The sequence below is a fragment of the Molothrus aeneus genome, chromosome 5, assembly GCF_037042795.1.
Source record: "Molothrus aeneus isolate 106 chromosome 5, BPBGC_Maene_1.0, whole genome shotgun sequence".
In the NCBI taxonomy this organism is placed as follows: Eukaryota; Metazoa; Chordata; class Aves; order Passeriformes; family Icteridae; genus Molothrus; species Molothrus aeneus.
In genome coordinates this window covers 30899530-31043708 of record NC_089650.1, presented here as the reverse complement: position 1 = coordinate 31043708, position 144179 = coordinate 30899530, and the positions used below count along the sequence as shown (strand labels likewise).

The window sequence follows — 144179 nt, the reverse complement described above, 5'->3', positions numbered from 1 at the left end:
ACAGTAATGATGTGTTTCCATTGCTTCAATGACATTTTCCCAACCCTGGAAAATGAGCTCTTTCTCTACCATTGGTAGGGTAGGGAGGAGGCTGTGGCTGGAAAAGTTGTGATATTATTTTCTTCTAAATCACAGGGAGGCAAAGGGAAGCAAATTAATTGTGCTCCTCTCTTACTTACCCTTTTTTGGGTATTGCTCCATAGTCACAATATGCAGACCAGCTTTGCAGTCTTAGAAGAAATGCCTCAGGTCTTCCAGCTCCTACCTAGTTACTGAAAGCCAGGTAACAGAATTCATCAGTGTCATCTCTTTAATCTTCATCAAAGCTCTCATCATTCAGTGGATGTGAAGTTGGAAACTGGTGCTGAACTCCCAAAGAGTCATCTCTCACAACCTCTCTTCTCCTGGTGACTGTCAATGTGAATGCTCAGCCTCACTTCTCACAACTTGTCTCACAATCCCTGTAGCTTTGCCTTACCAAGTGTAGGTGGTAGATAAATGCTAGTTACATTCAGAAACTATTTTGTTGTCCACTGCAGTTATTCTCTATGCTTTCATAGAATCACAGAATATGCTGAGTTGGAAAGGATTCATCAGCATCATCAAGTCCAACTCCTGGTCATGTGGAGGAAAATTCAACAATTCTCCTGTTGAAATGATGCAAATAATAAGAAAACTCTAAACACCACAACTTCCTGATGTTATATATTGCTGATACCAAAACATCTGTTGACATGCATATCACCTGCATTTCTAGAAAAATTAATGAAGAGAATGAAATGACATGAAAAGCATTATGACTTTACAGAGAAAATGCAAAATAGAAGAGAAGATTACAGGAAGTGTAAGTAGATATGTAAGAATTTTTCCCATGAGTGCCACCACAAACCACACAAAAGGTATTTTGGACTGACAGCCCCTGGTGCAGTGCCACACCAGGCACTGTAGTGCAGAACTCTGGGGCTCTCATCCTGGGGAAGCACTGCCTGTTCACCTGGTCTAGCCAAGCTGCAATGACAGAAGTAACCACAGCGGGTTAATGACCTCGTGCCAACACTCTGAGTACTTGAAGATCAGCCAGCTATAAGTGTGTCCTTGTCACTGTGACTGAGGAGCTGAGCTCTGCCATAGCAAAGAGAAGGTGTTAAAGCAAGTATTTTACTGCAATGGTCATAGGGATTCTCTCCAAGATGCAACTGCAGCTTGCTGGTGCATGCAGAGCTGGCCTCAGGGCAGAGCTAAGGCTGCATCTCAGAGGGGATATATTTCACCTCTGCACTTCCTACAGTTTTGGAGAGCGAGTTTCTGCCATTTAATTTATTCATTTCCCACTCTTAAGAAACTCAATTCCTGCAAGGACAAAGCTAGTAGGTATTTTTCAGCTTGGAGCAGAGGAGATTGAGAGGAAACCTCCTAGCAGGCTACAGCTTTATTACGAAGGCAAGCAGAGGGGCAGGCACTGATCTCAAGCCTGCCAAAACCCAAGAAGCATTTGGAGAAGTCTCTGAGGCACGTGGTGTGACCCCTTGGGGTGGTCCTATTCAGGGCCAGGAGTTTGACTTGATGATCCTTGTGGGTCCCTTCCAATATAGGACATTCTATGATCTCAGAAAGTGTTCCTTTCCCCATCCAGGAGCTGTCAGCTGCTGCTGACTGCCCCAAATGGCTGCCACAGTCCAACATTATCATCTGGAAAAGTGAATTTTTTGTGTGGCTGAAGATACATTTTTATGGTAACATTTGCTTCTAATGGAGTTTCTCTCTGTACTAAGTCTGAAGTGCATGTGATCAGTGTGGGAACTGTCTGAACCTCAGTCTGAGTTCCTATGTGCTTGCTAGCAAAAACAGTGATTCTTTAAACACATAGTTTGGGAGACAGTATAATTCTGAAAGTAAAACTAAACTTGGTCACTTAAGCTTCTCCAGCATTAGCTACACCAAATTTCAAGAGCAATAGGAATGAGAAAAGCTTATTATTACACTCAAAATGCCATGTTTACAGATGGTATAGGTAAGTACCATTCTGTCTTTACAGAGATTATCAGAGCAATGGTGTTGAGTTTGAAGAAAATAAGTTCAGCCACAGACTGCAGTGTTATTTAAGAGGAATGGAAGTCTGAACACATTTAAATTACATCAATTTAAAATTGGCAGTGAAAACATATTCATAAGTCAGGAAAATCTTTGTAGGACACTAGAGCACCAATATATTTTACAATGCTTGTCCTACAGTTAAAGAAAATTTTTGATTTTTAACTGGAATCAGAAAGAAAGACTAAAAAGCTTGTTTGCAAGAGACCTTCTGCTTGCAAAGGCAAATGTGGCAGCCATTATATACTTAGCATTAATCACACTCTGTTTTGATGCTAGTTCTGCTGAAAACTGGGATGTTGGCCAAGGCATTGGGGTTATTCCCCTTTCTTTCCAAAATATTCCCTGAAATCTTTGACATCCAGAAGCCCCAGGTCAATATCTTGTTCGAAAGATGAAGCCACTAACTGTTTAGACTTCTGTCCACAGCATCAGGAAATGAGATTTGAACATGACCTCTCAGCCTAGGGGTGAGAGGGCCACAGCCTGAGCCACGCTGTCATATGTCCCCACTACCCTTGCTGCCCAACAGTCCCAGTGAGAGGGAGAGAGAGAGGGAAGGAGGGAGGGAGGGAGGGATGGACGGCTGGATGGATGGATGGATGGCAGGCTAGATATACATACACATGTGCACACGCATCAAAGAACCCCACAAGAATAACTGAAAAAGAATGAAGGATGAAGATGATGTTGGATGTGTCAGTAGACCTTAGCACACACTAAATATACACTTACACAGATTTAAAAGAAAAGTTGGAATCGAGAGACAGAACATGAGTGATAGAAAATCCTTTTAAACTCTTAGGCTTGCATGCTGAGGCAAATGTTTTCCCTGGGGCAATATCTGAACAAACAGAAGATGTGCAGGTGTCAGGGTGGGGCTACAATAGTAATCCCCAAGGGCTATTGCATGTTTCAAAAATTCTATGTTTTTAGGATTAAATCTGGTTTAACAAACCTGCATCAAGAGAAATTCGCTCCAAGATAAAATGCCCCTGTGATAAAGGACTTCTGTGAGAATGATCCATTTTCACTGTTTTTTTTTTTTTTTTCCTTTAACATGATTTCAAAGGTAGTTTCAGCTAAAAAACATTTCCTGACAATCTTGACTCAGGAATTCACATTGCTGCAGGCTCCCTCTGCAAGGCAGAGTGACCTTTAGAGCAGCAGTCCCAGCCTGAGCTGTTTCCCACCCCCTCCTGCTACACAAAACCTTGGCTAAGACAGTGACAGTGCAAGTCTGGTTTAGCTCTGCTTGGCACCTGGAGTTGGGATCCGTGGAAAATGCTGATCTGGACTCAAGCTATTATCCAGAGTTAGACCCCAAGTTACATTGTTTTTCTTGCTGTTTTAACCTCTTAGTTAAGTGAGCTTAGCTGTTACCAATTCCCCTGTAGATGTGTTGTAAACAGACAGTAGCAAGTTCCTCAATGACTGCACCATGCTGTTACAGTCATGCAATGGCTTTCAAAGGAAATTAATTTTAGGAAAGCTCTTAATGTATTTACATGAATCTTTAAATACAGGTTTGACATGGAAACAAGGTGGGGCCAATGTCTTATAACCAGCTCTTTGCTGGCCCAAAAAATCACTAAAAGATTGAGAACTCCTGCTCTGTATGCCTCTGAATAGACTCCTACTGACTTTCCCATTTGGAAGTATAGACTCCTGTTGAAAATGCATAGCAGTATTTTTCTTTTTCACACAGCTGGCTCAAAGGTTTCCTTCTGCTGGAGGTTTTGTCCTGCCTGTAAACCCTCTTTCCTGAAGGACATCTGAGTGAACTTTCTACTGCGAAGTTTACCTGAATTACAGATAAAGTGGGGAGATAAGTCCACTGAAAAAAGCCATGGAGTTGTCCAATAAAATAATGTGAGTAGTAGTTAAAATATTAAGAAGAAACTTGTAAGTAGCAGCCCTTAAGGAGCCAGACTTGCGTTTTCCTGTAGCATTACTGAGGTCAATGGATTTACTTGCGATTTATGCTTATATGAAAGCAGATTCCTTTCACTTAAAAATTACTGTCATATCCCTGATAAATATATAAAAACAAAGAAATTTCATAATCAAGATCTCAGGTAGGTAGCCCTACCTTTATGGGAGAACACAGATCATAACTGGAGATGCAGAGGAATGCACAAAGTTATCTGTCTTGCTTGCAATGTCATAGGCCATCCCAAAGCAAGGTCAGACTCACTGTTATGCATTAGTATGATTTGTTATGAAAAGTGGCATTTAAATATTTAAATGTTCCAGGTCCTATGTGTTTAATTTCATTGTTTAATCATTGCATAGTTTCCCAACTAAGTCGTAGTTGGCACAGAGTGGTGGGTTGCTCTTAATTTATGTGCTGCTGCAGCTTTTCAGAGCCTTTCACTGATGGTGAGGCATTTCAGCTATACATTATTCCTTTTTTGCTCTTGAAGCTGTACATCAAGGTAAACAAACTTGCCAAACTTTTCTTCCCTGGAACGTGGTAAAAACAAGATATCCCAGTATATATTCAGTGGTGCCTATACAGAAATTCTTGCTCTTTTAGAGTGCAGCTATAAATTCCTTGTTAATGTACCATGCCAGGAGTAGGGCACAGAGTAGATGTACATCCTACTGATTATAACAGGAGTTACACATACAAAAATATCTTGCACCACACTAAAGAAGAACTTTGAGGCATTTAAATGACACTTATCAGGTTGTAGCTACTGTGTAAGATAATAGGCTCCAACAAAAACCATAGATGGCATCCTAGCTGTCCCATTGTTGTATACACTAACAAACCTTTCTAACATCACATGCTTCATACAAAATAGGCATCCTCACTGGAGGAATGGGATTGCCTGCTAAGGACTGCAACCCTGCTGGTGTCAAGTTTAAACAGACAGCAGATTAAACAATTGAGAGAAAAATGTAAAACCAGAAATGTTTATACTAGTATTGCTGAGCACCAAAACCTTAAAAAAGTGAAGTCATAGGTGCTCCCACATTAAAATTTACTATGGTGTTTACAAAAAAAAACTGGAGGGGTGTAAAGACCAAATAAATGGAGGCAGAGGGGAAAGACAGAACATGATTTAAGTCAGAGACGAGAAAAGAAAGTACAACATTGTAATGCAAACATGCAACAAGCATTTGGAAGTAAGCTACTTCAAAATCAGTGCTAGGCTTTGAACATTTATGCAAATATTTATTTCTGCTCCTGCTTTCCCTACGTGCCCAGTGAAAGACCCCTTTGACAGGCCCTCTTCCGCTGGAGCCAATGTAATGGCTCTGAGCAACATGGGGTAAATATCTCTCTGTGCTTGTATGTGTGGGTTTGGATATGTGTATGGCTTGCCCTAGAAAAAGCTTCTAAGTGAGCTCTCTTTTCCCCCCAAGAGGATCATTCTGTCTTTCCAGAGGAAAATCTGATAAAAAAACACCCATAACAACAAAACAACCCTGAAATCACCCTTCCTTGTGCCTTATGTTTTGGATAACTTTTTTTTTTTAGCATAGTGGTGGCTGCTAAATTTACTCTTGCTGTACTGGCATTTGTTCATCTTTGGACTGTTGCAAGCATTTGGCTAATAGGGTCATTAAAAAAAATAATTAATTAAGAATTTTAAATGTGCTCCTAAAACTTAGATAAATTTATGTTATAATTCTACCTCCATCTCCAACATAACCTGAGTTTGTGTCACCTAGAAAGCCCCCACAAGGAATTACAGGCATCTTATGCAGAGTTCACATGAGGACAAGTCCTTTTCTTCCCTCCTAGTGAATCCATGATTGCACTGTAACTAATGCAGCCTGCTGCATAGTTTTCTATAAACTCCATGCAGAGGAACAAGATTTGGGTAGGGCCAGGGCTTGTTTTCCCACAAAAGTTGTGAGTTTATTGGTTGATACAAACCAGATTAAAGTAGGGGTTTGACTGTTCACAGATATGGCAATTAAAACAACATCTTAAGTAAATTTGTTGTTAAACCAGTACATATCTTGACTGCACTGGCCTCCAGCTTTGGCTTTGAGAGAGTGTTTATGCAGAGGGAAAGCTCTTTGCAAAGCCATGCACACAGGCTTGTCTATCCATATACAAACTTAGATGGAATGAAATTTATTTTTATCCAGGAGGATGGAGCTGCCCTGTGACTACACAACAACATCGTTCCAGCTGCATTAGATGGTACTAATGGGGTGCCATTGTCCCCCTTTTCAATTGAAAAGGCACCACTGAAATGTACACCTAAAAATGTACTGATATTTACCACCTAAATGTAATTCATAGCATAAAATCTTTTTTTGTCACTAAAAAAAAACAGGCTGTTATTAAAAATCTGACTAACTGGGCCTGCAACTGCTGTATTCAGCTCTTGTGAAGACTACCTTTTTTTTGGCAGTAGCCTTTTCTCTGCCCAAAAATACAAAGAATTAAAAGTATATGGTCAGAGAAAACAATGTCTGTAAAATGATGTTTCTTTATTATCCACATTCTCTTCTGAGACAAAACAAAAAGTACTAACAAAACCAATCTGCCCAGTCCCTGGTGACCTAGTAGCCTGTCCTGCAAAGATCATCCCCAGAAACATTCTTTCGAAGACAGAGAGTTCTGCTTCAGATTAGACGGCAGAGTCCTGGAGCTCACACAACAGCCCTACTGAAAACAATTAAGTAATTTATACTAAGAAGCAACTGTGACCTTATCCAGACAAATACCTTCCCATTATTAGGACAAAAGAGACAGTATGTTGTTTTACTTTCTCTCATATTATCTGCTGTAGTGGTATTTTTTTAATTATGGGAAATAAACTGAAAAATAACATGTTGTCTAGCAACAAAGAAAACAGACACAAACAAAAGAGAATCAGAGTGACAGTTCTGCTTTTTGTAATGTATACTTTTACTTTCAGGTAAACTGAATAAAACTAAAACAACAAACAAGTTTAAATGCACTGGTTAATCAAACTCCCAACAATTAACTAATACTGGGACTCTGGGTCAGTCCAGAAGTTGGTTTGTTTTCTTGGGTTTTTTGGTTTTTTTTTTCTTTTTTTTTAATTTAAAAAGCATCTGAGGTTCATTAAGTTATTCTAAGGATATAAAACTTTATAATTCAATCTTTTAAATTAAATCATTAAAGCTACATAATAAAAATGATTAATTCAGAATATGGGATATTCTGGTGAATTACATGGTTTTCTTACTATTTGTATAGATATTTATGTCATGGTAATACACTACATGGCACCATCAAGCTATTGGTAACAATAGCTGGATGGTGCCATGTAGTGTATTACCATGATATAAACACATTCTGCATTTAAATTTGCAAGACAAGAATAGGAAAAAATGATAATGAAAGAGAAAAAAATGGCAAGGGATGTTAATCACCTCAATTGGTGATTCTTGGCAGAAGCACCTTAAGATTTCTCTCATGGGCCTAGTCTTAGGAATACACTACACTTAAAGAATTTAATGATATAGAATAAAACTATGTTTTCACCATGATTTCATTAATTTCACCTGTATTTTGTAGAGCCATATACTCATCCACATGCAGACCTGGTAAAATATGTAAGAAAGCGGCACAGATCCAGCTGGAGTTTCAGAGAATTAAACCCTATTTAAAAATTTAAAATAAACTTCCATTGACCATGACTTCTTTGAAATTTCTTTTCTCTCGAGGTATTCTTAGAAGCTGCATAATTACCATGTTAAGAAAAACAAAACTACCAAGTTAAGTTATACACAGCCAATAAAAAATGTTACTGATGGCTTATTTAAAATATTGGCAAGAGATATCTAAAAATCTTGCAGTTATCTAAACAACAGTCAATAGGAGGAATTTGAAGACCTAATATTGTCTTTGAATGAGAAATATATTTGAGCTAGGAAGGTGTTTGAGTTGCAAGAAGGCCATGTCAGCAGTAACCAATGAATGGAGTAATTTGTTGTATCACTGGTACTTGCAGTGTGGGATTTGGCACTCCATTTCAATCAGAACTAAATTCATGATTGTCATACTGTGTATGTCTTATGATTCCTGACTTGCCTCTTCTGCAACAGTTAGGAAAATGGCTGAAAGCAGTATTTTTTGAAGTGCTGTAACTAACCGTAAAATGGAGGTCAAAGGATGAGTTAAAAGATGGTAGCAACATTAGTAACTTTCTGTTCTGAAGCAAATGTCACAGTCTGCTCTGATACATCATGATCAAAGACACTGTTCACATTTCTGCTGTAAAATTTAGGTGTTCCAGTGTAACTCATACACCATCATTTCAGATAAACAACCCAAAGAGGTCACTAAATGCCGAGGCCTCAGATCTATCTTTACTGAATTTAGCAACTATTCAAGCAATAATTTAGCACTTTTTATCTGGAAACTAAATAAGAATTATTGCAAAGAAAAGTCTACTGGCTTTTGTCATAGGAAAAAATGAGGATCAGTGGAAAGCAAATGCAAATAAGAGGTATCCCAGCCTGTATGCATCCTGAGAGGATAACAAAGCAAGGAGTAAGGAGCAGCAGCCCTTGAGGAATTGTCAAGAATAATTTGTCTATCTAATTTCCTTTATAAAAACGTAATGGGCCCTGCAGACTGGAGATTGAGTCAATGAAGCAGAAAATCAAGTCATCAGAAAAATACAGGAGAAGAGGAATAATGAGTTTGGGTCAGACCAAAGAGTCCACTCAGCCCAGTATCCTGTCTCTGTCATGGCCATAGCAGTTGTTTATGTAAGAATGTAAAACCAGGGCAAATGCATAGTGACAATGTCCTTCCTCAGTATGGCCCTGTATTGGGTTTGTATGGCAAGATTTTGATAGTGAGGGGCTACTGGATGGATTCTGTCAGAAGCTGCCAGAAGCTTCCCCCATGGCCCACAGAGCCAATTCCAGCCAGCCCCAATACACACCCACTGCTGGACAAGGCTGAGCTCAAGAGCAACAGTGGTAGCACCTCCTGGATAACAGATTTCAGAATGGAAAAAAAAATAAATCAAAACTTAACTCTCTCTTTCAGACATTATCACACTGATTTTAGTAGCTGACTCTTTGCTGTTCAGGGTAGAGTAAACAAACAAGGATGGGAACTATCACTGCATACATACAGGAACACAGCATAGGCTAAGTTATCTATGTGGTGTCATTACAAACTTGCATGTATTCAAGACAGAACCCAGAAAATAAGACAAAAAATGATCTTGTTCCCAGAAAAATAGAATGGATTGTCTATGGGCAATCCAGTGGAGTAGACTCACTCAGCAACATTACTCAAATAGATTTTGGAAATGAGCAAAATAGAAATGTAGCAGGCTGACTGTGCCTAAAGTTCCCAGAGTACATTTTAGCCCCACAAGTCATACTCTGTGTACTTCTGAGTTTTAGGACCATCTCAGAAGAAGATGCAATTTCTTGGTCTCAGTTAATCATTTTGGCAGTGGGAAATTATATGAGTAGAAGATGCCAAAATATTTTTTACAAGTTGCTCCAGGGAACATAAGAAACCAAACAATGTTTCTTGCTTTACTAGAGTATGTTCTTTCACAGGAAAGGTCCTTTTATTACAGTAGATTGTTTATCATCTCTATATTGAATGAGAAACCTAAAAGTTTAATATTTTTTCTTCAGTCATTTAATCCTAGAACAACACAAGTCTTTAAGCCAGTTTCATTCTCTCCCTCCTGAAGAGTAGCCCTATGGCTCCTGCTGTGACCCGTTAGATTTCATAGCTGATTCTGAGCCCACCACTGCTCCTGCCCACTGTGATGGAGAACTTGCTGTTGTAAATGGATACAGCAGTGCAAAGATCATGGGAAGCTTATCCCTTTGTTTTTAATTTCCCCCCTAAGGGCAATTTGTTCCAATTAGTGCCTCAGCTAGCAATTATTGCTGCACAGTACTCTGACTTATTTCTGTTTGAACTGGCTGAGTCAAAGTTAGAGAGTCTCTCGTGTGATGTAATGTATACCCTGGTCTAATGCTCTTGCAGCAAAGAGGATCCCTTGTCAAGGATGCTCTCTGGAAAAGGACTTTCCTTGCTGCCTTATTTGGTTCTCTCTTCCATGGTACACAGGAATAATTTTAAACAGTAGCTTTTCTTTGTTGTAAGGGCACATGTACCTAATGCATGCACAAAAGTGCACAAATGATTTTTGGTTGTTGTTATTGCTTTGTCTTGTCTGGGTGCTGACCGTTCCTCACAGGCAGGTCTCTCACTGGATCCAGTGGCTGGTACTCCTGGGGGGAGCATTGCACTGCACAGCACACACATGTGAGAGTCTCCCACACAGCATGCACCAGCTCCATTTCTTTTTTCCTGTTTTCCTGAGTACAAACCACACCCAGAGGGTTATGGAATAGCTGGTTTTATCCCATATCCAAAAATCAAGATACATCAGTACACACAGTGAACTATGTCACCCCAAAAGCTTAATCAGAATAGAAAATTTTAATGGTGAAATGTAGAAAGAATCTTGTCAGAACATTGACACATTTCAAGTTTCTGGCATTAAACAGCTTATTTAAAGAAAAGGCCACATGATGATGGAGACCTAATCATGGCTGGAAGGAAATGCAAATGAGAATTAGTCCTTAGTCTCTTTGGTTTCCAAGCAGTAAGGTTATTCTGATTATCTGGCTGAAAGTGAGAGAAAGCTCTCACACACAAAATCTGCAAATAGTCCATAGATTCTGGGAGAAGCTTAGCATAGAAAGAGATAGGAGCAAACCTTATCTAAAAACTAATTGGTACACTCTAAGAAACTATTTCACCTTAAACTAGCTCCTTATAATTCCCCATTGACTTTCTCAAAATTGAAACACTGGATAAACATTAAAAAATTAACGCAAATTATGCATATAATTTTCTTCAAAGAGGGTGGTTCTGTTCAAAATTAAGAAACTGGGTAACACTATTCACAAAGACAAAACAAAACAAAGTGAAAAAACCCCCACATCCCTTTTGGAGCATGGGTCCCTGAGGACTGTCAGATAACATATATTCACACAACCCTCTGGGCTCATTTGTTTACTTATTTGTGTAGTTTGGCTTATGGCCATACAGCAAAAGCACTAAATAAAGAGCAACTTATGTAGTCAATTACAGACAACATTAAAATCAAACAGATGTATACAAAAAATAGAAATTAAAAATACATAGTCATCTTTGCCAAACGCAACAAATAACTAGAGATGCAATCCAGGCTACAATTATCTCAGTTAAATTATATCTTAGAGCAGCTTCAGATCTCCTTAAACTAATTACAAGTATAACGTGCCTCTGATGATAGTGTCACTGAAGATGTCTCTTGCAGAACAATACAGTTCTTACTTTTTTGCCTCTTTCATTTTATTAATGTGAAATAGCTAGGAGTAAATAGTTGTGCTAAGTAATACAGAGGCTGTGGAAAAAAATGGGTTACTTTTCTGATGTCATCATAACATAGTAAGAAGTAAAGGTTATTATCTATGTCGCTTAATGCCTAGATGCTTCTGTCATGAGAATTGTGATCTGTTTAAATGAGAGGAATATTACCTATTTTATTTTTTTGATAATATGCAATAATCTAAAAGGGTTTGGTATGTCAATGTGATCACAAGACAAAAGTACTTGGTGAAAAAGTAAAAAGCATACCTGTGAATACAGGTAGATATCTAAATGGAAGGCATTTTAGAGATCTACATCCTCTAGACTATAAACATGCTTCTTTAGTATTGTGATAGTGACTGCTTTCTGACTGCACAACAATGCCTGTGAGGGTGAACAGAATTGCCTTGATTTGTATGGCACCAGAATAGTTTGCCTGGACTGTAAAATCTGCACAAGTCTACCTACATTTAAGATGCTTGCCTGGTTAGAAATATAAACCCCTCATGAACACATGTTCAGAAGGCATAAACAATGCTAAATCTGGTTATGCTTGTACCAGTACATTACCATATTAATCTGAACCAAGTTTTGATTTGGTTGTACCATCACAGGAACAGCAGTAAAAGAGAAATTAAGAAAATTACTCTTCTTCTCCAAAGAGGTGATCTCTCACTGTGTATGTATTTTTTGTACAGAGAAAATCTAGTGATTTGCTTAAACAAATGCATTTTGCTTTGAATTGAAGTGGATCAGGAATACATATGTTTCTGCCCTTCTCATACTTACATGACCTAAATAATAACACCCTATAATACCACATTAAACAATCACAGTTTTTTCAGTTATTCAGTAGTGTTTTGTCATTTGAGAACATCCTGAGATGCAAAGCTGCCACCCAGATAGGTCTGAACCAGCTCACATCTAAGTTTTGATTTCATCCTCTAAAGTCAGGGTGAGGTTGTAGAGTTCCCACTGGAGTATGAAGTTTACAAAACATGAGGCTGCCATGAATGCTGGCAACATTCAGGCCCACGGTACCATTTAACTTAGTGTCATTAGAAAAGAAAATTCCATGAGGTGGTAGACTGAATATCCCTGCAGGATGATGACAGTTCAGAGGAAATCCAGATGCATTTGCATGGGGGAAACTTATGTAAACAAGTTCTGCACTCCAGCAAAGAAATAAATGTCAAGGTAAGCTTGGCAAGCGACAAAAAAGGATGAGTCATATTTCTCCAATTTAATTCCAAAGATGCTATCTTTCACCTTCCTCAGTACTGTAGTCACAAGACTGAAAATGCTGCTCCTTTATGGGAAACAGTATTCAAACATTGTGGATAAATTATTTAGCAGAGCCCTATTGTAATTTTTCATACTTACTTTGTTTTTATTACCAAAATCTGGAAGGAGTAAGTCTCCATATGCAGCAATTAATGTGCAATTGCCTATCTAAAATGTTTGTAAATCACTCCTCTGCCATGCTTTTAGCTGATATTTTCACATTAAAATATATAGGATGAAGTCATTTTATGACAAGCTTCTTGTTAAGCAATTAATGGAAAATGTTATGTCCATTTTGCAAAACAAGAAATGGAGGCAGCATCACTGAGCACACATTTCCAAAGAATCATTTTCTTTGAGTTGTTTAACTTCTGATTAACCAAACTGACACACCTTGAAAGCTCATTTTTAGACTGCTATGCACTCTGGTTACAGTCAACAGGATCTGTATGCACCTAGCAGGTCTGAAATTCAGCCCAACTGCTCAGAAATCAAGGAATTAGAAATAAAAGGCCACTTTTGCTAAGATTTGCAGAAGATTACATGTGATGGGGCCACTTACATGTCTGGGACACTTAGCCAGGACTAAAACCAGTTTCTTAGCTCTCAAGCCAGAGGACCAGCAGAGTAATTGTCATTTCTGCTAATGCTACTGAGTATTATTATTATTTTCCTAAAAGAAGCATAGAAAGTAATTTTGTCTAGCTCATCTCTGTTTTCTACTGTTTGTTAATCTGACTCATTAATATGTATTCCTCTGGAATGATTAATTATTTTTACTTTAGGGAACAGAAGTCAGTCCATGATACAAATATATTAATTATTAATTAATTATTGTGATATTAAATGAAGAAACCAGACATTTAGAAAATATTTTCAGCTGAGTTCATCAGTACTTTATGGTATTAGATCTCTAGGTGAAACTTTATATATAATGGGTTCCTTTCCTTTCATTGCATAAAGTGTTGCCATTTCTGTTTTCAATTAATTTTTTTAAAAACTGAAATGCATAGAAGAGTTTAATGTTCATAAAGGAAATTCAATTTTAATCTTTTTATGCCTAATATCCCAGGATAGTGATTTTTTATAGTGTCCAAGTAAAGTTTTTTAGATAAAGAGATTCCAGATTGTTTCTTATTAAAAATTACATTTATTCTTGTCCCTGTTCTCCTGTGATTACTCTTGCAAACGCTGATCCTTGAAAATGTAGCAAAGTGTTGCAATGACATGGTGTTATTCTGTGCGATTCACATTGCAGAATTCAGCCAGGTTCTTTTTTATGTGGTAAATTTCTATCTTATCCAGATGATTTAATCCAAATTATATCTGGATTAGAAAAGCAATTGAGGTCTGTTGAATTCACCAGCAAGCTGGAGATTTCTAAGTTTGTCAACTTAAGACTATATAAGTATAAACAAAGCTCATAATTTCCAAAGGATATGGCAGCTATGATTTACCACGTGCTTGCTTCTTGCTTATGGACATCAATATGCATGCTGCTGCACAAAGAAGATATTTAATCCCAGGCCAACAAACAACACCAAACCTATTTTGAAAAAGCCAAGTCACCACATTTTTATTCAGTTCTGCCTATTGTCAAAGCTAAGTGTAAGAAAGAGAAGTGTCCTGAAAAGCCATTTGGAAGCCTTATGGTAATCTCCAAACTAGTGATAAAAATATCTTGGTGTTACTGATTCAGAAATCTCCCAAAACTGTGTTTCTGTATTTAGGAGTGATTTCTGGTTTCTCTTGGTTGGGAAGAAATCAAAAAGATTTCTTGCAGCACTAGTCCTGGGACCTTCAGTAGCACCATTCCCAGGCTCCCTGAGTAAGCAGAGGTGTGCAAGCAAGAAACGCTAACAACCAGAGATGTAATTTTGGTTCAGAGAAACTCTGATCTTGTCTGCACAGATCCATTCAACCTTGCTTTCCCCATACTTAGCTATGTGATTCCTTCAGCTATGTCTCTGCAGGTCTGTTGAAGTGACTGGGGTGACAAGACCTGATGAAACTATCACCCCCTCTATGATGACAACCAAATAAGATCTTCCCTTACATGTTCTGTACCCCATCACCTTTTTTCCCAGCCTACCTTTCGTGTCTCCTCCTCTGCATTTCCATATGTGGGTTTCTATCACTTCCCTTCTTCCTGGCAGTCTCCCTCATAGTATCTTTATCCTGGTTTTTTAAATGTTGGAAGAAACTGAATTTGACCTGTCAAATTCATACATATTGCATAGCCATGCCCTGTAACCATGAGACATGTTTACTGTGCCCTCCCTCTGTTCCTTTTGCCCAATTACTCAGTCTCAGATCAGACTTTCTGTGTGGAACTCATCTCTCCTGGCTTCAGACAGAAACCCCTGAGCCAGCTTCCCATGGTTCTTTCTTACAGAAGAAAGAAATAGGTGCTTGGAGACATGATTTATCTCAGGCTTTTTAAATGCCTACCTTTGGATGAAACTACTTGAACCTTGTAAGATCTTCTTTCTCTCCTCTGACTAGAAGGGAAACCCAGATAACCAGCTCAACAACTGAGAGTCCTCTTTGAGATACTTACATTTGGCCAGAAAGATCTTTAGTAGTCCTGCTCCATGTAGACTGGTGGCAGAAATCGGGGATTTGAAATAGGAAGATGGTGAAAACCACAATTCCAGCTCTAAACAGAAAAAAACCCAAGAAATATTTAGAGCTGGAAGTACCAATAAACAATGTGCTGTTGCACGGATTTCAAGCATTTGACCCTTTTAAAATGGCAATTTGTAAGTTATACATAAAATGAAGTTTAAAAAAAATCCAAATCAGCAATATCAACAAAAAAATCCTGTAATACCCAGGAAAAAACTTTTACACTATGAGTGAGGCTTGATGCTTTAGATGTTACAAGCTGCCACTCTTCATCCAGTTTCTGAACTATTAAGATGGGATTTATGGCCTTACAAGCATGAAGGTAAGGAATCATAATAAAAATAAGCATACTGATTCACATGAAAAGTATGTGCCAAATAAAGCCTTAAATCATTTTATGCAGCCTGTCATTCAAACATATTTGACTGTCATCCAAATTGCTGGAATTGTCCTTCACACAGAAAAAAAAATCCCTCTGTTTATTTTTAGGATAATTGGAAGAGCAACATATTAGCTTCAAATTAATGAATAGGTCAGATTGTTTTTATAAGCTTAATAATATTTTCCATTGTCCCTCCCTCCTTAACACCTATCTTCATTGCCTAATCATTCACATACTTTATTTTTTTGAGTTTGGGTGAGTCATGAAGTGCACATTATGATGATAAATATATCATCTCTGCTTCCTTTTAACGTGAACTCAGTGGTGTGATTCACACCATGAACCTATTTTACTCATTTTACCCTTTGTTCATAACCTTGACTTTGTTAACATCAACAGTACTGCTGGAATCACATGTTTCTACTTAAAAGCTAACATAAAGGTCTTATCTGCTTTACATTCTATAAATCCTGTCTGACACATTTTTTCCTATGACTCCAGCTATTCATTTGAAATCACAAACGTTATTGTAATGCAAGCTGGAGAAACTCACCTTAAATATGAAGGTCATATTTTCCCTCTATAATGCCATATAACTGATTTGTTTGAGTAAATTAAATCTTGTAAAGGATATTTAAAAAAAGCCCTTTCTTTCTTTTACAGCTTAGTTCACAATCTCAAGGGGCTGTTTTCCAGTTAGAAAATCATCACACACTGTGTGTGTTGCCCAAACAGAATCCCTCTCAGTACTTTCCTGCCCGGCCCCAAAGACCTGTATTCACACCATCCCTGATCCCCAGAGCAGGTACTTTGCTTCTCCGATTTCAAGTGAGTAAATAATGACTTTGCAGTAATTCTGGGAGTGCAGTGCTTGGTGATCCTGACTGAGAGCAATTACATGTGTGTCATTAAAGCAACATGTAGCTGAGCCATAATAGTCTAAAGATAGTAATACATCATTATGTGTGCTTGAGTCAGAACACCAAGGGACATAAGATCTTCCTTAAGAGGAAGTTATTGGAAAGTTAAAGTAGAAAGCAACACAGCATAAGATGTTTTCTATGCAATCCTTTCAGGAGGCTCCATTGTGACGTTAAATCACTGATTGACTGTGCTTGTGTGCTCAGAGAAAGACAATGATTAGAAATTGCTGGTTAATGATGAGGTGGAGAGAAAACAGTGAGATCATTTGGAAAACCACATAGAAATGTTGTAGGAGATGCTGAAAGCAGAAAGAATAGCTTATCAGCTTCCAGACCTAGAGAAGACAAGCAAGTGCAGAGACTGTTTCCTGTAGCTACAGGGGAATTTTGGTTGGTTTTTTCCCTGAAAACAAGTAATTTCAGAGAAAATATTTTGTCCAGTATGAACCAATAACCAATGGCCTGCCTTTGCATTCAGGGCTGAATATACGTCAGATTTATTTGAAAGGGTCTTTGCAGGGAACAGATGTGGGAGTATGTGCTGTGAAGCTGTGAGAGGAGTGAGTAGGGGCAGGTAAGGAGAGGTGGTGTAGGAGATTTGGAAGTTTCCTAAAGTGGCTTCCCCCAGTAAATCTTCATTTGTTGCTGCAACAGGACATTTGCTACAGAATGCAGATCTGCTAAGGCAACCAGATTGATTAGCTCTAGCCCACAGATCTTGGTCCATCCCTAGACCAGGAAATTGCATGGCAAATTAAGGAATGTATTTTTCACTCAAGCACATGGCAATCTTACTATTTACTTACATGGGTCAAGACGTGACATTAATTAAAGCACCTACTGGGACTTGTTTAAAAACACCTTCTTTGACCCCAGATCTTTGAACATCTGACATTTTGTTTGTGATGTTCTCACAGCAGTAAAACTTAATTTTCCATTTTCACGGCTGGAGTAAGTTTTGACATAACTCAAATTCCTATGGTTAATTTTAATATTAAGATTAAACAAGGAAGTGTTGTTCTACTTGAAAAGCTTCTTTCCATGAAAATCTCATGTATAGCATAATGTTGAAGAGAGAGACCAGGGTTATCTAAACACTCACTATCCTGTTTACTATGGTTATCAGCTGAGGACTAGTGTGTGTTTATTACAGAATTGTTAGTTGCTCTGGTACAGCTCACCTATCTGGACCTTTTTTCTTCTTTTTTTCTTTCAGGATGACCACTGCGTGCTTATCCTGGCTTGAGAGGAGCACAGTACACAAAGTCATCTATTTCTATACCTGTAAGAGATAACCCACCCCTGGCGATGCCTTGCCAGCCTGTCCCACACCCTTTACCTTCCATCCTTCCTTCTTTCCCTCTCCTGGTGGAGACACAGCATTCTCCCACCCCTGGCCCTGGCTCCTCTGGCACTTAGCCACTGTTCTGCAGCAGGTCTGACTGGATCTGATGTCTGCCAGAGACTGTTCTTCATCAGCCGGGCCCTGGAGGTAAGAGCAGTGACTGAGGCTTCTCCCAAGTAAAATATGACTTATTCATAGAACAGAGCACTTGGGGAGAAAAATGTTAACGTGAGATGAGCTGATGTCTCACCAGAAAGATCTACAGGCCTAACTCTTCCTTGGACCCTGCTCTGTGGATGGAAATACCCCTGAAGACTTCACTTTTCTTAGCTTCAGAGCAGAGATCTTCTCTATAACAAGGCAATGCCTCTGTTTTGTGTGTTTGGGAGCTCCCTTTGCCAAGCTCGTCTGGTGAAGAAACTAATGGACACTGGAAACATTCCTGAGACTGCCCTGCTTCATGTACTGCATGCTGCACATCAGCACAAGAGGAGTCCCTGCTGCTAAAATTGAACTCTCTTTCTCAACAGCCTCATTTACCAGGACACTGAGCTGGCAAATCAGATGCACACAACTTTCCTGGCTGTGCTGCATCCAAGCTCTGCCTTCCTACAACACAGGCTCTCCCCTTGAAGTTCTTTGCAGGTAATTTCATCTCTAAGTGCTTGTAGGTGTCTGGCTATCTCCTTGTTTTGTTGCTTATTGCATTTGGGAATCTGGGAAAACTCTTGAAATTATTTGTTTCTTTGCTGCTTTGAAAAACCATACCATCAGAAAGACACATGTAATATTCAAAAAATATAGTGGAATGTCTCCCAATATATCTACAGTTGATTTTAAAACTGTTCAGAAATATCTTGGTTTGTCTTTCATTTAATTATTAGTGGGTAACTAATCAATCATTGTATGATTTGCACTCAAGGAGTAATCTGCAAGTATTCACAAATTCAGGCAAATCTTTTTAAGTAGTGTGTGTGTATATATTTAGTAAACAAAATAAAAACTCCTACTTATTTTTGTGTGGTTTAAAATTCTGCACATTAAATATGAAGGGCACTATCTACTGATATAATCTAAGGAATTATTTTTCTTAAAAACAGTGACTATGATCTTGGTTCAGGAAGTCAACAAAATATTTCAGAATACAGGCTATCTTTCTGAGGATAGAAAAAAATTGGGTGGGACAAATATTTGCTGCATCTTGTATTATTTGTAGGTAGTAGTTGTGTTCCTTGTGTCATTTGAAAAGATACAAACATGCATTATTACTTGCTTGTTGGCATACAGGCAAGTAATAAACTAATTATCTATTTAATTTATGCCCTTCCTCCTGGATCTCAGGTTTCAGCCCAGTCAGTTAAAGTCACTATCAGCTTTCAGGCTATGAGTTAAGTCTCTGCTCCTGAAATGTCAGTAGGAGGATTGCCATTACATTAATTGGGATCAGGATTTTACTCCATGAGTATTTTTTAGGGAAGTTCTGAAATGCTGTGTTGAAAATTCAAATGAGAGAAATCTCAGCTTACAAGTAAGTAAGGCATTAATTTCTTTCTTTATGTAAAATGGTTTGGTCAATACCCAGAGGCAGTTAAATTAAGACTGGTTACAGCTTTACTTGCTGCTAAAAACTCAGCAATTCACATTTAGAATAGATTTTTTTTTTTAGTAAGAGAGAAACAGACTCCAGATATTTAGCTTGTGACACAAATATGATTTATTTTAGACCATGCATCAGTCTAGAGTGGATGGCTCATGCTGCCAAAGGCTGGTTGTCTTAGAAGCCCTTCTAAGTGGACTAGAAAGTTATACATCAAGTTATGTGTCGTTGTGCGTAAGGTTTGTGGATGGTAAAACATGCAGATGTTTTTCCTCACAAAACACATGAATACATTAGCCAAGGATTTCTTAAAAAGCAGTGTGTTGCTCCAGTGACAGCTGAGCAGTAGTGCTTTTCAGCTGAAGAAATTCAGTTTCTTACAGGAAAAAGATTAGTAACCTCTTAATTCACCCAGCAACCTGCAGCTTACACCAAAAATACTATAGGCTATGTGTAATAATTCACAGTATTTCACAGATAATATGTCCCTTACCACTAGGCTTACAACTGGGGCAAAAAGAAAATAATACAAACTCACGATGTAAAAATACATTCTTGCTATTTCTACATAAACTTTCCAGCACAAAAGCAAGCTCAGAGCAGCTGAGAGATGAAGAGAGTGCCCAGTGTGGCACCCAGGCTGTGCAAAATTTGCTTTAGTTTAACTTTATTTTCTCCTGATTGTGGAACCCTGTTGGAGCCAGTGTATAGCAAAGAGTTTAAAGGCTAGTGTAGATGCCAGCAGTCTCAAAGGGCTATTTTAGTAGCCAGGATTATTGGGGCATAAAGGAACCACAAAGCCCTTGCTCGCTGACTGCCTCATGCCAGTAACACACAGCAAGGGAGTGACAGAAGATGCTCATAGCACAGGAGTTTTCACTGTTCTTTGGGAATATCTGTGTGACAAATTCCTCTGGCATCCTGGACTCATGCAGGTGTGCCCTGGTTTACTGGTGCAGTGGAGTTACAGTTTTGGGGAGACAACCAATGTGCTGAAGATTACTTTTTAAAAACATGATGCTGATAAATTACGTTCAAATTCTTAGCAGGGCCCTTCCAAGTGGCAACTCTCCAGGGTTGGACAGTTATAGCATTAACTTCTATAAATCTTTTCAGGAGCTTCTTGGGCTTCAAATACTTCCAACATTTCATCATTCCCATTAAACAAGGAAAATTGTGGAATCCTTTTTTGGAGGCCAGAATAATTATATTCTCAGAAAATAATAATAACTAAAAAAAGAGGCGTTAGAAAATACTATATGCATTGGAAAACAGACTATATGATAGAATTAATTATGTATCACAGTAAATATTGGCAAAAATGTTAATACAATAGCGCTCTTAGATGTGGTCCTGGAAACTGATGTTGATACAAAAAGGTGCAAAGAGAACTTTTAAGAGATTTGTTTAGGACTCTTCTTCGTAGCCAGGGAATAGTGTAATTTCAGCTATAAAACCTCTGCCAAGCTGTGTACGTGTCTCACTGTAAAGTGTGCACTTCTTTATTTGCACGTCCCAAACAAAACCAACTGGAGCAAATTTTTTTGTTGCTTTACATCAAGTGCTTTTTCCTTCATCACATTTGCTTGCTACTTCTATTCCTGTTAATTAGCATTCTGGGATATTTGGGAGGAAAAAATGGGAACACAAGTGTCAAAGAAGTCTCTTCAGCAATAAAACTGATCACATTATTGCAGCAAGAAACTCACAAGGCCATGTGAGCAGTGTGCTCATGCAGCTGGATACTTCTATGAATGACTCAAATAAAGTATCAGTTGTTTAAAAATGAAAACTCTCCAGTGAACTAACACTCTACAGTAAAGCCTCCAATAAGGTATGCTTTCTTTTTTTTTTAATGCTGTTATTGAGATAAAATTTGGTGTCCACACTCACATCTCTGTGTAAAACAAAACAAAAGAGAACAAGTCAGACAGAAGCTGGGACAATATTATACGGATTCAGAGAAAGAAGAGATTCAAACTGATGAAGATTCAAAGAGAAAATGAAAGGAAATACCAGTCTGGAAAACTGAATAAATGAGATGCACTGTGTTTGGACCCTGTTGGACTCTGTTCCAGACTCTCAGAATACCTTCACTTGGCAAGGCACTACACTGCCTATCACTATTTTTTGAGCTGATGCATGACATTGGTGCTCACACATTTCTTAAATAAATTAATTCATCTGACACAGAGTCCTCTCTGTTTGCTACATGGATAGAGGAAACAGATTTAGTGTGATTTATACCACAGAAATTGAATACTCATATCAATCTGCTACTGGATTTATACTGAGTTTTCAGAAAGTCACAAAAAGAGGAGATCCAAAAGACTATTGGATGCAAGAGACTTTTTCTAAAACATGAATTGTTGGAAGATCATCATTTCAGTTTGAGCAACATCTTTTGAATCCTGTATTTCCTAAGAAGAATTTAAGTGTTAAATTGTAGTAGTTAGCTCTTGAGCTGGAAACAACTTGGGACAGAGCTCACTTGAAGCATAAGAAAATAATTTTTTTTTTTAATTTGCAGAAATTTTAAAGGTTTGGTGCACAGAAAAGCTAAAGTTGCTGGAAAACTGCAAATCTCACAAGAGCATAGAGGGAAATATACTTCTGGAAATGGATTAATGAGGAAAATTGAGACAAGGACCTATCACAGAGCATACCACTGGATGGTTGACACAGAGTGAGACAGTGGGGTCTGGGTAGATCATGGTATGGCTGATCATGAGGTCCTACTGTCATACTCTTGCACACAGACAAGTTAGTTACAACAGGCTCAGACTTGCAGGCTAGAGGTGAGCAGGCTCCAGGGTTCATCTGCAGGAAAGCTGGGTGTGCACGGGTGGCACCGCAGGCGCTGCTGACGGGGCTCCCGCTGCCACTGGAGCAAGGAGTGCTCAGGCTCAGTGGGGCTCATCCCGTTTGTCACACGGTTGTCACACGTTTGTTTTTCTGTCTGGTTACCTGCTGTGTGTGCAGGGAGCTGTGTCAGGGCAGGAAGGTTATCCTGTGTCAAGGGAGCTGTGGCACTGCTCTGTCCTTCTGCACGTTCAGACCTACAAGCAGGGCCAGGCTCACCCTTGGCATCAGGCAGTGCAGAAACCAGCCTGGGGCACAGGGGGGGAGCCCAGCCACACCTGCGCTGAGTGGTGTGAGTGGCAAGCCTCGAGCTTCACATCAGGCTCCTGGAACAGAACAGGACTTGGTAACGTATCCCAGTGGCTTTCAGAAAGTGGAGGCATCTCACACCAGCAAATATATAAAAGGTTATTTTCTAAAATATTTATATATTTATAAATCTAATATAAATCTATTTTAAAAAGGAGGTTTTTAACCCAGGTACTTGCATCCAGATTTAATTTAAAAACTCATTTAAGTTATTTAAGATAACATACTTGAATATGTATGATTAATATCTCATTTTTAAAATATTATTTAAATTTGTAAATCCAGAAGTAATGGGATATGGCAATTGGCTTCCCAAAGCCATAACTGAGTAATGACTTAGTTATGATTTCAAAAGAAGTCTGTTCCTAAAAATACTGACCACATTTTCATGTACATCTAGGAAGCTTAACAGGAAAAAAAAAAAAAAAAAAAAGGCATCAGTAACTGGACCCCAAAGTTGTGTCAGGGGAGAAAGGTTTCACCCAGAGCCTGGTTGGGCACTGGAGCAGACTCCCCAGGGAAGTGGTCACAGCCTGACTGAGTTCAAGAAGAGTTTGGACAATAGTGTCAGGCACATGCTGTGATTCTTGGGGATGGTCCTGTGCAGGGCCAGGAGTTGGACTCCATGATCCTTATGGGTCTCTTCCAACTCAGCTTAGTCTGTGATTATAAGGTATTTTTATAATGGTCAGCATTTGCAAAAATGCCATGCTTGAAGACTACATAAGGTTTTATATATGCTCTAATACTTCCATAAGGCTCAGTGGCCACAGGAGCAGCTTAGACAAGCTAAGTGTTTTTCTAGCATCAGTACTTCACCATCTGTTTCCTCCTGCAAACATCATTCTCAGCAGGAGCCAAGCAGGGTATGTAGCAAGCAGTGAGAAATGGCAGAACTAAAAAGTAGGAACACAGTATAGGAAAACATCTACTTATAGAGTGGACTGTCACCAAGGGAAGCAATTTTTGGGCTTTAGTGTAATAAAACTAAGTAATTGTACCACACTGAACCTTTCCTGAAGTTTAAATACCAGATGCTAAAATATGAGGTATCTGGTAATGTTTTTAAATTAGATACAGTTTTTGACATAAAATTAGATTGGACAAAATTGTAATTAAATATAATACAGCACTGCAGATTCAGGAATTCTTATCAAGATCAGTTAACTAAAGAAGAAATAAGTCATTCTATTTTCACTCTTCTCCAGTTTCTATGGCTACTGAAAACCAAGCTTAGAAACGGAATGATGCATATGTCTAACTTGGCAGATGAATTAAAGTCTAAATATCACTGTAATAGTGTAATTCTGAACATTATTCTAGCTTCCTGTGTTTGAGTTTCCTTTACATGAACTTGAGATGAGATAGAACATAATTACTTGTTAATTGCTTTTCATAGAACAGACTGCAAGAAGAGATATGCAGCACTAGGAAAAGTTAACAGGCATGAGAATATTGGTTTCTATTCAAGCTGAACCTTCCACAGCACAATAATATATTTATGAACATCACTTCACATGAACTAAAAGTCCTTCATCTCTCTACCTGCCCCTTGAAAACAGTGTAGGTCTCCCACAGATTTTGTGTTATCAGCTCTGAAGGGTGGCTTAGATACTCCAGAGCTTCTTAAATAGCATCAGGCTCCCAAGTTAGGCAACTAAAATGCTCTCTCTGTGACTGAAATAGCCTTCGGGCTACTAGAACAACAGCTAAACAAATTCTGGGTTTATGCTCAGGCAGCAGGTAGTGAACTAAAAGAATTATGCTGGGACATGCAGATTGCATCAAGGATTTAGTAGGCAATGAACATAAAAATTCATCTGGGAAGGAAACACACGAAAAGTACTTTGGGAAATGATGCACACAAAAAAAGAGACATGGGTTTTGTGGTCTGATAAGATCAAGACAAGTGATGTAACCTGCTTGCCTCTTGATATATCAGATCATACTGGTACAACTTACATGCACTGGAATGATTACCTGGCACATGATACTGGAAATGATTCAGTATTTAAGTAATGTAGCAGGCAAAGCTCCTTTTTCCTCATGGAAAACCTTCGCTCTCTGAGTATTCTTTTGTACATAGACTTTGTTCCTTTAAGGTGCTATGCAAGCCACACTGAGACTTCATTAAACATGTGCAATTTTTAGCTCATAGGAGCACACACAATTTCTGGACCCATGAAAAAACCACCCCAATATATAATTAATTGCTTAAAAATGAAGGCAATTTGATCTCATCTGGTTTGGTCCTGCTCTTTGCTGCTCTTATCCCTAAAAGGCTGCCACCTTTGCTGCTCAGAGGTGTTCCCCCTGCTCAGCTCCATGCTTTGGTTCCCACATGTTTTGCCTGGAAGACCTCATCTCTATTGGCCTTGTAGGGCAACTACACCAGTACCATAGCTGCACATAGGGGTTTCTTCCACTTCCATTCTGTTTTCTCATGGATAGCATATTTCTCCAAGTTTCTCTTTTTTCTCTTAGTAAACAAAGATGTAAGGTAGCTACATTTTCTCATTTATTCTCTCTCCCTTTCTTAAAGCTGTCTATTCATCATGCCAGAGACAGTTTCAAAGGCAAACAGATTGTCACATTAATTTTCATTTGGGATTCAAATTTACCTAAATGAGAAAGTCTGACTGTATTTAATAACTTTTAAAAACACTTGAAGAAGTTAGTAAAATGCTAACTGTTTTGAGTTCTTTTGAGGGCAGGAGGATCTAGAAAAGACACATTTTGAGCAGCAACAATCTGGATCAGGAAAGACTGCCAGTCAAAAATCATCTCAAAGGAGCGTGGTAAGGAAGCAAGAGAAGTCCTTTCAGAACAGCTAAAGAAATATAAATATCCTCGATCCTTCCAGCTTGTGCTTCTTACTCTGCTGCAGACTCAGAGAACTTGGGAAGCAGCTGAACTGGTGTTAGTGGCTTCTTCCCTGCCTTGGGGCTAACAGAAAACTGAGATTGCAGAGGTTCTTCTACCTACAGCTGCCATTGCAGTCATCTTTGCTAAGCAAGAACAGCATTTGATGAGGGATTGGTACTTTTCCATTAAAAAACGTCAAAAAATTACAGTTCCCTCTTTATTGTCACAGCAATTGGCACCTCCTGTAATCAAACTTTCCACCAATGTTTAGTCTTGTTTGGGTATCTTTCATTGGCAATACAAAGCTAAAAGTGGAAAGAGAGTTTAACTAGGACACAGCCAGCCAATCTGGCAGTGAATATTTTTCTAAGGATTTTTGTCCATATGAGTTCTGAGCGCAAATGCCAAATGACATTCAGAAGAAAAAAGATTAAGCTGATAAAACTGTGAAGCAGGGCTTCTCCTACTATTTTGGCTGCCTGTGGTACATGAATTACATTATACTTCTTGCTTGATTAAAAGGAAAGGAAGTAAAAGTAAGTACTAACCTTCCTTTTTAATTAAACTGATTAAAAGGGATCATCTGTGTGTTTGTCCTTTCATTTCATATTTCACTAGCCAAATGGATTCTCAAACAGAGCTGTGCTGCAAGATAGAATATCTCTAATGAGGTAGCAACTTTTTTTGCAGGTAGCTACTTAGTTTATCAGGATGCCTTATTGTTAATAGTCTCCTCTGCCCAAGCAGCTGTGCCTGTGATATTAGAACAACATGTTCCCTCCAGGACAGTGTGTGGAGTTATTTCATGTCCAACCAGAGATAAAATGTAAGCTACTCAAAAGGAACTTACAAATCACCCTGTAAAAGGAAACTGTAGAGAGACAAGTTGCTGGTAAGAAGAGAGATGAAAGGGTTATGTTAAGCACTTACTGACCATATTTCTCTTTCACCAAGTGACATTATGTAACCTGTCATGTGCAGAATACTTGCAGTTTCTAAGAGCTGAACAAGCATTGCAGATATGTGCAGAGCAAATATCTGTTTTGAAATGACATGCTAGAAAAACGAAGTCATTTTGCATGGAAGTCAGGATGTAGAGGGAACAGGTGGCAGATACAGATATTTTGGAAAGGAGCATGCAAGAGAATAGATTTAATCTGCATTGTTACAGGGGTCACTGGATATTTCCCTTCCTTATTTACACATATTTACTGAGAAGAGAGTGAGACCACATGGTAATATATTTTTAATCTTAAGTATTCCTGCAGGGCAGGGCTGGACCTGGAGACCGGCTGCAGTGTCACAGGAGCAGGAACTGGCAGTCCCAGGGGATTGAAACAGCATCCTGGCTTATGGGCAGCACAGGGGGAACCCTGAGAAGGGGTCAGGGACCCCTAAAATAAAAAAAAAAATTGTTTGCAATGGGTGCCAAACTTTTAGTTGGCTACATTTAAATGAGGTAATGCCCCATAGCAGATCGAGGCTTATTGTGTCTAAAGAAATTTATCGGGAGACATTCTCACCAGCTGATTTGGAAATCTTACTTTCTTAAGTGCTTGTGCTTTCTTTACCCTAGTCCTCTGTCACTTGGGTGATTTGTGCCAGGCAAATGGTAACCAGGCAGATGTCCCCTGCAGAGAGTTCTCCAGCAAAAAGGCATTAAACACTTTAGATCTTTCCTCCCCTCATCGCAGCAGACCAAAGCTCTCTCGGCCTTCCTCTTACCCTTAGTGCAATTACAGAAGGATTTCCTGTCACTCCTTACAGGCATGGCCTTTCTGCTGCTCCCTCCCTAACTGTGTTTGTCTCCCTTGCTTTTGCAGCCATGCTGGGGTATTTAGTGCTCTCCTTCTGAACCCAGGCGGGTAACAAAGCCTTCCACAGCAGTGGCTTGCACTCCCATCCTCTCATCTCACAACTTGGTTTCCCTCTGACTTTACCTATCACCCTTTGAGGCTGGTGAAATCTGCTTATTTTGAGTACCTATAGCCTCACACTCTTTCTCTTTACAGAAATTAGGGAACTCCAAAACTTCAGAAGTAGCCCAGGCTGTTCCCATCATGATCTCTAAAGTTGTTGAACAGTTAATTCTTGAGTATTATTTTCCCAAGTAGTTAAAGTACTGCATTACTACTCCTGTCCTCTGAATGCAGAAATGTAAAAGCATTCAGAAATAATAAAACCTTAATATCTCTTTATTTTTTTGTGCTGAAACTGTTCCTCACTGATATGTTAGTATATGAAGAGGTTAGAAAAACTTAATTTATTTTTAAAAAATATAAATCACCTCTGATACAATATACTCAGATAAAGATAAACACAACTTTCAGGTCTTGCAGTGTAATTGAGCAATCTGTTGGAAACATGAAAACTGCAGACAGCTTTTAAAGAAGTTGTTTGTAGCTACATTTTGATTCTGTCCAAAACTGCAGAATAATTTAATACCACAGGATCTCATCCATATTGCAATGAAACCAAGAGAGAATTTCTTGTACTCGTTGGTGGATTTTAGCTACAACTGCAAGTATGGAACAAAATGAGATGTTCAATGTTCTAAGTTAAATCTCAATAACCAAAACTGGGGGGAATATTTTTAATTGTTTATAACCATAATAATATTATGCTTAAGATTCCCATGTCCTATTTTATTTGCTTTATAAGAAGCAGAGTGTTCTTAAAAAGCCTCACGTGCAGGGATTTTGCAAAATTCAGACTATCTAAAATATCCCTCTAAACCACAAATAGTAGTGTTTTAGCATTTGCTTTATTTAGCTTCACTGCCTTTTTGAGTAATCCATACTACTTTAAAAGCTTAACAAACAAATAAAAAATTATGATAGTCAACAAAATACCAAACTATTGGTGTAAACAAACCTGTACAAGCATAGTTCAGATGTAGGAAAAGATGAAATACAATCCAGGAAGTAGTGGATAGTATGTCTAAACTATTTTTCTCTCTTCATGGGCAAGGCAGAAAACCACAAAAGATGTTTAAAAGAGAAGATAAAGTGGTAGTTTAATCTCCTGCTCTTCATTTTCTTGGCAGAAAAAGGATTACAATCAAAACATGGACTGATATCGCCAGAACAGCAAAATTGGGGTGAATATTTTTAAGTGCAAAAGCACACTTTTCATAATGACTAATTGGATGAAAAAGAAACGACATCAGTATTTTTATGAAAGGAAGACATTTGACATCACAACACCGAGTGGAAGTGAAAGTTGTTTCTAATTTGCCATAAACTGTTTGCATCTGTAGATGTGCAGTGGGAGGATATGCAGTAAATATTTTCAGATTTTTGCTTGTTTCTTTTTGGGAGCACTTTGCAGATGAAACTTGCACCATTCTCATCAAAGATAAGGCAGATTATGGCCCTGGGATGCTGTACAAAACCATTTTTCCATTATTGGAAAGAGACACAGCATTTTTAAAAGACAAAGTGACAGGCTGATAAGGGTTTTGTTCAGAAATCACAGAGCAATGAAGCATGTCAGAGAGGTGTGTTTATTTCAACGGGTCTCGATTTAAAGCAGAGGGAAGCTGGGGCTGAGCAGCCCGGCACCTATTCCTGTGGGACACGACAGTGCCTGCTGGGTGTTGGCATTCCAGCAGCTCTTGCTCCCGGACAAAAGGAGCTTTCACTTAAACTGAGAGGTATTGAGTAACCAGCCCCTGCACAACACAACAAACCAAACACAACTGTCTCAGCAAGGCTCTATTAAAGCATGGGAAATTTGCCATGGCCCCATGATTTTTCATTTTAATTGGAATAAGAAAGATTTCATCAACAATTACAGAGCACAGCAGCAAGAAATCTATGTTTTTCTTTAGCAGCAGTTATTGTGCAAATAGACGAAGAGCTAAGGTAGGAACAAAACTCCTTTTCAGTGTAAGCAGGTATCTAATCTGCAGAAGAAAATAAAATATAGAATCAAGATCTTTCAGATACAAAATACACTGAAGAAGCAAAATCATGCCTTTTCCACAGCCCTAATATGGCTACAGCCAGTCTTCCTTACTTCTTACGAATTCCTCCGCTAGTGCTGCAGCAACTTCTCCCTGCTCCTTGGCATATTTGAACAAGGGTTTTCAAAGAGTCATTCTTTGACTTTCCCAGGTGCTGCTCATTTAGAGTTTCATTTTATAGGCAGTAAGTCCAGTAGGGGTCAATGAGGACCACAAGCATTAAAAAACAGAATGTAGCTTAGGATGCCTTGTTATAGACTTAGAATTTTCACTATGTGAAACTAAGCATTTAAATATTATGCCTCAAAGGTGGTATAGGAAGCCATAATAATTAATTTTAAAGTTATAATTTTAATTAATACATATCATAGCCTACCAGCTATGTTTTCCAATGTCTCACAGCCTTTGTGAAAATGACACACTGTTAAGCAGAAGAGCACAAGACTCAGAGCAGGTTAACTTGGTTCAAACAGGATTTTGCTGCCCAAAAGACTATTAATGATCCACTGTTTCCTAAACTAAAGGTCACTATTCCATCCTCTGAATGCATACTCATTTCAGAACAGGCAGTGTAAGATTTGGGACCTGGGCATCAGTGTGCAATACAAACCTATGTCTGGAAGACAGGTGTCCACTTTAGGACACAAGGAGATGCATGTATCTCTAAAGATAATCTAAAAAATACCTAGCAGATATTCATCTAGAAATGCCTGAAATGATTAAAAGCCAAATTAAATAAAAATTTACGACTGTGCCACTGCAATCCAAATGTGAATATTGTAAGCAGTGGTAGGAATGTCCTGGAAGTAAGCAAGAGATACTGGCCAGCTCCTGTGTGGTAACACCACATGGATCAAATTTTTTCACATTCGAAAGATGCATATGGAAAAGGTATGATGGGGACCTACAAAAAAACCCCTTGGTTGGGATTAAAAAGGTGAATAGAATTATTTCTTACAATAAGGGTGATGAATTAAATTAAATTAGCAGAGAACAAACTGGAAACAAATAGATTAATTCCTTTTTTAAAATGCAGAATTAATTGAAGACTTTGGACTTAAAAGTTCAAAAGAGCTAAGAAAAATAGGTGAGATAAAATTATGGAATGCAGGTCCAATGCTGCCTATTAAACAGGACAATCCAAGTGCAGTTTATATGGGAGGAAGAGTTAATTGCTATTTTTTTGTTGCTGTTTCCTATTGTTGGAAATAGCATTCTGAGATGTTTCATTAGCTGTACACGAGTTTAAAATAAGAAGTTAAATATATTGATTGAAACCACTATGGAAAGAGCATGTTTTTATTCTCATTACAGTTAAGAGTACTGATACCACACAGCTGATGAGCTATTTTGAGTGATGAACCATGCCTATTTTGTCATCCCATACCCTTTCCTGTTGTAGCAAAACAAAAAGTTCTAATTCTCAAAGCTGAACTTATTGCCTAATCCACATTAATAGTGAAAAACACAATCAAGACTAATTTGATGAAACAAAGGGTTTTTGATTAAATATTATGCAGAAACACCAAACAAATTAAACACGCTATTTCCTAGAGTTGCATTCCTCTCTAGTCCTGGTAGAGATTGAATTTGAGTGTGCAATATATCATGTTTAAATCACTTCTTTTAATAATTTCATAAAAAATACACAGAGACTGGAAAATAGTAGGCTAAAGGGTAGGACACTGACAGTGGCTGTCATGGGTTTGCTAAGCAGGAAAGCAGGAAATTGCCAGATCTCCCTTCTTTCACATTTCTCCCATGCACAAGGGACAGAGAAGAGGTATCTTTTTCCCATGGAAAAAAACCCCAGCAAAACAACTTAAATTCTAAACTACCTCCTACACTTTCCTGAGAGTTAAAACCCTAGCTGCATATTGACCAGCTCTTGGCTCCTCACAGTTACCCAGTGTCAACTCTGAAATCTGCAGCACATTAAGAAAGCACAAGCTGAGGACAGCCCAAAGTAAAGTGAATTAAAATTAAGACAAATATTGCAGAGAATATAATTCCCTTTTTATTCAGTGCTTTGACAGAGTTTCCATTCTGAGATGCCAGAAGAACAGAGGAAAAAAGTGGAAGAATCAGGGAGAAGTCATGTTAAAATCAAATCAAGGAAAAAATCAAAGGCTCAAAATAAGGAGTGCACCTTATTTTGAGCCTTTACGATCTTCTCTACAAGAGGCAACTCTGCAAACAGCATGCAAGTATAAAGTGCAGTTTGAGAAAAAAAAAAACAACAAACGAATAAAAGAAAGAATATATCACATCAGTCAATCTCTATTTCAGGAAGTGATGCAAGCAAAAGTCTGCAGCAAAGTGGGCCTCCCAGAAATACCCTGCCACCCACAGCATTGTGTAACCTTCCTTTGGTGTGAAACACGGCTGGGCTCAGCTCCTGCTAGCAGCAGTTAGCTGCAGCCCTTGCAACCTTGCTGAAAGTTAGAGAAACAACAAACAACTGCTGTCATTCCCTCCGCTGCAAAAGTGCGTCTGATTAAACTCCTCTTACAAAGCCCTACAATAGCAGAAATGAGTCCTGCAGTTTCTGATGGGAAAACTGCCTGCTCCACATCCCACCAGAGGGAATGGAAATGCTAGTTTGCTTGAGAGCTGTTCATGTTTTGGATCTTGCCTCTTTTTGGAGCTCTTAGCCTTCAACTTTATTGTCTGTGATTTTTTCCCATTTCTCTCATTTTCTCCCCCATCAGCTAATTTTCTTTATTTCTTTCTACTTACAGTTTCCAAAACTGAACAAACAAGGAAAATACATGGTCAGGTAACAAAACTCAACACCTGACAATAACATTTAGGCAAAACTTATGCAACAATTACAGCTGAAAAATTACTATACCACATCATTTTTAATTTGGCTGCCACCAGAGTAAGTCTTGCATACAGAATATCCCACTGCACTACATCAAACCTGATACTTTCTAAGCGTATCTACATGGACTATTTCCTGGCAGAGTAATGGCTGCCTTAAAACTATTGACTAAGCAAAGTAGGACTAGAAGAGAGCACATTATTTGACATAATCTACCCTGCTCTCAGGATATTTGGTTGGATTTTTTTCTCCCCTATTCCTTTGAGGCTACAACTTCCCACCGCTGCTGCAGCAACGGTTCATCTGCTATTGCTTTCTTTCTTTCTGAGCAGGGCTGGTGGCAGGAAGCCACAATTGCTCCTTGTGTTTATCTCTCCCCATCTCGCAGCCCTGACAGAGTGAGTCTATTTGGATAGCAAGAAGCTGTGGTAACTAAGCAGCCACAAAATTTAAAAGGGACATTTCCAGCTACTTGCACTCCTAAGAGTAAGTGCAAAGCAAGTCTTTTATAATAGAATATTTTTTTAATGTGAATGGAATGAGAAAAACAAATAGCAGGTTTTGTGTGGGTGCTTTACTTACATAATCTTAAACTAAATCTTCCTGCTTAAGAATAAAAAGCTCTTCATCCTAGAGATGGCTTTTGCTGACAAACATTAGCAATAACGTCATATTCCAGTTACAATCTCTATGTATTTCATCTTTAGCCTTTCTGTGAGGAGTTCAGAGCCATGCACAGCCATGCACAGCTCCTTCTTTCTTTAGAATGTAGCTCCCATTTCCTGAGGGAATCAAACAGCCAGACCCACTTAACTCCTTCCTGGAATATTTAACATCCTGTGTCTGGAAGAACTGTTTCAACCAAACAGTTAGAGAAAACATTTGAAGGGGTAGGTCTAAAATGCAAGCTTCAAGCCCAGACCTCAGCTTTGCCAAAGAGGTAGTGCTCAGATCTAGGACTTTGGTTCAAGGTCAGCCAGTGAGTCAGGAGTAGACTCAGAGCACATACTGGAATCAGCAATGCTCCTGGTCCTGCCTCTTGTGCCTGGACTGCCCCTTTTGTTTTTGTATAGAAAATAACAACTGCAATGCTCTCCAAGAAAGACTAACAGAATGGTGATGAGACTGCTAGCAGTAGTTATTCTTCTAGATGGGTCACTAGAATTAAAGAAAAATTTTTTCATCAGTGGTGTTCCTGAAAAGTAAGATTTGATCCTATAAACATCACCACAGATTTCATGTCTTCTGTATTCACGCACAGTCCAAGGGTTTGATGAGATCAGGGTGCAATTTTTACATCTCAAGCACTATTCTCTTTAGTGGACTTCCATTATAGACAATGAAAAGCACATTTTAAAGAATGGGCTATGCCTGCATTTTTGCAATGGTAAACTCTGCCTAATCTCTGCACATGCCTGTCCTCTGGACACCCTGCTGCCAGCACAGCCCTGCTGGACCTGACGTGATGCTCAGTGCCTCTGCATGGGGTGAGGGCTCGTTTGAGGAGGTTTGTGCTTCCTTAGTTTTTCCAAATGATGGGCAAGATTTCCCAGTGCACTCTGCCTGCCTTTTACTGCTTCAGGGATTCAGAGTGATCATAAAGTTTAATTGCTCAATTAAGAAGGCTTTACAGTTGCTCTGTGTTGTTGGAGTGCCACAAAGCAGATTGAGCAAACTAGTGAAGCTGGATCATAACTGTGTTAAAACCAAGACACACATATTTGTGTGTGTGTGTGTTTGTGTGTGCGAGAAAAACATTAAATACATTTTTCTAAATACAGAAGTAGGTATAGATTGTACAGGAAGGCACATGTTTCGGTGTTGTGGAGTGAGTTACAAGCAAGAACCCTAAATCCCCCAATATCTCTTTACGGGATGGCAGAGGGAGCCCTCAGTGTGCAAGTCAAGCTGGCACAGCCAGGGTTCTGTTTGGGCTGCAAGATGGAGGGGAAACACAACAGCTGAGGCTTCCTTCCTTCTCCCGGGGCAGCAGAAATAACCTGCTGTGAACGAAGCACAGGAAAAGGAAAAAAAAAGATGCACACAAGCATCTATGACAATTTGCCAATGGAGGAATCTAAACTCTCATGGGGAGTGCAATTCAGTGAAGGTGGCTGTAGGTGAGGGCTCAGACCAGCTCAGCTTCTCATTGTCTGCTTGACCTTTACCAGCTCCCTTTGGCAGCCCCACAGGTTCTGTCCCCACCCACCATTGACAGGTTCCTGTTTCTTTTCAAGTCTCTTGGTTGTGGGTGACGCTGGATGCACATGCCTAAGGAGTGCACAGCAAACACTTTAGGGTGGTGGAGGCCTCTAGAGACAATTTCACAACAAATTCTTTGGTTATCCTAATGCCAGCAGGCATCTCAGTAAAAGTGGTTTCGTGTTCAAGAAAGATGCCTGCTTACTTCCAGGTTAATAATTTTTCTTTTTTTTTTTTTTTTTTTTATTAACAAAGCAGTTTGCTGACAAAATAAACTATTGACTAAAGCAGTGCTGCTCAAACTGTCAGCTATGGCTACTGTCGGAGCCATGCAACAATTCAAAAGGGCTGTAGCTCACAAAGAGTTAATCAAACCACAATACTTTTACACTAAACTGTCAACAGTTCAAGCCAGTAAGTATTTCTTTTGGTAAGTGGGTGTTGTGGAGGGCTTGCAGGATTTTCAGAAACAGACAAATCAAAAAGTAAGCCACGCTTAGAAAACCAAAATAATATAAAAGTGGGAAATGGACAATAACACCAGCCCCCAGCTCAGACCTGATAGGATGGTGCCCATTTGGTGAGACACTGCCTGTGTGGGGGTCATGCTCAGCTCCTGACTCCTTCCACCTCAAGGAGCTACTCCAGTCCTCCTGCTCCCTGACAAAGTCACATTGAAAACCATTGCTTTTGGGATGCACGTCAAAGCTTGTAGCAATATTTTTTTCAAGCATTATGTTTGAGTCTGTGACAGTAGTACAAATCAGCTGATTTCTAGTTGTTCTTTAGTACAGATAAGTAGTGACAGATTTGAGTTAATACAAACACACTTCACTGTAGCTTTTCCACTAGGTTTGAGGTGCAGGTCTTGCTTGGTGGTGATGGAAAAGCCACAGAACATCAGCATTCACCCCCATGGCAGCTGGCATTAGCGCCAACCCAGTGTGTTCCTGCTCTCCATACCACAAGGACGCTCACAGCTACTTTGGGCTGCACACTAGCCAGCTTTGCCCTCCCCATCTCCTGCCACCCACACACACTTACATCAGCACTGAGTCTGTTCCAGGCTGCTTGTCACAACCCTCTGACAAAGCAAAGAGAGGCAAAGGGATAAAGGGTTCAGAGAGAATTAGCGAGGAGGGAAGAGATGGAAGGAATACATATGGGGAGTGGAATATGCTTAAATAGATCATTGACTACAGTTTTCAGTTGTGCTGAGGAAGCCTTCAGTATCAAGCATTCTACAGGACTCCAAACAGATGACAGAAGTTGCAAAGGTCACTTTAAGAGAACTGATTTCAAATCTAGATCAGATTAGAACAACTGGAGGTCTGATCACTAGATGGTTATGCATGAGTCACATGTGAAATCATTAATTGCTCCTTATAGTGTAACTCGAATGAAACCCTCTGCCCAGCCTTTCCTCTGGAGAGTTAATGCAGGAATAGCTGAAAAAAATGCATTTTTTGATATTCAATTTTCATTCTCAGAACATCCCATAAAGTAGTTGTTTCTTTTGGACATTTGGGAAAGAATAACTGCATACATTCTTTAGAGTAGTGTTATGTTGTTTGGACAAGAGCTACCTATTGAACAGTTGTCACATCATAGCTCAGGGACACATGCCAACAAATTTGAAATCCAAACTCGCAAACATTAACAGGAACATGAAGAATTTAGATAAAATATGCATTTCAACCTCTAAGCAGGCAAGCCTGCACTGACATTGCTCTATATAAAGCAAGATTTCTGTTGCTACGGTTTCCAAATGGCCTCATTGTGAGCAATCAATAAAGGCACTGAATGAAATTGTTAAATTAAAACTGCAGCTCCTGATGCTGAAGGCAAGGACTCTGTGCATGTTCAGTCACAACTATAGGTTAGTTTGTTTAAGTCTTTGTATTCAGAGGATTTGATCACTGCATAGAGCAAATTCATGCATGCACAGCCTGAGATCACACAGAGATGATCGCTTTTTCTTTTTGCACAAATGATGGTTTGACTTTTGAGCTGTTGAAAGGCAAATGTGTCAAGATCATGACATACAACTAACTGCAGTGTATTTTGTTCAAAATTATAAATTTCTGTATCGCATTTTAGTATTTTATTAAAGCACTATTAATATTATTTCTGTTACATATGAACTATATGAATAAAATTTCAAAAAATAATACAATACAGAAAATTTCAAGTTTTCTACAATTTTAGTGAAAAAGGTATAAACACTAAGTACAGTCAAATTGAACATCAACAAATCTGAAACTGAATGCTGTCTATGGATAAAAAAGTATTTCTATCAGCTCGATATGAGGAGGCAAAACCATATAATTATCATTAAAGATCATTCGGGATGACAGAAGATTGTGAAAAATGATGGTTTTGGTTTACTTATCTAAAATGCTGCTGACCATGGAATGGAATTACATGGTAGAGATTATATGGGACCTTCTTTTCAAAATACTTTAACTCTTAAAATAAACAACTAGCAACTGAGTCCAGAGTGCATAATAAACAGAATTGAAGAGCTTTTAACTCCAATCTTAAAAAAAAAAGGAAAAGTGCTTATTTAAGAACAACTAAGAATAACAGTTCAGAGCCTCTTTAAATCAAATGGAATACATTTTTTAAACCTTTAATATCCTGATGTATTTGTCCCAAGCACAACCCTGGTGTGTCTGTGAGATACTTGACCTGTTTCCTTTCAAACCCCTCAAAATAATGGAATTGGCAAAACAGAAAGGTTTGCTCCCCTTGATACAGGCAGCATGCTAGATGGAAAATAAATGTTCCAAAGATTTCCAATGATAATCAACAGAAGTCACAATTACAAAAGGATGAGGTACTTTAAAAAGCTTAACTTTCAATTAGACATAAACTATGAATCTATGTCATTCTGCAAACAGAATTCTGGATCCTAAGTTTCCTAAAGGCAGAGGTTTTGTATTCCCTTGAGATTTAGGCATCTACATCTCATATATATTTTAAACATTTTTAAAATCTGGCATTCATTTCCAATCTAACTGCTGATTTTTGTGTGGTATAAAATCACCAGAATTTGTATTTCTGTACTTACCTTACTCCAAACTCCTTCATTTGACAAGACTTTGCAAGCCAGCATCAACCGTGTCTTTCATGTGTAAAACTAGATGCACCAACCATAAAATCACAGAAACATCTGTGTCAGAAAGGACTTTTAAGATCATCAAGTCCAACTATAAACCCAGTACTGCCAAACCCAACACTAAAACATTTCCCAAGTACCACATCTATACCTCTTCTAAACACCTCCAGGGATATTGACTCTGCCACTTCCCTGGGCAGCCTCTTCCAGTGTCCAACCACCCTCTGGGTGAAAAACCTTCTAATATCCAACCTAAACCTCCCCTGGCACAACTTCAGGTCATTCCTTCAGTTACTGAAAGAACAATGGACTACTGGATGAATGTTCATACTATGTGTATGAATGTTCCAGTCAATCATCATAGGACATATATATAATTATTTTACTTTGTGTGTGAAACCTTCTCTAGAAGAACAAAGTACCTTACAAAATGTGAACTTTGTCTTCATAAATAAAAGCATCTGGTTTGCTGTCTAACCATCTGGCTTGTCTAAAGTTTATAGTCTCCTGAGTGTTATTCACAGGCCCACATATGAGCAAGCCTCCACAGACATTTTTATTCAGTAAAAGCTTTCCCAAGCCCCTCATTTTTTCTATCTGTTTTTGATCTTGTAAAAAAATGTCACTTTAATACGTGTGTTGTAATACTGCATGTGTTTGTGTTTCTGTGAACTGTGCAGATCTCCTAGTGTGTAGATATTATGGGCTACATTCTCTTGGGAACAGTGGAGGAATGAATTACAGAAGAATCATTTGGAGATATCAGACTCTACGACTTCTTCTCTGCGGTCTCTGAACAAAGGCTAGGTGAGGATGGATAGATTACTTTAAAATGCATCGACTGTTAACATGTAACAAGGCATTGAGAATTGTTTCAGTTCAAGAGCTACAGCTGCTAATTGGTAACAACCACTTTGTCAATCCTACACCAGACAGGTATTCAGCTGTGTTTGACAATTCCATGATTCCTGACAGCATGCAGCATCCAGATAAGCTAGCTGTGTTCAGCTCTGTGTGAATAAAATGTGTTATTATTTTCCCTTAATTCTACAAGCTGAACAGTCACTATGTTTCTGCCTGCTCTCTCTGTTTCATAAACACAAGATTTTCCATCCAGAGCCCTTAGAAAGCCTTGCCAAAAGGGTTCATTCTCCTTTAGAGTTCAGCTGCTCCAGTTTCTGAAGAAAATGTCTCAGTTCTCTGGTAGGTCAATAAGTACACAACAGTTCACGAGCTCTGATACTTCTGCCTAATCTGCTCTCTTACCACAGGCAATGGAAAATGTTTCACTTGAAACAACAAACATTCAAAATCAGAAATAGAAATTACCTCAGTAGATATTAATATAACTTCACAGAAGCCTATCTCTTTCTGCTCTAAACTATGACTGATGTTTCAGCAAAGTAAATGTGTGCATATTTAAGGCTTTTTCTGTAGTCAATAACAATGATTGCAACTCTTTATCTATTAGAAGTCAGCAACTTTCTGCATATATTACGTCACATGTGTGATTTAAAGAGAAGTACAGACCTATGGATCATGGAGTGCAGTACTGTATTTGCAATCTGAACATAATTAAGCCAACTGGAGCAAAAAGCTTGTATTTTAAGTGTGAAATAGGTGTCTATTTCTACAGTGACTCGTCCTCATATTTCTTTAATATAAGAACGTAGAAAGGATCCAACTACTCTGCAGAAGTTAAGACCCAGGACTTCTCTTTCTGCAGAAGAGTTGAGAGAGGGCAGCTGGATCCCACTGGACCCTGCTGTGTTTAGTTTCTAAAAATGGGAACTAAACTGAGAAGCAGCCTCCAGGGGCAGCAAAATACAGCAGGAAGCTTGGAGATGCCGTTCTGTTCCAAAAAAATAAATTGTTTCATGTACGTGATTCTATTTACTTCTTTGCTTGTTAGTGTAGCTTGGGGGTACTGGGCTCTTGCCAGCGCAGCTTCTTGCAGCTTTGATTCCTGTTGACATACAAAAGTGTGAGTGTGTGAGCTCACGCACACATACTTAAATGCAGCTTCTGTGAGTGCAGAGGAGAAGAGTTTTAATTCTAATTTGCTGTCATAGATTTCACTAAAGCCTTGTCTGCTGCAAGAGAGATCCACTATATATTCCAAGTCTAAATCCTAGATCATTCAATTTTAGTCTCTATCATATAGACAGATTCTAAAATGAGCCATAACTTTCCATCTGGAAAGTTAGTGTGTTAACTGATTATACAGACTTCCAGCCATTGTAAATAGGATTCTGTTGCAAATTTAAGTCACAACCTTTTTCAGATTTCAGCAACCAGTCAGGTAACAGAACTAAAACAATGAGCCTTAATCTTTGGATGTTCAGATACAAGATGGGCTTTGTATTTCTATTGTTTATTGTACTGAAAGACCTAGCCTATTCATTCAAAATGAAAGTCAAGACAATCATTAATTGTGATTTTTCCCAAGGAGCAATGCTAAGCCTGGTCCTAAGATAACTATTGTATAGCTAATTATTTACATGCATTGAATTTCAGTGTGAATGAGCCTATCACTGTGTCAATTTCTACATTACAAACCATCTCATGTTCTCAATCTCAATGCAACATTAACATTTTTAACCTGCAAATGGGAGACAATATTCACACCAATCAGGATAACTCACATCCTTATGTTCCAGAGCTTATGCTACAGAGCTTCATTTGAGGAGGATAATTAACCAAATTTTTTGCTTTAGATTTTAAATATATTTTTAAGAAAAAAATATTTATTGCTATGAAAATCTTGTGTGATCCATATTTGTTTTCAGAACATATTTCCAAGAGCTGGGAAGATTTGTTTTCTGGCATGCATCAAACATTTTTCCATTGGCCACAGCATTCTTGCACTAATTGAGTTTAGAAAACTCTTCAGCTGCTGCCTGGATTAATACAATCCGTGAAAAGCAAGCCTCAGAAATAATGGGATCCATTAGCTAATTACACTTTATCATCAAACATGCATCAGTTGCAAACTGTAATATGAGAACTATATTCTGCTATCCCAGACCTTTCAGATTATAAAATCTGCCATCAAAAAGGGATGTCAGTATCTTCTTTCCTGAAATACTTCATACTTTATAGTGAAGGAATCCACTAATTTTCAAAAGATACAAAGCTGTACAAGACCAACACTGCCTTCTGAAGAGATGATTTTGCTGTCTGAAGTAAAAACTTCAGAGAATTTGCTTTATCATGCACGAAATCCGAACAAATCTGTTCCCTAATTAAAATTATCCACTCTGCTAAAAAACCACACAAAATCCTACAATCAATTGCAAATTTGGACATTTTGGTAGAAGGTGTGGATATTTTGAAATGTGATTATGGACTATGTAGAAGAATGTTTCTATGTATTTCCCCTAAATGTTCTTTTACTTTCACAGTAATTTTATTTCCTATGACAATATATATAGAAGTAACTGATTGTATTCTGCCATAGCTCTTACCTTTCTATTAATGTTTTAGATAATACATGAGGAAGACAATCTCACTATTTCTCCCATTATTTTTCCACTGAGAGCATTTTCTCTCCTTTTTAAACAGGAGGAAATTTAGAGGCACATTACAGCTGGCCTTGTTAACATATTGACCTTGACTCTTTGTTGCCTTACACTCTTGGCAGCTACAGAATTCCGTGCTAAGTGGAAGCTAAAACGCCGTCCTCTGAATGTTTACCTTCTGAACTTACATGTGAATTTCATTTCAAACAGCTCAAGATCTGAGCAGAGAACCAACATCATGATTTCACGTGGAAGTCCAGTTACTTGCTGTTTTATATTCCAAACTACATAAAATCCCAGAAAAAATAAACCCCATGCAAGCACATAAGTCACAAAAATCTTCAATATATTTGACTCCTGTGTTGCCAAATAAAGTGCGAGCATTCAAGTAACAAATATGTTCAAATTTAAAATTCATGGGTTGCACTGCATCAGCCTGACAGTGTTGGTGGGCAGTGGACTGACACAGGTTTTGTACTGCAGGTTTTGGACTGCAGTGTGGTATTATGCTCCACACTGGCAAATTTCCAAAGAAAGATTCATTGCTGCTCTTCTCAGCCCAGCTCACTGGCTCTGCTCGGCTCACCTCTGTCCACCTCCTGCCATTCCCTTCCAGCCCTCCTCCCTGTGGAGCCATGTTATATACACAAGGTTTGTGCTCCTGTCACAAAGTGAATAAACAACTGGAGATGCTGTCAGGGACATTCCTTACAGTGCTACATCCTGCTGCCATACCTCACTGTTCCCAGAAAACTGAGAGAGAGCATCACTGCATGTGGCTGGTCTGTGGGAGATGAGCAGGTCACAGCAGCACCTGACAGCATAGCCTGCAATGAGGTCAAAGCAGCCCCAGGAGGAGGGCAGCTAGTGAGACTCTCAATCCCTCAAAGCCTCACTAAATGCCCACATAAAAGATTTAGTAGTTGTAAGAATCTTGTTGCTACAAAGATACACAACACATCATCTGTGTACAATTAGTAGAATGACTGTGAAATAAAGTACTTAGATTTCTGTAAAATCCAAATAGTTTTCCTTCTATTAGGAAACAATAAAATGCCCTATATATAGATGAGTACAATCCTGCCAGCTTTCTCTGAGATGCTCTTTCTGCTAAGAATGGTTTACCAGCAAACATGCCTTAATTTCTCTGGGTCTGACTATTCCCTGTAGGAATCCTTACACTGGTGCAAAATCAGGTTAGCAAAAAAAAAGAAAAAAAAAAAAAGCCACCAAACAAATGCCTTACATTCCACAGGTGCAATTATTTCACAAATAAAAAGGAAGTGAACACAACATTTTGTAGGTGATGCTTGCAGATTCTTACCATGTATTCATTTTAAAATCTGAGATACTTTAACATTTTAAAGTACTCTGTGCTCAGTAAAACTAAATAAGGATATTGTTGGTGCTGGGACGTTTTGTAGACATCTAGTGTCTTACCTGAGGGGTTTATTTTCCATTCTGATATCTTTTTTTTTTTTTCCCTTGTTTTGTGCTATTCGTGTTCCAATTAACACTTACAATGTTACACAGCCTACAACCTCTTAGCTCTTATTCCTGTTTTTATGCTAGAAAGCAAAAGGGAGCAAGCAGCACAAAGCCTTTAACCTTGTTTTCCAGGCCAACTTATCACTATATGTTGGTTATTGTGTTCTTTTGCTAATAGAAGGCAGAAAGATAGATGTATGTAGGCATATCCCTGGCTTTCACACAGCCTCCTATACAATGATTGTTTTCAGTTTTAGGAAGAGCGCGCAGCAGATGAACACTCAAATGAGGATGAATTTTAAAGGACCTAAGAAAGCATGCTCCCAAAATGTAAGTTTTATACATGTTAAAATTACCTATTTAATGGTATACTTCATATTAAAACACAGGTTTTCAGTAGCAGACCTTAGATAATGCCCACACAGGAAATAGATTTAGAGTTGCTTTCTTTTTCTTTAGACGTTCCCTGGACACCCAGCAAAACTGAATTACTAATGGCTCACCTTTGGGTTGATCATAAGTATTAGCTGAACCTTTTTTAACTGGGTTAATTAGGTATTATGTTTTCTCTTTTTCACCTAAATAAAGGTTTTATAATGTCTTAATATTCCAGCTCCTGCAGCTGCTTTCATTGCGCAAGTTAAAGATCTCTCTGGTGCCCAGCCACCTGTTTTCAGCAAACATGTAAAACCTGTCTTGGCTCTGAAATGTCCACTTGTCCTCAAGAACTAACTGAAACTGGCCATTCCCCTTCCTCCCATGATAGGAAAAGGCTGGATGAACTGCATAAACACTGTTCCTTAGGAAACAGCCTTAAAGAAATAAATCACTGTTTGGATCACATGTTAAAGCTTTGTACAACTGAGGGTTTGAGATGTGCTAAATCTTACACGTTCTGCACAGTTCTATTCACTTGAACAGAACTAATCACTCCAATTGCATAAAGCTAAGTGCTTGTTTAAATCCTCACATGACTGATGACTAATGTTCAGTATTTAAAATCCTGTCCAAAGACAAAGGAACTGATTGTTTAATTTGAGCAGTCAACTTTCTAATCATCATAGTAATTTAAATCTCTATCATTAAAAATGTCTAAGAAGCGTGACCTCGCTTCATCAACAGATTCTCCTTTTGTCCTTCTAGACAATTTTGCATACTATATACTACTGTATTAGAAGTAAAATATTTTCAGTCTGAAAGTGACTTAAACTCCATGCTTTATGACAGATATTAAAAAGAAATAAACGGAGATGGAAGATAAATTTGATGGGGTTCCCTGAGTGCACTAAATCTAGAGAACTCTGAGTAGATTTTAAATATAACCATCACTAAGTATTTAAGTGGGCATGAGGCAGTTTCTGAATATGTGTCAGTGCGCAGTGCTAGACGCGAGTACAGGGCTTACTGCTTCATCTTCTCCAGCTTACCAGAGTTCAAAATTATAAAGGCCATGGAGTTTGTATTGTTGCATCTCTAGGAAGTTCAAAGAGTGACTGTGAGCCTTTCGGGCATGGCAGCATTTTGCTCTCCTTATATCAGAAGCCCACCTGGGTTCTGCTTTGTGACAGGGGCCCAGCACAGCGCCCTGCGGTGTCAGCAGCGGAGCGGGCCCCTGGCGGGTGCCCAGGCTCTCCGCGCCCAGGCTCTCCGCGCCCAGGCTCTCCGCGCCCAGGCTCTCCGCGCCCAGGCTCTCCGCGCCCAGGCTCTCCGCGCCCAGGCTCTCTCTCAGTGTGCGGTTCCCGCCGCGCCTGCCGCGGTCATGCCGAGCTCGGGCGGGGCCTGCCCGCCGCGGGGCCGCAAAGCGCGCCAGCCGGGGCGGAGCCGGCCGTGCTCTCTGTCGCGCTGCCGGAAGCGATGGCGTTGTGCTTTGCGGCGCGGCGCCCCTGATCTGAGGCCCGGAAGCCCCGTACGGCCTTTCCGTGGAGCCGCCGCCAAGGACGGGTGAGTGTTGGGGCGCTCCGGCCGCGCTCGCCCGCGTCCCCGCCCGCCCGCGCTCACGCCGCTCCCTCTCTCTTGCAGGAACAGCCATGCCGGCCAAGGGTCCCCTGCAGAGCGTCCAGGTCTTCGGACGAAAGGTGAGGCGCGGGGTGGCGGCCTGCACCATCTGCTCCTCGCTGCCGGGCTGGCCCGCGCCTTTGGGCCGTTCGCGCTCGGGGGTCTGGGCCGCAGCTCCTCGCCGGGGCCGTGCGGCGGGGCTCGGCCGCGGGAGGGCCGGCGGGCGGGGGGAGTCCCGCCGCGCAGCCCACGTGTCCCGCTCCGGGGCCGTGGCAGCGCGCCGTGGGCCTGTGGGGAAGGCTTTGCTCCCTTGGCGGGTGCGTCTGGGCGGCCTCTCACCGGAGTCTAACGGGGTGGCCGCCGCTGTCGCCCCGATCCACAGCGGCCTCGCTCACCATTGCCGGTATCTGAGGGGCACGTTGTGACGGGAAGGTAAAGTTCGCCCTGTTGGATGGAATGCAGCGTCTCGAATGATTCACGGTACCAATCTCTTGAGAGAAAACGAGCCACAAAACTACATTGTTGTCGAACGGAAGGCTCTTATCTTCGTGTACAATTAAGTCTTGTAACTATAAATCAAACACTGAAACTTTTATTAAGATTCTGTTTTAACACTGTGATAATACCTGGAGGTGTAGGGAGAGATACTGTTTAGTGCATAGTGTTAGTCTGGGGCATAAGACTAGGACTGCTCGATTGTTGAAATTGAAATGCTGCTTGTGGAAAAATAAAACGCTGTGCTAATACACCTTTGGATTTTTTAGAAAACTGCAACGGCTGTTGCCCACTGCAAGAGAGGGAATGGCCTCATTAAAGTTAATGGAAGACCTCTGGAAATGATCGAGCCCAGAACTCTGCAGTATAAAGTAAGCATCCACCCAGCCTCTGCTCTGCATCCCTTTTTATACATTTCATTGCTTCACACTGGAGACAAGTGCCTTGTCCTACTGAAAGTACCAAATTTTTGGTTGCTTACCTGAAATACGAATGCTGTTAGGAAAATTCAGTAAACTGCACTTCTGTGATGGCGGGGTTTTGCTTAACAGGTTTCACTTAATGTGAAGTATTTTTTGCACTTCCTATCTACTTTCTGAACTAAAATGGGTGACTTAAAGCCCTCATTTTAAAAAGGTTATTTAGAACTTTATACAGTAGCTGCTGAACAATGCTAACAGAATCTGAAACTGTTTAGATAACTGTAAAGTATAATAAATTGTGAAGAAAACTACCTGCAGACTACTTCAGGTCTTCAGTTTTAATGAGCTTGACTTACTTTTGTATGTAGTTATGGCATTTTAGCTAGACTGTTCTCTTGTTCTTAATCCTCATTTACATGTGCTTTGCTACTAAGATGTTTGAAACTTAAATAAACCAAAGACTTCAGTAAATATGTCTTATGACAGTACTAGTAGATGTCAGAGAACTCTGCAGGAGGTGTACTTGACCTGGGTGTGTGCTTTTAAAATCAAGGCTCCATTTTTCAGAAGATTCAATGACATCACATTTGGTAAAGCCACTACAAGCTCTGATCCTCGTTACAAATGAATTTTCTTTGTGCTTTGTTTCCCAGCTGCTTGAACCTGTCCTCCTCCTGGGGAAGGAACGGTTTGCTGGTGTTGACATCAGAGTCCGTGTGAAGGGTGGTGGCCACGTAGCACAGATCTATGGTAAGGTTTTGGGTGGGATCTCTGGGGTGGGCTGGAGCAGGTAAAGCCACTGTGATGAGTTGACACTGGCTGGGTGCCCAGTGCCCACCAAGCTGCTCTATCACTCCTCTCCTTATCTTGATGAGGAGAGGGGAGAAAGTAAGATGGAAAAACCTTGTGGGTCAACATGAATGCAGATTAATAAAGTAAAAGTAAAGGCTGTGCACTGAAGCAAGGGAAAACTAAGGGCTTCCATCAGCAGGCAATGTTCAACCACTTCCCAGGAAGTGGGGCCTCAATACCTGTAGCAGTTGCTCTTCCTTTGGTTTTACTGCTGAGCAGAGATCCTCTGGCATGGAATATCCCTTCTGGTCAGTTTGGATATCAGTGGTCCTGGCTATGTTACCTCAAGATCTTGCCCACTCCTAGCCCAATGGTGATGGAGATATCTTGTAGGCACAGCCTTGATGCTGTGCAAGCGCTGCTTGGCTGTAGCCAGAACACAAACCAGATGAGACCTGTCACAGGAAAATCATCTCAGCCAGACCCAATGCAGCCCAATGCAACATATTTAAGAGGCTTAAGTTTGGAACAGTGACTTGCCAAACTTTTCTTTCTCCACTGTGCAAATGTAGTTGATTATATTTTTATGTGCAAAGCTGCAACAGAATGAGCTGAGTGAAGTAAAGTGAAGTTTTGATGAAATGCACGGAAGCTACCTTTACATTGTGAATTGACAGGATAATTTAAAGGCAGCTAAGCACAAGGATTTTAGGAGGGGTTTAGCATTAGAAATTATATCCTTAGTTATATATTTCTATGTTGCTCAGAAACGTCTTTACAGTATGAGCAAAGCTAGGCAGTTTTCTCCTTGCAGGGAAGACTGGGAGTATATTTACATTAGCTGTTCTTAGAGTTCATCTTTACAAAAGATAAATTTGTTCTGCTCTTAATTTGAATGTAGTTAGTGAAGTGGAGCTGAGGCTGCATAAAAAACAGGCGAATTTCAGGCCTAAACTTGATACCATGTGTTTTTCAGAACATTCATGTTTTCATCAAAATCCTGGTGTTAATATTTTCACAGATAAGTGTAACAGCATCCTGACAGTTTCTCCCATTCTCCTGGTTTGAGTTCTGATTACTGTTACTGAGCTAGTTTGTTTGTATTGCCATGTTCTAGCACTCAGACCATCCTCTTGGCCCTTTTGCATCCTTGGTCTTCCAACACACAATCAATTTTGTTTTTGTTGAAAAATATAGACATTTCAGAGAACTGTATTTCTAAGATTTTGAAAGTTGACTGCTTGTAGATAGAAGATGAACCTACATTAGTACTCAGGAGAGAAGGTGATCTGACAGCCCTTGTGCAATTTCTTGGCTAGCTGGCAGCTGTCAAATCGACAAATGAACTGTGGGTGGCCTCCTGGCACAGATTTCTTAAGATTTGCCAAAGTAAGGGTCACGTGGACTACGTGGGAGGGGATATTAAGGAGAGAAAGGACAATTTGGCAATGAACAAAATAGCACATTTCTCAGATAACTGGCACTTTGTGTTTAGATTTTAAATAGATTTGCAATCGTTACTGATCTTTTATTTTTGTTTAACAGCTATCCGTCAAGCTATTTCCAAAGCTTTGGTGGCTTACTATCAAAAATGTAAGTAACTTTGATTGTTTTATTAGCTTTAAGTGGAAGTGTATGGCTTTTGGTTGTTTTGTTGCAAAAAGAATTTGTTCCATGTGAAACTGCTTAAACTAAAGATTTTTTTTTTCTTTTTTGAACAGATGTTGATGAAGCTTCCAAGAAAGAGATCAAGGATATTCTAATCCAGTATGATAGGACTCTGCTTGTTGCAGATCCTCGCCGTTGTGAATCCAAGAAATTTGGAGGACCTGGTGCTCGTGCACGCTACCAGAAGTCTTACCGTTAAAATTGGTCTCTAGTCATATGGCAGTCAATAAACAGAAAGAATTTGATAATTTTCATGTTTCTAAATTGCCTTTTCTTGGGTGGGTAAATAGATTTTTTCACTGTGTGTTAAGATTGATACACAAAGGGATTTGTGTAACAGTAGTATCAGAGGGTCGATGGCAGTTCTTTTTTTAATCCTTTCATAGTAATTCTGATAGGTAGGGTTTTAGGAGTAAAGAAGATCTTTCTTCTGTTGAGGAATGTGTGGTTATTCAAACATAAAGGAGGCTCACATCCTGGATTCTGCAGGCACATGGAACAACACAGTGGTTCATGGACCATGTCAGTCTTTACCCTTCTGGTAGTTAACGTTGTCAAAACCAAAATAATTATGGGGGCAGGGGATGGAGGTATGTTGAGCTCTTGCATTACCAGATAATGCAGAGACTGAGTAGTTCTGGACTAGTACATCTAAATGTAGGAATCTTAAAATACTTATAGTGTTTTGTAAATATAGATCAAGGATTTTATGTTTTAAGATTGGGTCTGAGTGATTAGTCGTTCAACCATATGTTTGCACAGTACAAGCCGAGAGGAGTAACTCCTAATATTATGAGCTAAGTGAGGCAGTTTGAAAGCCTTGGAGGAAGAAAGGGTGAAAAAAGTGAGTTGGAAAGTAATTTTCCAAAATTTGGCTACAGGATGTGCATATCAAGTGTAGAAGTTTCAGATCCTGTCCTTTTACCCAAGGACAAAAAGTAAATTCTGAGTAAATGTGGGATGGGCCAACAGGAGTCTTACAAAGACTCATTCTGTCCTTTGGAAGAGATGCAAGTAATGGAATGAGGCTGTGGGTACAAACTGACCCAACCAGTGTGAGTACAGCCCTGAGCTGTTGTTTCATGTGTTTGTAAAGCAGTTTGGAGTGGAGCTGGAAGAAATACTGGAGATTAAGATGCTTTTGAGAGCCCAGCTGCTGCTGCATTGCTCTCCAAGCCTGGTATTTTAATGTCTATGTATGCTTGTGTGGCATTACTGGAATTGTCATAGGAGCACCTTGGCTTGAGATTTTTAAATGTTGGGCTTTTCTCTTAGCATGTTATTCTAATTCGCTTAATGGGAAATGTTTTTTCAGTGTACTCAGTCAACATAAACCAGCTTCCCCTGTGTGTTGGGGAATTGGAATGAATAGTAAAATCCACCCTTTTGCTCTAGTTTAGTATTAACAGATGGTTACAGCTTTTTATTAATGTTAAGCACTTGTCATGAGCTCTGCTTTTTCAGTAGAAGAGTATTAAAGGTATCCTCACAGTTACTGAAGAGTTAAATGTGTAGCAAAAAAAATCCTTCTAAAAAAGGAATTCTGCATCCACCTCCCCATTTTAGCTGTCAGTTTCTGCCACTAAGTAACTGCATTCCATGATTAGAATAGAAATGCAATGCTTGTATTCAAACCTCTCATGCTCCTGTTGAAGCGGAGAAGACTTGTATGTTCTATCACCAATTTACATACCAGGACTATTTGGTTTTACACGAAGCAAATGGGACACTCCATCCCAGACTCCTGTCTGGCAAGATGCATGGTCTGCTTTCCTCAGGCTCCCTTTCCTGCACTCTAAGCTCTTGGGCTGCTGAAAACTGCCATGCTCAGCCTCCTGGCTTGGTTTTCCAAAGAAAAGATGCTATGCAGAGCAAACTTTGAGTTTGATCGCTTGAATTCCTATGAGTTTTGTGAAAACTTGTGTCTTGATGTTAATTAGCTTCAGCTGAGGGAAAATAAAGTCTCTAGTTGTTTGGCTGTGTGACTGAAAAGCAATGGCTCACTCATTGCTTAGGAGCTGCTTCCTGGCCTGCCAGTTGGCACATACATACCCTATGCTGTGGCTTGTCCAAAACTGATTCTTGTCTGGCTGTTGGATCTGTGGGATGGAGGGGAAAAGAGATGAAGCAAAGTTGTGGTGGTGTGAAACCTAATGAGGCAGGGGGAGATGGAATACCTGATGACAGTAACCTAAGGGGTGGATTTCACAGTTATGAGGAAGCCTGATGAACCTTTTTCTGCAAACAGAACAGCTTGTAACAATTGGGGATTATTGTTTTGTTGGTCTTTTGTGGAAAGGCTGAAAATAAAACTTGCTACTAATATATTCAGAGATGATATCTGCATGCCGTTTCTTCAACCAGAAGACTCTTAACATAAGAAAAATGCTTTCTGAACAGAACTCTGATCCTATAAAAATTCCCCATTAATCCTGCAGAGTGATGTCATTCCCACACGCTTTCTAAATGAGAAATGTTTGTAGAGTTGGACTGTCTGCCTGGATGGCTGAAGATTTTTATTCTGAGAGGTTGCTTACTGACCACCCACTAGAGGGCTTAACTTCATTGGGAAACTGTAACCACTGTAAAGTTTGAAGGTGTTTGAAAAATGTCTCCTCCTGTCCTGATTCTTCAGGGATGGTAATCAAGCACTTGTCATTGAGCATCCACTTGGCCAGAGAAACACATCCCCGGAGAAATTGTAAGAGTTTGATCTTCAAACCATTAGGAAGGTTCTTGAGCAGCTGGGGAGGTGGTTCTCAGAAAAGAGGAAATGCCCCTCATCTCGTATCATCTGGCTCTTTCATTAGTTTCACCAATGCTAATCCTTAGGAAGATCATCTGTGCACAACAAAATTGAATTAACAACAAAATTGAATTCTTCATTGCAAATACCATGTTTTGTTAACAATGAGAGTGGACCTCCTTTCAAACCAGGGTAAGCTTGCCAGCCCATGGCACAGAAGGCAGTTATTTCCTTATCCATTGTTTATAATCCTGATGAACATTGTGATCTGTATATAAATTTAAGCCCTCTGAAACATTATGTTGGAAAATGTGGAGAAAATTTATTTTGACTTCAATGTACAAATATATTACCACTTAAATGTTTAAATTTTATTTTTGAAGAAAAAATCTGTAAGTTAAAAATGTAACACTGGCATTTTTAAAGTGTGGGACAAGTGTGTTCTGTATTGTGCTTGTTTTCTTACAAAAGCAATTATTTTCTTTCAAGTTTTTCAGAAGTGACAGTCAGTATTTTAATACTTGTGTAGATATTAAGTGTTGTTGACTTGATATAATTTGGTTTGATTTTTTAATCTCTTTCTTAATATAGTCCTCTGAGTTATAGTTTAGAGTATTTGGTTGAATAATTCTTTTTCCTTAGCTGACATCCTTAATGTGCTTGGGACTTTGCTGTTTTCTACCTTGCCTTGGGCTGAGATGTCTAAACTTTATGAAGCCTATTGCTTTAACTCTTACAAAGTTCCTTTGCAGATAATAAGGCTTGGCCTATTTTTAAATATTAAAAGCTAAACAACTGTGAAATACTACATATACCAACTTTGCTATAGAAAAATTGTTAAATGAAATCCCAAAACCAAACAAAACTCACATAGATGCTATTTTGGATAGCTTTTTTTTCCTGTTAAACCAAAAGAGTTAATTTCTATTAATATTACAATAATTTAGTTGTGAAACTGCATATGAAGCATAATGAGAAATACACTCGAGAAAGTGAGGAATCCCAGATCAGATTTCTCAAAGGAGCTTGAGTTTCCAAGAGTTTCTAAACCAGACTTAGCTTGACACTAAGATAACTGTCAGTAAGAGAGACTGGTAGTGGAATTTGGAAGATGTAATGCTTGGTTTCATGTCATCTTGACAGCAGTCTTGAGAGTAGATTTATGGAATGGTGAAAGTCTATTTCCTATAAGTTCTCACATAAGAGTGAAAAGTCTGTGAGTGACTATATCAATGTTTCCATATGGCCTAGGAATTTACTTTTTTTGCTTCTGTTTGTGGTGTGGAGTGGTTTTGGATCACATACTGCAGGTGCAATTGAACTGAGAGATGCAGTCCAGCTGCAGACAAACAGCCAATCCACGGGAATAGACCATAGCTACTCCCATAGAGGTAAAAACAAAGCAAAAAACTCTTGAAGTGCAACTACGGGAATGTCAACTTCTCAGATCCAACACAGTTCTTAAAAATAAAATAGTTCTTAAATACTCCACACAGGGCAAAGTGTTATGCATCAGTTTCCAATAAGTACCCTTGTGCCATCAGTGATCCCAAACCTTCACCAGTGCTGTTGGCTGCTGTGTGGACCCAGGGTTTTGTTTTTGTCCATGCTTGGAGAGGCTGAGTTTTCATTTGCTTTCATTTGTGTGTCCATCTGGGGAGCAGGAAAGAGAAAGGGCTAGAAGGATGGATGGGAGAACATTTTACTCAAGAGAGGTCATCAACTTCTAAAATTTTTTTGGCTCTAACCACACCTTCTGTAGCATGCTCAGGTCTCACAAAGCACCTCCTAGGAAAAATGGAGGGTAGGCAAAAGATAGGTTTTGCAAAATTAAAGTATCAGCAACAATTTCAAATAGCATTATAAGTGTCTTTAAATCTGTGCTTTCTGATGATTCTGTTTACATTATGGTAAAGCAGGTAAGATACTTTTATTTCAAAACATGATAACTTTTAATTTTGGTAAAATTATGATTTCATATTTTAATAAAAATTAGAAATTAAACCCTTTGGCCCTGTTGACTTCTTTCTCCTTTTTCCTAATGCGAAGTGTTCATAACATGATTTATTAAGACCAAAATATAATTATCCTCTGAGAAGCCTTCTTTTGTGCTATAAGCAAACTATACCCAGAAAGGCATCCAGAATATTCTTAAAAAGCTGGATGTATTATTTAATAGAAGTTCATCTCTCTCCTTTCAGGACAGAGAAAAAACATTACTATGTTAATATGTAAAACCATGTAGTTATAATTATACAGTGGTATTATTTCAGGGTCTTGCAAAAAAATGTTGCTGTACTGAGGAGTAGAGAATAGCCCTCAGCTCAAGCCTCAATGCACACAAAGGTGTGTGACGACAGAAGGATATCTCAAACCACCATGACATGGCAACATTTCTGTCATTGTCTGCTGTGTTATAAAGGGCCAATTCAACTCAACAGGGGAGTAATACTCGCAGGTCTGGTGCAAGTGTAACTAATACAGACTGTGCTGAGGAGCTACCATGCATTGCTAATGAGAGACATGCAGCCAGGAAGTTGTACACAACACTCACAAGGCTCCTGAAGCTGTATGTAGCTACCAAGCTTGATGTCTCCTGCTCTTTTCCTCTTTTACATTGCATTATTTGAAGTAATGAGTCCAATTATCTAACCTCTAAAGGATTTAAACACACTGTAGAAATACACAGTTGTAAGATGCCCTGTAATCAAAGCCATTAATTTGTATAAATTCCCTTTTTCCAACTTATACTGAAATGAACATTGTAGGAAAGCTCAGTTTAATGATACCGTGGAGTATATTCTTGCTTCATTCACTGCTGTCCACTTTGCAAGGTAAGAATTTTATTCTATTTTTTTGTGGTAATCCTAATTTTTACAAATATTTTTCTAAATATTTTAATATTACTAGTTATTTTTTCCATCTTTTTTTTTGACCTTGCTGGAATTTGTAAATGCAATTTAAACAAGTATATATCATCATTCTCTCTCACAGGTGCAGAAACTAAAATATAAATTATTTTTAAGAGCCATTTTTTACATCTGAATTTGTTGGAAAACAATTATTTATGAACAAAGTCTAACTTTCTTGCCTTTCTTGCTATTATTGTCAGATGAGTAGCATTTAATGGTTTTCAATAAGGTAAGATTTTATTTGAACAGACTGCACCTGTTTGTTTAAACATCTTTAGACCGCTAGGGTAAATAATTGCTCTTCTAGTTACAGAAATTATCTTACTTTCTATATAATGCAACTGTATCTTATATATAGTTTCCTTGCTACAATTACAAATATTTCTAATATAATATAAAAAAGTTTTTTTGTGGTTTTGTTTGGTTTTGTTTATTTGCTTGTTTTAAGCACGGGCTCATTTGAAATTATTTACAATTCAGTCTTACAAGCACCAGTCAGAAAAGTATTATAACCCTGGAGGTTTGATTCTGTAAAGCTCTGGATACCTGTTCTATTTTACCTGTTTACCTCTTCTATTTTTTTGTTCTGAGCCTCTAAAGAGCTATGAGCTCTTTTTACTTCTTCATGGTAGCAGGTACCGGAACTACAACCATGAAACCTGCAGGTAAAGACTGTGTGAGAGAATCAAATTCTTAGGAAGGAGTGCATATAGTCCTACATTCCTTGGATACAGAGTTTCTACAAAAGTGCCCTGGAAAACTCAGGATTCTTAAACCCTAAAATTCAATAATGTTGTTTTAAACTTCACGTTGCTTGCCAAGGGCAGAGTGATGCTGTAAAAAAAAAAGTTTAACTTTGTGATTTTTTAATCTACAGGATCTTATTGCAAGCTTCCTCTCTTGAGAAGAACTTTGAGGTAAGTTTTTATTCCTTATTTGTCAAGTCCTACGAACAGAACAAGAATGAGCAAATGCAATGCAGTGAAAGTTAGAAAGTAAAATATAACCCTGAATTCAATGTGTAAAATGTTATCTACATGTAGATTGGATGTAGAACACACTTTCAGAATGTTTACAACTCTTTCCCAAGTATTTACATAATGGGCATGGGTCCTCTGTTTGAAAAATGGAGGTACTTATGAAAAATGATACTTCTATGGTCTCGAGAAAGCTTAGAGGAATAATGGAATGAAAACAGCATGAGATCATGATTTCATGACTGGAAAAATACATTAAATGAGTATCCATCTACAGTTCTAACTGCATGATAAAATCCTAGCTGCTATTTGAAACACAGAAAAGTAAGTGTTATACAGCCTTAAAATAAACATTTTCAATACTAATTTTCACATAGAAGCTGAAATCCAAACAAAACCCAAACTAGGCAATGTTCCTGATCCCATTGAATTAAATGGGATCTATGCCATCATTTTCAATGGAGGCATCAAATTGGACATAGCTTTGTGTGTCTTATGACTTCTAATACATCTAGTGGACACACAGGCATGTCAAATGATATGCCATCATGAAGTGTTGATAGAACTAAGTGTGTTTTATAGCTTGATTAAGTTTCTAAACTTAATCACAAATTAAAGTCGGCTCCAGCTGGAGAGTCAACTCTTGCTATCAAAAGTACCATCAGAGTATATTCAAGCAACACTCTGGGGAACTTGTAGCCACTGACATGCAGCATGAAGCAAATATGAAGCTGGTTTACAATTTTGTATCCTGTTGTGTAAGTCTGTTTTGCCTATTTATGTCTCCCCAAAGCCCCAGGTACCTCCCTGTCCAAGCAGAGATTGGAGTGCCGCCCAATTCTGTAAAATGAGACACTGTCAAAACAAAAAAAAAAAGAATCACCTTTTTAAATGTTAACCCAAGAAAGACCTCTTTGATAAAGTGATGGTAATCAGAGAGAAACACTTCTGTCTGGGGACTTGCTTATTCAGGTTGCTCCAGGGACCTTTGATAATACAAGATCCTTTTTGTTTTCTTCCAGAACTGAGTCTAATGCAACTCGACAGAAAAGAGATCTAGTAACAGCCGAGGTAGGTTATACCTCCAAAAGCGGGAGGGTGGGGAAACCATCCTCCCTTTTCTGCTCTGGGTCTTTGCCATCCTTACAAATGATCCTTTGTGGGGAGATGGGCTGTGGTAACAGGAGGACAGTGAGGAGGAGCAGCTACTCCCCACCTGCTCACCCCACCTGAGCCGTGACCTAATGCCTTCATTCTCCCTCAGCAAAGCACCCAGTAGGGACCTACCCTGCCAAGACAACTGACACACACTATGGGAAATAAACCCAGGCCGTCTCTGTGTTTTGTGGGGGTGAACAGGACCTGGAAAGCTGTTTGTGTTTGTGAGAGGCACAATGGCTGCACCACTGGCAAGGCTCCCTCCTGGACATGGTGCCCCCCTGTGGCTCCGGCCTAGCCCTGGTTCCCATCACCCTGGCCCCACGCTGCCTCAGTGCTGCACCCCAGCAATGTTGTGCTGAAATTCAATCCTAAATGGAGGAATCTTGTTCCCCCACACTTGGGCTATGGAGCCCAGCCAGGGGTTATAACCCCTTTGAAGGGGGTAGGCAGGAAGCCAGAGGCGGTCCTGCCTCAGGGTGTCCCAGGGAGCCTGCAGGCCGAACCAGGGTGATTTTCTCCAAGACCCTTTGAGATGTGTGTGCTGCTAGGGAGTCAAAGGCAGCTGTGAAACACTGCCCTGAGGGTAACCGAGCCTCTGGGAGAAGCAGGGCTGGAGGTGTCCTCGGAGGGCCCTCAGCAGGGAAGAGCTGTGGCACCAAGGACACTCTGCAAAATGGTGCAAAGGCCAAAAGCAGCTTTTGTGAGGCGGGCGGCTTGGAGTCTCTATCAGAAAAAATGGGAATGGGCCTTGTTGTGCAGGGAGGGAAGGGACCCTCTGCACCTAGCAATGGACCATGGGCACCAGGGATCATTTTGGTGCGGGGGGCCTTCCAGGTGGTGATTCAATGAAATCTGTTTCAGTTTGATTTTAAACAGATTCTACTACTTGGAAGCATCCCACAACATATTTCCATTTGGAAAAGGGAGCTGTAAGAGGCCTTGGCAAGACTAACCCTAAAATGTTCCTTGCACATTGTTGTTAACTTGAGATCCATCAGTTCAAACTTGAGATGTGGAGAATGAGTGGAGTCAGGAGGGAAGAAGGAAATTAGTTTACAAGCAAAGACTAAAAAAATTTCTTTACTTAGTTGTACAGCTGAAGGCTGGCACTTAAGTCTGTGGGAACTGCAGAAAGGTAACTGGTTTTTTTTAGAACATCAGATAAGAAATCAATAACAAACAGAGGAAAGAAGAGCTATTTAAGCAAAAAGGAACACATTTATAAAGAAAGATACTTAAACTGGCCATGGATAAACGTAAGTGGGAAACATTTAAGTGCTCAGCACTTCAATCCTGGTAAACTTTCCAGTCAGTCTAGTGGGGGCAGAAGCCCCAGAGTACTTGCAGTCTGGAATAGGATCATTGGAAGGGAAAATGTGATGTGACAAGCTGCAATATCAGAGTGCTGGGCCAGATGCAGGGCTTCCTCATAGTGTGAGGCTCCCTGTTTCTAAACAGGAGGCAGATCAGGCAGATCTGTTTTCTCTTTTGTTTGGGATGAACCAAAATGCAATTCTGAAGGATGTCAAGGAGAACACAAAATCCATTGCAGCTAGACTGGCCATAATGGGATGATCTGGGTGCAGCATGGAGTACGAGTCAGGGGAGTGGAAGCAATAGAGGGAGCCCTTCAACAATGGGCATTTGAGTGAAGTGAAAAAGGGAGATTGCACTCTCTCCCCTTCTTTTCCTTCCAAACATAAATGCAAAACTTCCCATGTGGAACTTTGGTGATTCACTGGAACTGGAGGCCATGGATGAGAAGCCAGTAGTGATCTCACAGAGCAGCTGTATCTTTCCCCAATCTCCTCAAAAGACATTGTGTTTCTTCTTCCCAGGCTGCCAATCCCTCCAGTAGCACCCGTAACTGTGCCATGCACTGGCTGAGGTGCAAATTACTCTTCTGTATTTAAAGTTCCAACCCAGTGTTTGAGTGCATGGCCTCAGGTTTGATCAATTAATTTTTAAACCACAAACACCCTGATTTTGCTTTTATGTTTCTCTGACAGGTTCAATCTGCCTCTCGGTTGCACCATCATGGGACCCTGATGCGGAGTCCACCAGGAGGTCAGTGCTGTGCCCCTCATCTGCAGGAGGAGAGAAGCCTGAAAGTGCTGCCTTCCTCCTCTGTGTTACCATGGGCTGTGGAAGCCCTCTTTTTCGTGCCACTACAAAATTCTCTTCTGTCTCATTTTCTCATTTTATCCATGTTAAGTATTAAAAAAAAAAAAATCTGTTAAAATGGTACTTTCAAAATAGGGCCTTACAACCAAATCTGGACAGCTAAGGAAGCCAATCTTTTGAGATTTTGTGGGGTTTTTTTAAAGTTTAGTTTTATTACGATTTTTAATTTCTGCTACTTTTTTTCTGGCCTTGTTAGAGGATGTAGGTGTATCAGAGAGTCTTATAACTGGTTGTGCAAAGGGAAATGAATACTCAGGAAATGAGCATGAAGCTGCTCCTGTACAGATTTAAGCATTGGACAAACATGTAAAGCAGGTTTAAGTTACAGAAATTTTTACAGAAGAGTTCACTGTAGGCAACTTGCATTGGAATTTTGGTATCCTCCTTGGAAAATGCCCAGGCAGGTGCCTTCTTTTGCATTTTTCTGTGTAAATGAATATATGCAATTTTACAACTCAAAATTCTAAAAACAGCAAAAGGTTTCCCCATTAGGACTGTTATAGAAACAATGTTTTTTACTTTGTTGGTATTTTCAGAGTATCTATATATATTTGCAAAGCAGTTCTTAAATGGAAAAAATTCAAAGCTAAGCATGGAAAGGAATTTTCACAATGACGGATGATATTCCTAACCACTGGTAGCTTCTTTGTCCCTTTACTGTAAAGGTCACATTTTTTTTCCCCATTTAATGTCACTAGCAGCTTTGCTGTGCCTCATTGGGAGTGGAAGGACCTGTTAATTTCATTTACTTCCTGCTTTGTACAATGCTTTTTTAATCCCCATCAGCAACATTGGAAATTTTATATGTATGTAGAGTTTTAATCCTACTCCAAGAAGGCAAGCAACTCTCTGCAAAAACTGGTGAAGTTTTGCTTTGGGACTAGCTTTCTTCTCAGTTTTGGGGAATGATGATTTAAACCCAACTCAATGAATGATTAGTAAATGACAAGGAGTTCATAGCTTTCAGAGACTAGAAAACCATTTAATGCTTTTGGAAAAAATTACTAATTATAACATAAAACAAGCCATTCCCATGGAATCTAAAGTCTCTGACTCCAGTCACCTCTGAAGCAGAAATAACCTTTTAGCTGACTATTTTTTTTAGAATGTGGGGAAGGTTGTTTAGGACTGATTTTGACTCTAAAATATATATTCTGGCCTGTTCATAAACTGAATGTACCCTTTGCAGTAAGGTTTAGGAGGGAGAAGCTGGATATATGTATAAATTATGCTGAATTTAGGGAAATTGAATGATCTGTGTCCTGTATATTTTGAGATCAGCAGGACTGGGATTTGATTTCTTTACATGGGAACTTGACCTTTTGTTTGCTTGGAGGAGGTTGACCTTTTGCTCCTTTGTTAGTTTATAAGTCTCAAACCAAATGAGAACCTTGCTTCTCTTTTAACTAAGGAACATGAAGGATTAAATGAAGCATATGTTAAAAAATGGAGATAGTGGTTGGTTAATTTTCTCAGCTAATATAGCGGCTCATGATTTAACAATAAAAAAATTTGGCTGGGATCTCTCAACCTCTTTGAAAAATACTGTATCTACTAAAAGGCTGGAATGCTTCCTTGCAGGTTCATGTCCTCAGGAGTGCCTTAATGGAGCAGCCTGCACAGAGGGAGGTGACTGTGATTGTCAGTTATTTCAGGCTCAAGGAAGCAGGTGCCAAATTGGTAAGATTTTTGGGCCAAAATAGTTTAGTATCAGCTTTCAGGAAGATTTAGGATGCAGATTTTGAAAAACTACTGTTACCAGCATATTTGTGATTATTCTGTAGCAGGCCTCTAATTTGGCCAGTAGCTAGGAGGATTAAAATTATATGCATTATTAGGGACATATAGAAAACAACATCAGAAATGCCTGCATTTTGCACTTCGGCTGTAATGATATATAGATACCATAACAGATAGACCATTGTCTAGTATTGTCTAGTAGCCAGACAGCTTTTTTTTTTTTAAACTTAGCTGAATAACCAAAAACCACTGCATTTCTTTTAATAAGCAGTGATTTATTGCAAATTAAATCACCTACTATTTAAATACTAGTTTTTGGAATCTGCTGTGTGTAGGGATCAACAAGAATTGTCTTCCAGGATGTGCAGAATATCTAACTCCCTTGCTTCTACTTGTAATTAAAATGTCTCCACTGAAGCAAATAAAAATTTAATTATGATTGCACATGGCTAAAACTGCAGACTTAAGACTAAAAAAGAGTGCTGACTTTAAAGTTGAAGGTGTAAGTTGATCTTTTGCACTTGCTAGTTTTTGATGACCATGCTTCTTGTAAACTCAGTGTGTTCTCTCCAGTACCTAACACTGGCAAGGACCGAGATGGGATTTGCAAATCATGGGGACAGTATCATTTTGAAACATTTGATGGCATCTACTACTACTTCCCAGGGAATTGCTCCTATATATTTGCAAAAGACTGCAGTACTCTGGAGCCCCAATACACTGTTTGGGTAAGTATGTAAACATACATTAGAAGTAAGTATGTAAGTAAACATAAAAGTAAATGAGTAAGTAAAATAAGTAGAGAGACAGTAAATGTACCAAACTGAGCATTAATTGCTTAAATATAAAACTGTGGAAATATGGGAAACTTCTGGAAAAGCCTAAACTTACATGCAGTAACTCAAAATACTAATGTAATTATAATCAAAGGAGTCGGTATATTAAAAGTAGTATTTCTTTCTCCTTCGATCCTTAATGGGATATCTGCTCTCTCCCTTCTGGGAGCTAAAGCGGGTCTTAAACAAGACCCCAGAAACTTTAATAAACTTCAGCTACCAGGCTGTAAAAAAATATTGAGTTGCTGAGTAAGTGCAAACAGCTATCACTTGCCTAATAGCGAGGAACATGGATGTGCTAGGCCCTAATTCACAGCTATTGGTATGCTATGAGGATCTGTTTCCCTGGCCTATGGGATTTGCTTCCCATCTTGTCCCCTCTGTGGATTTGCATTCTAATTTTGGATTACCTCTACGTCATGCAGAGAAGATTAACTGCTCAAAAGCTTTCAACTTGACCTATGTATGGAAGGCACTCTTTTTAGTAATTTCTTCAAATTGCTGAGTATCCATGGTTAATGACTGTGGGTCATGGAGAGTTCAAACCTATACCCTCTTTGAAGAGAGATGCCCTATTTGTCAGGCTGGTGGTTACTGTGGGGAGGGGATACAAGATCATTCTATTACCTTATTCACAATGGTTGGGATTTGGTGCTGATTGGGCAGGGAAGAAATGACAAGAGGGGTCCTCATTTTGAGCCTGTGTGTGTACAGTGGTCGTAGGCATGAGGGCAGATCTAGATGCTGATTTCTGCTCTGAGGACTGTTTTTCATTTATAAACAGATGACCTCTTCTTCCCTCAGATAACAGCACTTAGTGAAGATAAATCTACCATTAAAACTGCCATTTCTACCTACTCAAGTTACAGAGAGACACTGTTACACCTGCCTTTCACAATTTCATTTTAATTATTTGGATTCTATATGCAGCTGTGACCTCTTAAAGGTTTTCAGAAAGTGCTGTAGCAAAGTCCAGGATTATATTAAAATCTGGAATCAATATATCAGTGGATTCCAGTGGCTCTGGAAAGAGAGAAGGTTCTATTTGATTGCTGGAAAAAATGTCATGTTTTACTAAAAACTGAAAATGTTTACTCAGCAAAGTCATAAGTAATGTGAGACTGTAGACAGACTGGGCAATGGAGAGACAAAAACCTTGCCAAATCCTAACATTATGGTCCTTCTGGCTTTAATAATCAACCCCTCAAGAGGAGAAGAAAACATAAGGATTATTTTGATTTTCCTTTATTGTGTTTCTGTCTTGGGATGGGCTTACATAGAAGCCATTTGCCAGGTCAAATAACTTTTATGTTGTCTTTAATTACGATTATCTTTATACATGTAAAAGCTCCGAATGCTTTTCCTGACCTAGCTTATTTCAGCCAGAGAAACAGTTACTGGTTTTTACTTCCAGATTTAGTGTCAGTCAAGGAAGATTTATTCAAGTATTCATGAGCACTGTATGTGTTTACTCACAGATATTTTCTTCAGAACAGTTACATTTACAGCCTCCATCACTATGTTGGTAAAATGTTCCCAATTACAAGTTTATTTAGCTTAACAGCACTGCCAAGTAAATTGGTAATGAAATTCCCATCCTTCTCAGAGAATGATGACACACAAAGTAACATAAGTCATATCTGAGCAATCTAAACTCTGTGTATATTTTAATCTGGGAAATGATAGGCATCTGAGATGTAAAACACATTTCTCTCTTCCTTCAGTGGTGTCTAAAATAAGCTCATGGGCTTTTGAAGCACGTTAGGACATCCTACAGGTTTGGGTGGCTCATTCCCCCTGAGATTAATGAAAACTGTGTAAGTTTTGCTCAAGCACAAACCCACAGTTTTCCAGTCCTGAGAGTACTGTATTTGAGCAAGATAAATTGGTATGTGACTAAGCCAATCCCCTGGCTCATATGTATAATGGAGAAAAGCACACTTCAGAAAAGTCTACCTTTCTTCATTAGCAGGGCTGGAAAGCCAGTGCAAAATGGATTTTAACAGGTCCATGTAACTTAGATGGCTGCTGTAATCTGTGAGAGCGCTTCAAAATCTCTAGAAATCCTGAGTGGTTTAGGGGAGGGCATGCTGTAGTTCAGCTTGTACCAGTCTCAGCTGGCAGGGAGAGTGCTGCTATTACACTGAGGTTCTGTATGGTTTGTAATCCTGTTTTATAGATCAGATCTCTAGACACAGAGAAGTAGGGGTGTTTCTTCAGTGCCAGCAGCAAGTTCCACCTTTGGCCTCTGTAAGTTAGCTCACTACAGTGTCTCTGAAGTTTGTCCGTGTAAAATGCCTGACTCTATCCAGTATTTAGACCACTGGCCTGTGATGATATGCACTATTAAACAGTTGCTGTATTTCTCAGTAGTATTCTGTAGTGTGAACTTTGAGTTTTGCATATCTTTGTAATTGTGACTTTGCAATATTCTAGGTATTTATTTTCAAACCTCTTTCATTAATTAGAGCATAAAAACGTAAAATATCATATATGAATTTATTAAAAATGGTACAAAATTATTGAAGACAAGCATTGACTCTTGTTGTGTGTCTATTTTTTCCCTCAAAGGTTCATAACAGTCCTCACTGTTATGGTTCAGTATATACTTGTCATAGGTCTATCAGCTTATTTTTTTCAAACCAAGAAGAAGTAATGATTTCAGGACATGAAGTAAGAAAAAATGGAATCAGGTAAGTGTTCTAATGGTGAGTTTTAATATTTTATTGGGAAAAAGATAAAGTGGAGTTTGGGAAACTGATGACTCTTACACAATCCAGATAAAATAATTTGATCTCTACCTTTACTGATCCCTTGCTGTTCTGTATTGGGGCTGATAGTGCTCTAGTGTGAGCGGCTGTGACAGTACTGATGTAATACACGAGTGAGGATAGAATACACTGTATTGACTGTGTTCAGCTTCTCAGCTGTAACCTAACAATTATTTATTCCTTCTTTTTACAGACAAAGTCTGTGTCAGGCAGTCCCAGCTAATCCCTGGTGCATTCTGATAGCATTTTGAACAAGTCAATCATTATTTATTCTTGGTAGCTATGGCTAATATAAGACATGATCGTCTTCTAGATGAGTCTGAATTGGTTAAAAAAATGATCTTAAGCCCCTTTTGGAAAAGCCCCTTTGGGGAAAAAAACTCCACAAAATATCTCTGAGGTACATCAAACCTCCAAATTTACCTTTCTTTTTGTAAGTAAAAAGTTGTGTCTAAGTCATCTTTTATACAAAATAAGTATATTTTACTAAATGATAAAGTACAGAAATTTTAAGAAAGTTGTTGAGGTGCTTTTGCCATCCCCTTTGTAATGCCTTTACTATCTGAGAATGGTACCTCTGGTGATATGTTTGACCCAACAGAAGCAACTTTGGAAGACTAGGATTAGATCTGTGCTTATTATTGTCCAATGGTCTTTCAACAAAGGAGAAAGAGGTGCAACTTTTTTGTCAGTGGTGTTTTTTGTACTGCAAGCTCCTCCTTTTGCAGATGTCTTACCCAGTGATAACTCAGTGCCCAGAAGGGCTGCTGGTGGTTTCTTGCCCAAAGCAGCATGCTCATGAACTCAAGTATTCCTCAATGTGGTGTGCCAGGCTTTGAAAGCAAAGTTGCATTATTCTTTCAAGCCTATAATTGGTACAACTGATAGGTGTATACAGCAGAAAGCACTCATTCTTGATGGTTGACATAGAGAAGTAAACATAAGATAGTAAAAACAAGATTAAGAATTGAATGGAGTGACTGTGCACACCCAGGAAAAAGTGCTTGTTGAATTAGAGGTGATGTTTTATGTGGTATTTTTCTAGCATGAACCTCATCTCATCTGAGATCTTTGATGCACACTATATTTTTCCAGATTAATATTGCCTCAGACAGTTGGAAATGCTTTCATTGAGAGACTGGCTGACTATATTCTTGTGAAGACTACCTTTGGTTTTTCTCTTGCTTGGGATGGAAACTCTGGTATTTATATTAAGCTGACAGAAGATCATAAGGGGAAACCTTGTGGCCTTTGTGGAAATTTTAATGGCAATAAATATGATGACCTGATACTTCAAAACAGTAAGTAAATAGCTTACCCTTACTTTGTGTGAACAGTTTCCATGTTCACTTTAAAAACAATGCTGTATAAATACAATGCTGTATAAATAGAATGTAAAAAATCAGTCCTGTTTCAGTTATTTCAGTAAAATAGTATATCTGCTCTACTTTTACTTCTCCTCATCATTAAAGATGCAAAGGGAAAAGATCCTAGCTCAGGAAAGTACTTGTATGTGCATTTAAACCTCTTGCTCAGCAAAGCACTTTGGGTATCTTTATCCTACTGCTACATAAACAAATATTTATGGTTTTCTCTGTGTTTAAAGATGGAGGGGAAGAGCACCATCTCGAGTCATTCTCTTAAAGCAACATCATAAAATCCTAGTTGCAATAAGTAAATTTCTAGGGTGTTTCCTGGGAGTTCTTGTATCCCCTTGTTGGTATGGTGGACTAAGGGCCTTGGACTACACTCTAGAATGAGGAGCTGCTTTGTGCTGTGTCTGAGGCAGAGATGACTTTTTAAACTTTTATTCTGTAGCTTAGATAGGGAATACTCCACAGGAACTTTTGTCTTACTTGCAACTAATGTGGAAAAAAAAAGGAACAAGAACGGGCTTGAAAATGTGAGGATTTTTCTCACTCTCTTATACAAACAAAATAAGATTGTCTTACTCTTATCATTAACTGCTGAGAGAATCTAGTCCCATGACTCTGCATGTTCTTAAGTCACAAAAGGTATCCCACAGTAACTTTTTTCCCTTTTTTTAACGGTTGGTAGTGGAGCTTTAAAACTTCCTTAAGGAAGGAATGCTCACTCTACGTATCTTTGCAGAGTCTTTAAAAATCTACCCGAGTATACATTTTTCATAGCTTTTCTGCCGTGAAAGTAGTAAGTTTTGTGCAGTAACTTCTGCTCACCCAAGTACAGTATGTTTAATAACCAATTTAGTTTGCTGATGTGTAATAATAGATAAAAATAATATTTGGAGGAAATAATTAATTCATGTGATCTCTAAAATTCAATAATTTCAGTATCTTTAGATGTATTATCTGTTATAAAAGATTTCCAGCTCATACTTGTCTTGATTTTTGAAACTAAATTTTTTTCACCATGTTCATTTCATCTAGCATTTTTCTTTATCACAAATGGTAACATTATTGCATTGAACAACTGAGAGCCAAATGAATTTAATCTTGAACCAGTTGTATAACATGGTGCCTTGACTCTGCAAATACAAAGCAGAGATCTTCACAAGAATAGACTGCTAATTCAGGTCCCTTCCAAGCTGCAACATTTTTCTAAGAATTTCTAAATCTTACAAATTATTTGATCTAATGATTTCTCTCTTCCAGCTAAAGTACTTCCCTGAGTAGTGTAAAGGTAGCTCTTACGTCTATCCTGAGTCTTCTAGAGTCCAAATGCTCATTATTTGTTATGCTTAAATAAATAAGCTGCTGAGAGGCATATAATACTCCATTTCTAAATACAGTTTAAAAACAAACTCATTTTTTGTTTCCTTATCTTCACCTTTAGTAACATCTTTGTGTTGCTTTAATATGAAGGACTGTATCTGTGTACAGAACTGTTTCAAGGGCAATGATTTTATTATGTGGTATTTTTTTAAGACTTGGAAGTTTTTTTCAAGCCATGTCAAAATGTACATAAAGTATTTTTAATGTTCTTGTAGAATCAGAGTTATAACAACAGGTTCATCTTTAGATTAAACCCCAGCCTTTTGTGTTTGGGAAAGGTTTTCTGCATAAAGAACTACTCTGTCAGAGAAGAAATATTTTTAAGTCTCTCTCACTCATAAGCAAAACAGACTGATGGTTAGGATATTATAGTCATTTATTTGTGGAGATCCAAGTATATGTATCTCATTAGTGTGCTTTGTGGCTTTCCACATTTCAGTATCCAATTTTGTACCTCTTGTTCTAGAAGTTAGATTAAGTTTTCTATAGTACAGCTCTGTGAAAAAACCCCTCTAGCTGATTTCATTTCAATATCTTGTCTCCTAGCCATGTGTGGATATAGATAACCATAGCATAGACAATTACTGTCAGGTTCTTCAAAGTGGCGGCAATATACTGGTTTTAACCTAATAAAGCATGTACAGAAAATGCAATATTTAGTTCTTGCTGCAAGTATATGGGAATTTTGTGTCTGTTTTTTTACTGCCAACCTTCTTGTATGTTCCTGTATCTAAGCCTGTTGCCATGACTTCCAGTCATGCCTCTTGTTCATTAATTCTCCTGCGCTCATGCTGTGAGGAGAGCCAGGCATCTTGTGCCTGTGTGTTGTAGGGCTTTTCTGCAATAAGGGAAAAGGAGGGACATAATAGCACTAACTGACCTTTGTGAAACGTGATGAAAGACTTAAATTGCTTCAAAGAAATGTATTTTTCTTAAGTATTCAATGCCTTCCACTTGTCATTATTTGTATATTTGCTATGAAGTTATCAGTGATTGTGCTTAAAATAACCCAAGCTGACACCTTGTCATGAATTTTTTCAATATTTTTATTTAAATCTAGTATAAAATGCAACCTGAAATAAAAAAAGAAAAATATTTCTTTTCTTTATGACTTGTACTCAGAAATCATCTGTAATTGAGGTAATGAACACATTGAAAAGTTACTAAAATTTTCAAAGCTGTCTTATGTGTTTGTGTTGACAATTTTTTATTGTTGTTCTCCCAATGTTTTTATGCAGTAGGTGAATATACAGAAGACATTGCTGAATTTGCAAATAGCTGGGCTGTGCAAGCCTCAGATGATATAGCTTGTGTCCCTACTGCCTCAGATTTTTCCAGTCCTTGCTCAGCCAATGCAGAATCCACTGAGGTAAATTAATTATATTTTATGTATATACATCGATACATGCATGTGTATACATGTATTTTCTTAATCTTCACTGCCTACTGATAGTACAAGAATGTAACAATATACACAATGTTGAAAAAGCCTTAGATGCATTGAGGCTTTGGGAAAGATTCAGATCAGAGCTGTTGCTAGGGAGTGCCTGAAATTTTTCATACGTTTAGCCTAAAAGTACAAAGGCTCAGATTGGATGTGCCAAGTGGCACCAGTCTGCTGGCAGAGCTCTTCATTACTGCATCAAACTTGGGTTCAGTTTCCAGTTCTGGCATCTTGCACCTCATTATTTTAGAGATTGTGAAATACTGCAGAAATAGTTGCAGGTCAGCTACTGCATTGACACAAAATGCTTTTCTTTGTCATTTCACACTTTTTCACCACAGGTGGTTTAGGACCAGCATGCAGTCAAGAAGGCTTAGGCACAGAGGAAAAATTTTAGGAAGAATAATGAAAGAGATATAATAGTAAATTGAGACAGCACCATGCTCAAATTTTAATGGGGACATAAAGGACCTTAGACTAGGGAAACAATGCTAAAGAGAATGATGCCTGTTCAGAGGGTATTGGCTAACTTCCATTTACTGATTCTCCTTAATGCACAGGACATATTCTTCAAGTGCCAAATATTCCTACAGTTTCCTTTTCTCAGCTGTCATGAAAGTATAGATCCGTATTCTTATATTTCAAGTTGTATGAATGATCTTTGCAGGTAAGTACTTGGATTCTTGTGTATTTAATCTTGACACATGAAATGAATGCTCAGTCTTTTGTATGGGACCAGAATGAAAGCACATTGTGGGAAGTTGGGAAGAACCAAGTTCAAAATGAAAGAGACGGGGTTTCTCAGGGTTTTTGATTTGTGTGGGAATAAAGGGCACAGAACCAGCCTGACAAGGGATATTTTGATTGCTAAGGGCTTACATAGATTCAAGGAAACACTAGACAAGTAAGTGCAAGGCAAATTCATGGAGAATCACTCATGACAAAAATGAGTTGCTAATCACAAAAAACCCAAGAAACTTTTATCTGGAGGCCCAGAAACAGAACTATGTGGAGATGATACTAGGAAGAAATATCAACAATACTGGAGGAGTTGGGCCATTTGTCAGACACAGCTGGACTGGTTTTTATGAGTAACCACTATCATTCAAATGAGTAGAATTTTTACAAAATGATGCCATTTACTTAAATTCAGAGCTGCCAAAAGAAATTGAACTTGTTTGCTTTGATGGGAGTCACACCCCCTCAGCTGCTGGCATGGTAGGCAACCTGGTATCCTAATTAATTCTAGTCATTCAAGTTAAAATTATACTCTGGTAATTGAAGAGATAATTGGGCAATGTACCACTTTCTTTTTGGTAAGGTTTTCAAATGAAGAAGTAATAGTCAAAAATAGCAGGATTTTTTCCAGAGTATATAATTCTCAGAGTATCACCAGTTTAATCAAAAGCACACAAAAAGGATCACAAGACTAAACATAAGGATCCCTCAGTATAATCCATTACAACTTATTAGTTCAATTTTTGATGAATGTTTAGCTGTCTGATTTACCATACAGTCAAGATAGAAGAATTTGTGTTTGTAGGAAAACACTGGTGTTGCTCAGAAAAGAGATGAGTTGCCTCTGTATGGTCTCTGTGTAACTCAGGAATTTACTGTGACTTTTGAAGAATAATGAAAGCCATTTTTTTTTCAAGTAGGATGCTGAATCACTGCTGTGGTGTTAAGGAGGGTTGGATTTTTTGTGAACAATCTGATGCATGTTGCTGTGAATTTTGTGAATGTTAAAAACCTTGAAGTTTCTATGTCTCAGAAATTCATTAATTTAGGCTTATTTTGTTTATAAAGAGACCTCTCTTCTTGTGGCTTAGTGTCAGTTTATGAAGGTTTTGTGTGTGGCCATAGTATAGTCCAAGTATTCTTTCTATTAAGACCCATTTAATTGGATTAGATGAGGAGAGTTGGAGAGACTCTGATCACTGTAACACAGTGTAGTGGTGTTTGATTTGATAATAGATGTGTTGAAAGCAGAATACAAACACAATACAGCATATTCTTAAAACGATTAATTTTGGAAGCATGGTCTGGTGTGCTAAGGGACGAACTCAGCTGATCTGTCATAAACATGCTTATAATAGAAATGTCATGTTATGACTAGTTGATTTTGGCATCAGATCCTCCACAGTGAATGTTGTGAGTTGTTCGACTTTCACAGTAACAAAAGTTTAGTGGTACTTCACCGTACATGACTTAAATCTGAATCAAATTTGAACTTGCCTACATATTAGTGAATGTCTTTTTTATTTGATTCTGGTAAAAATGCACTGTACAGCTTCTTCTTTATAGACTAGGCAGAAATCTTGTCTTTGCCCAAGGCTGTGCTGCCCTGAGCCTGTCCACAGTATCTAGTGGATAATACTTCTGCCTCTGAGAACTTCAGCACAAGGTCAGGAGTCCATAATAGGTTTCTTCTCATCTAAGTTCAAGGCAATTGGAGACTTGAAGTTTTCACTTGAACCAGAATGCTCTTTTTAAGTGTAGGCCAGAGTTTCTATGTCATGCAGGATGGAGAAGCCTGAGATGGGGATCTTGAGACTGTTGAGTTGTCCATTGTCTTCAAGAAAAGGTCCTGTTTCTCTTTCACTTCAAGTAGCTCTTTTTAAAAATAATAGATTAGTGGTTTTGTTCATTGTTGTAATATTAAAATGAAATAACTTCTAGTGAGATCAAATGATAAAACCACAATGGTGTATTCAGTATAGCTCATTCCTTTTTATATTTTCCCTGTGTGCCTTTATGACTGAGTGGTGTCAGCTATGCGTGAAATATCCTGTGCCATGTCACATGGCAGAAATTTTTAGACGGGATTTATGTTCCTTGATTATTCTCTTATTGTATCATTTCAGAGTGGATGATGATGAAACATACTGCAGGGCAGTGACAGAGTACGCTAGAGCATGTTCTCACGCTGGGTCCCCGGTGCGGGACTGGAGGGATGACTTTCCTGCCTGTAGTAAGACTCTTCAATAAAGCATGAACCTTTGAGATATCCCATGTATTCAGTTCAAATACTCCATCTTGACAACATTTTTCCTTGTAGAACTCAAACCTGATACTCAAGCTGATCAGCCAGTTTCACTCTTTCTGGCAAACAATGAAGTCATTGACTTGCTCGAGGAATATTTTAATTCCATTGTACTATGATTTAGATCCATACAAAATTCATGTTTCTGTGGATTTCTTGAAAAATCATGTGTGCTGATCATATTCTAGGACAAAGAGCAAACATCTGTGGAGATTTGCTGTTGCTCTTTGTCCCAGAAGACCTCTCAGCCTCTCTTGGCCCTATAACAGAATTAACGTAGTTAATCCAGCTCCTCCTTGTTATCACTACCACCCATCAATTGCAGCTCATCCTCACGCACAAGGCTTAGAACTAGCTGAGAAATGAAAACATCCACTGAATGTCACAGAAGCTATAACTTATTTTGGAGAGATGATATAAGGGTTTGCTAAAGAGAGACTTAAATATTGACAAGAGCTTCACCATAGTTCATCAGTTAAAACTCCTGCAAAAGATCCATTTTACTTGATCTGATTACCTATCTATACCAGAGGAGCTGCAAGATGTTTATTTGACAGAAATGGATTTTCTAGCATGGAAAGAGAAATTGCACTAATGTTCAGTGTACCATGGGGTTTTTTTTAGCTGAGAAGTGTGAAGACACCTTTGTTCACCGTGACTGTATCAGTTGTTGTCCACCAACTTGCACATTTGAAAAGGATTGTCTTGGCAGCAATCTGCACTGTTTAGATGGCTGTTACTGTCCAGATGGTAAATATTGAATGTTATTTCAAAAAATACGTGTAGAGCTACTATCCAACACCACAATGATGTCTAAATAGACTGTGGTTAAAGTTAATGCCTGGAAATTATGAATATTGTAAATTCTGCCTTAGATGTTGTTATTGTTACTGTGATTCTTCCCTTTATTGTGTGATAAACATTTATCTAGAATACAAAGGTATCTCAGTATGCAATATCAGTTAAAATCTGGAGATGTTACTAGTGCTTCCTACAATAGGATATTGCACAGATTTAATCCACTTTATTTGAATTATTCAAAAATTTATAGAAATTTTCCTTAAACTGAATGTGTCAAGCTCTGTACAAGAAACCAAAGTTTCTGAGACCTATATGGGACAAAAATTATTGACTGGACTATGAACCATCCTAGTTCTAGACAGACTAAAGATAGTGAGATTTCAGAATCTTTTCATTTTTGAGTCTGTACAGTTTTACATGCTTAAGGCAGACATTTTTCATAAAGCAACAATACAGAGTGGCAACTTCTTATTAGAGAGTGGTGCTCTGAGCTCTCTGCACTCACTTGGCAAATGATTTTGCTGGTCCTTGTTTAAGACTGATAACATCATCTCCTGGGAGATTGGAAAGTTTGAGTCAGATGGGGGAAGAGCAGTGATCTGGGGTTGGTTAATTTGTTTTATATCTCATTAATTAACTTCTTTCCCAACAGGTCTCATTATGGAAAATGGAACTTGTATCTCTTTGTCGAATTGTCCTTGTATTTATCATGGAACTGCTTTCCCCGTAGGCTCAAAAATTGAACAAGAATGTAGCGACTGGTATGTGAAAGCCTGTGTGTTTCATCTCTCAAGGACTACTGTCCACAGTTAGTTTAACACAGTCACACAAATTTTAAACAATAGTTACTGTTTACGTTTTACAGTCTGAGGCCTGTGTATCACTAAAACATACAGGCTATTCTGTGTGAATTCAAGGCATATTAATTAACTCAAAACTACTTATTTTGCTAACAATCTGAACACTATTACTGTGTTTTGTGATTTTCCTTTTTAGTATTTGTGTTGGTGGCATTTGGAACTGCACTGATCATGATTGTCCAGGTATTTGTATTTCATTACTCTTTTCTCATTTCATAACAAAAATGATAAACTTTTTTGAAGATACCAGAACCGTATGTGATCCAAGGCTTTTGGCTGCCAGTTTAGGAAAAAAGATTAAGCAGGTGGATATTGACAGCAGCTGTGGGCCAGCTGGAATGAAGCTGTTATTTGCCTGATCATACTCATCCTGCCTTTTCCCATGTGCTTCCCCTACCTCTGTGCTACATCCCCCTCTTGTTTTCTATCTCTTGTTTATGCTTAGTGTTATTTACCACAGATGGTGTATTTTTATTGCCTGTGCAGTACCTAGGCCAGGTATAAGGATCTCCTCACTTTCAGGTGCAACTTTATTGTAAGTAATAGGAGAAACATCATTCTGATGCTGTGGGCTGGGATTTTGTCTCTTGTAATAGCAGTTCATGTTTGAATAATCATCCTTATCTGTAAAGATAGCATGTCTCTGTAATGAGTCACACAGAGGAACATGCAGCAGGCAGGTGGTGAAACTCCCTTGGTAGTTCTGTACCTCAGACAAGGTTATATTATGAAGGTTGTGAAAGATTTTTTTTTACAAATTAGGGAGCCCTCTTTGAATGAGGTAATAAGGCTTAACAGTTGCTAAGCAAGGCTTGACACTGTGGATCTGTAATGTGAAACAATTGCCACTGAGAAGCACTCCCTATGTCTTGTGTGTGTTGTGTATGCACATGAGGGGTTTTTGGCCTGGTCCTAGAGACAGAGCTGCTGTTAGTAATGGGAGCAGGTTAGATGTGCTCCAACAGAGCACCTCCTGCAGCCAAAATGGATCTAGTTTGTGTGCTCTGATGTTATCCCATGGTGTGAATGAAAGTGTGGTAAGTGGGGATGAACTGGAGATTTGCTTCAGCAGTGCATTCCTGGTTTGAACTGGAAAAAAACCCCAAAATGTGTGCCCTGATGACACCTGCATCCCCTTCATACCTGTGGTAGCAAGCAGTTCCATAATACCTAGAAGGATGGAGAAGAGGTCCTATTTCATACTGAGTCATTGGGAAAAAAAAGACAAAAGATTCTAGGATACTTCTGAATTGTAGTAAAGAGAAAAGTCTTTTGTATTTTAGTCACAGGCATCTCACCTAGTTAGAACCCAAAGGTGCTGCCCATGGATGTGTTCTTTATGAGACAGTATCTGTTGGAAATAGATGTCTCTAGCGTAATTTGTTTCTAAATGTCATTATTATTGGGTAGATTAAAGTTAGCCTGGGTTGTATACTTAGAAATTGTGAGAAAATTTCTTTTTTTCTCCTCTCTTACATGATTTGCAGAATAATGATACATTCTTATGTAAGAGAACATTCTTTTTACTTTTTCTCTCAAGCTGAGTGCTCCATCACAGGCAGCTCTCATTTCACGACATTTGATGGACGCCATTTTACCTTTCTTGGGATTTGCCAGTACATTTTGGTAAAAGGCACTGGAAAAAACAAATTTACAATCACTTTACAAAAAGCACCTTGTGGACAGGTAAGATACATTTTTTTTGAAATGTTGAAACAATCAGGTCTGTCCATATTTCAGGCAATCTTCTATAAATTCTACTGTAAACTACTTGGTAATGTTACATAGAAAATATAAACTGAAATCATCTTAACAGCTTTTTTTTTGTTATTGTTTGTATTGTTTGTATACATGTTATACTGCCCTTTGTAAAAGCTATAGCAACTTTAGAGGGATCAAGTCTAAAGAGTTACTCTTTTATGCTTATCAAAGTTGTATAAACACCTTTAGTTATGGTGCCAACAGATGTCAGGCTTTGGAAAAGCTGCTGTTGGCAGAACTGTAGGTTTAATACATCACTATTTAGGCAAGAATTTTTTTTTGTTAGCTTTAGATTTTATTTGATATAACATATTTAATTTATTGGAACAATGTCTTTTAGAAAACCATCTATGAGACTAGGCCCCACACATACTTGTTTGAAAATATTTTGGCAGACATTCAACAACAGACTTTAGGAATAAAGGTGCTTATAAAGAGTACTTACCTTTGAGAGTGGATTTAATGGTGCTGTTAGACTCTCAGGAGAAGGGGCCTTGAGACTGTGACTCACAGCTGACCATGTGCTGAGGACAGGGATGCCTGAACACCTCAGCAGGGAGCAATGCCCTACTTTGGGACGGTCTCTCATGTCCTCCTTTCAATAGCTTGATTATGATCTGGTGCCTCTCTACCTGTCTTGTAAGCACCTCCTTCTCCTGCATAGGTGTTATTTTTATTATTTTTCAGGTGCTACCTAACCAACCATTTCATGCTTGAGGCATTTCAGGCGGCCTCAAGCATGAAACGGTTAGTTAGGTAGCCACTGAAAAATAAGGTTGCCACTGGTAATAACCTTTTGTAGAGCTCTAGGGACCTTGAAAAGTTTCTGAATGAAAACAGAGGGGTCCCTGGGGAGCATAAGATGCTTGGTTTTTGGCTAATTCAGTGTTGGCTTTTGTCCTGTATTTAGGTTCATAAATTCTGCCTGGATTGCACACTAAAATGATGCATGGTTTATAGGTCACAATTTTTCAATTGTCAGATATTTATAAATTATTGTAATATAATACTGGAGAATTTATGTCCTTTTTATCTGCAATCAGAGATCATCACTACATTTTATGTGTGCCAAAGTTTCTTTCTCCTCTGTTGTTGCATTTGTGCTCTGGTTGCAGCAGCTTGATTTAGATCAGGTCAGACTCTTGCCCTACCAATGGTTAACCCATCAATGAACAGTACCCAAAGTGGCCATGCAAGTATGGAATTTTCAACCCAGTATCAGTACCTGGGGGCCTCTGTCCACTTTCTATAATACTGCCATTATACCTAACATGCATTCTCCTAGCATATGAAGATTATGCATAAGCAATGCTATATGATGTTGTACATACAATTTTGAGTGCCTTGTTTATATGCTTTGAGCGATAGTTTACAACTGATTTACCTGATGACAGTTCTGATATTTCCTTTCCAATATGCTTTTTCCCCCCCTGTTTGTTTGGTTCTGTTTTCCATGGTAATATTAATGTCATTGTCTGTTTCTGATGGTGAAACTTGTTTCTCCTTAGAACTTTGACCATGCCTGCATTGAGTCTATAACACTGGTTCTTGAAGATGACGTGAGGAAACAAGTAACTCTCACAAGATATGGTCAAATCCAAGCTGTCCCTAACCAAGTTTTTAACCTCAATGGTAAGAAGTGCATGAAGAAGAATATTACCAGAGTTCACATTCTGTCTCTTAAATGCTCCAAAACTTTTTAATAATATCAGTCTTTGAAAAAGGAATTTCTTTAAACATAACTTATAAAAGCATACAATCACTTACTTCTTAGAACATTAGTAGTAATTCTAGAAATTTACTTTTATCATCTGTAAAACAATTCTTCATTATGCCCTCATTTCTTTGCATTTCTTATCTTACAGAGTACCTAGAAATTCCACTCATTTTGTTTGTGTTTAGGGGGAGAGACGTAAGAAAAAGAAAGGAAGTGAAGAGATCTTGATGCTAAGGTCTAGCTTGTTTAAAGCTTTTTAGACTTAGACTTACAATTAGAATGGAAAAGAATCCATGTGCTCCATGGGATTTATATTGATTTCACTGCTAACTTATGTTGTGATTTCAGACAGGTTACTTCATCATTTTGGAAAGGATAGTAACATAAACCAGCCTTAAAAGCATGTTATAAAATTAAGCACTGAAGGTAGAAATGATATTGCTAAATTTTGAAATTCACAGTGACCAGTTAGTGGAATTTTAGTCTCTTTCTAAAAGAGTTAAGTGAGAGTAAAGTTCTAACCCAGACTTCTGCAAAACAGATTTTAGGGAGTCCTGTGCTGGTGATTGCAGTTATGTCTTTTCTTCATTGAATTTGTCCAGTCCCAGTACTGCTTTTGGCATTCACAGTTTCCTATGGCAATGAGGTTCATAGCTCAGTTATGCTCTATTTTGACAGTTCTGCTTCATAATTTGATTGGTAACTTCATTTTATTTCTTTTGAATTAGTCCCTACTCACTTTCTTGTCTCTTTCCACAGTCTGCAACAAATATAATCTATGAAAAGTATTTTGGTGTCACATTCTTGATAATTGTGTGTATCTAGTAGGTCTGATTCCCTAAGGACATCCTTAAGGATTTTGTTTTCCTCTCTTGAATCTGTGCATGTGTGTCCATGGTAGAGGCTGCTTATGAAGGTAGACCTACTTTAGGCCTTCAGCTGCAAGTAGCCCAACAATGTGTAGCAAATGAATGCTGTGACTGTGAAATTTCCATTTCCTCACATAATGTATTTGCTGGGAAGGAAAGCTGGGAATTTGATAGGGGCTCAGTTCACATACAGTCCAAGGAAGGAGCTATACCGATGTCATGTCAACAGTGGTAAGAGAGAACCTGCTATCTAAAGATTCAATGTACTTTACAGAAATCTGTTGCTTACTCTTGTAATATCACAGGAGACTAAGAAAAAAGGGGTTTCTTGTCTTGCTTTCTCATTTCCAGAGGCTTGCAGTTGCTTTGATTTCCTCTAAAATAGAAAAAAAAAACCAACCAAACAAAGAGAGGTGCAAGCATGGTTTCTAGATAGCAGAAGCAGGTGCATAAATCTGTGACATTTTTAAAATGTCAACGGTAGCTGGAATTCCTGATTTGTGTTGTTACTGGAAATAAGCTCAGATAGAGAATGGGAGAGGATATTTGGCTGATGGTGAGGTTGTGCATAGTTTTTCATTTTATGTCTGAATTTTCAAATTTTTTTTTTTGCTTAATGGGTAAACCAGTACAACCTGGAAGCTGGGTTTCAGTGACTTTGTTTTTCTTCTTCTTTTGCTATGTTCAGGGGCTATTGAAATTCAGAATATATCTTCTTTCTTTGTTCAACTGAAAACTAGTTTTGGTTTGAAGATACTGTTTGCTAAAGATGGAGAGAGGATCTATGTTCAAGTTGATGTCAGATGGAAGAGAAGAACATTAGGACTATGTGGAACTTACAATGGAAATTTAAGAGATGATTTTCTGTAAGTTTCATGTTGTGCATTTATATTGTGTTTAATAACAAGTGAAAAGTTTTGTAGAACATAATCGTCTGATAATTTAATTTCATTAACATGCTCAAACTTTATTAAACTAACCAATATAAAATGTCCTAATTAAAATGGTAGTCACTTTTATAAATATGAAAGTCAAAAACTTATGCATTTTAAGGTGTTTTTTAAAGTAATTATGGAAAGCTACCATATTATTTGTAGAAATTTCTGGATTATGATATTATTTGAATGCACTTTTCCCTTTCTTGTTGCTCCCTTATCTTCAGAGCAAATATATGAGCACTGAGAAAAAGTGTGGGTGATAATACTTGTATCATCCTCACATGGCTGACACTTACTTCTTGATTTTCCTCCCCACATCAAGTTTTAATGTAAAAAAATGTAATTCTGAACCACGGGAATATTTTAATTAGAAGGGCATAATTTCCTTACTTTTTAACCTTATTTCCTCCAAATTTCCTCAAGCTATAATGTCACAAAACTTGTCTGCACAGCAGACCTAGAATGTAAGGACATTTTCACAGGAATAAAATATTGAGGAAAAAGTTTCACATGCCCTCTCTTCTTTTATACCTCAGAGATGGAAATTCTTTTGGCACATTGACTATTCAATGTGACTGTACATCTAAGCCTCTTTATTGAACTTGCATCCCCACCCATGTACACCCTAAGGTCAGCAGGATGCTTGCAGTGTTGATGTTTTCTTTTTCAGATCTCCAGCAGGGATGATAGAAGGGACCCCACAACTTCATGCCAATGCATGGAAGGTTTCCTCAGCTTGCTCCATGCCTATCAATATTCCTGTGGTTGATCCCTGCAATGTGAATCAGCAAAATGGTACATTTTCACAGGGGAGTCTGCACTTAGCTGTATCTTATTATTATGGGACAGTTCTTCTTTTCTCTGTGAAAAAGTTGCACATACATGTATTTCAGCTTCAGGTTTAGATGTGCGCTTTTTTTTTTTTGGCATCAGCAAAGATCATTTTCCCATACATTTTGTATGTAAAATGAAGTTAGTATTTGATAAATAAAAGCTAGTTGGTAATTTAGTGCTGGGTGTACTGGCTATGAGCACTAAATTCCGCTGATTACTATACATGCAGTTTTTTAGCTATTTATGATTCTGTAAATTATGCCAGTTGAGAGGAAAGATTGATGCATGATTGTTAAAGGAAGTACAGGAGACAGTGTTGAGATCAAACGTCCTGTCTCTGGCTTCTGCATGATTATGGCATTAAAAATTTCTTTATCCTCCATCTATGTTCTCTGACAAAAACTGTTGCAGACAATCTGAGAGCCTTGAATTTGTTCAAATTCCTGGGGAAAGATTTAGTTTTGGCTGGTTGGCATGCCTGTGGTTTATGTTGAACTTTCACTGTCTCCTTTTTGCATTGCTGTTCTTTTCAATTAATGAAGACAATGGGTAGACTGTAGTTGCCAGTTCTGACAGAATGTAGTCTAATATTTTTAACATTTCAGACATCAGATCTCACTAGGGATGTGGGATTTATCTATATTTAAAGCCTGTTGAAGCAAGGCTAGAATAACAGTAAATCTCGAACAATGTGGGGAATCCTAGGAGTTTTTATACCCTCCTTGCTGTCTGTCTTCTCAAGACAGCCAGATCTCTCAGCCAGATCAGCTCAGAGCCTTCATGCCTTACCCTCAGTTCTGTGCTAGCTCAGTGAAGGTGGAGTTTGACATAAATGTGTGCTGCTTAGAGCAGGAGGGTGGACTGCATGACTTTCTGAGGGTCCTTTCCAGCCTGAATTTCACTATGATCCTTTAAGAATCAATAAGAAAAAGCAGTGGAGAGTGAAGTGATCCATACCATGCTACAAGCACAGGCATCTTTTCCAGGTCTAAGATGATAGTGACCTGATCAACAAAGGAAAAAAAAAAAAGATTGTTTGTTTGGTTACTTATTTTGTCAGGTTAATTTTCAACTGAGTTAAGTTGTTAAGTTCAGTCCTTGAATCTAGTTTACTAAGAGAGTCCAAAAAAATCTGAAATTCTTCTGTCAATGTGTGTATGTGGAAATGAACATGGAGTTTGAAGGAGAGGTGCATTCTTTTAGCAGCAAAAGTGGCTTAAATATAATCCACATCACAGAGTTCCTTAGCTATTCCACCACTTGTGGTGGTAGACTGCTTCAGTGGCCGGAGGGCAGGAGGAGGGTTTGTTGCTGCTAGAAGGTGTATGGTCAGTTTGGGATTTGCATGCCCTCAAGCTCTGCTTTGTAATACTTCCTGAGACCACATGCCAGGAAGTACATGGCCATTGTTGATGTTAAAGCTAAATGAATGTCAAGTAGGAAAACCATACTCCAAGCTTTGGGGGACTCTAACTATTCTTTTGAAATATATCATTTTGCCATTTAAATTTCCTGTGTTATAAGAGGAAGGCATAACTTAGTATTGAGTTTTAGTACAGTTATTTTTATCTTAAATAGAGTTCTCTATTGAGGGAGTTTCTTGTAATATCAATTTTAAACTGTAGAATTGTATGCAAGTGTTTATATTGCACACCTGGCTATGTTTAATTTTAATATTCCGTGCTATGGATTTGACTAACTGTTATATTAAAATGGAGCTGGCTAAAACAATGTCACCTTCTCTTAGCTGGGTATGCATCTCACTGTGATATCATCAACCAAGAGGTGTTTGCTCCCTGCCATGCCTACATCAGTCCAGGGCTGTACTACCAGCTCTGCCGCTTCGACGCGTGCAAATGTGGGAGCAGCTGCCTGTGCAACGCTTTGGCACACTATGCTTATGTCTGTGGAAAGCATGGTGTCATCATTGACTTCAGATCTCATGTGTCTTACTGTGGTGAGTAACATTTCCATAATGGAATATCTTTTAGAAATGTGTAAAACTCTGCAAATTTCAATCACTCCACAACATATAAGGGTTGGCTTCTTTTTCCTGGAAACTAGAGTTGTGCCCTGGTGTAATGATGTACTAGGGGAGAATGGTAACAGCCTTTACATTAGGTATCTAAGTTGGTGCCCCTGAGCTGCCTCATAGGAATGTCTACCCTTTCTATTGCTCCCAGAGAGAAATGGAATTCTTTCTTTGAAGCCCTAAGTCATATGGAAGCCCCTATTAGGATAAAGGAGTCAGGGAGTGGCCGGAGTGGAGCCATTCCCTAAGGGGGGTTGGCAGGGTCTCCCTAGCCTGGGCAGGACAGGGTGTGTGATACAGTAATGATTTAAAACAAAGCATTTCACAGAATCTTAGAGTATCATGAGTTGGAAGGGACCCACAAGGGTTATTGAAGTCCAACTGCTGTATTTCTGTTTCTAAGCCATATAGCAATGCCTCAGCCTTAGCTAGACCTTTTGGAAGCCTGAATTACTAGATAGATGCCCAATTTGATATATAGAAAGGACGGAAAGCTACTGTTTACAAAACAGATGATTCCAGTCAAAAATTGTTTTAACAAAAACCCACCTTAATATATCTAACTTCAGAAATTGGTAACATGGCATATTTTTCTCATGCTTTTCAACTAAACCCAGTGCCACAAGAGACCACTTTGCTTTGATTTTCTTGAACTTCCATGATACAATACTTTGTTTTCCATTTTTCACATTTTAACAGTATGCTGTTCTCCCTTATTTCTCCCTCTCTTTCCTCCAGCTGTGATGTGTCACAGTGGTATGCTTTATCATCAGTGTTCTTCTTTTTGTAAACATTCCTGTGCTTCACTTTCTATGGCAAATATCTGTGCTGATGACTGTGCAGAAGGATGTAATTGTCCTGATGGGAAGTATTTTGAAGAGTCAGTCAACTTTTGTGTATCAATGTAAGTAGTAAAAAAATAGAATATATGTATGGACACAATTTCCTCTTTCCAGCAAGATTTAAAGTAGCTTTTCTGCTGTTTCCCTCAAGATGCAGACTGCCTAGAAAAGATAACAAAAAATATTGACAATTGTGTAACAAACAATGCGTAAAGATTTAATACTCTGTTTTACCAGTTAATACTCATCTGTTACTGTGTGTACATATATCTGCTTCACTTTAGAGCAGATTTGCCAAACTGCTTTAGAGAAGGGTAGTGAAACTTTTTAATTAATGGGATAGCATTTTCATATCAAAACCTTGTTTTTAGCACTAAAAAAAAAGTGAGAAGGAATCTATAAGCAACAATCCATAAAGAAAGGAATGGTATGGGAAGAGTGGCTAGAAGTGTTTTTTTTCTGTGTCACAATGCAAAGCTCTTCAGTTAAATGGGAGGAAATAGTCAGTGAGAGGAAAAAGTTTCTTGATTTCTAGATAATTTTATTGCTACTTCTAACCTGTCTGGCTCTTATCATGGAGATAATGGATTTTGCTATGATAAAATGCTCTACCTCATGATATTAAGAATGATAATATGCTCTACCTCATGATATTAAGAATACTTTCAATGGGAAATGCATGTTTTCATTCTACTCCCATGACTGAAAAGGAAAAGTCCTTTCTATTAGAATAATGCACAGAAACAGCAAAAAAAAAAAAAAAGAGTACAGAGATAGAGGAAAATCCTGGCTTTGCTGAAGATGATATGAGTTTTGCCACTGACTTCAATACAGTCTGAGTATCATCTTTAAATTTTTTGTCTTTCAAAGAATATTGTACATATAAGGATTGAGCTAATGAATTAAGTTAATGTTATAATGAGACCTGCATATCATAACAGCTTGATAGAGGGCCCTTAAATCCCATTTCATCTTGCTTTTCTACCTAAATGCATGAATATTCTTTTAACAGATCTGGCTGTCATTGTCAATACAAAGGCAAAGCACTGCAGCCTGGAGAAATCCTTCCTACACCAACAGGCTCCTGGTAGGTTTGACTGAAAGAGTTTTATCTTTCTTGTATCACAGTTTGGACACATCTTGAAGTGGTTTGAGAATTTTTCTCATGTAGAATGAAAGTTTATTGTATCAAGATTTTTTTTTTTTTTTGCATACTTAGTAATAAGAGAGCCTAGTATAAATTGGATTATGTACCTGATTATTTTAACAAAATACCTGGAAAATTCTTTAAGCTATGGTGGATAAGGTTTTGTGTTATACTGCCTGCATCCTAAATCACCTGGACCTCCATTCTCACAGGGGTTGACATACTCAGCTTTTTTTTTCTTTCAGTGGAAGTTAGGAAATTACACAGTACATAAACTATGAATTTAGGCCCTCTTTACAGATCAGGAATTAGAAACTACCAAGACAATATGGGGCAGAACTCAAGCTTTTGGCTTTTAATCCTCTTTCTCTTCCTAATTTCTTTGTTTAAATAAGGTTGAATTGTATATTTTTTAACATGGTGAGTACAAAGCATTTTTCCTTGAATAAACATGGGTTTCCTTTTTTTTTCTAGTCAATGTTTGAATGGAACAGTGAAATGTATTGAAGCCACTACAGAAAACATAGGTAATTTACACTTTTATTCCATATAAAAGTTGCACAAATAGAGAATTTGATATTGAATATTAATTTGGTTTTCTCCTCATATGTGTTTAAATGATGAGATGCTTTATATCACAAAATATTTAAAATAGGAGGTTAGGAGCACAAATAGTCATGGGGGGCTTTCCCTCTTTTTCTGTAGCAAATTCTGCTACTCAGTCACTTTGAAAATTAAAAAGAAATAAATAATTGCATGTGCCATCTAGGTCAATGTGTTCTCATGGGAATACCTATAATTAGGCTCACTGTCCATGTTTAGGAAGCTTTAAGATCTCGATTTCTAGAAAGCAAATTTTTAATGCTTTTCTAATGTATTTAGAAGTACCTTGAAAATTGTTGCACTTCTAAGGGTTTTTTCTGCCTAAGGTGTAATGATTCTGTCATTAAGAATGGACTATGTGTGAGATCCTGGACACATACATCCAGATGCTTAATATTATTGCTTTTTTTACATTAGTACCCATATTAATTTTGTGTGTCTGTAATATAGATTATGTCATTGACTGTTATTCCAATTGCATTCTCATATGAACTATAACGTAACCTCCCTTTGTATCCCAATAAATAGATTTTGAACAAAAACAAACAGAAAACCTTCAGTGTAAAAGAGCAGTTGATCTTATTTAACCTTCATTTTGCATTTTAAGTGCACATATGCCCTGAAGGAAAAATCTACTATGACTGCAGATCTCCTGTGCCTGGGTTACCAGCAGCGGGTGTGAACTGTGGGATCTCTTGTGCGAACCTTGCCATGAACTTCTCTTGTGTCCCCTCACCACCCTGTGCAAGTGGCTGCATTTGCCCCCCTGGGTAAGCTTTAATGGACCAACCTGAAGCACAAGCCAAACGCATATTTTCCACAATTCAACTCTGCACATTTTTTTTTCTTGTTAAATTCCAGTGGTATCACACTTCTAATTTTGAAACTATTGTTCTATAAATTGTCACAGACACACAGTAACAGCTAAAAGGCCATCAGATATCCAGCTTGCTACTATTCCAATTGGCTGGTATTTGGGACAGGAGATGACTTCCACCATTTGCACAGTTGGTTTATTTGAATGTAAAAGCAAACATGACAAAATATTTTGATGGAAACCATTTGTGCTCCTGCTTATTGCTGCCTAAGTCTTTGTCTCACCTAAATTTCTACTCAGGCTTACATTGCTGATGCCCAGTCAAGGGCAGGGAGGACAAGTGTATGGACTGGTTTCTGCCCAATTTCCCTTCACTCCCTTTGTCCTTTTCTTGTTTTCTCAGCTTGTGTGTTTGGATTTGGTGCCCAGAAAGAGTCAGCTGAGCTTGGCCAGGGTCAAATCCAAGTAAAAAATCTAAAAACTTCTATTTGTGTCAGGATCAATCACCACTTGTTCCATTCATTTCCATTTCCTCCTCCTGTGTTCATTTTCAGATTGAGGAGTCAAATATACTGTGCAAATTGCTGTAATTGCTTCTCATCTCAGGTGGAGTGCTCCCTTTTTTCTCTCTCAACTTTCCATTTTGTTTCACTGTGTGTGTAGCCAGGTGGTCTCCTGACAGTGTATCAGTTGTGCACAGATCAGAGTATAAATGAGACTGTCATGATTCCCCTTCCAGCACCTTGTGATGTTCACAGATGGCTAAGCACTGGTGAAGGTAGAGATATCAGGCAGAGCTATTTAAGATTTCACTAGCTCTTATGTGGTGTTCTGTAGTCCTCTAAAACCTCTGCCTCAACTGAGAACTTAGCTTCCAGGACCATTAGTGTTTTTATTTTAGCACAAAAAGTGCATGAATCTGTAAAAGTAGTAAACTGGTAACAAACTGAAACATCACTGTGATATTTACATGAAATTAAACTAACAGTATTGACTTGAAAGTTCATTCTAAAATTTGAAGAAATTTTCTAAAATAGAAGTTTAAAAAACAGCTATAGCCTTGTTTTCACAGTCATACCGTTTCAAATTGAGTATTACTTGATTATTTTCTGAGATATAACAGGAGTACAGACAAGCAAAATCCTAATTTTCTATCAAATAATAGAGTAAAACACATGAATTATTTTTATTACATAAGAGAATAAGCAGTCTTTTTGCTATGAGGTTCAAAAGTAAGTGTATAACACAGTGCATTTAGTAATGTCCTCATTGTTAAATTGCACTTAATTATGACTTTCAGCCTCATGGTTCCAAAAAGTGAGTATGGCTTTTAACTTGGAAGGGGACAGCTGTGTTATCTTAAAAATTAGTTTCAAAAGGTCTCTTTTTTATGCAGGAAAATGTTGAACATATATCTATCTCCTGCTATTAAATCTAAGTGGACAAGTCATTAAAAACTTGATGTGAGACATTGTACTGTAGTGTAGTTTCTTTAATTTTCTTAAGTTGCGTTTCTTCTCCTTGGTTCTCCTTTCCCACCTTATTTCTACTACTACCCACTGTTTGACTGAATGACCTAAGCTTTTGGGGTGGAATCCTGAATTCCCCTGGAGACTGGCACCTTATTCTAGCACTCTAGGTATTTATGGTGCTTGTAAAGTGAAGTGCTTGTGTGTGGTATTGAAACCCTTCCCTTTGGGAAACCATGGTATGATGGGCTCTAGTATGCAAAAGAATGGTCTCCCTAAAGTAAAAATGGTTTACATTTTCTATTGTTAAAGCTCTTGCACAACAGTTTGTTGTTATTTTAGTCAGTAGTTGAAGAGGTGACCAAGAATTAGAAACACTGGAAGTCTCTGATATACTTTAGAAGCTGAATAATATAACAGCCCAAATTTTCATGAGGAAATGAGGTGAGGATGACAGTAAATTCAAAGATACCAAAGATAGACTGAAAGTCAACCTCGCACTGAGTTGGAGATATGGGGCTAAACTGAGTTGCAGATGCAAAGAGTAGTGTGGAAAGGACTTCATGGGGCTACATTAATCTCCTGCCTTTGGGCAGCACCAGCAATACTGATGTTATTCTTGGGAGATATTTAGCTTCTATTGACAGAGACTAAGTACCTTCCCAAGCCATCTGTTCTGGTATTTTCCTATCCTTGAGAAATTTTCTGAACACTTGACTCTTTTACTTAGAGCTGATTACTGTTTAATGAACTAGTAATGGTATGAAGAAAACAAAACTGTGTATTCCTTTCAACTTCCAGTGAAACAATCTCTAGGTTGTACTTTGAGCCATGTGTTGCATGACATCTCCAGGTATTGCTCCCCTAAAGAACAGCACTAGGAATGTCAGTAACGTTTTTGTTATGAAAGTTAAAATTGCTAAATAGGTGGAATTGAGATAGCAAATGTGTCATAACCATATATCTGGGTCGCTTATTGATCTAATTAGATTTGACACTTTTTGCATTAAATGCCTGTTTTGCCTCAACCTAGTTAGTTGTTTCAGCTTCCTTTGTGTAGGTAGGCAGCCTCCACCACTGCTCTTCATAAACTGTGTGGCAGGTGCCATTGGCCAGCTCCCTGTTGTGCACTCAGAACAGGACAGGTGCTGTCTGTGCAGAGGAGCAGGCACTCCAGTCCAGTTGCTTTCCCGGCACAGCAGGACAAGAGAGCAGCAGAGAGGGAAGGGCAGTCTGGCTGCAGCCTCAGCAGCTCACATGATACCCAGATGCTCTGGAGTTTTCAGAGAGGAATACCTGTACTACTGACACTCCTGCATGGGAGCTGCAGCCCACACCAACATACCCCTTTCTAGATAGAGAGAGAGCTGCAGCTGTGGGCTTGGCCAGGTCCCCAGCTGTGCACAGTGGAAATCATTTGATTTGGACAGCTTTTGCTGATGAAACAATTTTCCTTAGCTGGGTGGAAGTCTTGTTGCTCTTGGTGGAGTTTCAACGATACACTACACATTCAGTTACATTGATCTTTTGGATTTACTCTTTCATCTTAATAATTTTTTTTATTTTGAAGGATGGCTGAGCATAGAGGGAAATGTTATATTCCTGACAGTTGTCCATGCACCTGGAAAGACAGAGAATTTCTGTCAGGAGAAGTGATAGCTACTCCTTGTTATACCTGGTGAGTTCATTCTGCATACTTTCAAATCAAATGGATCTAGACCCAAAGTGAAACTGATACAGAAAATGCATTGCATACTCTGAAAATCAAAAATATATGTTCTTGTTTATAGATAGTTAGAGGATATATCTTTTATTAGGCTTACTGATAGGCTTGGATAAGTAGGAAGGCTTTGGCTGAATGTCTTGAGATCTGAAAAGGAAGCTGAAGATATCCAAATTAAAAAACAGTCAAGAACAAATGCTTAATTCCACACGTATTTGTTAGTCTCTGAAATGAAGACCTGGCATTTTGCAGAATAGAATATAATGAAAGACAACCAAGGAGAAAAAGAGAGATATGCTTATTTTCTAGCCAAAATATCTATAATCAGTTAAGTGTATATTTAATAATGGGAAAAAAATTGTCATGGCAACTTTTAATCAGTTTAATACCACACTGGCAAATCAACTGAGGATTTACACTTACACCAGCAAAAATAGAGGATGCCAGTAGTACTTTCATATAAATTTGTGTAAGCCACTGAATGTAGCTGACAGGAAAAGTAATCTTGCAAAATATCAGCATTAATTTCTCAAACTCATTCCATATTTGTCTGATATCCTGAAATCTTACAGGTAGCAACTGGAGGTATTTTCCTTTGAAATTTTGCAGACCTTTATCAAAATTTAGAAAAAATAGACTACTGATGTCTTATGGATGAGCATGTTGTGGCATTGTGCCTTATCTACACAGGAGGCAGTGATGGAAATATTTGCATAAACCCTGCAAACTTTGAGATTTTGCATTTATTTTTAATGCATTTTTATTGTACAGATGGGCTAATGGCAAAATGCTCAGTACTTGCCATGGCATCACCAGTATCTTCTGAAGCAATTCACAGTATAGCTCTCTGTTTCAAGGTCTGAGAATTTTATTCCATTCCTGAATTTCTGTATGATTTGAAATAAAGAACACAAGAAAGTATTTTCTTTAAAATATCCAGCAGAAGACTGCCATTATGAGGAGATACTGACTGCTGGTTTTCCTTGCAGTGTTTGTCGGAGAGGCGTCTTCAACTGCACCAGTTACCCCTGTCCTGCTGTGTGCACCATTTATGGAGACCGGCACTATTACACCTTCGATGGGCTGGAGTATGATTATGTCAGTGACTGCCAAACTTACCTGCTAAAGGTAGGAGGATTGGTCATATGTTTTCTTGTGTCCTCGAGAAAACAAGTATTTTGAACATCAGGAGTTGATCTATAGAAACAAACATTAAGAAAACAATTGTAGAACAGATGTGAAAGAAGAACCTGTACATGACATTTTGTGCTCATCTGTTTGAAAATGGTATGTGGGTGTGTTCTTGCATATCTCTATGGTTTAGAGAAAAAGAAAAAAACAATGTTTTCTATTCTACCTTAACCACGCTTTTGTCACAATGACCAAAGAATAACACTATAGAAACTGTAAAAACTAGATATAATCCATAGATTTATTTAATAATTATCTATAAGCCCTGCTTGGCCTAGGGTTAGTGATGAGCTCAGTTTGCTTGGAATTCTTCTTGAACATGATCTGTATCAGATCTGGATTCTATGTGTATAATAATATCAAACACAATGATTTCATAACTCAACAGTGAAATCAGTCATTGAGATTGTCTGGCAGCTATATGCTTATGTTCCTCATAGCACACATTTAGAGTACATTGCTAGCTTTTTATTTAAAAATACCATTACTGACATTTAAAAATATAGTCTATTATTAAAACCACTATTGCTTATTATATTGTTGCTATTTTAAGATTGTCTGTGTTCTCAGTTACAGTAATATGTTTAGAAGAATACTCATTTTCCTGATTGTCTAAGCTTAAGAATAAAGCATAATTTCTCAACAAAGACTACTGCTAATAGTTTATTTCAAGTATGTTTTAGTAGAGTATTCACAGCTGTGAAATTAAATATATTGGTTCCAGATTTTTGTGTTTGCTTAAAAAGAAAAATGAGAGATTTGAAAAAGAATAATATCTCACAGCAAATTCCTGTCATGTATCATATATGATCAAAGAGCTCTTACTCTTAGAGATATATGAACCTTTCTAAAAGCCTTCCTCCTTTAAGATGCAAAAAATAGGGGTTACCTTACCTGTAAAATCATCTTGCCTGTATGATGAGGTGGAAAGGTAGGTTATAATTTCTTAATTCTTGTGCCATTCATTCAAAGAGGTTTGTAAGACAAATATGTGCTCCTTTTTCAAATTTTAGTATGATACTGGAATGTTTGGCTTTTACAATCAAATATCACCTGTCATTCTACTGTGTAAGAAAGAACCTATCTGGAAACAAACCATGGGGAGCATTTGGTATCCAAGAATAAAGTTGGCAGCCAGATCATTAAGGCATGTGGCACACTGCCAGTGGGCCATTCTTCAGGTGAACATGACACAAATGATGAAAATGCTGCCTACACAGATCTGCTTTTCAGACTTCTCAGACTTTTTCAGCTTTTCAAGCTTAATTTTTTTCCCAAACTCAGCTAATGTGAGAAAATAGTCTAATTTGTCCACAATTTTTCTTTCTTTAGTATATGAAAAGCTTTCATGACTTATATTGAAGGATTCTTTAGTACATATTAGGCACTGCATAATTGTGCCTGGAACAGGAGATGTATCTGTGGGCTGATTTTTGACTGGGAAATGTTTGGAGAATTTTTAAGGGGAAAAAAAAAAGAAAAAGAAATAAAGGATGGGATTTTATGGCAGATGCTCCAGAGTTTTGAGGGAACTAAAACACACAACTGATGAACTATGTGATATCCAACCTTGGAATCAGAGGAATGGAAGATGGCAGGATAACCAAATATTTTAAAAGAAATTAATGGCTGAATTTGACAGGAACAGAGCGATATGTCTGATCTATATATGAAGGAACTTAATAGAAATTTTAATAAAGAGAAATTGCAATGGGGGAAGTGTTGAACTACCCCTTTTTTTGTTTGTTTGTTTTAATAGAAGAAATTCATGCATGATGAGACTTCTGAATTATTCTGTCAAAGTAATATATGGATAAGGATAATCAAGTTAATATGTGTGTATTTTAGCTCAAAGACTTTTTGGACAAAGATTTCAAGAAATAATTTTTGGAGCTACTCTCAGATAAGATGAGAACGAATATTCTTTGAGACACAAATTCACAAAATCAAAGAATGGGTCAGGTTGCAAGGGACTGCAGTGGGTCATCTGGTCCCACCTCTCTGCTCAGGCAGGGTCATCCTAGACCACATGGAACAGGATTGTGTCCAGACAGTTCTTCATTATCTCCACACCCTCCCTGGGCAATCTGTTCCAGTGCTCAGTCACCTGCACAGTAAAGAAGTTCTTCCTTATATTAAGCAGAACTTGCTGTGCATCTCTCTCTGCCCATTACCTCTTGTCCTGCTCCTTAGCTGAGAAGAGCCTGGTTCCATCCTCTTGGGCACCTTCCCTTAGACTTTTGTAAGCTTTGATGACATCCCTTCTCAGTCATCTCTTCTGGAAGCTGAACAGGCCCAGCTTCCTCATCCTTTCCTTGTAAGAGATATGCTCCAGTCCCTTCATCATCTTTCTTTCCCTCTGCTGAACTAATTACAAGTCAGAGGTTAAAACACAAGAATCAAGAATAATTGGCCTTTTAAAATTTTTTTTTAATTTTTAATGGGAGAAATCCTGGTGAAATCCCATAGGGATCCATGCTGAGACCTGCACTCAGCAGCAGAAACAATTTTGAAAAGGTGATGTGAGGATTGAGGTAGAGTATTCTTATAATAAAAATTCAGTATGAAAAGCTGAAACAAAAGCTTCAGGAGATCTTAAGGCAGAAAACACTGCATAATAAAATAAAAGAGGAAATTCAACAACAAGCAAATGCAAACCAATGAACAGAAAAAACCTCTGTAATTACATTACCGTGAAGTTAGGCCCTAAATTAGCTACTATTATGTAGGAATGGAATTTTATGTGAGGAAAAGAAATGAAACACATGTAATGGACATCTTCATATGATGAAGTCTGAAGCCTGAGTGATAATCACATTTGCTTTTATTTGTATATACACAGTTACACTACACTTGTACCACATCCTGATGTGGTTTAGATATATGCAGGCATGATAGCATGATGAGGCTGCCCTTGTTTGAAGTACTCTTTTTTGTTCCTAGAGCAAGGGTTTCCATGTCTCTTTGTATAATCCTCTTCCCATATATTGTGACATTTTAAATAGTAGCATCCAAGTAAGATGAGTCTATCTTGAACCACTATGTATTGAGAAGGTATGTAAGAGAGCCTTGTCTCTTTTAGCCTGTTATCCAAATAGAGAAGCCAGATGAAAGGTGGAAAAGTATATATACAACTGCAAAATTTAAATTCCTTGCCTAACATCTTGGGAGGCACAGCTATGCAAGGCATTAGCACCTAACTGTGCTACCTGTTCTACAAACCAATTTTTTTTTTTAACACAATTACAGAATCACAGAATGATTTGGGTTGGAAGGGGAGTTTAAAGGTCTTCTAGTCCAAACCCTCTGCCGTCAGGGTGTGTGCTGTGCACTTCATTTCCTGCCTGTAAGGTATTGCAGATCATAGATATCACAGCTGCTAATACACATCCCATTGATTTAATGCTAGTTTGCAGAGCTGTTGCGAGGCTGATTTTTATGGATAACATGAAATTCTCACCAGACTCCTGAAATTGAATCAGCTAAAGTAGCTGTAGTGTTGTATATAACAAATTGTAATAAGTTTGTCCTTTTCCTTTTATCTTTATCCTTTAATCTTTTTCCTGTAAGCAGTGTTTCTACTAACAGAAGTAACACCTAAAGGTGTTGTAGTGGGGCAATAAGGAAAGTTATAGCTACAATCAGTTTGTTGGCATAGGAGGTCTTCCCAGATACAGAACTGAGTGCAAGAATTATAATCTGAATCCATCATCCCCAGAGGCATGATAATGTGCAGTTCCCATCCATGTTACCAACCCTCAATGTTTGATTTGGCTGTTGGCCTTCCTAAATCTGATCTGTTTGAACAACTCTTTAATTTGTCATCATATTCCACTGTACCAAACAAAGAACTCATCCTTACCTTTATTATGTTTTTAATAAGGACCACTTGTGCTCCTGTGGGAGAAAAATCAAGTATAAACTTTCAGCCAATTATGAAACTTACTTGTTTTCAACATCATTGTCTCCTGTCAGGCCTTTTTGTTTAAGGTGACTGCAAGTGTATGAAAAAACCCTTTATAATGAGTTCAACAGATTTGTCCATTGGGCAGAAAATGACAGAAAATATTTAGATCAGCAATTAAGAATATTAGGGCAGTTAGGTCTCATGAAAAGATAAATTCACTTTTATAAAGGAGTTAAGAGTTACATTATACACTGAGATGTAAAGTCCCTGTATAGATGAATGACATTCGCAGAGAAGACATCAATATTTTTTAAATTGTTTTAAAATCTCGGTTATTTCGAAGGTTAAAAAAAAATCTTAGAAGACAAACTCGTTTATCAGTGTTGGTCATGTAAACACTTCATTTTGCTAATCTAAATATAAATGATAAAATTAAAGTCAAACAGTTTCTTACTTGAAAATATTTAAATATCTTTTTTCTTCCATTTTCTTGCTTATTGTCTTATTTTACTGTCTTTCGTGATGCTACATTATTTCCTCCAAAAAATGGGGTTATTTTTCTGGCAAACTTTTTGCTAGTTGCTGTCTGTTTCTTCCATTTACCTGTTTCATAGACTTCTGCTCTTATGATAAAATTAGTGTCTTTCTATGACAAATGTTGGCCTTTTTTATTTCTGTGGTGGTTTTCAGTCCTGCAGCTCAGCATTTTTATTAAGGCTTGGAGGTTCAGTGCGCTTGGAGCCCCTCAGACATGTTCTCTTCTGTGAAACGGAAGAAAATTTTTTCTCAGAAAAAATATTCCCCCAAAAATTATTAGCATTTCTCAGAAAAAAATATTTTCTCTGCTCTGGGACAGATTTCAAGCAGTAGTTCAAAGGGACAAGCTACCCATCAGAATATTCTCAAACGAGAGGGTGCTCTGTTGCAATGCTCATCTGTCTTTTAAAAAACACCCCAAAATCCCCACTGAAATATATGCACTAACCTTTGGTTTCCACTAACCTTACATTGTCAGGAAGATCCTTAAGCACAGAAAGGGATGGACTGTTTTGTTCCTATATCCTGAAAGATGAAGGTCAGTGTAACTAAGGCCTCATCCTCAAGTATTCCTATTTAATAGATGAGTCTTAAATTCAAAGTATGCAGTAAAAATATTTTCACTTTTCAGCTGCCACTGGGGCTTTGAGCATTTTAAAGTCACCTTCTTAAGCTTTTTTGATGCAACCATGAAAACTCTTTTGAAGACGAAGTTGGAGGATTATGAAAACAACAATCATTTTTGAGCCATTTGATCAAATAATCAAACCACTATGCCAATTAGAAGTGTGGATGTAACTCTTCTGGGTCAGCAGACATTAAATAAGAGGTCATTTGTTAAGTTCATTCAACAACACATACATCAGCTCAGGAATCACCACTATCACTTCCCAAGTGATTCTCCCATGCTGAGCACACCCCAGAACTAGATACCTGGACTGCTCTGGGGAATACAGCCAGGGAACTCTTCTCTTGCATTCCCCTTCTTTTGTAACTTGAAGCAAGTTCAAAGCTCTTACTAAATTATACTTTTATTAGAGTGCTTAATACAGAGGTTGTTTGATGTACTGATAATCTTTTATCCATTATTTGCTGATATATTTATCTTGAATGGTAAATTTTTGAGATGATGACTGGGCATAAGCTGGAGCAATCACACAAAAAGCAACAATTTTTCAATTACTCATTTGACATCTGAGGAGTCAGAACTAGGATTTATCCTATGATACCTAATTGAATATCTGTAATTTTTTGTGCAGCTCTTTTTCAACATCATTTATACGAGATAGCCAGACTCTAGATCCATGAAATTGGCACAGCTGTAGAATTAAGTATTTGGCATGGTCTCTCTCATAGCCTATTTGCAAAATAAATACATTCTTCTTGCTTTCAGTCACCTTATAGAGAATTAAAGCTGCAGGTTCATGGTTAATCAACATTGCCAAGCTGACTATTCAGAGTTAAGTTGAATAGTTTCTTTTAATAGATTATGGAGATTTTAATGGGAAAGTAAATAATGTTGAATTTGAAATTACAAATGTTTAAAATTGGACATCAGACTCTAAAAGTAATTTTCATCTTTTCAGGAAATAAAACTGTACATGCTGTTTCAATCAGAGTGCCTTTAATTCTTTAATTAACATATCTAATCCTCAAGCCATATTCCCATTTGTAGTTTTATGAGTAAATGATGTACCAAAATATTTCGACCTAAAACACTTGTCAAATAATTTATAGCAGCACTAACTGTGTAGAAATAATGATGTGTTGTGTGAAAATTTGTGCCCAAGAAAGAAAGAGACTACATTTCAGTGAAAAAACTGTTTACTGTGAATACTTTGCCCTGCTCTTGTTGCAAAGAATACCAACAGTTTGCTTTTCATTAGTCCCATGATTTCAGAGGAAACCTTTCTGGATGCACTCTTTTTCTGGGTCTCTGGAAGTCCTGTAAGGGTCAATAGCAAGCTCCCTCTGGGAGACATCCATTTCTATCCTGTCTTCAGCTGTACCTGTTTTTCTATTTGTTCCATTCCTTCTGTGAGCAAAAGATCTGATTACAGTTGGCAATGGATTTATGCTCTGTTCCATTTTCTTCAGATCAATGATTTCAGACTCAATTACCTCTACATGCCTTTCTGCCTCCACCACCTGATTCTCCAGACCATTAAATTATGCAGTGAATGAATCACTTTTATTTTCCAACAAAGGAAAGATTTCTTTCAATTTGTGCAGATTAGCATGGAGGGCTTCCAGGAAAGGCTTGGGGAAAATTTTCTTACCATGAGAATGGCAATTTGGAGATGGTGTGTGCATAGTGTGATTCAGAAGCTGGATTCCCTTACTAAGGACTTTGCTATTTAGTGACCTTTTGCCTCGAATTTCTGATTTTGGGTTAATCTTCATCATCCAAAAGCCCTTTGGCTATACTGACTCCAGAATATTTTATGCTTATGGTTGCCTGAAAAGGCAGTTCACAGAATGGCTGCCTGAGTTTGAGGGCCCCTGGTGGGTTCAGCTTTGTGAACCGTTGATGATGCAGCACAGTAAAAGATGAGCAAAGCCAGGAATGATGTGCTGCTGTTTCAGAGCTGTGTGTCCAGCCGTAGCACCCAGCCCCTCTCTGTGTTTGGAGAGGTGGGATGCTTGGGTCAGTCACCTGCAGGTGCTGCTTAGTTTATGGCCTCTGACTCTGGGTGTTGGTGAAATATGAGAACTGTGAATTCAATTTATTCTGATTAAGATCAGGCTATGAGGTTTGTTTTTCTGAATATATAAAAACTAAACTTCAGTAGTGTAAATGAACACACTTAACTTTTTTTTAATACTGAAAAACATAAAATCTTTGTGCAAGTTTCAGCTTTCTAGCTTCTGCAATCATTTGCTGGAGCTCTTGTCCTTTATTTTCCTTTTGCACTTTATCAGTACAACCAACAACAAAATATTAACATTTATCATGCACTTATTAATAAAACAACACTAACAGGTCTCATGTAAATACATGTAAATACATGCTTAGATATTAGAACTAATACCATGAACTGTGCTGCTGATTTGTATTTCAGAATAGTTCAGATTACAGAATCTGTCACTTGGAAACAAATACTCAAATGTTTCAAAATCTTCAGTCTTCAGAAGCTCTCATTTTTAATTAGAAAGGGATTGGAGTAATATGACCTGTGCAAAAGCTAAATCTGGTACACAAGCAGGCAAAGTTAAGTAAATGAAACAAAAGGAAATCTGCTTTAAATGCTTTTTTCTCAAACCTTTTAATATAGTTCTCTTAAAATACAAAAAAAGAAAATCAAAACTTTTTCAGTGATCTTTCTGTAGTGTTTTCAAAATTAAGAAACATGGAGTTAGAAAAAGGTTCTATTTTAAGTAGATAAAGTATTTACTGTAATGTATTTTCATTATTATTAGATTAAAAAAAAAAGGATTTTATTGTTGACAAACCTTCAGAACACCCAACAGCTCTATATTGCAGTAAAATCTACTAGAAGAAAACTCAATGTATAAAGAAAATATTATATAATGATGTTTTTCCTGTTGCTTGTATATATACATACATACATATAGACATACTTGTCATAGATCTTTTTGGAGTTTTTGAGAGTTTGTTCTAGCTGAGATGTATCCTTTTCAGAAGTCACTTTTAAAGAAATAGGCAAGAGTTATCATGGATGGACTAGCAAACATCTGGAAATTGTTTGAGGATAAGTCAGTAGCTGGAATAATCTCACTCCTCTTGAATTTTCATGAGTGAATCTACTCAGTCATGTTTCTCTCCTTTTCTACTCAACTGTTCTTCAAAGCTAGAAATATCTCATATCTTACATGTGTACTCCAGGCTTCTTTGCCATATTTTGAGTGAAAATACTCTGCAGCCATGTAAAAGATGTAAAGGAAAAATTAATGTGCATTTGCATAAGCAATTTGGCTTTCAGGTTGTTGGTTCCTAAATGTCGTTTTTTTTTTAAATTTTTGTTTTTATTTTTAATAGTTGTATAAAACTACATAACATGGGTTGGAAAAGAAGTGCTATTGCAATTCCTTTCCTCTCTGTTCTCTCTTGTGTAAGAGGATCATCCACTATCTTTCCCATAATATTTTTTCCCAACTTTCATGTGGATTTCTTCCCAAAGTGAGACAGTGTGTTTCAGTGCCATCTGTTGACTCCAAGCAACATTGCTCCATTGTTTTAATAGGTGTGGGGAAGAACATTTGCTGATACAAATTAGTACAGGATGCAAAACCACGGATTAAATAAAGTTACGTGGATTGTATATTTAATTCTGGCAAGGTGCAGAAGAAATTAGGTGCAGCAGCAAAACAAAGGAAGCTTTTCAATAAGAGATGCTTCTTAGTGTAAATTAAAATGAGTTTTGCATAATTAATGCATTTTCACTGATTATCTGGAGCTCAGGTCCACAGAAAATGGCACAGGAAGCTAATAGAGCAAGAACAAGTTAGATGCCAAGGCATTTGTCTGCTCCCCAAAATAGCTTCTATATTTATGCCCAAATGCTCACTAAATCTGGGCTAAGATGTTTTACTTCTCCCAGATCAAGCTCCCTAGAAGTAATAGTTTCAAATATTAAGTTCCTTCATAAGAAAGGAGCCAATAAACCATGACCAAGCTAATTCTGACTTTCCATAAAATCTCCTGAAATATTACATCTGAACACAGCTATGGAATCTCTCTGAAAATATGTAGGAAGGAGAAAGCAATTTCTACTTTTTAAACTACTTTATATTTTTTCCATATTTTTAGAGCTTTTTACAGTTCTTTTTTGTGGCTCTATATGAAAACACCTAAAATATCATTAAAGCAAAAGGAAGATAGGCCTAATCTAATCTATCTCTATCCCACTCCCAGGATGTCCTTATATGCCTTTATGGCCACCCTAGTTTGCAGTTTTGCACTTTTGGCAGGAATAAGCCAAAAGTAATGGGTAAATCAGGTAAATGGGTATTGAGAAAAAAAATGAGTCTTACATGGAACAGTTAGAGAGATTTTAATGAAATTTTCAAAGAAATGAATACAGCCAATTAAATTGTCTTTTCCCAGGCTGCATTTTGAAGATGTAAGCACACTACACAGAATTCTTATTGGTTAAAAGGGACAGAAAATTTCTAACAGGATATTGAAATAGAAAGTCTCTAACAAAAATAAACTCTAGCATTCCCAAGCACTGCTAAAAAAAACCCCCCAAAACAACACCAAACCAGAAAAAGGAAAGCAGTGCTTTGCTTTTTTGACTAGGAAGAAATATGGAAAAAAAGTGCAGTGAAGTCTAGAAAAAGAATGTCCTGAGAAGTGGGACTGACAATGAGCTTTTGACTGACTGCCCAGAGCTGTGACTCTGTCTTTTCTGTTGCTTGGCAACTCCATGTTATCACAAAGAAACTGATATTAAGTTGGAACAGGCTGGATATGGTAATTTACGTGGGAAGATACTCTTGCAGTGGGAAAACCATTTTATTTCTAGTTTCTGTCAGCATAAGTAGGTTTCACATGATGAACTGGAGTACATCCCCTGCTGGGTGCATTTTACCTAAAAAGGTAAAGAGTGACTCTGCCTTGGAAAGAGGCTGTGCAGAAAAAAACAAAACCAAAAAAATCCCCCACCTTGTTATTCATTAGACCTGCTCCTAGTGTCTACTCAGACATTTCTTCTAGTGCTAGTGACAAAAGCTTGTTTTCATATTTGTGTGGATTTAGTGCAGATTAGAGAGATGGAACTCATTATCATTTATACCATCACATTCCCTAAGAACTCTTGAGATTTGCTTAAGACCTCCCTGTCTTATATAAACATCAGAAGATGATCCTCACTTTAGCTGAATAGTCTTTTCTTTTGCACTGGTAATAGTTAGGTGCTAAGTTTCAACTGCACTTTATTTCTTCCTTATTGAAAGAAGACACTGCATGTGCAGCAGCTACAGAATAATTTGAAGACTGTGATAGAAACTGTCATTCAAATTTGAATTTGTCTAATATTGTATGGCTTGGAAAGGTGTCTATTGAGTTATATGGAGAGAACAGCAAGCAAATAATTTTGTAAATATATATAAAGCAAATAATTTTGTGAAAGTTTAGAGCCATAAGAGACATGTAATCCATAATGATATTTTTATGTATGGGTTTAGGTCTAAGATTTAATTAGAAAAAGAGAAAGCACAGAAGATTCAGGATTTAATACAAAGCCCTTTTTTGTGAAATGTCTGATTTACTCATAACTCTATTGAACTACTAGCACAGTCTCTCTGCATATCTGTCCTGCATAATTCCTAGTAATTTAATACCATCATGCAATCCTACAAGTAAGGCAGTACTTCACATGTCTTCAGGACTCCCTGTTCTGGCTTTGGTCAGCAAAACACTTCCTGGCTCCAGGCTTCTCTGTACTGCAGAGTTAACTTGAAATATAACTCAGTTTGTGCTCTTGGCTCAAATCCCAACCATATACAAAAACTTCTGACTTGAGTATGTTGATGCTGTTCAGCTGAAGGGATTGGTCTGGACTGTCAGAAGGCACAGGCAGCAGTTTCAGTTAGCATAGCTAATATAGCTACCCACTGCTGCCTCAAGGACTTGTCTTCATTGCCAAAAAAGGTGTATTTTTACTGTGGGGTAATTAGCCTGATTTGACTATCCTAATTTAAAACCAAGCTCCTAATTTCTTTTCTTACAGGGAAGATATTGCTTCCCTATTAACTCAGAGTGTCCCTTTTTGCTGAGACTAAGGTAACTGAAGAGGAGTGACCTGTGCAATGAAAAGAGCCCACAATGTCCTAGGCATCAAATAGACTGCAAGCAAAGTCCTTCTTTGCACTGAGCCGTGGTGGGGAGTAACTCCTTTTCTCACTTTTCAGTTGCCCAGCACAGAATGTATGAGCTTGCATCCTATCTATCAAACTAATGAGATTGTCTCCTTTTTAATTTACCACATTGCATCCAATAAATCAAAAAATGCTCTGGGCTGTTATCTGACTTGGAGGGGAATAATTGGTACTCACTCCAGCAGCAGGCCTGGTTTAATTAAAACATAGTGTATTTCCCAATAAGGTAGTGACCAATTTTATTTTGAGTGCAAACTAACACAACTTTACAACAGAATGGAACAGATGAACTTTACTTTACCTTGAAGATTTTGATACTTTTAAACTGAGTTCCCTTGCTAAATCACGGAGATCTGATTTCCTACACCTCCTTACCACTAAGCAGTTAGTGAATAACTTTACCCACTGTAGCTGTTGCCTTCCAAGCTAACTGCTGGCAAGTACCATCTGTTTCCTAAGCCCTGGCATTAGGGTAACATAGAGCTTGCAGGCAGTCTCCCACAACTCATGCTCATCACATTCACAAGCACTCACTTGCTGTAGAATGTTTTCTATGCCAGGTAGCAGCATCCTCTGGCTTGTGGGCCATGCTAGATTAAGGGTAGCAAAACAGTAGTACCTCCTCTGTGTGGCAAAAAAATACCTCTATGCTTTCCATCATCTGGGGTTTTGGGTTTGGTTTTGAATTTAGATTGAAAGAGTTTTTTAAAGAGTTTGGTCACTATGACTTTTATTAAGAAAAAATACACAAACTTCTTCCTACAGCCGCATGCAGTATTTCTCACTGATGAGGAAAAATTACTGATTTTTTTTTTTTTAATTCTTGAATTCTGATGAGCACAGAATAAATAAGGGTACAAATGTGAGACAGGCAAGAAATAGTTAGGAGTAAGTAACCAGCAACTCCTGGGGGTACACTGGGCAAAGCAGTGGTACATTGACCACAGGAGGGAGCAAAGCTCTGGGGGAGATGCTGTGGGCAGACACCAAGGTGTGGCAGACACCTCCTGTTGTGGCCAAGTAGAGCTCTTCAAGAGCATTACTGGGAGCCAAGAGTTATTCCCAGGACTGGGGAGATGCTGAGAGCCACCATTCCATCTTGTACACCATGCCCATTAGCACCTCCAATTAAGTTCATCTAATCACAGTCTCAGAGAGTATGTTCAAAAGAGGGTGGGAGCCAGAAGAGTTTTAACAAGAGAATCTTTTTGTTCCCAGCACTACCCAAGTGTCCCATATAAGACTGGATTAGTCAGTGGGTGCTACTTGCCACTTCCAAGATTTTTATTTCATGTCTTTCTCAGGTGTCTGATGACTGTAGGACTGAATTTACTCAAAAATTGAACTAGATTCAGAAACAGTGTCTCAGTATTAACAGTGGCTCATATTAATGTTATGAAGTTAACTTTCTCAAGTAATTTCTATAGTTATTGTTGATTTGAAAGGATTGGTACAGAAAAGAATAGGGAAGTAAATTAAAATAGGAAATAGGAATAGCTCAACTTCATTTTTTTGGTGGTAGTGTTAGCAACTGAAAAGACAGTTCAGCTCCTATGTTCAGGTAAAATCTTAGCATGTGGAATTACAAGGTGCATGCGTGTTTCCCTCAGGATACAGAAGAACCACAGAAGCTGTAGGTGAATAAACTGATGTGTTGAGCCAAGGTGCAAAGGTGATTTTTTTGTGCCTAGTATGCAAAAGTAATGAATGGTCTGTGGAGCCAAAAGGTGTGGGATTGGGGAGGCAGTACATTTGAATTTGAAGTGCTAAGACACCAGTAAATCAGGACAACAAAGTATTCAAATCTTCTAAAAGTTAAAATAACCCCACCCTACAAACAAAAATATTGGCAGAAACATTTACCCCCTCCAATAACATTAAGTATGACTCATGGTTTTGTCAATTTTGATGTGTGGTGGCACAGAAACTGTCCTCTCTGTTACTGACAGATGGAAGGTTTATTGGTTTTAAAAACATGAAAACAGCTTGATCTCATGTACCTTGGTTTAAAAATAAAGCTCTTTTTATAGCATGTCTCAATTTCTACCACCACACTGTGCCGTAAATATTAGCTTCCAAGTAAAAGCATATTTTAAAAGCCTAAACCAGACTCTTAGTTTAGGGGTAGCCTGATCCTCTGAGTTTGTGAAGTCTTCAGCAAGAGGAGTCACAGCTGAATATAATAGCTCCTTGTGCTTAACTCCAAAGTTTGTGGGTTCAGTTTTGAATTTAAAAAGCCATTTCCTGATTTGGTAACTTGCTTAAATTTAATTTCATATGTGTGTAAATTCTTAAGTATATATATATATTTTTTTTTAATGATGATAAGCATAGAATAAATCTGCAGGAGTGAAATGCAATTGAATATATCAGTAAAATTATTTCTTCTTAATGTTGCAGAGCACAGATAACTCAAATATATCTATAATTGCTCAGAACAAAAAGTGCTTTGACAATGATATTGTTTGCTCAAAGAATGTTTTCATCACTGTTGGAGACACTGAGATTTATTTTAGTGAACCTTCTGAGAAGCAGGTTAGTTATTTTCTTTCCTTTTTTGGTTGCCCTTTAAGATAAGCACTGCAAATTTACAGCTCTAAAGGAGCATGTTTTTGGAAAGCATCTCTCAGTCTAAGTTAATGTAGTACAAGTGTTTAGGCCTGGATAAAGCAGCAGGTCCCAGGACACACTTTTTTTTTCCCATTGTTTTTTTTCAAGTTCTATTTGTCATGCAAAGAAGATTGCCCAAAAGTCTCAAGAGTTGAAACATACTGGGATTTATGAGTTTCTTTCCAGTTGGTTTAGAAAGAGAAACCAAAGTATGAAGCAAACTTGAATGACTGAAAAGACAAAATGTCAAAGTATTAAACAACAGTTCTACTAATACTATTGATTCAGCTATATGCTAAAATATTCTTCAATATATACTCTGCTGTTATCTGGTAGCATTACTTTAGTAGATCTTAATTAATATTCATTTGTGTCAGAAGACCCTAGGGGCACAAGAAAACAAATCTAACTATCAGCTCTGGAAGGCTGGATATTATACTGTGATACACTTTCCAGAACAGGACATTACAATTCTGTGGGATAAGAAGACAATGATGCATGTAAAAGTTGGACCTCGATGGAAGGTGAGCCAAAATAGAAACCTGAGATTTTGTGTAGATTCTCTATATTCCTAATGTCATCTTTTATTGAATAACTGTGACAGTCTTTTCTTCAAGACTAGCTTTCCCAGTGATATAGCTTGTTCAGCTGCTAGTATTTCCCAGGTAAGAAGAGATGGAGAAAGCAACTTCTGAAGAGAAGGAGTGGTTTCTACACCTACGCTCACTCTGTTTGATTCACTGTAGCTTTGGAGATATGTAGTGATTCAGCTCTGACTCAAAGATAACTTTGGGTTCTGGAAGTGAGGGGTAGTTTTTGAGTTACCCAGTTTACTGCATGTTTTCATTGGCTAGAGCCAATGTAAAAAATGCTTCTGTGGCCAGTGACATGGAGGATGGCCAGTTTGTAGCACAGATTTCATTAGACTGATGTTGGAACAGCAACCTGGGATGTAGTAGAGGCTTCTGAGATGAACAGATGGAGTCACATGTTGGCTTTAATCAAAAAAGAAAAAATACAGAAAAGATTTAGAAAAAACCTTACATTTAAACCTAATGGATATATCGTGATAGGATTCAGTCACAATGTGAGGAGAGGTTCAAGGCTCCTTTTTTTCCCAGTTGCTTTTCTCTTTTCTATTGCTATATCATCTAACTTTGTGTCTCTGCAACTCAGTCATTGGGTGCAGGCAGAGTAACCCTATCAGTGCAATTCAGAATTACATTACTCTTTGTTTCAAACATGAACACATGTATGAAGATGGAGCTTATTCAGCAAAAGAAAAAAAAAGCATGCTGGGCTAGAATACAGTATCAGATTTTTTGAAGTGTAAGTCAAAGCTATAATGACCATCTAATGTGGTTTTAGAGCAAAATTATTATAGGCTTCTGTCCAAATAGCCATTAAATACTTAATTCACCAACAAGTTGATTTATTAGCCATCAATATACATAGAGAAAAAAAAAAGGTCTTCAGTTTTTGAGTAAGCTAGCTGGGAGCTGAGTTCTACAGGTTGCATTTAGGAACACAAATACTTCCAGTTCTTTCTGTTTCCAATGACTGTTTCTTCCAGAGGCTTCTGTTCGGTAAGATCTCTGCAGCAGACCTTAAGAAAAAAACTCATTAGTGTGATCCACAACACCCTAAAAGTCCAGCTCTACTTTTTATTGTTGTGCAGGAATGTCTATTTTCCTATATGTTTATATATGTATGTATGTATACATAGTTTTTCCATCAGCAGCATATGCCCAAGAAAAGAAAGTTGCAGCTGTCTCTTTTATAATTGCTATTACAAATGTTCTAGCTATTGTGAACTAAAATTAGAGACGGCAAGTTTTAATGACAACAACTAGTCAGGCTTCACAATCATGATGTCATTCACTTAAACTTTTGACTTTTGGACTGGAATCACTACTGAGCTTTCAGAAAAAAATATTACTAGATTCCAGTCTGTTTTCACAGGCAGGCAGTTAGGAGAAGTTCTGGAAAAAAGGAAGGAAAACACTGATTTCTGTTAAAAGGTATTTGCAATATGGAACTACAGGCATAGCAGGGTGTCAGATATTTTCAAAGGATAAGTCAGATTTACATTCACCCTTTTTATGTAAAAATTTATATATTCCATGTGTGTAATTTGTGCCAATTATTGACTGTAAGTTTATGAAAAAAATTTTTTTCTCTTTCAGGGAAAACTGGCAGGCTTGTGTGGAAATTTTGACAAATACACTTCAAATGATCTGACTACATCAAACAACATGGAGGTGAGAAATGCACAGGTGTTTGGAGACAGCTGGGTATTAGGACAGGTAAGTCCCATGTCCAACAGGAATGTAGAGAAAAAAAAATAATTTTAATTTGTAAAAGAGCACATTATAAACACATGATGTGAAGATATTTTCTAAAATTATGGTCACTGTATAAGAGGATATTTTAATTTTTGTGTATGAAGTAGATATGAAATGTGTTAATAATATCGTATGTCATAGCAAACAGATGCAGAATTTAAATGATACTAAACAATCTCTTTAGGGAAGGATATGTTTTCCCCTGTGAAAGACAATTATAGCTGTCTGCATTTCAGTGTTCTACAAAGTGGGGTACACTGCTTCTTGTATTTTTGGTTCATCCTAATTTTAAAAACAATTGTAATTTCTCTGGGTTGGAAGGCATCAGGATACTGAAAGTAAACAGAATCTGAATGCTGGAAAAAAAGAGGCCTGGAAGAGTTTCTTTCTAAATACTGACAATAAAATGAAGATTTATTTTAGTGGCACTTTGTAAACAGAGTAAATTGACAAAGCAGAGGTGGTGAAGGGATGGGCAGAAAAGGCTCAGAACAGCAACAGGCACAACCCAGTATAGAAACTTGGTTTCTGAGTAGAAGGTAGGAGGATGCTGTAGAGAATGAATGGTTTATAACACCATTTGTGTTATAAATGGTTTATAACACACATTTATTGTCCAACTCTGGTTTATAACACAGGAGAATAGGTATTTCATTAATTTGTGCTGAGAAGATGTAAAGTTTTATAGCCTTGTGGACCTCCTGAAAAATCTTTATTTGTAACGCATTCCCTTTGCGTGACTGTCAGGCCCAGTTTTTAATCTGTTCTCTCCTTGACACAACAGGAAATTGACCAAATATCTCTCAGCTCATGGAAGAATGCTTTGGAATAAAGATTTTGACGCTTCTCTGCCTCAATATCTCCCTTTGGATATATTTTATTCTACATTAAATGTTTAAATTTCATAAGCAAGCAAGGCAAATGTGTAGAGTTATACTGCTCATCTAGAAGGTCCTACATAAACAAATGTGTGAATATTTGATATTAAGTTCATGAATTTTGCTTTTTCAATATATCAATTTAGCGGCTTCCTTAAAAAGGTGTATAGTGTTAGCATAGCATATTAACCTGTAGGATGTTAAGACTTGCACCTTACTTTTTGGTGGAGATACGTATCTGTAAAATCTCATCTCTATGTCTGCCAGAGCGATCAGGATCTAAGTTCAGCTTTGGTCTTGCTGGTTGGCTGTGCTCACACAACTTGGCACTTCATCTGCCCCTGCAGTAGGCCTTCAGGATTTTTTCAAAAAGGACCTTTGGCCTATTGTAAAGATGTATCCTGGTCACCATTTCTGAAAAATCAATATACTTTAAAGGGATATTTGATAGCTGGAGGCCTAGAATCCAGCTCTGCTACTGGGAAATGTGCTTGTATTAGCACTGTGAAGCTGGAGATGCTTCCAGGGCTCCTCCTTCCTGGGAGTGGCAGCACATATCCTCACAGCAGTCTCTGAGCACCTGCACAGGAGGGCAGCATATGTGGGTGACTGCACTGCAGCTGAGGCTGCTGTGGGACACCCCAGTGATTCCTGTGCATTCATTGTCACACCCTCCTGGTGCATTACACCCACCTTGCCTGCTGCACCAACACAGCATGGTTTCAGATGAACTCATGTTCTCCAAGCTGAGTGTCCCTTTCCTATATTTTTCTGTTCTTTTTTTTTTTTTGAAGAGATCCTAGAAGTGATGCAGTTGTATCTCACCCATTTTTTTGAGTTATCATGATGATCTTTGATGCTATATTTTAATGAGTTGTTCCCTTCCTACCACTGCTTATTTATTTGAACTTACAGAGCTAAAACCATCTGTAGTATGACTCCATTTAAAGTCAGTGAAAACCACCCAGGATGGATTTGGACCACGTATTTGTTTGTGATGTTACAGTTGGTTGCTCTGGTAATGATTATAATGTGTCACAAAGAAAACATTTTGTCTTTATGCGCTGAGCAGACAGCAGGAACATTTTAGTGCTTTAGAAAAAAACAAAAAGATTCTTTTTGGAGCAAATGTTTTCAATTACAAAAACAAATCAAGGAAAGAAGATGAAGAAGATAGAATTGAATTTTTTTATTTTCTGATTATGAAAGTATTGAATTAAATGCTACTATGATGTACCTGAGTCTGTGATAAACACACCTACCTATAAAATATTTGTGGGTTTTGTGCTTGTTTTTAAGTGTAAGAGCCCAAATGAAACACTGAGACCATGTGAAGTACATCAGAGCAAGTTCCCTTATGCAAAAAAGGAATGCTCAATTTTATACAGTGATCTTTTTGCACCTTGTCGCAATGTGGTAAGTCTATTAAAGATCCAAGATTGCTCTCATTAAAATAATAAAATTCCAGTAATGAATTTCTTCTTGCCAGTACCCTCAGTCTGAATGTGAGGATACAGAGTAAAGCCCTGCAAGTATCTCTGTGTGGGTGGGCTATATTTGTGCAGAGCTCCTTGTTCCTTTCAAGACTGGAATCTAAACATAAAAGTGGTAACAGAGTTGTGAGTTAGTCTACTGAATAATCAAGGTTCTAGCCTCTTTAGGTTGATTTACACCTTTTATCTATAAAGGTAGCTAAGTTTTACAAATTGTAAATTTGTATAAATTGAGGGATTCTAAAGTAAGTGTATGTGTCATGTACCTACAGCTTACTTCAAATGGTTTTACTTTGTTGTTTCCTGCTTTATATAAAAAGAAATATGAGAGAACAAAATTTCTGCTTTCGAGCTTTTTAATTGTTTGGCAGCTTATAATCTGGTTTTATCAAAACTCTGAGGTTTGGTATCCTTGTTTTCCCAATACCTGGTTAAGTACAAGTTAAAAGAGTTACAACAATGTCCTTCAGTTCAGTCTAGACAAGATGGGGACAGCTCTATTTTGTGTCGTAATCTTTTATTCCATCTTAATCCACCCATTATCAATGCAAGACATGCTTTATACATTTTTCCCTATTTCTAATTTTAGCCTCCCAATGGTATTTAGGTGCTTCTTTGCACCTGAACAAGCAAGAACCACTATGACATTTCATCCCAGTCTTTAATTTCTTCATGATTATTAATACTAAGTGAGATCATTAGCTGTCTCAGCTGAACCTCCTGACTTTCAGGACTGAAGCTGAATATCAACATGGTTAGGAATTTGCCTGTGAAGGAGGTTGCAGTAGCTTAACCCAAGAGATTTATTAATGTTGACTTAAGTTACTATGTAAAGAATTTTTTGAGCATGTGCCTGAGAACATAGTGATGAGCGTATTTTCAAAGTGGCAAATAATAAATAAAAATGGAACTTTTGAGAGTCTTTAAGAAACTGTATTATTATAACAACTTAGAAAGTTCTTTTCTCTTGAATGTTCATTTTCTATATCTTATCCATGTTGTGATTAGAATTAGCAAATATTATGTCAGAAATTTAGCATAATTATGTAAAAAAAAATCTATGCCAGGTGCAAAACATGTGATTTAATTAGTAGTCAAGTGCATCTATCTTGTATGGGAGAGTCTGTAAAACAAACATCTTTCATGTGTTTTTAGAACCCATTAATCAGCATGTGAAAGTACAGCTCCTGCAAATGTAATGTAGAGTGACCTCCTATCAAGGGCATGTGCAACTGACTGCTGGGTGGGGAACAGGGTGCCAAGAAAAAAGCCCAAGCAGAGACTGACACTGGGGGCAGGAAAAGAGCAGAAAACAAAGATGGGGGTTTCCAACGTGCTTGTTGTTGCTCCTGCTGTGTGGGTGGAAGATCCTGCAGTGCACGCAGGCAAGCTCCTGTCTGTGTGACAGGCGGCCTTACAGCTCAACTCAGGCTGCAACACCAGTTTTCAGGGAGACAAAATCTTGCATCTCTGCCTGGCAGCAACTGATGGATTGCAGTTGCCCAAATAAGCACTGAATTCAGCAGGGTCTGAGGAACCTGACCATGGAGAAAAAAGGGTCTTCCTCCTAATTCCTGAGACAGCAGGATCTTTGGCCCAAGGCTCCCAGTTTGTCACAAGAGCAGGAAATTGCTGGCCCATGGAGAAATGCTGTTCTGCAGGCATGAGAGACAGATTGAGATATTTGGAGCCAGTCTGCTGTTAGGTGATTTCTACAAAGCTACTACTGTCACTTTGAATGGAGCTAGTTCTCATGTGTGTCTCCCACATCCCCAGTGGTATCCCTGTTTTCAAAACAAGAAAAAGAATGAAAGCACAATAACACCTCTCTGCCCTTGATCCAGTCCCTGCCAGCTTCTAGCTACTGCCAGCTGAGAAGCTGTCTTCATGTTAGATAAGTAGTGCTTTGTTACTGTGGTGGTATTTCTGTAATCTGACGTGTGCCATTTGAGTGCTTGACAGCTGAGCTAGACCAGACACTAAACTGAAGAGAAGCATTGCTTTAAACAGTCCATGTGTTGAGTAAGAACACTGTTTTGGAAATGTTGCTGAACATTACAAAAAAGATGATTTAAATTCAAGAAATAGTGTATCATGTAAAATCATGAAATATTGTGATAGGATTTTAGAGAATGTGGATTTCTGATCTAATGAAGTTTTGTGGGCAAATTATATTAAAATCTTGATAAGTGCAGAAATATTATTTTTTTTCTGCGCAATGTCACCAGTGGTCCCAAGTTTTCTTCCCCTGGGAAATCTCCCCTCTATAAATTATTACTTTAATAACTTGGTAATCAGAGTCACAGCTCCGATCTTGTTGTTGTTCATGCAAAACTGACAGGATGGCTACAGATGGCAGTATTTGCTTTATAAAAGCAGAACTGCCAGCTTCAATAGTTCTTTAAAATTGATGAACAGCAAATGTGTGGACAAGCATGTTTGTTAGTAATCGCTGTTTCAATTTTTCTTTTGATCTTTAACTTAGGTATAAGCTGATCATTTGAAGTGTGCATTTTGTGTAGGAATATGCCCAAACTTTGGAAAATACCTTATTGTTGTGTTTAATGCTTTCAGTCAGTCCAGAAGTAAAACTCCTGCTGCAACCGGAATATGTACAGCTCATGCAATTAAGTCAGCTGTTTTTCTTTTTTCCCCTCCCAGATTGATGTGACTTCTTTTATCAAAAATTGTCACACAGACACATGCAACTGCAATCTTGGTGGGGACTGTGAGTGTCTGTGTACCAGTATTGCAGCTTATGCCCACAAGTGCTGCCAGCAAGGAGCAGCGATTCACTGGCGATCTCCTCTGCTCTGCGGTATGTACCTGGGCTGGCCATGCTCCAGAGCTCATCTCACAGGCATCCCTGACTTTTTCCTGCCCAGTTATACAAATATGACAGAGTATGTGGATAATAAACATAGTTCACATCTCTCAAGCTGTCTCTGTGTTAGCTGTGTCATCCTTACACACCCAAATTCACTGTCTTGCTGAAAAGGGCTGGCTGTGCTTAGGATGTGTTAGTGCAGAGACTGTGGGAAAGGCTGGATGTCCATTTTCCTGTGCAGGGCTCCAAAGAGACCCAGTCTGTTCTTCAACAGCAAGAAGGGTTCTTAGCTGTAAAATAATTCCTGCTTCAGGTCTGCTGTCACTGGACGAACGTCTAAGAAAATAAAATCACTGACTGAAATATCTTATGCGACATGAAACTTCCTCTCCTGAAAGTGAGCTTTACATTTTTGGGATGCAGAAATACATGGATTCTCTTGTTACTAACAATAATAATTGTAACAGTAATAATAATAACAATAACATGCTTGTTTTCTTTTTCTTTTAGCTTATGACTGTGAATATTATAACCAAGGTATGTACTATTTGATATTCTGGTTTAAAAACTCAATTAATTTATGGGCTTTTTCTTTGGCTCGGTGTATGCAGTTTTAACATTACTTTTATTTTTAATGAGTGAAGGTTAGTGGCCCAGCTGTGTTGAATGATCCTAGCAATCCCTAATGCCTCCATTAATAAGTTCATAATGTTCAGTTGGGGGGGGTGGATTGATCCATCATCCTACAACATATGGTAGCAGTCAGGGAGAAGCTCTAGAAGGACATTTCCTTGTGTTTGTACTGTACATTTCAGAGCTGGGACCTACAATATTTGGACATTGATGGGCTATGGGATTTTGTGCACATGTCTCACAATACTGTACTGTAAAAAGAACAGTGCCTTAGAATGAGAGTGGTATTCATGTCATAGAATTAATTCCTGTGTCATTCCCTCTAATATTTGAATACTGTGCACATACTTTATAGGGAGCAATAGGTATTGAAAAGGGAAAGTTGACTATTTGTAATGAATGAATGAACCTGAATTTTAATGTGTCTTTTTAATGACTAGGATGACTTGCATCTCATAATGAGGATCATTATACAGATTATATTTTCCTCCTCCAGTCTGGCCTACTACAGTAGTAGCATGAACTTCTTGCTAGGTATAGCTGACTTCCCAATTACTTTTTAATAGGGAATTTTATCTTACTCAGAAAGGTTTGAGAACATGGCTTTAATGGCGAACATCATGGCAGTGGTCTTAAAGGTCCTTCTGGCCTTAATTATTCTATGACTCTATGAAAAAAGTAGAAAGGAGTACTGGTTTTGGCTAATTTTCTTCATATAGTTAACATGAATTTAATAATATATTTTGTATTTTTGATGACAGTGGTGTTGTAGCTACTGCTTACATAGATTAAGGTTTTCCCTGTTCTCACCAGTAGGCAAGCTGGGGCTGCACAGGAGGTTAGAGGGGGCAGAGTTGGGACAACTGACCCCAGCTGACAAGAGAGATGTTGCAGAACACATGATGTTGAGTTCAGCAATAGAAATTGGAGGGGAAGTTTTCTGGGACTGGCATTGCTTATGGTTCATCTAGATGTTGGTCAGCTGATGGTGAAGAATTTTGGCTTTTTCATCACTTTGCTTTGTATTCTTAGTTTTCTTTTTGCAATTGTTTTCTTTGGTTTCCTTTTCTTTTTCCTTGTTTCTCTGTAAACAAAACTCAAACCAAACCATGATTCAAATGTCTTTATCTTCACCCATTATTTTTTTTCAGTTCTTCCTCTCTGATTCTTTCGTGACGTGTGTGGTGAGTGACTAGGTGTGTGCTGCTTAGCTGCCTGTCAGGGTTAAAGTAAAGGACAGAGTTATGCATGTTTCCACTACCAAGTGGAACCAAGTGGAAAATTAAGACTTAAGTTTTGTATATTATGTGATGAAAATTTTTTTCCCATAGGTCTTGGTGAAGGACCCTATATTTTGGCAAGTTTTGGAGTGAATGACACAATTATAGGGGCTAATGTATCCAGCAGAAGGATATTTCCCTTGCCTAGAACTGGAGCACATGGAAATATAATTTTCAGTTTCATGATAACTCCAGGTCTTTTCAAAGATAAAGATTTATGTAAGTGTTCTCAGCAGTTTTGCTAATAAGAGATATATATGAGATATATATGTCAAACTATATGAATGATTTTTGCTGCATCTTCTAAATGTCCTAAAGTAGTCGAGATATTTTTAGTTTTTGGAATAAGTGGCCAATTTCAAAATGAAGGAGGGATTTAAATAATAATTTTTTTTAATATTAGAAAACCTCACTTCCAGCTTTAAAGTTGAATTTTCAAAAATTATTTTAGAAGTATTGCAAAATACAAGTGAATAGAGTAACTTTGTGAAAAAATCCAGTTAGTTTGTATAATTGGAAACTGGTGAATTTTTCACAAGTGTATAGCAAATATCAACACTGAAGGTCAATGCAGGATATTTTTGTCTCCAGTAAAATTGGTTCTACCTTGTGTTTCCACCTTATTTGTTACTTTTCCTGACCTAGAAAATGTGCAACTCAGAATGATCGATCTATTTCTGCATTGTTAACAAGCAGCATCTCTGTGCAACATAGAAGGTCGTTTCTTCGGTGAACAGCTAGTCCTAAACTCTATGTTTTACTTATCAGAGACTTACCCAAATTATACAACAAAAATACACCTGTTTAAATATTTTTACTTCTATATATATTTTTCTTTCTTCACATATGTGAAGATTGTGCCAATTAAATGAATAAAGATTTTGTCATTGCTTTCTCAAATAATTTAATGTGTTGAAAAAATCACAAACCCTCAAAAATCAACATAAAGAAGGGCTCTCTCCACAGAAAAATTTCAAGCTAAGTTTACAAACATTTGAATGCTTATTGCCGTGGGAATATTAGGTTTTTAGATGTGATTTTGAAATGAAAAATACATAAAACAGAAGAATTAATTCATTCTTGTCAAATCCCTATGTAAAGTGGAAGTAAATAATTCATTATATCTGTGCAGTACGCGGATGACTTTCATATGGAAATGAGGGATGAGATAATATTCCTCTAGATTAAAGAACTTCAAGACTGTATGCAAGTTGAAAATCAAGTATGAAGTCAGTCTTCTTATAAAGTTTGAAATTTTCAGAGAATTTTTTCAGAGAAATTTTCAGAGAATTTTTTTGATTTGTGGCATGGGTAGAGCAAATAGAGGTCAGGTCTCTTATTTGGCCATAGATTTTCTTACAGTATTTCTGGATATGACTGCATATAAAAAAAAGCCTGACCTTAATGTTCTTACAATGTGATATTATTTACTAATGAAATTTTGGTCCTGCTAAACTGTCAGACTTCTGTCCAAACTTGAGAAAAACTCCCAATATATGCAAGTTCCACTCTGGGACTGCTTAGGAATCAGTTTTGAAGGTTAGTAGCAGTTGGCTGAATGCAATTTTGGTCTAATTGATAAGTTCCCTGGTGGTTCTGGATTATATGATCCTTTGGAGTCTCTTTTAGACCCTGAATTGTGTTTCTGACTCTCTTTTGTGCAACACAAAGCTGATTTTTTTTTTTTTTGTGAAAAGACAGTTTTAAAAAGAAACCACTTAGCAGCCAATATACAGGATTTAATCTCAATTACAAGTTGTTTTCTGTGAAAATCTTACCATTTTTATTATTTTTTTTTCTTCTGTGGAAGCTCTGTCTCTTGTTTCCCTTGAATCTGCTGAAAGACCAAACTACTTTCTGTACATACATGACAATGATACCATCGGGTTGGAGCAGTGGCAGGCAAATGCCTCCTTTCAGAGACGAGCCACCTTCTTCCACCACCAGGGTCTCTGGGGTCCAGGGCTCAGTGCCTTCGAGCTGCACAGTAAAAAAGGCTTTTTCATCATTCTCACCCCATCCAGTGTTAAAGTGGAAAAGTATGATGGTTCGGAAGAATTCAAACATTTCAGTAGCTTTAGTATTGAAGGTAAATTTTGCAAAATCTGCAGGGATAAACATTCTTTTTCTGCTTCCCTTCAGAGCATTTTCTTTCTTGTATTTCTATTTGTTACTATCAGCAAAAGTAACAAATATTTTATCCTATTTTTAATTTTTCTCTGTCTTCCATTCCATCTCAAAATACTATTATTTTCTAACTTTTGCAGATATGATCGTCACTTTATCGTTGAACTATGTTTTCATTGGCTTGCTCTCTCAAAATGAAAGTGGCATATCACAAAACAATGTATGTTAATATCTCATTAGTAATCTATAGATGTCTATTATTTTAAATGAATTCGGTAATTGTGTTGCATCTGCAACCAACAGTATTTCCAATATGTTTAACTGATCTTTTAGGTTTTGAAACAGAGTATATTGTAAAAATTAATAGCTGCTTTTATTGTCAAAACTTGAAATGTCTTTTGGCTTGAACAAATTTAGAATGCTTGAAATGAAACAAAATCTCACCTATTGGAAAGTTCTGAAAATTTTGTCTATTTGGTTTTCATTTCTTTCATTTATCTGAAGATCCCAGTGTGTGTTATAGAAAAGGGTGTAATTTTAAATTGTTTATTGACTATTGAGTCACTAAAAAACACCTTTCTTTCCTTCTCAGAACTCAGTGCTTCTGTGCCTTACAGAAGGATGTGTGAATGGCGATATGAATCTTGTGCTAATCCTTGTTTTAAGACATGTAGTGATCCTGAAGGAACAGCATGTAAATTTCTTCCTCTGTAAGTAAAATTATTCTCATATTACTACTGTATTGTTTTTTGTAATAAGCATACCATATGCTTTCTGAAAATCACTGCTGCTGCAATATCCATCTAGTTTTACTATCCAGATTTCAATGTGATTCTTATGAGAAACTCTCACAAGTCATATGAAATCATTTGTACCAAGCCTCTCATTTCCCACAGTGTGTGTTCCCATTTAGATGCACTTTCCAACACAAAAGAGGGTTTGTATTTAGCCCAGAGGATTAGCTTTTGGTAGTAGTTAAGTAGAAAGCTGTTCAATTAAATGAAAGCTATTTCCTTCTGTGGATTTATAGTTGCATCCTAAACCAGCACACCATGATGTTAAAACGACTAGATCTTTCTGGTGTTTATACGACGCAGATCAAAAATTGTAGGAATAGTAAGGGAGGAATACGCCCTCTCCTGTAAAAAGAGGGAACTTTTATTCGGGGAGATGCCCACTGGCATGAAGGGAGGGATTTCAGAGGGGTGATGGTAGCTTGGGATTTAGTAAACAGATTTCCTGTCTCAGTGGTTCTCCCCTGGCCTCTATGAAACCACAGCAAACTAAAAAGAAAAATGCCTAAAAGCTCAAGGCACAATGTGGTGGAAAAGAAAGTATATTTTAGATTCCAGACTCCCTAGGTATATGTAATTTATGATTAGTAATACAACTAACATGACTAATTTTCTCTGTGGGTATTAGCTTTTTCCTTATGGGAACACTGGTTGTTAATGTCATGATTTTCTTATTGAAAAGTCCCCCAGAATGAAAAAGACATGGGAATATAGTGATTTGTCTGCATTCTCCTATGTTGAAAGGACACAAGAGAAAGACTTTATGGAGTAAATCTAAATATTTTTATATCTCAAATGAACATATTTGGATAAAACAAAACTCTTGTAGACAAGTTCATAATTCTGTGAAAAACCTTTCTGTTTAAGGATCTAAACTTACACCTGGTTGGGGAAGAAAAATGGTCCAAAGTTATCATATTCATCAGCCTATGCAAATAATTATTAACAGTTTAGAAATAGAATTATGCTGCCAAATAACTTTGTGAACTTGAAATGCCTTAAAATTCTATGTTCATAATTTCATTGGAAAGTCCTCAGAACTCTGATAAGACATTCTAATGGTTTAGACAAAGTAAAATAATTTAAAATTAACTTATACTTCTACTGTGGCTCTAGAATTGACTATACAATATTTTGAAGGGTTGAAGGATGCATGCCATACTGTCCCAAAAACATGATCCTTGATGAGATCACGCTTAGATGTGTTTATCCAGAAGACTGTGAGTATACTTTATTATGTTGATCTACTGTTATAAATTACTCCAAGATCCTAGGAAAGGATTAATCAAATGTAATTTTTTTTAAAGTTAAATGCTTTTTCAGAACATATTTCTGTTGAAGATTGTTTCTCTTGGACATAGACTCCATTCCCAGTCATCCAAACTACAGCTTCTGCATTCAAAAAGATATATTTTACATTGAATTCTCATATTTCTCAAATAGTGGGTTATATATAACCTTTTGTGATTATGTTATACTCAGAGCAACTATATTTGGCTATATAATGCTAGTATATTACACATGTATAAGGGAGAGATTGCAAATGAAAGACATACTGCTGTAGCAAAAGTTCAGTCTTTTCAGAGGGTGACACACCACTAACAAATTCAGCTCACCTATTTCATAATTTCTGGTGTGTAAAGATACCATATTATTTCCTTATTCCGTGGGATAAAGTATTATTTTAACATTAAAATTTAGTTTTAATACTGTATCTGATTGTAGAAATTTTGAATTAAATATGTTATGCTTGATATTCGTTGGTACAAAGTTGTCTCGTATACCTTCTAAGGATGTAACGTACTTATTTCAAATATTTTACTAATTTGGATTTACTGATTTTCTCTGGGATTGCCTTGTTGCTTCAAAATTGCTCTGCAAAATAAAGATTTTCACCAATATAAAAAATTAACTACTTCATTTGCAGAGAAAATTAGAAAACATTTAGAAAACATCAGCTGAGTTCCTCAAAGTCATCAGATGACCTGGAACCATTGGCAAGATCTGATTTGCTAATATTTAAATAGGACTTGAGTAGAGATAGATTTGCTATTTTTTTTTACTAATAATCCATAAAGGACATTTAAACACACATTTTTCCTTTTAGGCATACCTATGACACCTACAGAATCAGGCATTGGACTGAAGCCTTCACTGATAATCTCTCACATGGGTTCTACCACAGAGAGATTTCCTCAGACACTCCCTGTATTTGTTACTTCAAGGAATAAATCAACTCTCATCGGTGTGACAGACAAAATAACCATAAATGCAAATACAGCTTCAAGGGGAATGAATATGTCGGCACAGTCCATTACAGACTTTTATTCATTGGAAGCTTCTAATGCAGCCACCTATTCAACATTTTCATTACCAAGTACAGTGGAGCCTTCTGATGTACTTCACAGCACAGCCAGCCCTACTGTCCTTTCCAAACCCATCCCTTCAACAGATTTTCCAATTCTTTTTCAAGCCTCAGCAGTCACATCATGTACTGCCTGCTCTAATGTATCTATAACTTTACCCATTACAATAACAACTCCAACAACCCTGCTCAGTGCAAGTCCTATTCCAGGACATTCTGCATTATTAACACCCACTTCCCTAGTGGTAGTTCCATTTTCACTTGAAACATCAACCACTCAGCTAGGAACAGTTCGACCTTCCTCAGCACTAACAACTCTAGCCTCCAAGATATCTTTGGTCACTTCTGAGCTGCCTGCAGGGATTGGGAAGAGTAGGAGTCCTTCAGTAAGTCATTCTAAGGGAGCAGAAACACACTCTGAAGTGTCTTTGTCTGCCTTGGGGGCTGACAGAGAAACTTTCACAAGACCTGTATTTCTTCTACATCCACAATTGACACTAAGAACATCTACTTCTCCTATAGCTACTTTGCCTGTTAGAACTAGGTCTGGCATTAGTCAAACTGCACTATACCCAACACCCAGTTCTGCACTGACTTCAGCTGCTCCTCAAATTCTTATGACTACTAGATTTTCTAGCTCTGAGACAAGTGTTCCTCAATTAATCACAGTTTCATATTTCAAAACAGCAAAACCTTTGTCTAAAACTTCTCTGATATCATTAAATGTTAGCTCTTCAACCAGTTTTCCTCCAAAGACACTTTCATCTTCAGTGCAAACTTCAACAACTGTTCCCGAGCAGACATCTCCATTAAAAAAGGGCAGTATTTCTGCTGCTCTGCCAATAATGACTGTATCTTCACATCAAGTTGTTTCTCAAATCCCTAAAAACACTTCAAGTGCTGCAACATGCACAGTATCTACATCAGTCCATTCTATGTATACCTCCCTGAAGCCCAAAGCTATGGCAGGTGCCACTGTTGCCTCCAAAAGTTTTTATACAGTACCTTCTAGTGCCTCCACTCCTCTAATCAATTCAACAATCTTTGATAGGTCTGCAGTAAGTAAAGATTCAACAGAAAATAAGCAAATAATGCATACTGATTTCTTTTCATTATCATTCATTTCTAATAAGCCAAAGAAATCTGTTACGTCTTCAGCCTTCCCTCTCAGGACATTGGTATTACCTCTAAATTCTACAGTCACTTCAGAACTTACAGAGTACCCAAAAAGTTCAGATACAGAATTGAAAACTGACCCTGTGGCTCAAAGTTCAGGTACTTCCATTTCCAAAAATCCTTCTTTTACAAGGTCATTATCTTTACTTACAACCTTGTTATCAACATTAGAACCATCTTATGTGACATCTCAGATTACAAGTTCTTAATTGATTCCCATAGTCAGTAGCACATCCCCACTAACAAAAAATATAAGTGCTACCCAAGCATCAGTTTCGTCTCTAGATACACAGGGAACGTCAAAAATTCCAAATATAGACGTTGCAACTTCTGTGGATTTTTCTAAATTCACTTTAAAAATAAGTCTCTCTAGCAACTTTTCAGTAGCACTAAAAACATCCATTGTAATGCCCTCTTTACTAACACCTAACACCTCTGAAATAAGTTTAGAAAGCCAGCCCTCTATGCCTTCACCTCCTCCTAAGACCACTCATATGTCTAATGTTTCTCTAGGAAAACAGAGTTCTTCGGTAAGTTCTTCAGGAGAAGAAGGAACAATATCAGCCATACCAGCTGGAATCATCACTCAGTCCACTACGCCAATGATCAGGAACACAACAGTGAATGCTACATCCTCAAAATCACCTTATATTTATGCAAAAACGCTACCTAGTTCTTCAGCCAGTTTATTAGTTACTTCAGCGACCACCACCCTAGCCTCAAGGATTACTACAAAAACTGCTGATTCTTTTGTTGTCAATTTGGATTTTTATATGGCTTCAGCTTCAGTTCCTACCACCATAGAAACACACAAATCTTTATTTACAACTGCAGTAACTCAAGCTTCACAGAGCACTAGAGAAACTCCAAAGATTAATATAATGAAAACAACTGGTACTATGAATCCATTATCACAGATGAAGAGTACCTCATACATAGCATCAGAAATTAAATACACAACTTCATTTAAAAACACTGTGGATATTTCAGAAGATGGTCAGACGTCACATGAGCAAAAAAATGCTACCAAGACAAAGACAACTACAACTGACAAATCTTCCCCACCTTATTTGCCAGTAACTGCACTTCAGAGTCTGCTTTTTTCCAGAAATACAACCTCAGTCAAAAATATCTCTATTTCTGGAGTCCTGGATGTAATGACATCAGATAGGTCCAAAATCCCAACACAGAAGCCCATTACGCCTTATTTTAGTGTAACAGAGGCCACAGAGCTGCAAACCAGAGCTACACTAGATTTGTCTCTTTCTAGTGGTGGAATGGCTCTGCCTTCCTCATCAGAAACGATGGCTGTAGATGACAAGGCTTACTTTGGCACGATGATGCACACACTGATATCTACATCTTCTGAGTGTGTGGTATGATCACTCTTACTTTGCCCTGTATGTTAACATACATATTTCTTTTCAGTCCATTCTGTTATTCTACATATGTAATACCCAAGATTTAAATCAGTTCATATTTTCTATTTAATTTATTTGTTTTAAAATTCTCAGTTATTCTTAGAGGATAGTTTTGTTGCTGCTCTTACACTGCCTTGGTACATTCTGCATGTTGGATATATTGCTCTGAAAAAAATTCTTTGAAGATATATGAGTTTTCTAGATAGCTAAATATATTTCTGGGGTGCTGAAAAAGCCACAATCCTTGGAATTTTGATGTTTCTGAGTAAGCTTACCCTGTTTTTCCTTCTTCCACTTGTTTCTTTGTCATAGGGTTTAAAATGATGGGAATGCATGATTTTATGTTTCTTAAAATACTTCAGAGTATAACTGATTATAACATGTACCCTCAATGCATAATGCTTTACATAGGGTATTCCACCAAAGCGGGATGGAACAGTGTGGGTGTGGGTGAATGGACATGCACCATTGTCACTGGTTACAACCACACAAATGCAAGTCATTCCAAAATAACTCATGAGCCGGTGGATGTGCTGATTGTCTCTCAGAGCTGGGGGGTGGACAAGTCATGGCTTGGACTTCATAAGGCCAATGAAGTTAAAGTTGACTCTGGTTGTTTTTTCCTTATATGACAGCCAAGATACCTTGAACCTGTTGACAAATGTAGCCAGTATGTATGTGTGAATACGGCTTGGATGTTATACAATCTTTCAAGGAACTGCCCTAAGGATGTGCAGAAGCCAGATTGTGGTTTTCGAGGAATGCCTGTTCAAGTTAACACTGACAGCTGTTGTCCAGAATGGCAATGTCCCTGTAAGTCTCTCTTTTACATTTAAATAAAATATGGAGCCTTGATCTGTAAATGTCAAGTAATAAGTTAAAGGGTTATTACAATGGGAATATGAGGTTAAATAATGGAATTAATTAAAAAGAGCTATTCATCAGCAAGGCAGAATGAAATACGCTGAACATTTTGGTACCTTTGAATTGGTGTCCTGGAGAATGAAAATATTTTTCTTTTTTAATGAAAACAGTGAAATGACATCTCCAGCATGAAGACCAGTATTTTTCAGCTGAGACTTTTCAGAATTTTTATCAGTAGAAATATTAAGATTTCAACATTTTATGAAGAAAAATAAATTAAATACAAGCTTTTCTGAAAGACAGAACCCCATATTTCATTTAGCTCTAATTGCAGTTTTTATTCATGCTTAGACACTGCAGAAACTGGGGATGAGTCTGCCAAGGGAACAAAAAGGCTCAAGAGAAGTCATATTTAAAACCTTGCAGCATCAATGAAACCAATATTGCCCTTTATAATTTTTTCAAGATAAGATAGATAAGTTCCTTGTCAGTATCTCAAAAATATATATATTTTTATGCATACATTTTATCTCACATTGTGCAGATTCATTAACCTTGCCTGTAAAACATTGATTTAAGTAAAAATTGTCACCAATTTAAAAATTTTTCCCTACCCTGGGCACACAGAAGCAGGTTAAGGTATTTCCACTGAGTAACCTAAACACTTAATTAGGCTTATGGCTCAGTGTGTTGTCTGCAGAACAAGGTCATCTATCTATCTATCTATGAATGTATGTACAAAAGCAAATAATGCTAGAACTGAAAGTTTTTTAGAAATACTCTTATTCAGTTTTGTGGTAACCTCATTAAATGACAGTTCTCTTTTAGGTCAGTGTTCTGTACTGTCTGAACTGAGTGTTATTACATTTGATGGAAACAACATAGCCCTCTGTAATATGGCTTCCTATGTTTTAGTCAAGTTACCAGGAGAAATTATTGTTGCTCATATTGAAAAATGTCCTGCTAATCAGGTAAGGATCTTGCATTCATGCAATAATTATAATTGTTCCTTGAATTTTTTTGTTTTAGAGGTTTGAAATTATGCAAAAATACGTCAATTAAAACTTATAAATAAAAGCCACACTCAGTTAAATACCAGGTTATTTAAGTTTTGAGAAGCATGCTTAATAATTCTGTCTAGATAAAAGAATTTTATCTTGAGTTAAATAGTAATTTTTGTGTTATAAGGAAATTTAAATGTAGATTTCTTTTAAATTATCAGAGGTGACATAACTTCTCAATGGATGTCTCTTTTCAGGAGGAAACTGTTAAAGGCAACAGTCTTCGATTGTTTTAGATGTTTTCTATTAAATTCCTCTCATTTCCTGGTTGCAGTTTAGAGGTGGGAATGCAGAACACATATGCAGATGAGCTTTAGAAGTCTGCAGTTTTAGTTCTAACTTTAGTTTTATAAGAAATGTAATTTGAAAGGACTTTTCAGCATATGCACTAAATTAGCTGAAAAGTGTGTATTTTTTCTTATTTATAATAAAATATATTAGTTTAATTATTATCTGATTTAGAAGAACACTGAAGACAAAGAAAAAAGTAATTTATTTTTGCTAAATAAAAATGCTGCTGATTATTATTGAAATTCTAATTTATTTTTAATGTTTTCCAGAGTGCAAATTCAATAAGGAAACTAGTAAGTACTTGCTTATTTAGCTGATTTTAAAATGCATTAATATAAAAATATATTTAATTAATATAGAAAATTCCAATAGCACTGGTACAGAATTCAAAAAATAATAGTAACTAAATTTCCTTGTCACTTTTCTTTCAAGGTGCCACCTGCAAACACTTCAGGGCTCTGTTTTAAGAAATTAAATGTCACAACACACATTTGTCAAATACTTATCAATCGTTTAGCAAGAAAAGTAAGTATCAACAGCGTATGTACGCTTAAAAATATCTGGAAAGCTGTTCTGTTGTAGAATGTGATAAATCAGATTTAAAATAAAACACTACAGGATTAGGATTACTTTTGTAGATGAGGTTCCCGATAATTCATGGTGTACTAGAGGCAAAACAAACAATTTATTTTCTGGTACCATGCTTCACTTAAATGTCATTTTTCCATGTCACTTTAAAGTTCTTTTGAGATTTTAATGAAGCTACAAAAGTGGTTATGCCTGAGACTATATTTCCAGAAACCCTAGATCTCTAGAAGTGATAAATACTTAAGCTACTTTCCTTGCTAATCAGTAACAAGTCACAACAGATGACTTTCAATAATTGGAATGAGGTTTTCTTTCATCATATGATTGTGATAAATAAGATTTATTCTTTCCCTAATTACAAAAGATTTTTTTTTCCTCATGCCTACTTCATTTGCAGTTTTTGGAAGTGGCACGAGTGGTAAGCTCTCTAAGCACAGTGACTGTTATGTGTGGCAGAGGCTTTGAAAATAGTATTTTGTTATAAAATGGAAATACATATAAAATACATCATTGCAGTCTGGCTTTATCTCTAAAATGTGTTTGGTTTCTTTAAGGTAGTTGTAGATTCTGAAATTCAACCATTACCATTTTCAAGAGAAGGACTGAGTGTTCAGGATACTGGTGCAATGTATGTGGTTAATACCCCAGGTGGGATTAGCATCAAGTGGGCTCATGTTACAGGCATCATGGATATACAGTATGGATTACACTCTAACACAACGAGGAAGACAGAAGGACTTTGTGGTGAGGCCATGGTGGCAATTTTGTCTTATTCAATAACTTCCCAATTGAAATTTGCAACTCCCTTTTGTGTCTGTGACCAGGTGTCCCTATAGCTCTCGTTGTGACCCTCATTAACTCTGCTGACAATCCTATGTGAGAGCCTGTGAAATACTATTAATTAATTAATAATAAATTAATCTTCTGTTTGAAAGAACTGTGTGCTAATAAAGTACTTTCCAGAACAAGAAGTGATCAGCACATTGTATCCAAATAACTTTAAAAAAATTACTGGTTTCTTTTACTTATTTTTGCCTGTTTCAAGAGTTTTGCTGAAGCTGAATAAATAAAAAGACAACTTTTAGTGAAGAAGTGGATGCTAAAGAAATTCAGGTAGTGATAGTATATTTCAGTGAATATGGAGACAAGTCTGATGTTAGCAGTGGCAGCTTATTGCTATGAAAATACTGACAAAAGTTGTATCTTGGGAAGGGTCCAAGTCTTGTGAGGACAGTAAATTAAGGATATTATTTTGGACCTCTTGAGGCTGAGTCTAAGGTCCAAAACTGTGCTGGGGTGTCTCAGTCTTGAATTACAATCATAGCAAATGTGGCATGTTTCAAGCTTCCCTGAAGCCTTTTTTATAACTTTGCCAGAAGGAATAATATAAGCAGGTGATTAAAAATTAATTTTACAATAAATTTTCATTTTCTAGTGGTTTGTAATTTTACGTAATATACTTCATATTGTAAAGGAAAATCAACTTCTTATAATCTTTTAAACTGCTTTTAGTTTTAAAAGCAAGCAAAGCAATTCAGATATGCTTTAAGTGTAAGCATAAACAAATCAAGACCTTGAAATAAATTGCTGTCTTCTGCTTGAACAAAAGGAAACTTCTCCTGAATCTACTGAGAGAAGGTGAAGGCTGGCCCTGCATCTTTTTGCAGTATCATGCCATCTTCTCTACGCATGCTGAACGAATGGGACAAGATGAGGGCAAACATAGAAAGAATTAAAGAATAGTTCCTCTTTGTGTCATGAGAAGACAAAAAGAGGAAGGCTATGCAGACAAATCCAAACTTAGCTTAAAATGTTGTACTACCTGATATTTTGCAGTAAAGTCGGAAGTTTTCTTTAGTGCTTCTTTCCTGTCCTCTACTGTTTGTTCCTGTCTGGGATTCTGCAATCCTCTTCCTCTCATACCAGAAAAAGTTGTGGGACGGTGTGGTAAATTAGCTTTATTTTTAAAGCTATATTGATTCTGCAGTTCTGCAGCATGGCTTTACAAATTCTGCTGCCAGCAGTTTGTGATTTGCAGCAAGAAGCAGAAGAGCTAAGAGTACAGGAAAGTGGTACTACTGTAAAACACTTGTTATTTAAATGCCATCTTCTGTATTTCTCCATGCTGTCTGAAAGAATAAGAGCCTGCCACACCAAGCTAGTCCAGTTCTAACAGAGAACCCTGGAGAGCATCAGACTGCAGGGCTGAAAACAGGAGGGCAAGGTCTTAGGGTATGTTTAACAGTGCAGAAGGAAAGTGGAAACAAGACAGGAACTTTGCCTGATCAGTTCCTGAGATGTAAAACTAGTATGAAGATTAAAGTTTTGGCATTACTCACTTGTAATATGCTTAAAGAGATCATGTATTTTAATTTATGTATCAATAGAATAATGAATTCAGGTAGACAATGAATGCCAGGGGTCTGGGAAGGTAGTTTTTTACAGTGGCTTTGTATTAATAACTTCAGTAAGAACAATATTTTCTCTAGATAAAGCAATTTGTTCATCAAAAGATTCTTTTAACAACTTCTTGCGCTTAGAATGTTCAATTAAATCTCAATACAGTGTGAAATCATTGGTGATGAGCAATTAATCTCAAAACCATCTACTATTACTCCCAAGCAGCTGACTGCCATTCAATAGAATGAGATCAGAATCTAGCACCATGTCAGTGAATCTGATACACTCAACAGCACATTTTGGTAGCAGTTTTTCTCAAAAGTTCATTGTTGTGAAAGGTAAAATGAGTTCTACTTGTTTTAGCAAGCCATTGAGCTGAGAACTAAAATCACAAGCAGGAGGTTGGAATTACAGTGGACGTACAAATGCTTTAATTTATTTACTCAGGTGAGTTTCACAGGTCACCTGATGCAGTGTTGATCATAATTGATCAGGTAGTTTTTCTTTCCTAAATGAAGGAATGTTTGTGTGTTTTTGAATACGATGCTCTGTCCCCAGGGGTGTGCAATGGAGATCCTAGTGATGACCTGAAAATGCAAAACATGACCATAATTACAAATATGGAGGAAATTGAAATGTTCATTAAGAGCTGGGAAATTGAGAAATCATTTGATGTAACAACGAGGAGGCCAGTAAGAAACTGTACTGAAGATAACTGCACATACTGTATGGAACTGTTAAACAGAAGTATTTTCATCCCTTGTCATAAGAAAGTGAGTATGAGGATCAGAAAAATTGCAGGACCAACTCATGTAATAGCTGTATAATTAAGAAAAGAGTGACTGATACATGCACATTTTTTTAAATGTTTTGCTTATTTTTATGATTTGACAGTGGAATGGGTGTCTTTAACACACCTGCCATGTTGTCCATTGTAAACACACATTTATATTGATCCCTGTGCTATTATGCTGTTTTTTGAAATAATTTAATGGGCATTTCTCAAAGGGAACACACTGGATTATCATGTCAAGATAAACATGTTCCAGAGATGTTATTTTTATTAAATGCTTGATGAGGATCACTAAAACAGAAAGCCTCATGCTTCTGCTCTGCACAACAGCGATTCATGCAGTTGCAGACTTATTGGACTAAAGAAATTTCTAGTTAAAATATTTGACATAGCCAATATTATGTTGAAAATTTTGTAGCATTTCTTACAGAAATCATTGTAATTTGCTTCTACAAATTGTACTTTCTAATGGGGATCTAGCTGTAACATGCATCTCTAGAGGTGGGTAGACCTCTATAGGTCACTAGAGGTGGGTAGTGCAGCACAGCTGCTTTCCAGAACAGCAAATGAGGAAGCCCCAAATCTCTGAGGTATAACTGACTTTTCCAAATTAATTAAAAGTAAAAATGATTAATTTCTCAAGGGGTCCTTTCTTTCTGAGAGATAGATGTGTAAAATAGGTTATCAGGTCCTACAGGCACAGAAACAGAGTAAGAGGTAATTCATTCACAGCCGGATTGTATTGAAGGTATAGCAGCAATGTTTAGCTGAGATTGTTCAATTTTAGTAGACAGGCTATGCTGAAAAGTTCTTCAAAGTACTGATCAGTACTTTTTTATGCTGATCAGTAGACAGAGAATGCAGTCCTAATGAGATTGTCACATGAAAATCTCACTACATCTGACAGTTTAAGTTTTGCAGAATGAGTATTCTGACAAAAAAGATATTTTTAAATATAGACACTGTTAGTGATTTTTTTCCCCTTGGGGCTGTATTACTTATTTTAATTGCTGATTTATTTTAGTTACAGGAAGTCCCTATACTTGTTAATTCCCAATTTCAATATATTCCTAGGTGTCACCACAGGAATTTTGTGAGAAGATGTGGATCAACAGTACTAATTTTTTGAACTATGAGTGTGATGCACTTTCTGCATATGTGGCTTTATGCAACAAGCACAACATCTGCATTAAATGGAGGACATCTAATTACTGTTGTAAGCAGACAGCCATATTCTGTACCCTTATGTGGCTTTAGTGATGACGTCTTCTAATGATAAGTTAAAATTATATTTCTTTCTATTATTCTTGTAAGTAACATCTCATTTTATCACACTGCTGGTAAATCAGGGTACAAGTTCTTAAGATGAGAATACATCATTTAGTCATGAATGAATTTTAATCTCTATTGAATTTGTTGCTTACCTAAAGTACTGTTTAAAGTACAAATGTGTGCTTTCTGTGCTCACTTGTTTTTACTACCTGTTTAACCAATGAAATGCTGAAAGGATACAGAAACACTCAATATCCTTTTTTAATTCCTTGCAGCACTGAGCTGCCCTGAGGGCAAGGAATACCAGCCTTGTGTGCAACCCTGTGAAGCCAAGACATGCTTGAATAAATGGTTCTATGAAGATTCTCCCTGTTCCTATTTAAGGGAAGACTGTGTGTGTAAAAACGGCACCATTCTGCATAGAACAGACTCAGACCTCTGTATACCAGAAGAAAAATGTAGTAAGTACAGTAGGACAGAGTAGTTTTGCACTTATGATCATATTAACCATAGTTATATTAACAGTTCATGGTAAGAGAGAAGCTTAAGTTCTGTGTCAATCCTCAGTAAATGTGAATCTGGTAAAGGACCCTTCAACAGAGCCTAACATTTCTCAAGCTAGAGCAGTTTGTGCTTTCAGTTAACTTGGCTTTAAGGGCCAGTGCTGATGTACCTCTGCTGGGGGAAAAGTGATGGCCATTCTTCTATAGCTCCCAGGCTTTCCTCCCTTGGGAACTTAGGAAGGAATAACATGGGCAGGTTCTGTCCCTTGCCCTCACCCATTTTCACCCATAGAAAAGCATTTGTTTCTTTGGGGCTTTTAAGGTCATCATCCTTTCTTGGATTCTTTTATCATAATGCTCCACAGCCATAGTTTTTTATGCAATAATTTTATGCAAGTCACAGCTGCTTGCAGGAAATGGGAGCTGTCTGCTTGTTGAAGGGAAATAAAGGGTTCTTTTTCATTTCCAGCATGTACAGATAATAAAGGACAACCCCGCTCTGCTGGGGAGATCTGGAATGGGTCCATGAGAGGGTGCTGCATGTACAGCTGTTTAGAAAATGGAAGCATTATTGCTGTAGAACCTGAGTGCAGTGAAGATCCACCACCAGTCTGTGAAAGAGAAGGGGAAGTTCTACTCCATGTTATTGAAGAGAGAGCTTGCTGTCCCAAGAAAGTTTGTGGTATGTACCAAACTTGTTTTCTGTAACAGAAGTATAAAATAACTGCTTCACATTCACAGGCAGATGACAAACTTTAGATTCAAGGTAACATTTTTTAGAATTAATTTTCAAGTACTTGTGGCTGGTTGGGCCAGAAATTGAGGCTTCTATTCATTATAAGAATTATTCACTGAAATAATTTTTTTCTTAGAAGTCCACCAGTTCAAAAAAACTTCTGTTAAAAATATTTTTAAAGCTCTTGCATAGAATTTAATAATAAATTGATTTATATTCAGTGATAGAAGTATCTTGGTATTTGGGGACGTGGTCAGAGATTGCTTGCTTTTCTTTCTAGTACTTTGGTGTGATGAGCAGTGTCCTCTGATCTATTGGTGTTTCCCAGAAGCTTTTTTCTGGGACCTGATGACTGAATACTAATATTCTGCCTAGCCATGTTTGTTTAGAAAAAGAATAAGCTTATTGCTCCTAAAACACTAAGCAAAATATACTAATTTCTCCATAACATATTCAAGGAAAATGAGAACATATGGTCCATCTGATGTGGTGCTTTTGCTTATTAGATACCTGTAACCAATGCTGTATTGTCAATTTGCTCAGGGAATATCAGTGGGACATTATAGCTGGCTTCATGCACAGGGAGCAGAGCAAGTAAATACCAGTTTGAAGAAGGATATTACTGCTTGCTTGGGTTGAGCACAAAAGTCTACATGATGGTATGGAGTGAACTTTAAGCTGACTTGGGCTGCTCTTGTTTTGTGGATCTCTGTATTAGATGGTATAAATAGCCTGAACTATAGGACTCGCACTAGTATTTCTTTAAAGACATCAAAATTGTTTTTTATCCCACAGAATGTAACATGTCATTGTGTGATGCCATAATTCCAACATGCAAACCCAATGAAAAATTAGTGGTAGGCTACCACCCCCTGTCCTGCTGCCCACAGTACCGATGTGGTAAGGGAAATACAAAACCACAGTTAGTGGAAAGTTTTCCATGATGTATTATATGTTGGAAAAAAATTTGCATTACAAGTTGTCTTGATTGTTAACAGAATGGGACACTGTAAATAGCACTGGGCAATGATGTATGTTTTTTTAAACATTCTCTAGTATTTTTTTTTGTCTTTGTGTTTTGTGTTAATTCTGATTTACAGTAAATTTGGGGTATTTTATTTTACTTAGCATATGAAGAATATTTTTTAAAATCTTTTTCATATTGTTTCAGTGACTCCTTTTAAAACAATGTTTGTTTCACGTCCTACAGAATGTGATCCTTCAGTTTGTTTCAATGCCTCCCAGCCTGACTGCAGAGAAGATCAGTTTATTGTTGAGGCAAAACAGGAAGATCCCTGTTGTTTCTCTCATCTCTGTGGTAAGATGCCTCTAGTATTTTTATGGAGAGCTAAGGAATAGTCAAATATTTACAAAACCAGACTATAATTCTAAAATAACCCAAGGCAGGAATCCTTGGAGTGAGACTTCACACAGATCTGGTGGACGGGAGGATCATTATTCTTGGGTTTGGGGATCTTTTTTTTCCAACACAATTTTGAACACCATATTTGAACTTTGTTTAGCTTTAATATCCATAAAATCCTTAAAATTTCTATTATCAGAGTAACAAAGGCAGTATTACTTTTTATATAGTCAATTAGATGGAATTCACATGTGCTAACTTTTTACTATTTTAAACTTTGTTCATGTCTGTTTTTTGTTTCTTTTATTTAGTTTGTGAATCCTGTATTGAACCTGTTCCCTTGTGTAGTGAAGGGGAAATTCTCACTGTAGACCTTAATACCATACACTACTGCTGTCCTCATTACTACTGCGGTGAGTGCAACTGCTGAGAGGTTGATACATCACCAAATTCAGTAAAAATGACAGCGCCTGGCTGTGCAGGAACTTGTTTAGGTTTGGCAATTAGAGTGGGCTTCAGGTATAGACTGAGAGGTCGAAATGAGGGTGTAGAAGTACCAAATTTCACACAGATTCAAAGTTCTTGGTATGCCCAGTGGTGGTCTAACAAACCTCATCAGTGGAGTCTGGAGAGGTTATTCAGTTCACTAGACAGAAATAGGGTTATCTTCACAGTTATTTAAATACCTATATATTAATGTGGCCCTGAATCCCATCCTTGGAGTACAAATATACAATTTTTCATATATTATAACACCTTAATAAAACAGCTTCCACGCTGGTTTTCCTCTGTTGTACAAGTCACTAATATTTAGGCAGATTCTTTGCACTTTTAGCTTCTAGGGGAAGGAGTAGACCAAGGATTTCAAATGCTGCTGGGTTGACTACTCTTCAAACAATGAGCAGGCACAAGAAAAATATTTGCAGTGTAACTTAGTCCTTTTCCTAGTCTCATAAAACACATAAATTGTGCTATACATTTTTAAGTAACATCTAAAAGTACAACTGCTTAATTTAGATTAACTTTCATCCTATTGCAGTTTTCAGGCTAATTTCACATAATGAAATTGACTTCCACTAAGTTTGGACTTTAGCAATTTTTACTTTGGTTGTTTCTGTATTTTGGTCCTTTCCTTTTCCTAGCAGTTTTACCCAGGTGAAATTTTCTGCAAAGACCTTTTGGCATTTTTTTTCCCATTTCTGGCAGGGAGAAAGTTAGATCTTAGTGCTTGATCTTCTTTCACAGCCCTAGTAAGCTGCTTCTGATAAGGGAGGCAATATTTTCTTATTAGCATCATACCTGGAGGGCAGTTGCTCCCTGTTATCTTACAGAAGTGCACTTCACAGTACATATCAAGCCTATGTTTCCCAAAGATTATGGGTTTAGATGTCTTTGGTAGTGGTTATTTTCTTGAGTAACTCTGAAATAGGAAGAATATTAAATGATTCCTGTTTGATGTTCTCTGAAAATTTAAACATGTTCTAAGACAACTAAAATCACTTTTGAAAATTTTTATTTTGTTTTTCATTCCAAGTGTAGTTCAGATACTTAAGAAACACAATAACATTTATATAAAATAAAATTATTTTAAAAATAGTTTATCAAAAGTAATGTAAGCTGGAAAATATGAAGGAAAGTTGAATAAGTTCTTATATGTCTTTCCCCCTCATTTAGTTTGTGATGAAAATCTTTGTTCTGAGCCTCCTATGATTTGCACAGATGACATGACACCTGTGAAGGAAAAAATACTTGGGCGATGTTGTCCGGAATGGCACTGTGGTAATTATTGCTTTATTCTTTAGTCACAACTCTTAACCAAAACTTAGAGTTAGCTAATTGATTAACAGAGATTTCTTTATCTCCTTAGAATGTAGTTGTGAAAATGCTACCATGCTGACCTGTAAATTGGTAAGTGATGTCTTTTAAATACTGTTAGTAATGGTGTTGAGCTGTCTTACTCCTCTCTTTTACACTCCTTGTTTCAGTTGTAAAGAGTAACAGGGACAGGGTGGGATTGCCCTGCAGTCCCAGCTCAAGCATGTAATTCCAAGTGTCTGCACAGTTGTCAACCAATTCCTTGGAGAAATTTCACTTTGTGTGTTGTAAGGTGGAAAAAGAAAAAAAGCAACTGTAATTTTATCCTGTTCAGTGTTGACATGAAACAATATGCTAGTAAGGCTTTCTACATAAATAATTCACATTTTAAAATAATTAATGAGGTATGAGCTATATGATTATATGTATCATCTGAAGAAATGTGCCATTTTGTTAATAATATATGCTTTTGATTAAAATGATTTAACATTGTTGAATTTTGCTGATATGAGCAGTCATGAATATTTTGCTCCTCGTGTAGTTTTTCATAATAGGGATGTGATCTGGAAAAAAATATGACTGTATGTTCAAACTCCCATTAATGCTATAGTGACCATATTTTCCTTATCCAATGCCTGAAATTTTTTTCCTTACCTGAAGACAGCCTAATGTAAAGTCTATTAAGGAATTTTAGATTTAAATAGCTTTCACCTATCTTTTGAAAGAAAATCCTTAGGAGTCAATCTTTTGCTAATATATTTATTATAGAAATAACTTTTTGTCTCAGGAAAAAAATGCTGTTTATTCACTCTGCTATTCTATGCACTCCTACAGAAAATGAAGTGTTGTTTTCTGCTTTAAGAGATAAATACACTGAATAACTCTGAATATGCTACTCTTTCTTGAATACATGACAATTTTCCTCTTTTATGAAACCAGGGGTGGAAGTGATGAAAGTAATATTTTACATTTTTAGAGAAAAATTGTCTGTGTAGCACTACATTTAATTGTGCATGACTTTGCAAACTTTTATCTTTCTGTACTCAGGGAGAAGTTAAAAAAATAGATAGCAGTATTTCCAGTGCTTGTGGATGCACTCACTACATTTGTGGTAACTTTTTATATTCCTCATTGCTGTGCTTTATTTTTTAGTTAAAAGGGTGTGCAGAGAAAGCAGAACTAAGGTCATTGTCACCTTCTCAAATGTAAAAGCTCTTTTATCTTAATTTGATGTGTGTCTATGTAGCTATGCAATGATACTTTATTTTCTGAATATGTTGCTTTGCCTGCTGTGCCATCCATTTTGTGTCTGCTCTGGCAGAGTGTGGGAGTGTTGTAGAACTGCCCATGCTTTCAGAGTCAGGTACAGCCTCTCTGGTGAGAGACAAGTAGGAAACAGGCTGTGAACAGTAACTGAGTGTGAGCAGGGCAGCTGCTCCTAGTCTTTCAACACAAATGAGACAAAATCTTGCCCAGAGCAACAGACTTGCTCAGCCAGCACAAGAGGAGGTGGCCAGATCAAGATCAGAGATCTGCTCCCTTCCCTCACTGAGCTACCCATGTAGAGTAGATTTCAGCTGCACTGTGCATGGGGGTGCAGAGGCAAGCTGCAGTCCTGGCAACAGCCCAGGCTGAACTGCCTCCAAGAGCCAAGCACATATTTACAGTACAGCTTGAACAGATTACTGGACCACAGGTATTTGCAGAGTAGTTTAATTGGCAAAAAGGCCACATTTTGTGATGTGCAGAATCACAATGTGATTGTGTTAAATATTAGAATACTTTTAAAATAAGAACAACAGACTTTTTTTACTTCCGTAGTAGGAACACTATCAGTTTTAGGCAGTTTCGCATTTTGCAGCATTTTCTAAAACTGAGTTATCATTCCTCCCCATCTTGTTTGGTAACTAAAACCACAAACCAATCAAGTCTAAAAGATAGAATACTTTTGCAGTGAATAGGAATTTGCCCTACTTCTGTCTTACCAGTGCTTCTGTTAATTTGTTTAATGATTCTTTTTTCCCCTCTGGTAACATCTATTTCTTTTGGTTTTAGAGAAGGATGATGTGTGCATCTTCCAAGAGGTCACAGTACTGAATCCTGGACAGTCAGTGATTCAGTACTTGGATGGAGACCTTTGTTACACTGTACAGTGTTTACAAGAAAAAGATCAGAACACAGGCTACAATGCCATGCATTTCACAATGATGAACTGCTCCCAGCAATGTGAAGCTGTGAGTATTCTTAAAATACAGGAATTATGCAATTTGTGAACACAACTGCACAACTAGGATAAAAGTTTTAGTGAAGACTTTTGCTAGTCCTGTTTACTCAGAAAGAACTTGAGAATTTAGCAGTGATGATGTGTATCACGTGTCTGCACAATTATTTTGAGAGGCAGTTTCTAGCAGCCTATGTAAACAAATCTGTCTAACTGTCCATCCATCCATCCATCCATCCATCCATCCATCCATCCATCCATCCATCCATCCATCCATCCATCCATCCATTGTTTTCCTTGGTGTTTTTAATTTCAGAAATCAAAGAATTTTCATATAATGTATGTTTAAAAAGTACTAGCTTGTCTATTTCCTTTCCTTTCTTTCCAGCATCAAGTATATATTCCTTCCTTCAGTCACCATACTTGTTGTGGTACGTGTCAAAATGTGTCCTGCTCTTTTCATACAGAGAATGGAACACTGATTTTGTATGAGGTAAGTGCCTTTGAACAGAGATAAGTAACTGTAATGATAATAGACAGGAGTCTGACAGGCATTTCTAAGTTAACTCATGCAGTCATTCTTGCTTCATCTTCTCCTTACTGCTGGTTACATGCTTAGAGACTATTTATGATGTATGATTGGAACCTGCCATTTCACACATGTAAATATCTCACAGCTTGTAATATTTCCTGCAAAGATCTGCAAATCATGTACTTAAGGCTGGATATGCTCTAACTGCAGAATTGTGACTCTATATTAGGTACTGCGGTTTAGAGGTGTTGAGAGCTTCTAAGTCTACATCAGGACTTCTGTCCCCCTCTTCTGAGGGCCACTTTTCTCTTCCTGCTGGTTACTACAGAAAGGAAAAGTGCAAATTGAGGCTCTGGGGTTCAGAGTCTTGATGGTGTGCTCCAGCATCCACATGCACAGAAATTTAGATGTGGCCATGACTTGGTTCATAATTCCAATTGATTTCAGAGCAAAAGAAAAGACTGAACGGGCACAAAGTCCTTTCATTCTGCAGTAGGGCACCCATGCTCAGCAGCATGCTCAGCATGGAGAGTAGAGCCATGGCTCCAGGGAGGAGTAGCCTCTGGTAATTAGAGGATGGTCTTTCCTTTTTGCCACCTACTCGTGGTCTGCAGCAGACTTTCCACTCCAGTAGATGCTACAGCATGAGGGCACTGCTTTTATAGATATTTTGGGTTGGAAATAAAGCTGAAGTGTTTTGGCTTTCCTAACAACAGCTTTGTTTTATATATTCAGGAAGGAAGCACGTGGACCTCCAACTGCACCAACTACAAATGTGTTAAGACTGCTGCAGGGGCTATTGTACTGGGATCAAGTGTTGTCTGCCCCCCATTTAATGACACTGAGTGTACAAAGGTTTGTACTTTGAGTAAGGTAAGTGACAATAATTGCTCTGGAGTTTGGCTTGCACTCCAAAATGCAGGCAAACTTCATGCACTTTCTTTAAATTAAAAAAGTGGTAAGTAAAAACATGTAAACGAGCAATTTGCAGTCATTTCCTATACTCCTGTTTTCTTTCCAACTGACAAATTATCTGTGAGGAGTGTAAAAGTTTGGCTTGGGTATTGTTGATGACTGCTTTTGGAACTGGAATCATGCTTGACATGCCACTATAAAGAGTGGTAATCGCTATGTCTTGCCTTATTTTGGAATAATACTTTGCCAAGTTCAGAGAACACACACAATAAATAAATCAGATCTATAAATCAAAAAAATGCTCCATATAAATGTCAGCTATATTAAAAAGCCCTTAAGTTGTGCAATGATTAGGGAGATGACTGAGTATATATAAACTTTATTAGCTCTTAAACTAAAATTTATGTAACCTAACAAAAAATATCCAGGGTATCTACCTACATCATATATTTAAAAATATAAATGTGGCATATCCATATAAACTGCTTTGAAGGACATGTATTCTTCAAAAAGGTTGCATATTTGTTTACGGTTTAATTTCTAATTTAATAATTCTCTAAATTTATAATACCTGTCAAATTTTTCACTTGCAGTACATTTTATATTTAATATGAGCTACAAATAATAGTAAATATATATGTAGAAAGGGTAAGTACCATTGTTGCCTTGGCTACAGATTATGCATTTAGTACTAGTCCTACTTATCCCTTCCATTTATTTCTTCCAGTCTTGAGGAAAGTATTCTATTTAAAAATAATGCCTGTACTACTTTGAGTTAATGCTTGAATTTCTTCCTTGGAACCATTCTGACACCATTCAGATCTATTAGGTTAAGCTTTTAAAGAACAGAGCCCTAAAATTAACTTTCTGAATCAGTCTGACCTGTTTTTGAGAGATGCTGAGCATAGGCTTGAGCCATTAGCTGAGAAGAAAGTTTTTCTCACAGGCAGTTCAGGATAATTCAGGAATATCTGAGTTTAAGTGCTCTTTTAAGAAGTTCTTGAACAACTTATTTAATGTAAGGAGGTAAAAAATATATGCTTGCATGAAAAGATAGAAGCTGAAAAATGTCTGTCTTTTGTCTGTTGTTATCCTAAGATAACATCAGCAATAGATAGCATCTATTCATCTTCTGTAGTCTGCTTGATGTGCAGATCTGGGCTACTCACATGTATTTTTGAAACGATCCTTATAAATCTCCATGGTGGGGAAATGGATGATAGTAGATTATATAAAAACATGCTTATAGAAACGAAATGATTTCTTCAAAGGAAACTAAATCAGATGTCAACTGAACACAATTAAAATTGTCATCATAATGAGCTCATTTTCAGTGTCAAAGGCTCTAAATAATTAATGAAACAACCCTTCAGCTGACACATATCTGTGTAATTCTGTTGATTTCAGTGTCACTACTTTGTATTAGTTTGATGTCTTTAAAATGTGGAATATCTTGAGATAAAATTTCCCTTTGTATTAGGTCCAGACTTTTTTGCTATATTCTTCTTTTATTTTCCTAGAATGGAGGAATTGTGCAGACGTATAATGATGGCTGCTGCAAGACCTGTAAGTGATAAAGGCTGCAATATGTGCTAGTTTAGCTTTGGTTTTGGAGGGCTTATTTTTTAACCTTTGTTGCCGGGACATAAAGAGGGAAAAAGCATGCAGTTCCCCCTGCAAATCTCATAAAATTGTTGTAGTTACCTAACAACTCTTAAGAGATCTTGCTTAATTTGGCTGCTGACTTGGTGATTTTTAACATTATTGTTCTGGAGTATAATCAAATCTCTCCAAATATAACCCATGGAAGATTAAAATTGTCTCAATTAAAACAATTAAAACATTCTCTTAAGTTGGGTCTAAAATAGTTCCTATATGATCTTCACCTTAAAAGACAAGAATTTTCCTCTTAAAAGTGATTCTTGATTCAATGATATTTTGCAATGCATCTTCAAACTTAGCAATTTATTCTGTATGCCTAATACATATTTTCTAGGTCCAAAATACTGGAATGTTTTTCTTAAATCCAAAATGAGGAAAAATTAGAGAAATATTGATGATAGCAATGCTTATATAAAATCAACCTTTTAATATCTGGTAATACATTCACATTTCCTGTGTGTAACTTTAAAATATGATTAAATGTGACTCAAAATGACAAAGCTTTCACAATTTATGCAATTTTAAAAATCGATTGAGAACAAACTGGTTTTCTCTGCAGTTTTGACTAGAACTAATTTTTATTATCTACTTATATAATTATGCATGTGTGCGTATATATATGTTTATGTTTTTTAAAACTAATTCTGTAGAGCAAGGACATGTTCAGCATTACAGAAAATCTTAACCCTCTTTTTTGGCCTTTTTTATGTTCAACAGTAGAGTAAAAGAAAATTAGTCTTTGGAATTTTTGTATACAAACTTTTACTTAATATTATTGAATAGCAAGTTGCAGACTTATAACCATATATTGCACTGTTATTACGTAAAATGGAAGTGCAATATATTGAATATAATTTGGAGAAATAAGGGGAAGTATTGATATTTATAAAAAACAGAACAATGCCAAACTTCCAAGCTATGTGATTCTTAGAAAGGAAACTGCAAATATTGTTGTTCCATTGTAACCAAAACATGGAAAATTAAAGCTATTTTAATGCAACAGAATATGTTTTATTATCGAGAATCACCATAGAGAAGTAACATACCAGAATTTTACTAAAATCTTACTAATCAATAATCTTTCTCTCATGAGATAAACTGTGTGGAAAAAAAAAATCTGCCCCCCTTGCCCCAAAAAAAAAATTTTGTTATCATTATTTAGAAAATTAGTCTTAAAAATTATTAAAATTATTGACTGCTGGTTCTCTGCTCACCAAGAAGATTTATAATTTTGGCCATATTCTGTGGCCTCAGGAAAGGCATTGTTATACTTCAGAAATACTTGCTGAGGTGGCTGCTAAAACTGCCAGATATCATCCATACAATTATATGCTATTTTATTTTTATTTATTTTTATTTTTAACTAAAAGCATGTGCCCTGTGGGGAAGCAGTTAAGATAAGAGTACTTATGAATAGAGCTTGCAACACATTGGGATTTTAATGGGAGCAAATAACTTTTCTGAAAGAGCTTGATTTAATGCATGCAAAGTGAGTGCAAATATTTAATTCTTACCTTGCCATAGACAGACTAATTCCAAAAGTTTGGTTTAAAAGTAAGCATTCCAGTTTTGTGTTAACCAGGATAATAATAAAGTACAGGCCATCTTTAGTGAAACTTCAAGCAGCTGCAGAGTTTAAAAATTGTAGAAGACTAACAGGAAAGCTCATCATCTTTTGCTAAAAGAAAAATTGCAGTTGGCAGTGTAAGAATTAATGAAGTATCATTTATACAGAAATGTTTTTATTTCATGAGAATCTTCTATTCCTAATGATTCTGCCAGGTTCTGGATTGGGTCTATTACCCTTTGCCATTAGTCCAGTAGTGCCTACTGATAGTATTAATTGTGAACCAGGTATTATTTTTAATAATGTATTTTCTTTCCTTTTTTTTTTTTTTTTGAAAATAATATAAGAACTGCTTGATATATGTGTCATAGCTGTCATCATTACTGGATATTACCATGCAGTTAATGGTTCTGGGCCTGATTCTGAGACATGCTGATCCTCTGCTGCCTTCCCAAATCAGTGATTTTCTAAAACCTGGTTAAGATTCACTGCTCAGCACCTGTCAGAATTAGGTTCATCCATTTCTGCTATATGCTGTTGATGGTTCTTCCTGCTGCTCATTGTTGAAACTGGTTGTATCACATGAACTTACTGTACAGGATAGTTTTAATAAGAAATGTTACTTTAAAGAAAATCATAATTCTGAATTCTCTTACCAAGAGATTCTAAATCTGATCCCAGGTCTCTAAATTTAATGATGGAAATCTTTTTGCCTTAAAATAGAGCAAGAATGTGTGTTATTGTCTGGTGTCACCTTTGCAGATATGGATTCATGCTGTATTTCTTCTTTGTCACAAATAATATATTTTACAGAGTTACAAAAATACTGAGGGCAGGGGTGGGGAGGGGGACACAACGCATACAATTACAATCCCATGGCAATACACACTTTTTATACCAGATATTACAGAATGTTACAGAACTGTTGCAGTACACTCATAATTCTGTGCTTTTTAGGATAGATGAGTCACAAAAACTCCTTCCTCAAATAAGGAGTGGGTAAACAAAGCACATCTGATGCTGAAATGCAGATCTTTACAGATCAAGGCTGGAGAGAGGAAAGTATAGCAGCAGAGCTTTTGTAAGACATCAGCACTTTGTATGCTGAAATGTTAGATATACATCTCTATATGACTTGTAGCAGTACAAGGATTGCACTGTCTACACATAAGCTGGCAAACACTTTCAGATTGAAACATCACAGAAAATTTTTTAAGTGTTTCTGAGAAAGGAAAAGTGAGATGTTATAGTCTAACAACTTCTCTCCTACAGTGATCTGCTAGTTCAGTAAGAGAATTTAGTTTGATTCTGTAAGGCACCTGTTAAAATCTAGCTGTACTCTGCAGCCAACTTAATTTTCAGTACTTAGTGGAGCTGTGGTTGCAGAATATTTTGGTTACTCAGAGATCGTTTATCTTATAAAAGCGCTCTCAAGCTTCTGGGGAACAGAAGAATTGTTTTCTGTACAACCAACCTTGAAGGAAGGTCAAGAAACTGCTGAATAGTGCTTATTATTTTCTCTGCTGTATGTCCAGAATGGTTATACAGCAAAACTAGCAGATCATTTTGATGGGGAGTGGATAAGGAGATCTAAATAACTGCTGTTATACAGATAGTAATAATGGTCTGATACAGAGTGAAGCATGAAAAATTATATGTTTAATTGTTTTGGTATTGTATTATGACTTTGAATATGTTAAAAAATGGCTTTTCACTGTACAGTTTTATTTTTCAAAATAAAAAAACCCTAAAACCCTCCTATCAATATCTCCAAGACTGAATATAAAAATTCAGTATTTCCCTCATCCTAGACCTGTATGCTGACCTAATATGCTACATGCTTCAGCTCTGGTGATAAAAAGTGCCCCATATTTAGCAAATAAATGCATGTCTTTCTTTCAAAGCTTCATAAAAGGACATATTTCTCAAAATATATCAAAATAATATAATTACATTTAATTTTTAGTCATGAAAAATAGCATGAAGAATGTAAGCATGTTCACACTTTTGCCTTCTTAGATGTTAAGTTTTGATAATTTTTTAAAAGGCATGACCAAAATCCTCTTTGCATTCAACATTCCCAATAAAACAGAATTAATTCTAATACTATTAAAAATGACTCAATACATTTTTTCTAATTGTGTATATTTCTCTTGCCATATGTTCAATCTAAAACCATATTCATAGTTTAATAGTTTATAGCTTATAGTTTTATAAACTATGAAGCATATTCATAGTTTAATGTTTAAAAAATTTGTATAGCTTATTTGGGGCATTTGATGCTCACATGCACCACTGAAAAATAGGTTATACTGCACAGCAACTATGTATTATTATATTTAAAAAGAAAATTATGGAAGTAATAATTTCTGTGTGTACATTATTGAAAACAAAGTGTAACTATTTAAATTGTGTTAATATCTTTAATTTTTTTAAGAATCAAATACATTACAGAAGATATATTGATTCAGTATGCATTTTTTGTATTTTATCAGGCAAAAAGGAAGAAAGGATTTGCCAGAAAATGACAATCAGGACAACCATAAGAAAAAATGACTGTATAAGTCAAAGCCCGGTAAGCATAAAATTGCAATGCTGGGCCTATGGCAGGACAAGCCAAGCATTAGAAAGTTGGTTATAACTAACAACAAGCAACAAAATGTGCGGCTTTCTCATCAAAAGCAAACCCTTGAATTCTAAGAATGTTATCCTACCATAAATAGAGTAAAACTAGCTATTTCTATTACTGAGCCCTCCCACCTGGAGGAACACCTGGCTTCAGATTAAAAATACTGACTATAATTACTTTAACTAATGGAGGCACTGAACTGTTTAGTGTGAAATAATATCCTGCTCTAAAAGGGGAGCAGAAATGTTCCAACTTAAAATGTGATGAAACTGCTGCATTCCTCTTTAAAGACCTTCATGCTCTCTGTCTTCCCTCACATTGCATAGGTTTCCATATCATAAATTCATAATGCCATTTATTTATGAGTCTGCTTAAGACACCTTATTTCTCAGCTTTGGTGTCGCCCCATCTACAGACCCCAGGAAATTTCTGAGCAGCAAATGTTCTTCTCATGTAGCACTGGGAAGGGAAGCAATTGACAAAGTATCTGAAGACTTCCAAAAGTCTTCTGGCAAGATTCTGTTGGAGAATCTAAGCAGTCATTAGGGATGAGGCAAAATGTCATCACATGTTAAAAGCCATCCTGATAGAAGGTCAGTGGTGACACGGTCAAATTTTAATTGTAGGGATGCATTGTAGATGTATTTATTTAGTTTTAGAAGGATTGATATTGAGGAAGCATAAATAGATGAAATTAGAGTAATTTGCCATAGTTAAGAGATGAATCTGGGGAATTTCAGTGTTACTTCAACAACCTAGGGTAAGAGACAGTAATACAACAAAATAAAGACATGGTATTGACTAAATAAAGAATATTAAAATGGAAGATTTAGTCAAGCCTCATAGTTTTTTTAAGCTAGGTGAAAAGCTAGCTTGCCCTTTCATCCAGTTCTATGACAAGCTCTGCTTTCCTGCAGACAAAAAGGCTAAAAGCTATGGCATTTAGGCAAATGGATAGGCAGTGGAAACAAGCTCATTCTAGTGTCTTTTATGAATAAGTTCTGCAGTATGAGAGAGGGCTCTGTTCAGCTGTGGTCCCACTACATTGCTGCAGAACTAAAGTGTTCAGAGAGGAGCAACAAGAATGTTGGCCAGGTCATGTCTTGAATGATACATCAAATGAAGCCTTCCTTTTCATCTCTCTGTTGTAAACTCTTTATCTTTTCCTCCCTCTCTACCTTCCAAAAACACCTGCCACCATCCCACCTTTATTAGAGCCCCCTTTTCCCAGTATCTCCTTGTTCCAAATTTCCTTGGTGGCTGAATATCCTTCATACAGTCCAGGTTCCCTTACCCTTCCCACAGAAGTACCTCCAGATTTTCATGTCCTCATACCCTAAACTCCCCTTCCTCTCCTCTCCAGCTCCCCTACTGGCACTCTTTTTCCATCATGTGATTTTGCCCTATCAAATGGTGGTATCTGATGTGACTGGCTGGAAGCTGCATACATGTTCTTGTCCAGGCTACTGCTGTCAAACTTTGGATAGGGCTGAGCATGATTGTGTTTTATAATTAATAAGTGGGATTGCTAGTGCTTAGGAAAAAGTCTTTTTTGACTCCTGCCAAATCTCAGGAAATTTCACAGTTATAAGAGTAATCTTTTAGTCTAATTTGTATGGGTATGGGAGGTTTCATCACAGGCTTAGGAGTAGATCAAAGCATCTTTCATATGCCCCACCCACAGAAGAAATCAGATTTAAGTCTGTCACAAAGAGAACTAGACCTTGTATAGCCATCCTTGATTTCCCAGCATTTGAACTCTGCTTAAGTTTAATTAAAAAGTATTTTTTTTCCTGTCAACATATCAGCTAAGAAAATTCCTCACATAATGTAACAGTGAGATAAAGCTTTGCTCTGCTGAAGTCTAGAGCACAAATAATTTTCTAGATAGCCTGTGCCTGGGCTGGTTTGTTACTGCATGTACTTTTTGGATATATTTCTTTGAGTGATAACACAGCCCTCAGTCACAAACAGTACAAATAAGAAAGGGAAAAGCTTTTGCACTGATATGCTTTTTATCTTTCAAGGAAAAACATAAACTTCCCTTCATTTTACTTAGAATAATTTAACTTTTTATCTGTGAACATGAAAAGGACATGGATTCAGCTGTGCTGTTCCAAAGTTATCAATGACGATTCAATTTTGGTATCCATAGCACAAGACTGAAACAAAACACATGATTAAACAATAAAGAAAAGTTTAATTAAAAATATTTTAAATGTGGCTAAACTTAGAATGAATGAATTTTAGAAGATAAAATAATTTTTAAGACCAGAGTCCTTTTCAAATGTAAAAATGGGTTTTAATCACAATGAAGTTTGAAATGTAATATTTTTATAATAAAATTTCAGACTTCTAGTTTTAATTCTCATTCTTATTTTCTTCTATTTTACTCATAGGTAAATGTGGCTTCATGTGATGGAAAATGCCCATCTGCAACAATTTTCAATGTCAATATTGATAGCCATCTAAGATTCTGTAAATGCTGTCGAGAAATTGGAACACGAGTCGTAACTGTGCCCTTGCGCTGCTCAGGAAACGGCACCGAAATTATGTACGTCATTCAAGAGCCCATAGACTGCTCGTGCCAGTGGAACTGAACCTTGCTGTGGACGTGATTTGGCTTTCAGCAGACACAGTTTTTTGGTCATGGATGGGTATAGTACTCTGCAGAGAAATAGAAAAGTCATCAGTTATGCTTTATAATGTAACTTTTCCCAAATTTAGGAAAGATGTTTGTTTTTCAAATTGTCCTTGAAAATATTGGCAAGAATAGAAAGAAAAACATAAATCCTGTTGAACAAGGTGTAGTTTATCCATCATTTATTTCTACTCAGTGGCTTTCTGATGAGGTGGTGAAAAAAGCTGGTTAGTATTTCCAGTATTTTAAAATTTTGGATCATGGATACCTATCAAAGTAGAGAATTTCTCAAACAATTTCTCAGTAGTTCATTTTCTTGGAGGCCTCCAGCTGAAAACCATCACCAGTCCTATGTTTAAATTGGAAAGAAGCATATTAGGATTTTGAAAATGACGGAGTTAATTTATTTTAAAAATAGTGGGTTCAACTGTAACATTTTTACCTTGCTCAAAAATCTATCCTTTGTCCAGTAAGCTATTGTCAATGATTGGATTCTGCTTACACTGTAAGCCACTGAGATACAACACAACTGTGATCTGTAAGTACTTGTAGGAAACCTCCAGAGTATATAGCAGAATCATAATGTCTTGAAACTTAGATGTGTTTAATTTTTATGTATATTATAAATATTAATTATGACTAGGCAAAGGCTGAAGAGTGATAGCTTTTGTGCGTTAAAAATATCTGCAAGCCATTTCTGCTGTGAAGGTTTCCATTTTATATCCATTTTTTCACTTTTCACAGAAAAGAAATTGGTTGTTTGCTAGTATAGAAGATTAAATGTATATA

At 37.5% G+C, this 144179-nt stretch overlaps 2 protein-coding genes across 2 annotated transcripts; both read left to right on the top strand.

Moving 5' to 3' along the window:
• Window positions 1–44623: 44623 nt before the first annotated feature.
• On the top strand, window positions 44624–48382 carry RPS16 (ribosomal protein S16). Its single transcript, XM_066550600.1, has 6 exons — window positions 44624–44699; window positions 44778–44833; window positions 45518–45619; window positions 46324–46420; window positions 48008–48055; window positions 48184–48382. The coding sequence occupies exons 2-6, from the start codon at window positions 44786–44788 to the stop codon at window positions 48327–48329; spliced, it is 441 nt and encodes a 146-aa protein (XP_066406697.1). The 5' UTR covers window positions 44624–44699; window positions 44778–44785; the 3' UTR covers window positions 48330–48382.
• Window positions 48383–53631: 5249 nt separating this feature from the next.
• On the top strand, window positions 53632–143349 carry OTOGL (otogelin like). Its single transcript, XM_066550706.1, has 58 exons — window positions 53632–53710; window positions 54666–54705; window positions 55788–55836; window positions 57936–57993; window positions 59692–59790; window positions 60424–60578; window positions 63258–63379; window positions 64553–64758; window positions 67452–67579; window positions 68215–68321; window positions 70519–70625; window positions 71322–71447; window positions 72151–72259; window positions 72495–72541; window positions 73899–74044; window positions 75628–75751; window positions 77394–77571; window positions 78314–78438; window positions 80225–80434; window positions 81248–81413; window positions 82364–82438; window positions 82973–83025; window positions 83709–83871; window positions 86958–87065; window positions 88100–88238; window positions 101989–102123; window positions 102576–102722; window positions 104385–104504; window positions 106721–106837; window positions 109576–109732; window positions 110252–110278; window positions 111706–111873; window positions 113465–113743; window positions 114374–114491; window positions 115716–115795; window positions 116683–117312; window positions 118630–119492; window positions 120173–120350; window positions 121230–121372; window positions 122023–122046; window positions 122186–122278; window positions 122896–123085; window positions 125300–125514; window positions 126609–126750; window positions 127082–127267; window positions 127779–127991; window positions 128841–128945; window positions 129256–129363; window positions 129720–129821; window positions 131083–131187; window positions 131276–131316; window positions 132271–132334; window positions 133279–133457; window positions 133833–133937; window positions 134712–134831; window positions 136412–136457; window positions 140616–140695; window positions 143149–143349. The coding sequence occupies exons 1-58, from the start codon at window positions 53632–53634 to the stop codon at window positions 143347–143349; spliced, it is 8400 nt and encodes a 2799-aa protein (XP_066406803.1).
• The last annotated feature ends 830 nt before the right edge of the window (window positions 143350–144179 follow it).

What these genes read in the sequence shown, in the direction of transcription:
- RPS16 (XM_066550600.1), top strand. Translation starts at nt 44,786, where the DNA reads ATGCCGGCCAAGGGTCCCCTGCAGAGCGTCCAGGTCTTCGGACGAAAG. An exon ending in CCACGTAGCACAGATCTATG is followed by an intron (nt 46,421 to 48,007) that starts GTAAGGTTTTGG and finishes TTTGTTTAACAG; the next exon opens with CTATCCGTCAAGCTATTTCC. An exon ending in GGTGGCTTACTATCAAAAAT is followed by an intron (nt 48,056 to 48,183) that starts GTAAGTAACTTT and finishes TTTTTTGAACAG; the next exon opens with ATGTTGATGAAGCTTCCAAG.
- OTOGL (XM_066550706.1), top strand. Translation starts at nt 53,632, where the DNA reads ATGAACATTGTAGGAAAGCTCAGTTTAATGATACCGTGGAGTATATTC. An exon ending in ATCTCATGTGTCTTACTGTG is followed by an intron (nt 80,435 to 81,247) that starts GTGAGTAACATT and finishes TCTTTCCTCCAG; the next exon opens with CTGTGATGTGTCACAGTGGT. An exon ending in TGATGGCTGCTGCAAGACCT is followed by an intron (nt 136,458 to 140,615) that starts GTAAGTGATAAA and finishes GTATTTTATCAG; the next exon opens with GCAAAAAGGAAGAAAGGATT.